The sequence below is a fragment of the Micromys minutus genome (genome assembly GCF_963924665.1).
Source record: "Micromys minutus genome assembly, chromosome: 3".
Lineage (NCBI taxonomy): Eukaryota > Metazoa > Chordata > Mammalia > Rodentia > Muridae > Micromys > Micromys minutus.
In genome coordinates this window covers 80,758,427-80,879,699 of record NC_137972.1, presented here as the reverse complement: position 1 = coordinate 80,879,699, position 121,273 = coordinate 80,758,427, and the positions used below count along the sequence as shown (strand labels likewise).

Sequence of the window (121,273 nt, the reverse complement as noted above, 5' to 3'; positions counted from 1 at the left end):
GATTTAGCAGCATTGCAATGCAGTATGGGTAGCTGACCTCCATAATCGCATCTGACCGGTCTAGAAAGACACTGAGGAAGTTTGTTCTCCAACCTTGCATGTGTGTCTTCTGAAGTCCAGCAATCCGATATCGCCAAGACAGCTTGAAAGACAAAACCAGCAGCTTTTGTGGTCTTTACCAGTGTTTATATAAAACCTTTGGGGATCCAGTAAACGGACTCTCAGGCTGTTCTGGAACATGTTGCCACAAGCCAGGCTTTCCTAAGTCCGTCCCTCAGACTTTGGAGGGACCCATATGTCTCTGACTTGCATATACTCTTTGTATGGGATCCTAGACCAGTGAGACTCCAGGAGGGAAGCTTTGATGTTAGCAGTTCATGGTTGATTTCCTGGCCTGCTCCACCTGGCAACGATGATCATGAAGGGAACTAGGAGCACAGGGCAGGAAGGCTGCTCATGTTCGGAGTGAATCGATGGGAGCGCTGGGGTGGGTGTGTTAGATTTGATACACAAAACCCAGCCTTCAGTGAACCTTACTTAAAAAAAAAAAAAAAAAAGTCAGTGGTGGATTTGGCTTGTATGTGCCAGGGTTTCTGTTTGTTTTCTCATACAAACAGTCAAACTAGGAGCTGTTGGGCTGGGTGGTAGCTGGACCTTTGCCTAGGATATAGGAAACATGGGCTTTTCTTCAAGGCTATGTAACTATTAGCATAGAATGTTATATGAAGGATGAACATACCTCAAACCTTCACATACATAGGTCTCCTGGCAGTCAACTCTTATGCCCAGGGGAGACAGATTCGGCCATGATGAAGGACTGACTTTGGGGCTAGAAGTTTAGTCTTGTCAGGAGCAGAAGAAGGAATTCCACCTTTTGTTTTGTTTTTGCTACAGGGTCTCATATAGTTCAGGCTGGCCTAGAACTTGGTATATAGCTGAACTCATTGTTTTACTTCCACCGTATTCGGCATTTCAGCTCTCCATCTTGGTTAGTCAACCCAACTGGACGCTACCTGGGGGAGACCCAAGATGCCCCGGTCTTGGTTCAAGAACGCAAAACTTGTCAATTGGCTTGACTGGAAAGCGCCTCAGGTCAGTAGGTCAGCTAAACGCAAAGGACGCAGGGGAGGACTAAGGCGACGTGTCCGCCGCTGACATTCTAATGGAAGCGTGAGTCTTGCAGCCGTGAGCCCCAGCGGCCCGATGGGTTTTACAGGTCCTGCTGCTTTGAGGGTGTGTGGAGGTTCCCAGAAAGCGCGGGCTTAGCGCGGGGGCCGCCCGGGCTCTGGAACAGGCCCAAGGGTGTCAGGCCGGTCGTGGGCCCGCCTTCTCCCGGGTGAGACCCAATAGGGCGGCGGGTTCTGCAGCTCCGCCCCGGTTGGGTCCCAGCCACCAAGGCCAGCCTTGTCCCCCACCGCACAGCCCAGTGCAGCGGCGCGCTCGGACCTCGCGTGCTCGTGATGGCCGGCTACCTGCGGGCCGTGAGCTCGCTCTGCAGAGCCTCGGGCTCAGCGCGGACCTGGGCACCGGCAACACTGACTGTCCCCAGCTGGCTGGAGCAGCCGCGGCGCCACTGTGAGTGTCGCACCGGGGAGGGGGGCGGGCTCGCGCGCAGCGCTGCGACGTGGCGACGTCCCGGGAGGGGGGACCCTGGAGCACCACTCGCGACACGCCGGCGATCGGGGAACGGCGGCGTGCGGGTTACAGAGGGCCCGGAGGTGGCCTTACTCCGGGCTCCCGCGCCGGGGACGCCTGGGCCGTTGCAGGCGCAGGGGTGGGGACATAGGGGAATAGTGGCAGCTGGTTGCCTGGGACGGGATTGCTGGGTCCTGTCAGGGCTGGGGTTTTCCAGGTATTTCGGGGGAGCGTTTCTAGAGGTACCTGGGGCCCAGGGTGGGGTATCATGACTGCACTACGCCTTTGGAGGGGACAAGCGACCCAGACGTGCTGGAGCGGCCTGCTGTTGCCCTAGGCAGGGGAGGGTCATCTCGCGCTCCTGGCTCAGACAAAGGCAAGGGGGAGAGGCCTCCACTTCCCCTGCGCTCCAATCCCCACGTACTCTGGTCCCTCCTCTCCAACCGGCCCACGTCAGCTATTTTTGGAACCTTTACTCGACAGCTGGAGGAATGCTCTTCTATTTTTCCCGCTTTTGCTTAGCTGCCACTCCCCCACCCTTCGGTGCTCAGGAGGCTCAGTGAGGGCCCTCTCCTGGCCTTTTCTTGCTGGGCCGACCACAAGCTGCTTGTGAGTGGGGGGTCCTGCCTGGCAAACAAGCTGTGGTAAGCTGGCACTGCACGCATATTGTCATTTTTCTGCAGTCAGTCGTTCCCAGGAGATCTGTGTTGCCTTCAGCTTGCTTGTTTAGACGTGAAGGCTCAACTCGGACAAAATAAGCAAGGTTTAGAGTCTCCATTGCTGACAGATTGCCCAGCCTGGTATGCGGGCATCTTTCATACCCTGGCACTTCAGCGCCTTCCTACAAAAGGCAGGGAACAATGTAGAGCACTTGGTGGCCTCTTTTGATGCCTGTTGCCACGGAAATTCTATCCTGATCTGGCCCAAAGGCCCTTGGGGTTAGCCAAAGGAATGAGGAAAAGGGGGTGGGTTTGGCTATGGGGTTTGTTCTGGCTGGAGTGGTAATCGTTAACTCACTGTGGGAGCAGCTGACCAGAGCTGGGGGACAGGAGGAGGGAGAGGGCGGGGCCCTTGACCCTCCTCTTTGCCAAGGAGAAAGGGACATTTTTGCCTTTGTGCTTCTGGGATCTGCTTCTAAGCTCTGAAACCCGATGAAATGCCTCAGTTCTTCACGACACCGATGTGGCAGCTCTGCAGCAAAAGATGGTGGAAGTTAGAGGCATCCAGGGCTGCTTTTTCTTTTTTATCTTTTCTGCCCCCACCCCCTTTTTTTAGTGTGACGAGTCGGGGGAGGGAAAGTCTATTAAAATGGTAATGGTAATACCAAACCAACCAAATAAAAAACTACCCGAAGAAACAGCATTAACAAGAAAATACAGCTCTTTTGGGATCCTGAATTTGGATATACAGTTTGTTTATTTATTTTGGCTTATTAAGGCAGGGTTCTCCATGTAGCCCTGACTGTCCTGGATCTCGCTGTGCAGACCAGGCTGGTCCAAACAGAGAGATCCACCTGCCTCTGCCTCCCAAGTCCTGGGATTAAAGGGATGAGTTACACCCCACACACCCCTCCACCCAATCTGGATATACGTTTTTAAAAAGTAGTCAGTGGAAGGTCCTTCCCAAAGGTCTCCAAGTGGGGAGCTGATTAAAACCAGACCAAACCAAAACCAACCAACCAACCAACCAAGACCATCAATGTCTTTGCTGTCCCTTGGTTCCCACTTGCCACCTTCAGCAGCTGCTTGCTGGCCACTCTAATGTAGACTTTGGGAAGAGATTCAACCTCTCCAGGGGACAGAGCATTTACTTAGACTCCCTTTATTCTATTCCTGGTTAGAAACTTTGTCATTTCCTCACCTTAACTTTTTAGATACACACTTAAAGGCTTGTTTATTTTTATTTAACTTGTATCAATATTTGCCTGAATATATGTATATTTGCCATCCGTGACCCCATTTGCCCTCAGAGGCTAAAAGAGGGCACTGGATTCCCTAGAACTGCACTTAAGGATGGTTGTGAGCTGCCATGTGGGTGCTGGGAACTGAACGTACATTGGTCCTCTGCAAGAACAGTAAGTACTCTTAACTGCTGAGCCATCTCTCCAGCCCCAGTTTTAGGTGTTCTTGGTGGCTGGACCAGGAAGGTACCCTGCTAGTCTTCTACACTTAGAGGGGACAAATAATCCCAGTATCTAAGATCAAAGAATAAATTATTTAATGGTTGATCATCAGGGTTTTTTTTTGTTAACTTTTAAAACTTTATTATTTACTATGAACGTGTGAGAGAAGCAGATGAATTGTGTGTGTGTCTGTGTGTCTGTGTGTGTACTGGCTATAGTACATGTATGGAGATCAGAGGACAACTTTGTGGAGTCAGCCTTTTCCTTTGGCCTTTACCCATTATCCCACATACCCTTTATCACGTCTTGCAGACCCAGGGGTTAGTTCTTATCTGTTCCCCGTGATCCCTGATTTAACCATAGTAGATAAATCCCCATCGCTTTCTGAACTTTGTTTTGAGCTGGTCTTACTAAATTGTTCTGATTAGCTTTAAAATGTGTGATCCTCCTGCCTCCACCTTCTTAGTAGGTAGTATTATAGGCATGTACCCTCACACCTGGATGTACCCCTCTCCCCCACCCAGAGATTCACAGATGCTAGCTAGGCAAGCTTTCAATCACTGAATCACACTTCCTGCTCGGATTACAAATACTTACCTATTCTGTGAGCTGTTCTGGCATGGTGCCCATCATATGAGAGAAATCTCTGCTTGTGTGTGACCAATGGCTCTGGGCAGCAGGAATGGAGGGAGCACGTTCATCAAAATAGGAAGTAAGCCCAGGTATCCCTGATGTAATTTACCCTTCCGTTATGACTTTAACATCTTTTTTTTTTTTTTTTTTTTTTTTTTTTTTTTTTTGTGGTCCAGATCATGCAAGATGTAGGGGATGGAGCTGGGAATAGGAGTGGAGAAGAGTTCTGCCTTTGGGCTTTAATTCTAACAGGGAGGAGACTGGCACATAACAGGGTAGTTGGCCAATGTGACACATAGTAATAGACAAAGGATAAGGGTCAGAAAGATGCACAGTGGACAAAGGCACTTGCTGCCAAGCCCGCTGACAGTTTGATTCTCCAGGACCCAGGTGGAAGGAGAGAACAGACTCCCACAAGTTGTCCTTTGACCTCCGAAGGTTCTCTGTGGTGCCCTTGTGCACACAGAGTAACTAGCTGTAGTAAATATTGAAAGAGCTAAGGAGAAGAAACAAAGAGGATGTAAAGTGTATGGGATGGTTTGAATGGGGCAGACAGGAAAGACCCAAGTGAGTGAAGCCTGAGCCTGGGGTGAAGCTAACTCTTTAGATACCAAAGAGGGAGGGAGGGGCCTGCAGGAGCCCAGGCTGCTGGCGCTGTGTGCTGAGGTCTGTGGCAGTGGCAGGATTTTTTTTTTAAAGAGAACACATTCATGTAACTTAGAGTATATTACTATGACTGACCTACTTTACAGTTATTGTTAAGCACTAACGGTGCCTGAGTTGTAGGGCAAGCTTCATCATAGTTGTATGCTCAGGAGAAAGTACATTACACACACACAGAGTGTGGGGCCATCCACGGTTCCAGGTGTCCATTGTGGGTATTGGGATATATTCCTTATGGAGATGGGGTAGGGGAATCTGTGAGATCTGTGTCTTCATTTGCACTTTACTCTCAGTAGGACAGGGACGTGGACAGGTGGACCTGAGGACTCCATTCTGCACCAGCTTTTTCCCTACTGCTGATGCCATTTTTTAAGTGTGTCCCATCTTATAGAAATGCCTCTCTACCTGGGTGGTGCATCCTGCTCTGTGGAGTGAGCTCCAGGACAGCCAGTACTACACAGAGAAACCCTGTCTTGGAAAACAACACAAAAAAAAACAACAAACAAACAAAAAAAGAAAGAAAGAAAGAAAGAAAGAAAGAAAAGAAAGAAAGAAAAGTGTAGGGGGGGAGGAGAGAGAGAGATCCTATTCTGAGAATCCTGGCTGGAACACTTTCAGGTTTCACTTCATGGTCTTACACTTCTGGTACATGTTCCCCAGGCTAGCTTTGAACTTCCCAGTTGCTGAGGATAACCTTGAGTTTCTGATTCCTCTGCCTCCACCCTCCTAAATGTTGGGATTATAATATAAATGTGTCCACACGCTCGGTCTTTGCAATGCTGGGGTGTGTATGCTAGGCCATCCCTCTGAGCCACACTCCCCAGCTCTCTTTCCTCCCTTTTAGTCTGGTGCTGACAGTCAAATAGGGCTTTGCACTGGAAGGCATGTGCTTACCATCTGGGCTACACCCTCAATATACAGGCTATTTTTGAGGCTTTGATTTTGATTTAGACTGAAAAAGAAAGTTCTACAGGATTTCACAAGGTGTTTTGCAATCAGATTTATGTTTAATCTATTTTTAATTTAAAAAATTTTTTAAATTAATTTATGCAATTTTATTTAAAATTGTTTTTCTTTGCTGGGAGCTAGTGTTGCACACCATTAATTCCATCAGTCAGGAGGCAGAGGCAGGTAGAGCTTTGTGAATTTAAGATCTACAGAGCGAGTTCTAGGACAGCCAGAGTTATGCAGAGAAAACAGACACACGCGCGCACACACACACACACACACATGCACACACACACAATGAGTGTATGCATTATAGATGTCTGTATAGGCCACATGAATGTGTCAGATCCCCCTTGAAGTGGAGTTACAGATGGTTGTGAGCTACCACATGGGTGCTGGGAATCAGACCCAGGTCCTCTGCAAGAGCAACCAACTGTTGAGCCATCTCTCCAACCAATAAAGATTAGTGTGTGTGTGTGTGTGTGTGTGTGTGTGTGTGTGTGCCAGGCATGTGCTGGTGCCTGCTAGGCCAGAAGAGGGCTTTCCATTCCCTAGAGTTAATGTTCTAGGTGGTAGGGAGCTGACAGAGATGTGAGTGCTGGGAATCAAGCCCAGGTCTTAATTTCAGCCATTTTTTCAGCTGCCACATTTTATTTATTTATCTTTTGCAATGCTGCTGGTCACGGAACCTAGGGCCTTGGGAGATTCAACCTGGCTGTCACTTTGGAAGTTTTCAGAAAGTTGTAGGCACTGCTTCTTGTGTTTTCATGACCCTTACCTTTTTTCTTTCCCTTCTGACGTGACCACACACAATGGTGTCATTGTGAAGGTCAGAGGTCAACCTTGTGTTTTGTCACTTCCTTCCACCTTATTTGAGACAGCATCTCTTCAGATTTTCCACTGTGTGGCCGACACTTACTGAGTCCGGCTTTTTTTTTGGTTCTTTTGTGGCTCACTTTATCCTCTCCCTGAGCCCACTTCTTGTGGTTTGGTTTATCACCCCTTGTCTCTTTGAGATGGGCAGAGCATGGTTTGTTTGCAAAACTAAACGACAGAAAAAGGTCTCAAATCCCTGAGACTTGGGATGCTCTTCAGGGTGCAGGTCAGGTTTGGAACAGGGAGGCCCTCATTCCAGATCTCCTTGCTTCCAAGTATTGGGAGTAATTCACTCTTCAAGACAGGCTGTTTAAAAGGGGGGGGGGGGGCTGGAAAGATGATTCAGTAGTTAAGAGCACTGACTGCTCTTCCAGAGAGGTACTGTGTTCAATTCCCAGCAGCCACATGGTGGCTCACAACCATCTGTAATGGGATCTGATGCCCTCTTCTGGTGTTTCTGAAGACAGCTACAGTGTACTTATAAATTAAATAAATAAATAAATAATTTTTTAAAAAAAAGGACAGGTTGTGATCTAAGAGTGTGGGGGATGTTTTTTTTTTTTTTTTTTAATTCTTACTATTTTTATTTTTGGCGAAAATATTATTAACCATGCCAAATTTTTTAGACTATCTTTTTTTATATATTGCTTAAATGTGTGTGTGTGTGTGTGTGTGTGTGTGTGTGTGTGTGTACATGCTTGCCACAGGCCCTGTGTGTAAGGACAACTTGCAGAAGGAGCTGGTTTTTTCTTTCCACCAGGTAGTTCAATCCTGATTGAACTCAGGTTGTCAGGTTGGGGCATCTCTGGCCCTAGACTATCTTTTATTTAGTCTTTGAACTTTTTTAAAAATTTTAATAGTATGTTTAAATTTTTCTTTGACAATTTAACACATCTATACAATGTATCTTGATCATTTGTACCCTTCCCCGGCTTCCATTGCCTCCTCTCTTCAGTAGTGTCGCGTTGTTACTTTGTAGCCATTACCTCGGACACCTTTTCATCTTGCAAGACTGAAACTCTGTGTCTATGAAGCAGTAATTTCCTAGTTCCTCCTCCCGTAGCCCCTGGGAGGTAAGGGGCCACCTCTTCTCTGCTTTAGCGTTCTAGGCCGGTAGTTCTCAACCCTTGACTTATGACCCCCTTTGGTAAACTTTTCTCCAAAAGTATTTACCTTATAGTTCAAAACAGTAGCAAACTTACAATTATAAAGTAGCAATGAAAATGATTTTACTGCTAGGGGTCAACACAGCTTGAGGAACTGTGTCAAAGGTCTCGGAAGTAAGAAGGTTGAGAAACACTGTTCTAGGCACTGGTGTAAATAGAATCCTACGGTATTTGTCTTTGATTCTTTCCTTTTGAGACAGGGTTTCTCTGTAGCCCTGGCTGTCCTGCAATGCTCTGTAAACTAAGCTGGGACTAAGGGTGTGCAGTCACCATGCCCAACAAAACTGTCATGTTTATGTTATAAACTGTCATCGCTCACCTATGTTAATATGTGTGACAGGTTTTCCTTTTTGTTTTCTCTCCTTTGCTGAGTCTGAATAGTATTTCACAGATGCACAGACTACATTTTGTTTATTCAGTCATCCACTCATTTCTAGGAACCATGTTTTGGTTGTGAACAATGCTACAATGAACAGGGTGTGAGAGCATCGTTTTTACCGTTCCTGCTTTGAATGGGACTCTGGCTTTTGTTCTCTTTTGTATTTCTTTTTGCCAGTGCTGGTGATGAAACCCAGGGCTTTGCCCAGGCTGTGCAAATGCAGTGCTATTAAGCTTGGTTCCTTTGGTCTCAAACTCCAAACAGTTCTTTAGTATCCGCCTTCTGAATGCAGAGGTCACAGGATTACAGCATCCCATCTGGTTCAATCTCCTGATATTTCACTGAACTCAACTAAAAGAATGAGAAGTGAACTCTCCTTGGCTTGTTTGTTGGTCACTTGGAGCCTAGGCTGGCTTTGAATTCTGTATGTAGTCAAGGGTGACCTTGAATTGCTGATCCTTATACGGTGCTGAAGACTGAACTCAGGGCCTTGTAAATGCTAGGCAAGCACACTACCAGCCGAGTTACATTCCCAACCCCACTCTCCTCATTTATTTTGAAATTTTTGTGTGTGTGTGCATGTGTGTACACACATGTGTGTAGGGGTATTGAGCACATACTAATTCCTTTTATTATTATTAATCATTTCATTAGTTTACATCTCAAATTATATCCCACTTCCCAGTTACCCCTCTGTCAGCATCCCATCCTGCATCTGCTCTCCCCCCTACCCTTTGCCTGTATGAGAGGACCACATACTAATTCTTACGAGAGGTTGTGAGCTGTCTGACCTGGGTACTGGGAAGGAATTCAAGTCCTGTGGAAGAAAAGTATGTACTTTTATTTTACCCTCTGAGCCATCTGTCTAGGCCTCCTCATTTATATTTAAAAATTTGTTTTGAGCTGGAGAAATGGCTCAGTGGTTAAGAGCACTGACTGTTCTTTGTGGTCCTGAGTTCAATTCCCAGCAACCACACGATGTCTCACAACCATCTATGAGATCTGATGCCTTCTTCTGGTGTGTCTGAAGACAGCTACAGCATACTCATATAAAATAAATAAATTCTTTTTAAAAAAGGCAAAACACAAATGAATATTAAATAAACAAATAAATCTTAAATTTGTTTTATGATTATGAATGTTTTACCTGCATGTACATTTTTATGTGTAGCATGTGTGTCAGAAGAGGGCATCAGATCCCCTGGAGCTAGCTTACAGACAGCTATAGGCCATCAGATGGGTGGGAATCAACCCGGGGCCCTCTTGAACAGCTGCCTAGCTGTCTCTCTAGCCTCTTTCCTGATTTTTTTTTAAATACTGGTCAGTAAACAGATATTTAAAAAATACAACTACCTGAACCCAGCATGGAGTTATGGATACCTGTGATGCCCATGTTCAGGAGGCAAGGCAGCAAAGTTTTTGCATTTGAGGCCATCCTGGGATATAAAGAGTTAAAGGCCAGCTTGAGTTACACACAGTGCTACCCTGTCACCCTACCCCAAACTAAAACCCAAACCGAACAAAAACAGAAACCTACTATCTAGATGGTAGAGGGCTTGCTTCTTAATAACGTGTGTGAGGCCTTAAGCTCAATCCATAGCATCAACTGGGAAGGAAAAAAAAAGACTTTATAGAATGGGGGTTGTCTTAGGCACTGGTTTATTGCTGTGAAGAGATACCATGGCAAAGGCATCTCTTATAAATGAAAGCATTTAGTTGGGGGCTTGCTTACAGTTTCAGGGATTTGGTTTATTATCATCATGGTGGGAAGCAGGGCAGCAGGCAGGTGTGGTACAGGAGAGGTAGCTAACAGCTGTATCCTGATTGTAGGCTGAGAAAGAAAGATTAGTTCTGATTTTGGCTTTTTAAAAAATAAAAAATTATTTATTTATTATATATAAGTACACTGTAGCTGTCTTCTGATATACCAGAAGAAGGCATCAGATCTCATTACAGATGATTGTAAGCCACCCTGTGGTTGCTGGGACTTGAACTCAGGACCTCTGGAAGAGCAGTCAGTGCTCCTAAGAGCTGAGCCACTTCTCCAGCCCCTGATTTGGGCTTTTGAAATCTCAAAGCCCACCTCCATTGATATACTTCCTCTACCAAGGCCACACCTACTCCAGCAAGGCTACACCTCCTAATCCTTCTCAAATAGCGCCATACTCTGATGACTCAGTATGTAAATATATGAGCCTATGGGAGCTACTCTTATTCAAACCATCATAAGGGTGTAGTCTAGTGGATAAGAGTTTGGGGTGAATTTGCAAAGCTCATTTCTAAGGCAAAGCAAGAGGGCCTAGCTGGTGTGGGCTCGGGTCCCTGCTCCTAGTTCTTCTGAGAAGCTTGAGCATCCTTGGAGTCTGACAACAGTGTTGCTTGTTCTGTTACCTGTTTTTTCCATTTCTCCCTCCTTGTCCCCCTCTACCTCTCTTCCCCCTCCCTCCCTGGGTGGTTTTACATCTTAATATTTCAGTGTCAACAAAGCTTAATTAGCATCAGGTTGCCATGTGAATAAATAGGCCCAGTGTTTTCTAATTCCATGAACACACCCATGTGATCATGACTTTGCCCTCCCTATCCTCCACAGGGGTGTGGCGCTCACCTGCTGCTGGCATAGGGCTGCATTTATCTGTCGATGAGGTTGATATCCTTAGAACTGGCTTATGACGCAGATTTAAATTTTTAAAAATCTGACAGGCAGTCCTTAGATTAACTCTCAGTAGAGGCTTCTAGAAGCTATGTAAATTCTGTCCAGCAGACCGTTTCTGGCCCTTCTCACTTAAGCACTAGCCCAAATGAAATTTTGTAGCTTGGGTTGAAGATCCGCTTGGCATCTTGGGTATGTTAATGGAGCCAGCAAAGGCTGCCTTTAGTTCCCAGGAGAGAGCCAAATCACATCTGCACTTTTGACTTCTTGGCATCTGACCCATGAGGACAAAGGTACACTGAACTAGGGACCTGGATTCTGTCTTTCTTGCCTTTGACATCAACCGCACTCCCTAGTTCTTCTCTTTCTCCCTTAATGATCTCTAAGAGTGTCTGTCTATCTTTCTGTCTGTCTCTCTTTTCTCTCCTATTATTTCTCTGTTTCTATCCTCTCTCTGTCTCATACAATCATTTGCATGTCTTTGGAAAGTGAACTGGTTTGCTCTCTGTGTATGGGGTTTCAAGGGAGTTATGAATCATGGCTGAACTGTGTGTTGTAGGGCAGTGATATATTTAAGGCCCTTTTCTTTTCTTCCTTCTTTCCAAACATGCTTCCAGGTGTCCCAGGTTGGCCTTGAACTTACCTTGGAACTTGCCTCAAATGTACCTCCTCCTCCTGAGTGCTGGGATGACTGGCACTTGCCACCACAGTCGGTTTATGGAATATTAAGGTTTGAGCCCAAGGCTTCATGAATGCTAAAAAGGCATTTTATCAACTGAGTTGCTCCAAACTAACTTGTTGAGGTTCTTTAAAGATATTTTTAAGGAGCTGGAGAAATGATCAGCAGTTAGCAACTTACTGCCTGAGTTTGATTCCCAGCAACCACTGGCAGTTCACAATCATCTGTGACTTCAGTTCCAGGCAACCTAGTGTCCTTTTCTAACCTCAGATATGGCATGCATGTGGTGAACATACATACATACACACACACACACACACACATACACACATACATACATACATACATACATATAGGCAAAACGCTCATACCATAAACAAATAAATGTTAAAAGTTTGTGTGTGTGTGTGTGAGAGAGAGAGAGAGAGAGAGAGAGAGAGAGAGAGAGAGAGAGAGAGAGAGAACAACAGAACAATTTGGATAAGTTAGTTCTCTCCTTTCATTTTGTGGGTTCCAGAGATTGGACTCAGGTTGTCAGTCTTGGTAGCGACTTCCTTTCATTGTTGAGCTATTTTGCCTCCATGTTGGGTGCGATACTTTTCTAGAATGACCAGTTCACTTAACTGCTTGGCTCTGAGGCTTAGGTCCCTTTCAGGTGCCATAAGCCTATGTTCCCAGTGAGCAAGGTCCATGTCCTCTGGGCCTGGTTGTGTCCCTATAACCTGGGGCATAATCTGCTCATCTCCCGAGCCTCAGTTTTATCATATTTAAAGTGGAACAATGAGGGTCTGGAGAGGTGGCTCAGTGGTTAAGAGCACTGGCTGTTCTTCCAGAGGACCCAGGTTCAATTCCCTGCACGTACATGGCAGCTCACATCTGTCTGTAACTCTAGTTCCAGGGGATCTGATACCATCACACAGAGAGACATGCAGGCAAAACACCAATGCACATAAAATTACTACTACTACTACTAGTAATAGTAATAATAATAATAATAATAAAAGAAATTTTTTATAAAACCAATAAAGTGGAATCAATGAGCTACAAAAAAAACAAAAAAACAAAAAAACAAAAAAAACAAAAAAACAAAGGACTAACAACCAAGCAATCAACAAGTAACAAACAAGATGGCACCGTGTCACTTCCTTTGGGGTTGTTTTGCAATGAATGATGACGGGAATAAGCAGCCTTGTACTGTTGTTATGCACATTTCTCTCCCAGTTTCAAGCATTGAGGACTCCCAGCGTGCAGACAACAGAAGCTTAGTGACTGTGAGAGGTTCACATTGGAAGGACACAGTATTCCAGGGGACCTGAAGCCTTGTGGAAGCGGGGAGTTTGTGGATTTTTAGGGCTTGGGGCTGGACTGAGTAGGCTGTGGTTCTCTTTTGGCCTTTTGGCTTCCAAAGGGAGAGGATCTGATTGGCCAGGTGGGATGGGTTAGCTCCGTGAGGTCATTCTCCGTGTGGAAATGGAGGTCCTGAAAGCAGGAGAGGGAGCAGTCGCTGGACCATGGGCGCCCTTCTTAAAGTATTGAACTGGCAGGGAGGAGAAGGGCTCTGCTGCTGCCGCCCCGGGGCGGGGATGTGACGCGCTCTGTGCCCAATCCTAGATGCTGAGAAAAGGATCAAGGTGGAGAAGCCGGTGGTAGAGATGGACGGCGATGAGATGACCCGGATCATCTGGCAGTTCATCAAGGAGAAGGTAGCACCCCTCTCTCAGTGGGTGGTAGGCCCCCATGTGTCCCGTGGGTCCCTGGGAGATAGCAGTCCCGTTTCTCACTTTCTGCCCTACCTCCCTCGAGTAACATTAGTGGTTGCTAGTTCTTTGTCTTTAGCCAGAGCCTGTCCTGAGCAGTCTTGCTGGTGCTGAAATGTGCAAGCTTTTCCAATCTGGTTTCTTTTCCCCTTCAAAGCTTTTTATTGCATTTGTGTGCAGGGGCATGCAGCGGCACACACATGGAGGTGAGAGGACTTGTCAGTTCCTCCCTACCAAGTGAGACTTGGTAGGACTCAACCAGATTAGACTCCATTTCTCAGGTTTGGCAGAAAGTGCCTTTACCTAAAGAGCCCAGCACTCGGAAGGCAGAGGCAGGTGGATCTTTGAGTGACTGGTCTACAGAGTGACTTCCAGGACAGCCAGGGCTAAATTTTTATCTCAAAAAAAAAAAAAAAAAAAAAAAAAAATCATAACAAAACAAAAAAAGGAGATCAGTTGGGGTAGGTGAGATGGTCCTGCAGGTAAATAAAGGCGTTCACTGACAAACCTGAGGATGTAAGTTCAGGCCTTGAGACCCCGCACAGAGAAAGGAAAGGGCAGATGACTGCAAGTTGTCTTCTGCTCACCGTGTGCTAATCATGGTATAGGCACATCTCCGCACACGCACACAGCAAATACATACGTGTAATAAATTAATGTGTGCGCACATGCACAGAAGTCAGAAAAGGGTATTTGGTGACCCGTCACTCTTCCCGGAACTCAGAGCCTGGGCTTTCTCTGGGAGCCGGCAAGCCCTGCAGTCCCCCAGTCTCTCCCCCAGATCTGGAGATAGAAGCGTACACAAGACGCCCTGCTTGTCACGTGGGTGTTGGAATCCGAACCGCTTCATGTGGTTTTGCAACAAGTGCTCGTAACCCCTGAGCCATCCTGTCAGCTCTTTCTTTTTTGTAATTAAAAAAGTTATTTCAGATTTATTTTTATGTGTATAAATATTGTCTGCATGGATGTGTGTGCACCCCATGTGTGCCCGGTGCCCTCATAGGTCAGAAGAAGATTCCACGGAGCTGAAGTTATGGGTGGTTGTGAGTTATTATGTGTATACTGGAATCTAAAGACCCTGGATCTTTTGCACAAGTGCTCATGTCCCCCGAACCATCTTTTCAGCCCCTGTGCTTCCTTTAATTTAATTAGCGGGGTTTTGTTTGTTTGTTCTTTTGCCAAAGTCTCACTCTGTAGCCCAGGCTGGCCTCAGCTCACTCTGCTCCAGCCTTCTGTAGCCCAGGCTGGCCTCAGCTCACTCTGCTCCTCTGCTTCAGCCTTCTGAGTGCGGCAGTCACACCGCAGGGGCCTCCAATCCTAGCTTTTTGCTTGTTGGTGGGGTTGGTTTTGGTTTTCTGTTTGTTTCTTTTTTGAGACAGGGTTTTTCTGTGTCGCCATGGCTGTTCTGGAACTCACTCTGTAGACCAGGCTGCCCTCAAACTCATAGAGATCCACCTGCCTCTGCCTTCCAAGTGCTCAGATTAAAGGTGTGAGCCACAACACCTAGCCTTTTTTATTTTTTTTTTAATAATATTTTCTCAGGGATGGAGAGATGGCACATCACTTGTTCTTGCAGAGGAACCAGATCCAATTCCCAGCTCCCGCACAGCAGCTCACAACCATCCAATACATCCTTCTCTCTTCACAGGTACCAGGCATGCCTATGCACAGACATACATGCAAGCAAAACAGGCATACAGACATGCAGTGGGCATGGTAGCACATGCCTGTGATCCCAGTACTCGTGAGGCAGAGGCGGGTGGATCGAGTTCCAGGACAACCAAGACTACATAGTGAAACCCCCTCTCACCAACAAAGATTTATTTTTAATTGTGTGTGTGCGTGTATGCCCATGTGAGGGTGTGAAAGTCAGTTCCCACAGTGGCCAGAGGTGCAGACTCTCTGGAGCTGAAGTTACAGCTGGACACCTGATGTTGGTTCTAGGAATTGAACTTGGGCCCTCTGCAGGAGCAGTACACTTAACTACTTAGCCATCTCTCCAGTCAGAGACAGGGTCTTAATTGTGTGGCCCCAGGCTGTCACCTTGTCTGGCCATGGCATCCTGCCCAAGTCAGTTGTCTGCTTTGACACTTTACCCCGCTTTCTTCCCTAGCTCATCCTGCCTCACGTGGATGTCCAGCTCAAATATTTTGACCTTGGGCTTCCAAACCGTGACCAGACCAATGACCAGGTCACCATTGACTCTGCGCTAGCCACCCAGAAGTACAGCGTGGCTGTCAAGTGTGCCACAATCACCCCTGATGAGGCCCGAGTGGAAGGTATGGAGTGTGGTGGGATCACAGAGACTGGGAGGCTCTAAGGCTGTCACACTTAGACAGAGGCAGTTGGCTATGTCACTCATTATGGGGCCAAGAGGTGGAAGCTTCCAGAGCTGAGCCTCTCTGAGGCTGACAATGGGAGTGAGAGCCAGTCCAGTCTTGCTGAGAAAGCCTGATGTGCCCTGGGGAGGTGAATTAGGGTCCAGCCTCATTTTCATGGCCAGGCCAGGCTTCAGGTCTCCTAGAAGCAGGAAGGTGGTATCCTTGCTGTGCCGTATGGCTCACACCAGCGAGGCATCAGCAGTTACAGGGAGGAAAGAGACAGTACTGTTGCTCTCATAGTAGTGGGGGTCTCTAACAGCCTGGCCTTCTGGCCTCTTGGCCTGTTTGGTAGGCTGGTATGCAGAGGCAGAAGCCAGGGGTGGAAGGAGGGGACATCTGTGATGCTGTAGTGCTGGCTAAAGGCTAAATTTGTTTTCCCTGGAACTGTCAGCATCTTCTGAAGATTCCCTCTCTTTTGCCATGTGGTTGCTTGATCACCCCCCACTGCACACAGTGTGGCCTCTTCTCTTCCTCCTTCTATCTCCTCTCCCCCACTGCACACAGTGTGGCCTTTTCTCTTCCTCCTTCCATTTTCTCCCACCGCACACAGTGTGGCTTCTTCTCTTCCTCTCTCCATCTCCTTTCCCCCACCTCACACAGTGTGGCCTCTTCTCTTCCTCCCTCCATCTCTTTTCTCCCACCGCACACAGTGTGGCTTCTTCTCTTCCTCTCTCCATCTCCTTTCCCCCACCTCACACAGTGTGGCCTCTTCTCTTCCTCCCTCCATCTCTTTTCTCCCACCGCACACAGTGTGGCTTCTTCTCTTCCTCTCTCCATCTCCTTTCTCCTGCCAGCTGTTGAGATTTACAGCTTGCCCATCTTGTTTTTCTCTTAAATGAATAAAATTGTCCTCAAGCTTCACAAACAATAAATGAACGTGCTTTAAGGCCTTCCCTTCCTACTTTCTGCAGTATGAGGAAGCTGGACCAAGCCTTCCAGTGACTCTTGAGAGCTGAGGGTGTAGCTCAGGGACAGAGTGCTTGCCTAGCATGCATAAAGCCCTGGGCTCAATCCCCAGCACTGCAAACCGATAACAATGGAAACCCCAAGTCTCCAGAGCAGTTGCCTATAGCACACTGGGGTCAGTTTTAGTCCTGAGCTCACTTCTCTAACAAATGCTGGGCAGGCACTATTCCACTGAACAACATCTCCAGTCCAGCGCTGGGACTTACCGCTCATTCTTTTAAGGACAAGGTCTTAGTATCTGGACAGGATGGGGTGGAGGGAAGCTGCCCTTTCTCCTCACTAAGCAACCTCCATGTGGACCTGGTAAAAATGGCAGCCGGGCACTTTTCTGGGCACTTTATATGACATGCATGGTTCTCAGCCTTCCTACTGCTGGGACCCTTAAATACAGTTCCTCATGTTATCATGACCTCCCAACCATAAGATTATTTTCGTTGCTACTTCATATCTGTAATTTTGCTACTGTTACGAATCATAATATCAATATCGGTGTTTTCTGATGATTCTAGGTGACCCCTGTGAAAGGATCGTTCAATCCCCAGGTTGAGAACCACTGCACTAGAGTCTAGACTCTTTCCCCTCCTCCAGGATGACTTTTGGGGCCCCTGTATGTCTTGGGGTACTTTCTGGTTGAGAAGTGGGGCTATGGTTGGTTTATGGTATCCCTGTCCTCACAGAGTTCAAGCTGAAGAAAATGTGGAAGAGCCCTAATGGAACCATCCGGAACATCCTTGGGGGAACTGTCTTCAGAGAGCCAATTATCTGCAAAAACATCCCCCGCCTTGTCCCTGGCTGGACTAAGCCCATCACCATTGGCAGGCACGCCCATGGCGACCAGGTAGGCCAGGCTTGGAGACAGTCTTGACTCATGCTCCCCACGGGAAGCCTTGGCTTGAACTGCCTCTCCTCTCTGCAGTACAAGTCCACAGATTTTGTGGTAGATCGAGCTGGCACGTTCAAGTTGGTCTTCACCCCAAAGGATGGCAGCGGTGCCAAGGAGTGGGAAGTGTATAACTTCCCTGCCGGAGGTGTTGGCATGGGGATGTACAACACCGACGAGGTAAGGCCCTGGCTAGCCTCCTCTCCAACCCATCCCTATGGTAGTTCTCTTCGCTTCTGTTGGCCTCATTCTCACGCCAGGAAGGGGTATCAGAAAAGAGTGCCTCCTTGTGTGGACCAGGATTGGGTCACATGACCACCTTTGAGCCAATGACTAAGGGCCAGGGAAGAAGGGCTCTGATTGGATACGTTGGAGACAGGCGGTCAATCAAACCTAGCGGTACACCGCTTAACCAGGCCGCACCAGTTTTAAGGTCTAGGAATTCTTAGGTAGAGAGCTGTCCAAAGCCAAACTGGCAACAGGGTCTGTGCTCCCAGAAGTCTGGTGAGAGAAGATTGGTCAACCATAACAACAGGGGCTCATTCCGTGGTAGCAGGAGTCGAGGAGTCTTATAGAGGTGCTACTGGCCCTGGCCCTGGGACCGTGGCAGACTGGCAGTCCTCAGCCTCGGGGCCATGCTATGCCCGCTCTCCCCACAGTCCATTTCGGGATTCGCGCACAGCTGCTTCCAGTACTCTATCCAGAAGAAATGGCCGCTCTACTTGAGCACCAAGAACACCATTCTGAAGGCCTATGACGGGCGTTTCAAGGACATCTTCCAGGAGATCTTTGACAAGTAACAGCCTCTGATGCTTCCTGAGGGCACCACAGCTCCCCCCAGCTCCCTTGAGTCACCTGGGGAAGGTTGCTTTCCCAGCGTGCTTGTTCAGCTTCTTTTCAGGGAGGGGTCTTTAACCTGCCAACCTCCTGTCCTACCCCCAGACAAGCCCTTTTGCCCCCAGGCACTATAAGACAGACTTTGACAAGAACAAGATTTGGTACGAGCATCGGCTCATCGACGACATGGTGGCCCAGGTGCTCAAGTCTTCCGGTGGCTTTGTGTGGGCCTGCAAGAATTATGATGGAGATGTACAGTCGGACATCTTGGCTCAAGGTACGCTGGGACGACAACTCGCTCCGCGAGCGAGGAACTGTTGGTAGTCTGTGACTGGAACGATTTTTTAAAATTTATTTATTTGTTTGAGACGGGGTTTCTCTGTGTAGCCCTGGTTGTCTTGGAACTCACTCTGTAGATCAGGCTGGTCTCAAACTCAGAGATCCACCTGCCTCAGCCTCCTGAGTGCTGGGATTAAAAGTGTGCACCACTACCCAGCGATTTTTTTTTTAAAGTTAAAAAATTCAGTGTGATTGTAAGCACAAGAATTAAGTGAAAGAGAGAAGAGGCTCTGAGGAAGAAAATAAGATGCATCCAAGAGCATGGGCATGGACTCCTCAAAGAATCTTCTGAAGGGTGTGTGTGTGTGTGTGTGTGTGTGTGTGTGTGTGTGTCTGTTCTAAAAATTGCCCTCATAAGGCCAAGCATGGTGACAGTTGGATCTCTGTGTGTTCAGGACATAGCCAGTTTTTGGACAGCCATCCAGACGTACATAATAGACCCTCTGTAAAATTTTTTATGTTTATCATTCCTGACCTACAAGCACAGATAAATAAAGGTCTGTGGTTGTAGGTCAGGACCTTTATTTATCTGTACTGTGCGTACGCTGCAGCACACTTGTGGAGGTCACAGGTCAGAGGGCAGAGGGCACCCCGAAGACTTTCTTTCCACCCATGGGTTCCAGAGATTGGACTCAGGCTGTCAGGCTTGGTGGCAGGAACCTTTACCAGCCTAGCTGTCTGTCTTCCGTCTGCCTTATTTGAAAGTGACTGGGAGAGCTATCCCTGTCCCTGTGGCTGGTGTGACGGAGAAGGGAGTGCAGAAGGGAGTTTAGGTGGCTCACACCTGTAACTGCAGCACTCAGGAGGATGAGGTAGGCAGACTGCTGTAATCTGAGGCCAGCTTGGGTTACATAATGAGTTCCAGGCCAAACAAAGATAAACAAGACAGGGACTCGAGAGGTGGGTCAGCCGGTTAAGAGCACTGACTGCTCTCCCAGAGGTCCTGAGTTCAATTCCCAGCAACCACATGGTGGCTCACAACCGTCTGTAATGGGATCTGATGCCCTCTTCTGGTGTGTCTGAAACAGCTAAAGAGTAGATCCAGAAAGCAAGACCAGGCTGGATCTTTTTTCTTATAACAGATCTCCACTTTTTCCTCAGGCTGTCACATTCTTTGTGGATCTGGGGGAGTTTCTTGATTCCCCAGAGTCTTTGACAACAGACTCATTCCAGCTGAAATCTGGCTTTGGGGACATTTGGAATAAAGGGTGTAACAGCAGCAGAAACGGAGGGTTGCAAAACTGCTGATGTAGCAGATGGGAGCTTATTTTGTCTTGAAATGATCTGGAAGGCTTCAGGATTGACAGCCTCAGGCTATGGGGTCTGGAAAGGGGACACACAGAGAGGGGTCGCAGCTGCCTGGGAGGGCTCTACTGTCCTCTCAGCCTCAGTGGGCTGTCATGGGATCTAAGGAGAAGGATTTTGAGCTGAAGCATGGCCCTAAGTTTAGACCTGCCCCCCCCCCCCCCAGGCTTTGGCTCCCTTGGCCTGATGACATCTGTGCTGGTCTGCCCCGATGGGAAGACAATTGAGGCTGAGGCTGCTCATGGGACAGTCACCCGCCATTACCGAGAGCACCAGAAGGTAAATGTGTGCACTTCAAGATCCAAAACCCACTGGCCCTGAGGGCTGGGAGGATGAGCCCGATCCGCTGGTCTGGAGGGAAACAGCTGTATCTAGTGCTCAGCTGATCCCATGGCCTGTCCCCAGGGCCGGCCCACCAGTACCAACCCTATTGCCAGCATCTTCGCCTGGACACGGGGTCTGGAGCATCGTGGGAAGCTGGATGGGAACCAGGACCTCATCAGGTGAGCTCACGGGGAGGGCCCGAGCTGGCACAGCCCACAGTTCTGCCCAGCATCCCAGGGTCTTACTCTGCATCCCCTGCAGGTTTGCACAGACTCTGGAGAAGGTGTGCGTGCAGACCGTGGAGAGTGGAGCTATGACTAAGGACCTGGCTGGTTGCATCCATGGCCTCAGCAAGTGTGTGCTTTGGGAAACAGGGCTTGGGACCTCAGTAGGTGGGAGGAAACCAGGGGACCCCATTTAGAGTCCCTTTCATGAGTGGGTAGAGCTGCTTGGGGTCTGGAGCAGGACAAGTTCTGAGAAATGGCTCAGGCTACACCTCCCTAGACCAGGTCTGAGTTGGTCCCCACTGGCAGTTGCTTAGTTCGCTTTCCTCCTTAAACCTTTTCCCAGCTTCTTCTATGAGGCTTATGCTTGGTAGCTTATAACTTTTAGCTCTCTGCCGAATTTATTGTGACCATCTAGCAGTAGGCCACTAGCAAATCTAGACGGGTGCCTGGTGGCATGAGAAGGCCATTCTGATGCCTGAGGTCTGATGTGCCTTGGAAGGGCTTGGCTGATGGCCTCCAGGAGGCCTGAGTCACCCCGATGTTCTCTTGGCAGTGTGAAGCTGAACGAGCACTTCCTGAATACCACAGACTTCCTGGACACCATTAAGAGCAACCTGGACAGAGCTCTGGGCAAGCAGTAGGGGTGGATACTACCCACCTCCAGTGGGTTCTCCGTACATGGCAGAGGGTGGGCCTCACAGGCCCTCTCTCTGGTGGCCTTTCTAGGGGATATTTTTTTACATATATATATATATGATGGAGATGTTTTTTAAAGTATATGAGCAATTCCCCTCACGGTGGACATGAGGCAGGAACGGTGTGCCTTACCTCAGTCAGTGTGTTTTGCATACTGTAATTTATATTGCTCTAAATCACATGGTGCCATATTTAGCTACTAAAAAGCTCTTTGCAAAACTGTCTTGATGTGTTTGTCCCTGAGTGGGAGGGAGCTGAGCTGCTGATAGGATGCCCCAGGGACAGGATTGGGGTGCCTCAGGCTGCTAGTAGGTCAGCCAGGGGGCCACTTTTCATGAGGGAACAAGGCAGCCTGTGGGCTTCCTGCATTCTTCACAGGCTGCCTGAGTTACCAGACTTTTCAGGTAAGGCCCCAGCTTCCTCACAAAGTTGCCTGCAGGGTTTGTCCCTGAGTGAGAGAAGGCAACTGGGGCCTAAGGGCAGAGGCTCACATAGAATCTCCTAAGATGATCCCTTCCCTCACTCCATCTAGTGATTGTCATCCTGGGATAGTCTAGGCACCTTCTGCAGTGCTGGGACTCCGACCTAGAGCTTTGTGTGTACTAAGCAAGCATCCTACCTCTGCATCCCAGCCTCATCCTTGTATTTATTTAGTTGAGACAAGGACTCACCACTGCATAGCTCTGGCTAGTTTAAGACTCACTCTATGGGTCAGGCTGGTCCCAAGGTTGGGAGTAAAGGCCGATGCGATTGTGCTCAGATTCATTTACACTAGAAACAGATCCCCCAGTCTCTGCTTTGCAGGTTTTCCTAGGTCTGTGTGTCCTGGATCCCCTGTTGCCATCCTCGGGTTTATCCTTTGGCACAACTAGAAAAGTAATGTTGAAAAGCTGCTCCAAAGCCATACATACATACATACATGTGTGTGTGTATGTATGTATATACAAATGTATGTATGTATGTATATCTCACTCATTGGAAAGCACTGTCCCCATGCAGTTGGTGACTTCTCTTTCTGCTTGTTGCTCCTGTCGAAGTAACTTTGATTATACTGTCTGCTCTCTGTATCCAAAGTTGATTGTTGGCAGTGTTGGGAATTGAGTTTAGTTAGCTAAGCATTTCATCACTAAGATCATCCATATCATCCGCCTCCCCCCCCCCCTTTTAAAAAAAGACATAGCTTTGTGTATCCTAGACTAGCCTCAAATACCATTGAGGATGATCTTGAATTTCTTAGCCTCTTGTCTCTACCTCTTGAATGCTGGGATTTTGGACATGTGTTACAATACCAAGGTGGTCTCCTGCACAGTAGACAAGTTCTCTACCAAACAAGCCTCATCTGTAGCCCTAGCCTCAGGTTTAAGAACTATTTCTTTTAGTATTTTATGGGATATTTTGTATGTCAGTGTACCACATAACATGCAGGGCCCACTGAAGTCAGAAGAGGCACTGGAGCCCTTAGAACCAGAGTTAGAGACAACTTCGAACTATCATGTAGGTGGTGGAAATTAAATCTGAATTGTCTGGAAGAGCAACAAGTGCTCTTAACCAATTGTCTATCTCTCACCTCTAGCCATAGGTTTTATGTGTGGAGATCCAAGTGGGAATATTTGGAATAAAGTCAGTGCATCCCAGCACTTGGGAGGCTGAGGGAGACAGATCAGTCACTATGAGCTTGACTAACCAGTCTCAAAAAAATAGAAAACAAAACAAGAAACCTGAAAAGGCCAGGTGTGCACACATACTTGTAATCTTGCTTCAGGAAGCTGAGACAGGAAGACAGTTGCGTTCCAGGCCAGCACAGGGAGACATCGAGAGCCTGTTGCAAAAAGCCACAAACCTATAAAAACAACCCTGAAAAGACCTTGTCTCAAACAATAAAACCCACCCTTGGGGCTTGGAGTATCTGTCTGTCTGCCCCCATCCCCCTCCCAGGACTATCTGGCAGGTCGGGTGGCTGAAATTGTAGTTCCAGAGAGGGAGGCTGTCTGGCATGTGGCTAGGGAGCCTTATGGGACCTCCTTGGAGAGAAGGGCCACCAAGAGCAGCAAGAAGAATGTACAGTCACCTCACTAAAGAATATTCATTTATTTATAATTATTGCTAAGTAAACTTCTCTTTTAAACAGGAACATAAAAACACAGTAGGGCTCTGCACAAGTGGAATTGCTAAACAGTTGGTTTGTATACACGTCAAATAAGTTAGAGTGGAATTCGGCCAGGGGCTCTGAGTCACCCTTTTTGGAAGCCTGGAAGGGGTGAGACTGGAGCCTTGCCAGGAACACCTCCAGCTCCAACTGTGTACTGTGCTGTGTCTTCCTCTCCGCCTTGCCCTGGCACAAGGCAAGGACAGGGTTCTTTTTTTGAGTATGGCATCCCCAGAGGGTTGTGCCAATGGCAGGCTGGGAGACCCCACCCAGGCCAGACTTCTCCCTTCTGTTTCCAAGACCAAGGCCACTGCGTTGGCAGGAGAGGAGGAGGGGGTACAGGGTGCTTTTTGGTACCAGGGGAGAAAGTCATTGTGGGAAGAGGTAGTTTGCAGGGGTGATGCCTTCTGCTCAGCAGGAGAAATGTCTTGTACAGTGACATCTAATCACTGCCACCTGAGGGTCATGATGATGGGCACCTGGGAGGCCGGAAGCCATGGGAAACCACATCTGGGCCACTGTGTCCCCCTCACTCCCAGTCCTGAACAGTCACCCTGAGGCCTGGCTTGGTGATTCTCTTAGGGACAGGCTTGGGGACAGTTGTGCTGCAAATCAGCACACTCCACCCCAGCTGGTCCCCCTCTTGGTTTCTCAGCCAAAGCTGGTGGCTTCATCGATGCCTTTTTGGGGTTAGCCCTGCCTGCTCCTCCCCTTGGGGTCCTCGGGATTTGTGGGCAGGGGTTTGGGTACTCAGGAGCTTATGAATGTGCCAGTCACTACATGGAGGGCAGTGGGGAGGACAGTGGACGGGGAGGGCCAGCTGGCCTCGTGCAGTCAGAAGCTTTGGCTGCCTGGGTGCACAAGCCGCTGGCTGGAAGAGGGCCGGACGGGTAGGTTCTCCGCCTCCCCTTCCCTCCTGCCTTAGCCTTCTGAGGCTCCCTGGGTCAGGGCACCGGTCCCTCAGGCCCGGTTGCTTTAGGTAAGGGAAACAGGAAGCAGGAAGCACACACAGCACACAAAATAGCCGAAGCTTGAAAGAAAAAAAAAAACAAAAAACAAAAAAAGAAAAAGAAAAGAAACCTTTCCATCAAAGATGATAGACAAGGGAGTTGGAAAGGAAAACATAAATTACCTTCAAAATATCCTCACTTGCTCAAAACAGATTTTTTTTTCCCTTCTCTATGGTCTTCAATTAAATACATTGCTCTTCCTTGGGAGGCTGCTGAGCTCACCTAGTCCTCACAATACCTGCTTGCTCATAAAAAACAAAACCAAAAAACATTCTAGTTTCCCCTCTTCCCATGGGTGGTCTTCCTCGGCCCCCCCTGAGGACAGCCTCTCTTGGTCCTAGAGATGTGTCACCCTGCTCCTCCCCCCCCCCCCCCCCCCGGGCTCTTTGTTAATGTTTGCCAGATACGAGGCATGTCCTGATTTTGTTTGGTGAGGACATGTTACCTTAGCTTGGAACAGACCTGGATGAAATTTGTTGAAATGCACATTAGGGACATTCTTTCAAACGGGGCTAGGGCAAGGGAGCTCGAAGGCTGGCTATGAGGGTGCTCTGGAGGCTGGACTCCCCAGCTCTCCTGCAGGCTGGGCCAGGGCTAGGGCCGCATGCATGCCTGCATGGAGCAAGGGAGGCCCAGGAGGTAGAAGGCAGAGTGCCCTGCCTGGCTCTTGAGTGACAGGAAGGGAAGGGAAGAGGTTCTTGGGTCTGAGCAGGGTAGGGGTGGGCAGTGCTGACCAGTACAGGAGATCAGATGTCCTTAAAGGCCAGAGTTGGTGCAGAAGAGAGACAAGACCTGGCTTAAGCATTCTCTTCCTGGAGAGCCCCTCTACACCTGAGGTGGCTTGGAGACTCTAAGTCTGTGCCTGTGAGGCCTCACTAGCATTTCCCCTACCCACCCACAGCAGCAGGCCAAGGAGAACCAGACGTGGACCTCCTGGTTACCTTTCCCTCACTGGGATGCCTAGGCCTGTGCCCAGCTCCCTGCAAGGACAGTAGTACAGTCTCCATTTGGTCTAAAGGTCCCTAGTGGTGCAAATGGCTGAGGTGGGGGAAGGGGGCTGGGCAGTGGGCAGTAGCTTGGTTCTGGGCTGCAGAGGTGCAGCCCTCAATATATGGGTCTCACCCTGCACCCTCCCCACCTACTCAGCGGCCTGCTATAGCACATTGTAGTAGGCCATCTCTTTCATGGCCTGCTCAGTGAGGGCGCTGGCCTCGGCGCTGCTGTCCACACTGCTGTAGGTGTAGGCGTTTTCCTCGAAGTCCTCCATCTCCTGATGGTTGTCAAGTTCAGAGGGGTCGGGGCCAGCCAGCTCCATCATGGGGTCTACAAGAGAGGGGCACAGTTAGGCCTAAACACTGGGCATCTCCAGTATCCTGCAGGAAGCGGCACGGGGTGGGGGATGGGGGCTTAAAGTCCAGCCTCTGTTTGGTCTTCATATCCAGGTGGCTACAGACCTATTACTGGGTATACAAGGAAAAACTTTGGGCAAAAGAGATTCTTGGCCTGCCCTTGACCTCTGGGTTATGTTGCCTTCCCCCTGTTAGGTCACTAGGCCGTCCTGGGTCATCTGCCATGTCTGTCACTGGTTCCCCCTTTGCTATGGGACTCACGTAGTACTCACTGCATGCCAAGTGCTCCCCAGACCTCATCTCATCCAGTGTATGCCTGCAACCTCAGCATGCACACTGAAAGGCCGATCAGCTTCCCAACATCATCCCACAAGTGCTCCTGTGAACTTGCAAAGCTCTACCTCGGAGCAGTGGCTGGGGTGGTTTCTCCACATTACTGCACCAAACCAGCTCCACCCTGGTCCTGGGTTCTCCAAGGACAAACTCAGCCAAGGTAGGTTGCTAAAGCATCTCTGAAAACAGGAGGAGGTCTGAGAGGTGCCGGTGCCTTGTGATTCTGTCAAATTGGAATCTTACTATAAAGATTCAACACATGTTTCAACACATGCAGAGTGCCTCCTGAGGAGCCGATAAACTGGATTGGTATAAACTGGGAGCCTGGGAGGATGGCTGGCAGGGACTGAGGCTCATCGCTGGACGGGCTTTGCTCCTGCCCGCTCAAGAAATTTGGTGGTTAGGGGGAAAGAGACCTAGCACAGGGCTCACCCAGATAGGTCCAAAGTAGGCATCTTGACCTGGGCATCACTAACATCCAGGGCCACGATCCTTTGCTAAGCCACCGCAGGACATCACAGGGTCCTGCACTCTCCCCACCTGATGCCAAGAGCATCTTCCCAGTTGTGACGTCCATAAGTCTATCCCTGGGGGAAAAAAATTCACCCTCCTCTGCCAATTCTGTGGCCTAATTCCGACCACTGGGTAAAACGGAAATGCTTATGGCAAATTATTGGTTTTAAAGGAGGACAGCTCTTGTTCCTTTCCTGGATGTGCCAGGAAGCAGTGTTCTGGTAGCTACTGTTAATACCTTAAGTGCAGGAGAAAATGCCAGTGCTGTGGGGTCTCACAGAGGTGACCTAACCCCGGTATTCACCTGACTTTAAAGATAGCCCAGGCTTTCAATCCCTCCCTCCCTCCCTCCCTCCCTTCCTTCCTTCCTTTTTGAGACAGGATGCCTGTTGTAGTCCTGGCTGGCTGTTCTGGAACTTACTATGAAGACCAGACTGGTCTCAGATTCAAAGAACTGCCTGCCTCTGCCTCTCCAGTGCTGAGATTAAAGATGTGATCCACCATGCATGCCTCTCTCTGTCTCTCTCTCTCTCTGTCTCTCTCTCTGTCTCTCTGTCTCTGTCTCTGTCTCTCTCTCTCTCTCTCTCTCTCTCTCTCTCTCTCTCTCTCTCTCTCTCTCTCTCTCGACTAGATTTCATATAGCTCAGGCTATCCCTAAACTCATTGTATAGTCAAAGATGACCTTGAGCTTTTGGTCTTCTTGTCTTCACCTCCAGAATGCTGAGATTATAGTGGTTTACCGCCACATCCGATTTATGGGTTGCTGGGGTCAAACCCAGGACCTTGTGCATGCTAGGCAAGCACTACCTACTGAGCTATCTCTAATTCTTCCAACCTGTTGAATCTGAACCAAGCCTAGGTTGGTTTCTGTTCAAAGCCCACTGCCATCCCATCATAGCCCACCACTGCTTATCACAACAAGTCAAACTTCAAGTCCCCACTTTATCTCCAATATGTCCATTGCTTCAGGCAAGTACCTCAGGCTGGCCTTGAACTCCGAATATAGTTGCAGACTGTGTTGAACTAGAAGAGGCATACGAGCATCCAGCTGCTTTAGCAGCAATGCTAAGCATTCCTGGAAACGAGGAAAGAAATTGTTCCCCTCACCCCAGAGAACCAGGTCTGATGGCTCCAGTTATTTGCAAAAGGACAAGGTTGGCTTGGTCTCTGCTGGCGACCAGCTACAAGGCAAGCCCACTGTAGTAAAGCTCTCAAATGGATGCACAGGGAACAGTCCAAAGGGCTTCCCAACCCAAACCCCAGTCTGGCACCTCTGGGGTTCAGACCCAGCCATCAGCATGATGTAGGAGATGGCTCGGTGTTTAATGCACAGGGCATTCTCCTCAAAGCCCCAGGAATGATGGCTAGCACCACGTGATGCCTGTAACTTTAACTCCAGTTTCGGATCTGACAGCCTCCCCTAGACTCCACTAGGCAAGCCTGTGGTACACGGACATGCACGGAAGCAAAAAAAACCCAACCCATACACAGAAATGTTAAGGGAAAATCTTCATGTGACTCCCACGGGCAGTCCTCATCCTATAAGGTCTATATCAAAGCAATTTCAAGGGAGTCTATTGGAAATGCAATTCCACCTCCTACAGACTGCTGGATGCCCAGCAGTTTATGCCAGTTCTGGGCAGACACGTTAGGCAAGGAATGCTTCAGTAATGAGGATTCTCACTCAGCAAGTCTGGGGCAAAGCTAAGCCCACATGTCCACTCCAGACAATGTGTGTCAAGGGACTATGAAAAGCATCCAGATGTAGGCTATGGTGTTCCTACTTACCTACCAACACAACCACAGTAGGACTACTACTGAAAGACTGCCTAAAATAAGCCACAGTGGCCACGTACTGGCTAGATGCTCAGAGCCCAAAGTCCCTAGCTGTCTGCAGTGGCTTCGTCAACCCACCTAGTTGCTGCCAACACACTAAAGGATTTAGGGAGAAACCTCAGCTGCCTCTTGCCTGTACAATCTGAAGCCACCTCCCCACAATGGAATTGTAGACCAGTGGTCAGCTCTGTTGTGACCAAAGTGGGGACGTCTCATGACAGTCGCCAAGATGTAGCATCCTCCAGAAATTCTTCATTTTTGTTTAGAGGCAGAGTCTTATATATTGTCTTGCTTGACCTCAAACTCGCAATCCTGCCTCTGTACCCCAACTGCTTGCATTATAGGTTATGTGTAGCTGCACCCGGCCTCTGAAAATCTCTCTTAGACTGTTCTTATTAGTGCTGCAGGGTCTCACTGTATAGCCATGCTGGCCTTGACATGTGGACTTCAGTTCCTAAACGCTAAAATTGTAAGTGTGTACCCAGATCTCCTAGACCTTGGGTTCCATTTTAATTCTTTTTCCTACACATTTATTATTTATGTTTCTCTCAGAAAACTTACCAACAGGGCCACCTGTCCCTCTCTATGTGGCTGTATTCTCTCCAGCAGGTACCATGACTAAATATCTGAGACTCTGCATGTGCACATGGAGATGTGACCTTGTGCCCCCCCCCGCCCCTTATCATTTTCCTGCCCACTTATCTGCGATTATCATGGCACCTCATCAAGAGAGATGGCACATGTATGGCTCTCAGGTGTTATGATCAAGTTGCCTCATCTCTCTGCCCTGCGGTTCCCACTGTAGGAATAATACCAAAGCCAACCTCCCTGGGAGGGTCACATGAGTTACACAGCACTCAATATGTATAAGTTATTGTTTTATTATTGTTTTAGTGAGCCCGCGTAAGTCCTTGGAAGAAGACATAAATACCCCCCACCCGTTACTGCCACGTTGGCTCTCCGGGTTCCCCCTCTCTCCAGACCTGAGCCCACCTCACAGACGTCTCGGCCAGCCTCCCTACGCCTCTAATTGGACGGGAGACTGCTGAGTGCGCCATGCTGCTGTCAATCTGCCCACTGCGCACAGCCCACCCACCTTGGCTGTCCAGGCTGATGTCCATGACGCCATGCTTAACCTTCATGTGCCGGCTCAGGTTTCCCTTGAGGTTGAACTTGCTGGAGCAGTATGGGCACTTGAATGGCTTGCTGCCTGCGTGCAGGTGCATATGACCCAGCAGGTTGTACATACGGTTGAAGGACTTCCCGCACACCTGGAACAGGAAGGGGACCAGAGGGCTGTGGGGAGCCCGCCATCCTGGCCAATCCTCCCCCACCCCACACAGCATGCTGTCCCTTCCTCTGCGACCAGAGAGAGGTAAAGACACCGCTCCTTGCGTCCCCTGCTCTGAGCCTGAGGTAGACACCCTTCACCCCCTCAACTCCCCAGAAATACAGCTTCAGCAGCTTCAAGGCCTCTTTCCCCACCGCCCTCCACCCCAACCCCTCTAAGCCCAGGCAAGCACTAGCCAGGCAGGCCATGGGAACTGCCCCATACCTTGCACTTAAACGGTTTCACAGGCGAGTGCACAATCATATGAGTCTTGAGGGTTTGCTTCTGCACAAAGGTCTTGAAGCAGATGTGGCACTGGTAGGGCCGGACGCTGGTGTGGATCAGCATGTGGCGTTTCATGTTGGCCTGCAGGGTGAACTCCCGGCCACATACTTCACACTTGAACTCCTTCACACCCTGTGGGAGTAGAGGGACCACTCGGGGTTAAGGCACTAACAGGTACAGCTCTGGGAGATTCCGTTTTATATAAACAAAAACAAACAACACGTGTGGTGTGTCTGCCATCACACAGGTGACCGACCAGAGAACAACTTTCAGAACTTGGCTTTCTCCTTCCACTATGTGATTGGCAAACTCAAGTTATCAGGCTGGGTGGCACGCGCCTCTACTTGTTGAGCTAGTTTGCTGACCTTCCCTGGGGTCTGGCAGGGAAGAATAGCAGGTCTGCTGCTTCAAGCTACCTTCCAGGATAAGGCAGACAAATTACATGCCTTCTCACCCCTGCCTGCCAAAAGATCTGATTCAAGGCCAACACAGGCAACCTATCAATAAAAGGTGAGGCTGGGGAGATGGCTCAACGGTAAGAGCACTGGTTGTTCTTCTAGAGGATCTAGGTTCACTTCTCAGCACTCACATGGTGGTTCAAAACCATCTGTAACTCCGGTGCCACCCTTTCTGGCTTCTATGTGTGTGGCGTGTGCTTGTGCATGTGTGCATGTACACAAGCAAAACATTTTTACATGCACTAATAAATAAAATGTAAAAGCTGGCATAGGGGTACAAGCAGACAGCGGCAGGCGGATCTGTGAGTTCAAAGCCAGCCTGGTCTACAGAGTTCCAGGACAGCCAGGGCTGCACAGAGAAAACTTTTTTTTTTGAAAAAACAACAGAATTCTGAAGTGTGAAACCTTCATGCCTTTCCGCCAGTCTCCTGAAGGTATGGAAGTCGCCTATAGCTGTTGTCCAGTAGACAGGCCAAGGCCCCTCCCTAAAGAGGCTCATAAAGGCTCATTCAACGGGGTCTGGTACAGCCGAGGAGTTTAGTGTGACAGTCCTGGCAGCTGATTCTTACCAGGGATACTCAGCCCCGGGAGACACAGGCTCCAGAGCAAACTGGTTGGGACTGTTGGGTGACTGTGTATGGCCCAGCACTCACTCAGCCCAGGAATAGGGTGCAGTGTGCACAGGGGATGCTGGGAGAGAACCTCACCGGGACAGATGCACATCTGTGGTCACAGCTGCTATCTCAACTACTTAATATAACAACATGTCTGCATTACATGTTTTTGTGTGTGTGTGCTGGTGACTGAACCCAGAGCACTTATGATACTTTAATAGACCCTGTGTCTACTCTTTTAGCAGACAGGTGCTCTTTCTTGTTTTACATCCTCTTTATCCTTTCCACAGGCAGGGCAGGCCACGTGACCATCAAACGGCCCCATTCAAGAGTTGTGAGCAAGGACACAAATTAAGACACAAATACCTGTGGCGTTCTTTATGTATCCTTTATCTCTCAGCACTTTAGTATAGTAGGGATCTTCAAGTCTCTGAGTAAAGGAAGATGGTAAATGTACAGCTACCCATCATCCTTCACTCCTACCCTTGCAGACATTAATAATCAATTACAGTTTTTCTGATGAGCCCAGGTTCAGTGTCAGAATCTTAACATTATACATTTAGCAGCCGCTACAACTAGCAGGTCAGGCCTTGCCAATGGTCCCTGCACTAGCAGAAAAGTTTGGGCTCCTGGCCTGGTAGGCTCACAGGTGTCTATGGTGGCACTATAGGTGTGTCTCGGGGATCACCATAGGTCACCACACAGGCAAGGTACTTCTCACAGCCATGAAAAGTTAAGTTGACTGGAGTTTAAAGGAATCTGTGGGTCAGCTAACTGCTAGGATGGATGGTTAGGTCTAAGAGGCTTCATCCCTCCTTCCGAGGTAGAAGGGCCTCTTGGGGGAGGGAGGTGGTGATGGCTGAAAGGGGAGGGGAGAAAAACTGATGTGGCAGGAAAAAGAAATTGGAGGAAGGTTGGGTCTAGCATGAGAACATGGCTGCTCAAATTACTCAGGTGAACATGTCCGTCACTTGTACTTTTAAGATAGACATGCTCATTTTATGTGCATGTATTGTAGCTGTGCACATGTCTGTACATCCTGTGTGTGCTGGTGCAAGCAGAGGCTGTGAGAGGGTACTGGATCCAGTTCCAGGAAGCTGTGAGGTACTGTATGTGGAAGTGGAGAACCAGACCTGGGGCCTCTATAAGAGCAAGTGCTCTCAACTGCTGAACCATCTCTCCAGCCTTTCTTCCTCTCCGTGTGCATGTGTAATAATGTGAGTGCAAGTGCACAGATGTGCACATGAGTGTGTGGAGGCCAGGTCAGCCTCAGGTGTTGCCCCACAAGAGCTCGGACCTCCAAGGATCCACCCACTTCCCCAGCCCTGGGATTATAAACACACACCAGCATGTCTAACTTCTTACATAGTTATAGGGGATTGACCTCAGATCCTTATGCATACATGGCCCCGTCTTTTACATTAGCTACTGTATGTGGGGTGTGTGTGTGTGTGTGTGTGTGTGTGTGTGTGTGTGTCTCAAGTGGAAACTAATGAGAGTCGGCTCTCCTTTCACCTCATGGGTCCTAAGGATCAGACTCAAGTTTCTCAGGCTTGGCAGCAAGTGCCTTTACCTGGTGAGCCATCTTGCTGGCTTTCCCCAGCTCTATCTATCTCTTCCATATATATATCACGTTCCTGAAGGGAAATCAAAGATTTTGATACACTTTTTTTTATCCCCCGAATTCCTGGTCATACATCTACCATGGCTCTCTAGAGCCTCAGATCCAGGAAACAGTGGGGGACATTTGAGTCATGTGGGAGTTCCACAGACATTTCACACAAAAATCTTTTTAAGTTTCTTATCTTTGTGTGTATGTATGTGTCTGTCTGTCTGTCTCTCTCTGTGTCTGTGTACACGTGTGTAAGCTGGAGAGCAGAGGCTGATGCTGGGATGTCTTTCTCAACTGTCTCCTCACGTTATTCTCTGACTCCTCCTGAACTCACGGCTTTGCCATCTGGCTAGTGAGCGAATGGGAGCTACCTGTCTCCCCACTGGTGGGTTCTGCACACCCACACACCCAGATTTTACAGGTGAACCTAAACTCCCATCCTCATGTTTACACAAGCACTTTACACTCCAAACCATCTCCCAGGCCTCAAAAACACGTTAAAGATAAATTTTACTATTAAAAAAACAAAACAAAACTGGGAGCTGGAGAGATGGCTCAGTGGTTACAGCACTGACTGCTCTTCCAGGTCCTGAGTTCGATTCCCAGCAACCACATGGTGGCTCACAACCATCTGTAATGAGATCTGATGCCTTCTTCTGGTGCGTCTGCAGACAGTGGCAGTGTACAAATATACATAATATAAGTAAACCTTTAAAAACAAACAAACAAAAACAAAACTAACTTCAACACAGTATTATATTTCGAATACTCTACTAAAATTAGGTAAATTTCTAAGTGTGAAGATAAGTAAAGTCAGGGCTACAAAGATGGCTCAGAGCTTTATTTAGACTGCTCTTCCAGAGAGCCAGGTTTGATTCCCAGCACTCACACGACAGCTTATGACCATCTGTAACTCCAGTTCCCGGGGAACTGGTGCCCTCTTCTGGCCACCAAGGGGGCCCAGCAAATAGTGCAGTTTACCTGGGGCTTTGGAGATTGCCGGAGAGAAAGTGACGGGGAGGACAGCTATGGCTGGCGGCCTTACCTTGTGGGTGAGGGAGTGCTGCTTGAGGTGATGTATCTGGCTGAACTCCATGCCACATTCGGTGCACACGAAGGGCCGCACATTCTGGTGCTTGAGCATGTGGTTTTGTAGCTGGCTGCGGTAGTGGAAGGACTTGTCACACTCGAGGCACTGGTAGAGGGTGGGGCCTTGGTGAGAGGCCAGGTGGCGCTTGAGTTGGGTCAGGGTGGAGAAGTCTAGGCCGCATTCCACACAGACGTGGCAGCGGCCGCTCTCGTGCTTTACCTCGTGGGCCTTAAGCTCGCTAGGGTAGGCAAAGCCGCGGCCACAGAAGTGGCAGCTGTAGGGCTTCACCTCTGAGTGCAGCAGCATGTGGCGTTTGAGGTGGCTGGTCTGAGTGAAGGCCTTGTGGCACACCTGGCACTTGTGGGGCCGTGTGCCCTGGTGTGTCAGCAGGTGCGTCTGCAGGTGGCTGGGCTGCTTGAAGAGCTTGCTGCAGTGGGGACACGAGTGTGGCTTGATGCCATTGTGGCCCAGGATGTGCGTCACCAGATTATACTTAGACGTGTAGGACTTCTCGCACATGCGGCACTGCCAGCGCTTCTGGCGGTCGCCCGCCTCCACCAGGTAGGAGTCATCGATCTGCACGTTGATGTCCAGCCGGTCCAGCTGTGCCTTCTTGTGGCGCTCCACGGTAGAGCCTGCTGTGTCAGCCTCGAACTCACTGGACTCCTGCCACACGAAGCCCTGCTCTGGTTTGACGAGTTCCGTCGATGTCGTGTTGGGAGGCTCAGGATTGCTCAGGGGGGCCAGATGGGGCGGCTCAAAACTACATTCAGTGGGCAAAGTCTCTGGTCCAGGTAGTGCCATGCTGGGCTCGGGGAAGCCATCCCGGGCTGGGTCCGGGAAAGGAGGATCGAATGGGGCCATGTCCAGCTCTGGCCTGGGAGTTCTCGGCAAGTGCCTGAGTGTCCTGGGCTTGCGGCTGAAGGCGCTCAGATCAATCATCTTGACGGCACTGCTCTGCACCAGGGCCTCGCAGCCGCCACTGGTCACCTCGGCAGGGGCCTCAGCAGGGCCCGGGTCTTTGTCGTCACCAGGCACAGACACCTCATACACCTCCTGTTCGTCTTCGTCTTCTGCCTTCTCAAACTTGACCTTAGGTACCAGCCTCACAGGGGGCCGTGTCTTCCTCCGGGTGTGCTTCTCAAAGGCTGCCTCTACCTCCAGCACCTCCTCTTCCGGGGGCTCTTCCAGGGCCCGCCCATTACAGGCCAGCTGATAGATGTCGGGCCCTGGTGGTCCTGGCTCCCCCATGGCTGTCCCAGACAGTTCTGGCCCTAGATCTGGGTAAAAGGCCTCTGCACTTATGGTGGCTCCAAAGAGCTCATTTTCTGAGACCAGGCCCAGCACAGCAGCCTGAGCCAAGGACAGCACCACCACAGCGTCCGTCTGTGTCCCTGAGTCCATGAAGCCCTCCATCCCGTGGCGTCTGGCTACGAGGGCATTTCTGTAAGAGAAAACGGAGGGTTAATATAGCTAGTCCCATGCTGAGCAACAGACTCATGGATGACAAGGGTCCAAATAATCAGTGTGTATAACCCTGATTTTATGACCCCTGCCTTGAGAACAGGATACGCTTGTAATATGGGGAGCAATGACCATCTTTTCTCCATCTCTGAGAGGTTCTGGTGAGCCCCAACGCCTGCCTGCCTATGTCTTTCTGTCCCTAAAACAGGAAGGAGGGTGGACTTCATCTGTGACTCTTTTTCTTTGTTTGAAACAGGGGTCTCACTTTACAGCTGTAGCTGGTCTAGAACTTGTTATCTTCTTGCACCTGGCGCTCACCAATAAACTGGTCGGCAAACCGGAGAGCTTCTCCTGACTCCGCCTTTCAGGTCCGGGGCTACAGGTTTGTCCCGCCTGGACCACCCTCACGTTTGTGCAGTGAGTACTTTACCCACAGATCTACCTCCCTAATGTTCAGTGGTTCCTAAACTGGGTCTTACAGGGTCTTCATGGTGCCCTCAGAAATCTGTTTCCAAATGCACAGATACGATTCCACTTTAAAAAAGACAGGATAGGATAGGATCTCACTATGTAGCTGAGTGTGCTATCTTACAGCCTTGGCCTCCTGAATGCTGTAATTACAGCCAGGCATGTGCCTCCATGAGCCCGGCGATTTATGAATGAAGTTGAATTTTTATTTTCTCTTTCGAAGTGCTGGGGATGGGACCCAGGGCTCTGAGCGCGCTAGGCAAGCACTTTTCCACTGAGCCACAGTCCCAGCCCTTCTGTTTCAGAAATTAATTACTCCATTATTTTAAGAACTGATTAAAAAAAGAAACCCACCTACTCAAAATATAACGTGCCACATTTCTAAAACACGCTGAGTCCCACCGGTGTGCTGCCGGAGTAATTAATTTTGCACAGACCCTGGGAAGGTGCTGTGAGGTGTTAAACAATGGTTACCGCTAGTGATAGTGTGGCTGCATGAATGAGGATTTACAAAAATACATATACAAAGTAAAAACAATAAAACGTAAAAAAATAGATTAGGCTCTGAGACTGGTTTCAAACACGGATGACCACCGGTCAGTCCTGATGCAAACTGTCCATCATTCGAGCCACTGTTTTTCCTAATTAACTAATGCCATATATGTATCTATACAAATATACTGATAAGAGGATAGCTTTAGCTGACATGAATGTCAATAACTGGATCCCAGGTGCGTGGTCATGTTCCCCGATCTAACAGGTTCGTGTAATCAATCCCCCTGTACCCCCATCCAGTTGTGAAGCCAAAGACATCCTCTTTCCCCTGACTTTCACAAGCACTTCGAGCCGCACCTTTGAACAAGGTGCCCCTTTCCCAGCATTGCCTGGTGCTCTGCCACCGGTTTCCCCGTCGTCTCTGCTTCTGCCCGTGCCAGCTTCCTCAGGACTGCAGCACACAACAGCATGGCTGTGCTGTGGGCGCCTCCTCCTGGGCTTCAGATACTCATGTCCCCACACCCCGCCCTGGCTCAGTTCCCGACACACTCCAGAAAGAGGAAGGACACTTGTGGGGTGGCTCCTAGGGCCAGCGTCCGGTGCATGGCCAGTGGACAGCCCTTCCTCAGGAAATCGGTCCAGGCCTGGCGCTACCCTCCCCCACACTCAGTGGAGCTTCCTCTTCCTGAGGCTGGCTAAAAATACCCCAGACAGGAATCCGGCCTCCTTGCAACAGACACGAAAGATTAAACTATTAAGCTCAGAGCAGGGCTTTGGTGTAAGGGGTCACATAGCCCTGCCAGGAGCTTCAGGGTCCATCTGGAACTGTCCAGGTGGCTAAACTCACTTCTGGTGACCCTTGACGACATGCCCAGCTTCACTTGACTGGGATCTCCCATGTCACTCACTTATAATTGGTTACAAAAAGGTCACTTCTGTGCCTCAGTTTCTCCACCTGAACACTGGGAACGGAAGCACACAAGGAAGGCATGGGATTCCCAAGAGTAAGACAAGGATCTTAGTCAAGAACTAAGAACTCATGAAAAAAAAATGTTACTCAACCCCAGCTGGGTCCCAGGCCTAGTGCAGAGAGAAGGTGAACAAGACAGGGACTGTGTCCTCATCGAGCCTACAGGAGACCTGCTGGGTCCTTCACAGCTTTGTCCAGTGCCCACTAGCCAGAGCTGGCTTTCCTAAATACGCTGGAGAATGTCACTGCCTGCCACACTCGCCTGTCCCAGATGAAGTGCCAGGCAGCAGCCCCTGAGTATATACAGTGGCTTTGAGAAAACAATACACTCAGCAAATTTTTTAGACTTCCCACAAGGCAGAACCCAAAGGGGAGGAGGGACTGGCCAATCATGGCAGGGACTGTGCTTGGAACTTGGCACTGGAACCTGGGTGTGATAGTGCACGCCTGTAGTCCTAGCTCTTGGAAGGTGGACTAAGTCATCCTCAGCTACATACTGAGTTTTGAGCAGACAAAACAAACAAAAAAAGAGTAACAATAACAAAAAGGAATTTGGGTTGAGTGGCCGTGTTCCACTGTGGCTCTGTTTCTTCGTCCCACTCCTACAGAGGTTTTCTGACTTGAAACAGGCACAAGATGAGACGGTGCGGCTTTCCTCAGAAGCCCAGCTGCTACACCCCTGCTGTCCCACAAGCCCAAGAGAATGGTGCACAGGGCCTGCATGCAGAGTGTGACCACTGATCCCTGGCAACCCTCCTTGAAGAGGAGGGCACGAACGTGGGTCTGCATCCCGACTGCAAGAGCTGTCCCGAAATTAACCAGTCAAACTGGGGTCCCTTCCAGCAAGGAGCCACTCCTTCGTGTCCACATACAGGATGCAAACCAAGTCTATCCCAGGCCACCTGGGCCTAATCTTCCCCCTAGGAACAGGTGGTTTTGGCTGGAGTTTGTTCTGGCTGTCAAAGGAGGCTCCTCAGAGTCAGCACTCTTTGAGGGACAAGGGTGGGACACTAAGAATTGTCATAGTGAGCCACAGACATGGTGGAAACTTACTGAGGGCTCCAGGCCCCATTTAACCCTAAAGCAACCTGACTCCACAGCCAGGGAAAAGCTGTCTAAGCCCCAGTGACTCGAGTTCCTAATTAGCAGAGCAGAGCTGGGTCCCACCATGCATCACTAGCACCCAGTGGGACTCTAATTCCAAGGCTGCCAAGTCTGGAGGCCACACCATAGCCGAGTGCAGGAGCTGCCCAGGGCGGCTTGAGCCCAACAGGAGCTGCAAGCTGGTGGCAGGGCTGGGTTCTATGTTTATGTGGTCTGGTCTCTTGGGATGGGCTGTGCATGCATGTGTATGCATTGTGTCTGCAAGTGTGTGTTTTGTGTGTGCACAAGGGGCTCTGTTGACAGACAGGAGAGAAGGACATTTTCTAAGTGACTTGCCACTCTGCCTGTTAGAGGGGAGGTGGCCTTTAGTCCAGTGTCCTTTTCATCCTCTTGGACCAATCCTTTGGTTTAATCGTCCGCAGGTCCCCTGGCTCCCTCTTGCAGGTTACAGCTCGTCTGTTTTGATACCCTGGCCCAGACTGCTCAAGGTAGAAAAGTCCACAGGGAACGGAGTCACTTGTGGCACAGGGTGCTGCAGGCCCCCAGGGGCCCCCTGTGGCACCTGCCTTCTCAGGGCAAGGCCTTTCTTTATCATGTGTGCTGGGGACCCAATCAAAGCTCATGATGAAAAGAGCCTGAAGGGCCCTGTGTTCTTCCAAACTGTGTGGCTACCGATAGGGACACCCATTAGTGTGGTACCTCTGCAGAGCTCCTCCCACTTCTCATCCTGCTCTCCTCTCCCCAGGGTGTGGAGAAAGTAAATGTTAAAGGCATGGATAAAGAGTAGCTGCGAGAGTGCAGAAATGCAGGGAGTGGGCTAAGGGAAAGAAGAAAAGGAGAGGGAGGAGGGAGGGAGGAAGGAAGGAGGAGGGAGGGAGGAGGGGGTAGAAGAGGATTGAGATTGAGGGGGAGGGAGAAGAAGAGAAAGAAGCTGTGGAGGACAAGAAACAAAGACCCAGAGGGGGAGGGGACCCAGAGAGACACAGAAGCCCAGGGCTGCCCTATTTCCCAGGGCTCGGCATCACCTCTGGGCCAGAGGGTCAGGCCTGATCCTAGGGAGGGAGCAAAGTCTCCCCTTTGAGACCCAGCAGCAGGCTTCTCCACCCGAAAAAGGGCCCCAGGCTTCTCACTGTTACTCTAAAAATGCTTTGTCTCCTTTCCACAGCTCCCATGAGGACTGATACAAGCTCAGGGACCATGGGCAAGTCACCTGATACCTTGGGGTCTCATTGACCCCATCTATAAAACAGACACGAGGGCCTACTTGGAATCTTAGGGTTATGATAACCTACAGCCTCCATTCTAGCTGCCTGCTATACAGGGGTCCCCTCATTACAGAGCCTTCCCTTACTATGCAGCGCTCTAGCAGTGCCTGTCTTCCAGTGGAGACCTCCCTTCAAACCCCTGCTTAAAGATGAAGAGGCTTGGCCAGGTGGTAGTTTCTCATGCCTAATCCCAGCTCTCTGAGTTCAAGGCCAGCCTGGTCACATAGTGAGTTACAAAAAACAAAACAAAACAAAACAAAAAACCCCAAACCAACCAAAGTCAGGGGTGTTCTGCAGGCCTCTTGTGCCCACTAACTACAACCAACTTAATGTAGTGATCATTTCCTGAGGGCCTAGTCCCCAGTGCAACCTGAGCGGTAACCAGGGCTGACACTGGGAGGCCCAGTTTGCCCTTGGGCCCCTTCTTCTTGGCCATAAATCGTAAGGCTACTCAGGCTTTGGTCTTCACTTCTCCAGCGGAACCAATGGAACCGAGGCACATTTACCCAGCACCTGCCAGGTACAGCCAGTGTACCAACAGCTGGAGCCTGAGATCTGGGAGGGCAGGAGGTGCAGCCTCTTGTGGGAGGGACAGGCTCTCAGGGAACAAGAGGGAGGAGGTCTTAGGGTTTGGTATGAGCTGAGGTACCAGGAGGAGATGGTACACAGGCCCTGGGGGCTGGAGAGGTAGGCCCCCGGGGTGAGGCAGTACAGGTCGTCCTGAAGGGAAGCATGTTCCCGGCACACAGCTGAAGTCACTCCTGGGAATGGATCTTCCTGGTAGCAAAATCTCCCTCTTGGCTTTCTCCTGTTTTCGCACAGAGGACGCAAAGGTAAAAGCACTCATATCTATCCTCAGAGAAGAGGAACTGAAAGCCCAAAGCTTGTGCAAACCTTCAGTTCCTTGCCACAGCCTCGTTTCTGTCAGCCACGGGCCACCCACAGCATGGAGGCCCAGCGGAAATGTAGCTGCAGTCACACTGCTCCTCAGCTTCCCCTTTCCAGAGATCCAACTCCACAAGTTAGTCGGGAGCTAGGCCACAGAGCACACAAATATATATATCAGACCCTGCTCTGTTTGGACAATGTTTTACCGAGTCGGGTCTTGAACTTGTGGACTCGGGATCATCCTGCCTGAGCACAAACCACACACAGTTCAGACCTCCCTCACCAATCACCGAACCCAACTCACTCAGCCCTCCCAAGTGCTGGGCCTGGCTCTACACCACCAGGCCCTGAGCACCACCACCTCCCCCTCTTCCTCTTAAATAAGGCCACTGAGGCCACAAAGGGAGGAGCCAAGGGTAGATAGGCAGATAGGCCCATCATGGCCTGTGGCCTAGATACCGCAGCCTGCTGCCCAAAGCTGTCCTTAGTTTTCCTTCAGGCCCTCAGTCCCTCTCACACTTGATGGTTGCTGACTGGGGCCTTTGCCCGTGCTAACTTCCATCAGGAAGATTTGTTACCCAGGCACCAAGAATGAACGAACAGGGGCTGGAGATGGCTCGGTGAGTGATAACAGCAGCTGCTCTTCCAATGGACCATGATTCCCAACACCTGCAAGATGGCTCACAACTGTCTGTAACTTCAGTTCCAGGGGATCCAATGCTGCCCTCTAGCCTCTCCAGGTACCAGGCATACACATTAGAAAAAAAGAATAAATGAATGATACTAAGGGCCCCTTGATGCTCAGTAGTACATGACCCTGCTCTGAAGTCACCAAAACCCTGGAAGCCACAGGCTCTCTTGCAACAGACAACACACATCCTCGATGTACCTATTTCTTTACGGAAAAAGCTGGACGTGCACCTCACCCATAGCCTTAGGTAGAGAGCCTTCCTTTGAACCATTTGCCTGGTTTAGGGTCTTCACTGCAGGGTGGAATTTTGGGTCCCTCCAGCCAATGCTATCATCTCACAGAGGTGAAGAGCAAAGCCCTAAGGTCCCTGTGCCACTCTACTAGGACCGATCTTCCGCCCTTGCTCACTTAACACTCCAGCCCTGAGACTGTGGGCAGGGCGGGGCTGTCCGGCATGAAGGCTGTAAGGGCAGTATAGGGAGGAAGAGTCTCCACCATTCAACCTTCCTGTAGGAAGTGTTTTGAACTTAAGAGTTCTGCCAAGACAGCTGTCCCTTGCCCTCCAATGCTAAACTGGGGGGGGGGGGTGTTTTACCCTGATCCCAGCCCACAGTGACTTCCCACTGTGTTTGCAATCAAAGGAGCCTCCAGGATTCACTGTGCCCGCTTCCCTTCTGTCAGAGCCCTTTTGCTTGCACAGGGATGAACGCTCTTTCTCGTTCTTCAACCTTCTACTTTTAGTTCAGGCGTCACATCTGCAGGAAGTCCCCCCTTGTGTCACCTGCCGAGGCCCCACCCTCTAAGTTCTCAGCAAGTTCAAGCTTTTTCTAAGGCTTTCCCTTGCCAGGTGCGGTGCTGCACACCTGCAAACCGGGCTCTGTAGGGACTCCAGGGTCACAGGAGGGCATCACAACTATGTCTCCAACAACAAACCAATAAACAACCCCAAAGTCCTTTTCTTTCTTGGACTTTATCATAATTGTTAAGGACTGGTTATTGATCTATCAGCTACTGGCCTAGTATCTGAGGTCCCAGTTGAATGACACTTCTCAGGGCTGGACCCCTGGCCCATTTGCTCACCCCAGCACCCCAGCAGCACTTTGTGAGAACAGAGACCCGAGAAGGAAGAGGAGGTTACTGCGGGGCCCACCTTGGAAATCTGCCACAGAGACAACCCCAGCTGGGCCTCCCTGGCCCCGAGTGGCAGGACCAGTTCCTCTTCCCAGGGGATGGGACAGCAGGCCTCCTGTATCTGCAAGGCTTCTTGTGTTTCCTCTTATACTAGAAGCAAAAATCACACAAATGGTCTCTCTGACAAGGATGCTGTCTATGCTAGGTCCCAAGACCCCCAGCTTAATGTAACAGGGAAAACAAAACTTTGGCTCACAAGTGCAAGGGGTTAAGAAAAGAAGAATCACAGATGGCTCTCGCTGGCTTTGAACTCTGTCGGGCCCTTGGATGAGTGCATGTGAGCAGTTCTCTAGGAGTAGGGGAGCAGCATTTCCAACCTACAGATTCAGAATCTAAGGCAGCCCCTGTGGGCAGGGTGAAGCAGGCTCCCCAGGGTCTCTCCACTCAGGTCTGGACAGCACAGATTTGAGGGTCACATTTCCCCTCCTTTGCCAGCCCTTGTCGGGACCAAGGGACCTCTCCTGGCTTCCCTTCCTCTTCATCTAGCCTCCTGTCTGGCCCCTCCTCTGCAGAGTCCTTTGCCTTCTCCATCCTGTCTTCCTCTCCCTCCATTCCTCCCCTCTTCTGTTTCCATGGCAACCCCATCCTCCGCTCTGCTCTGCCACTCGGTCTCTCTTTCTCCTCTTTCATCTCTCCCGCCATTGCAGTGGAGAGTCCAGATCTCCCCATCTCCGTTGCTTCTGGCCTCCTGCTCCCATTTGCTCTCCTTTTATCTCCCGCAATGTTCTCTTGTCATCTCAGAGTGACATCTATTTATCTCTTGCTCAAAAAGAAAAAAAAAAGAAAAAGAAAAAACTCTAGTCCATTTGGCTCTTCCAGTTTGGTCCCAGTCACCTTTCCCTTGAGCCAAGGGTCAAAGCCCCAGGATTGCAAGGAAGAAGGGAGCCTCCTAGAAGGGACCTTGTGCCTGCCTTCAGAATTCTCTGATTTCAGCAGGGGAAAGAAGAAAACACACAGTGGGGACGGGGGTGCGGGAGGACTTGCTGGGAGAAGCCCCCTAGAATAGCTTCAAGATAGAGTAGTACCCTCAAGATAGAGCAAGGCCCAGAATTCCCCACGATGCTGCCCAAGGTAGGAATTCACTGTTTTTAGGGAAACCCCAGCCCGACCATATAACAGCCCCGAGGCCCCTGTCCCAGGTCCACCTTGCCTTAAGAATTGGATCCTCAATGGTCTCAGCACTCTTTCCTACAAACAGGTGGCAGAAATCACCAATTCTTCAAGATTCACTTTTTTTAGGGATGTGCCTAGTAATGGAACACTTGCCTGGCATGCAGGATGCCTTGGGTTCTTTTCATGGGCGGAAGGCAGGATTGAGGGCCTTCTTCCCAGAGTCCTTCCAGCTCCCACAGACTGAGCTCCTAGTAGGGGCCAGGCAAGAAGATGGGCATTTTTGTGTTTTTATTTTACAGACAGACACACTGAGGGCAGAGACTGCTGTCTGAGTGCCGGCACACAGGTTTGAGCCTGTTACGGATGCTCTTCCTCATAGACTCCACTTCTCCCTGCACACACAGCAGCAGCCCAGCCTCCTCCAGCCACCCCACTGCTGTGGTTAATCTGCAGGGATCAGAAACAAGTCCAGGGACGGATTTACCACAGAAAAGAAAGCAAGCCGATTATGCCGGTGGCCCCAGGGTCTCAAAGCAACGCAGGATAGATAGGTAGAAATGGTATCAAGTCCCCGGTGACATGGAGTAGGATGAAGGGGCCCAAAGGCTATGAGAGACCTTGGCAGTAGCTGAGAAACACTACGTAGTAAGGAGGTGTCGGGGATCTTTCAGTCTGAGTCCTGGACTCCCAAGGCCCAGATGGGTCCTGTTCAGTCTGCCAGTGTAGTTGACAAGTGACAGGGGTCCAGGGGAGGACCTCCCTCTGCAGATGAACAGGAGAGGTGAGGTGTGCATCCTCGGGCAAGCTCCTGCAGGTGATTTCTTGTCTGTAACCAGGACAGTGTCAGGGAAGGAAACTACCATGTACTGAGGCCAGACGTTTCCCTTCTGCGATCACGGATGTAGAGATTGGCACCTTGGTAACAAAACCCCTTTTACAAGTGGCATTACGATGCACCCCTGTCACTCCAGCACTTGGGAAGTTGGAGCAAGAGGACTGCTGCTAGCTCAAAACTAGCCTGGGCTACAAACTCCAGGCCAGCCAGGGCTCCATAACGAAACTTGGTCTCCAAAAACTAAATATCAGGATGGGAAAGGAAAAGAAAATAGAGAAGAGAGCTGGGAAGAGATCATCTCACAGGAGGGAAGGAGGCAGAGAGGAGCTGAGTGACCTGGCTGAGGACCCCCAGGGTAAGTGGCGGCCTGGTCTAACCTCAGGTCTCTGCTTTTAAATGAAAGCAGCGAGAGAAATGCTGCAGCCTGCAGTTGAGGTGCGTCGGGAAGGTGCAGGGCTGGCCCAGTGCATTTTCAGATGCCTATGCCACCCGTGCTAGGGGCCACACAGGTGCTAGCAGGTCACAAGAATCTTCAGTATCAGGGGTCTCACAGCTTTTTAGAGGCAAGATTAAGAGCCACAAAACTGAAGTGCAAAATATCAGACAAGAAATGAATCTGGGGTATCACAGCAAGACCAGGTAACTCCCCTCCCCACTTACGGCATTGGGAATGGTTTTCCATGTGAACCAGCTCTAGAGGCAACAGACCCGAGCTGCAGAATTGGACTGAAGTTCTCCCTTCCTGTCATGCTGGCTTGTGTGGGCCTCATCACCTGTCCTACAACATGGGATATGATATCTACTTTCTAGGCTGTCCAGGAGGTGGAACTGAAAGCTCTCTGCATGAATGAGACTGATGTGGGGTGCACCATGGGAAGGTGGGTGGGGAGGCTTGCTGATGCATGATTAGGGAGCTGTCACTAAGATAGATGCAGCTGGCATGAGGGCTGGCACAGGCTGGAGGCACCGGGTGGAGAGAGCAGAGGAAAGAGTAGAGAATGGCAGCTGTCAGAGAAGCTGAGGTTGGAGGGCAGGCGAGGGGTGTGGCTTGGCCTGGAGCCCTCCCCTCCTCTCTTCACTAAGCCTGCCTGACTCATCCTGGGGCCTCAATCCTTGAACGTCCCCTGCCTCTCCAAGCCAAGTCGGCACTGGAGTCAACATTTATTTTGCAGTCACCCACGCACCCGAGTCAGGTCTGGATTTATGCCAGGAGAAGCGTAATTTAGGTCTGCAGGGGGAGGGACAGTTAGAGTACACGCAAGCAGAAAAGTCAGACACACACACACACACACACACACACACACACTGGCCACACAGTGGGCCTGGTGCACTTCCAAACAGGGAGACGAGAGGAAGCCCTAAGCACCAAGTGGAGGTCACAAGTCCATGTATTCTGCCCTCAGCTTCACAGACTGCGGAGGGACACGTACAGTAAATGTGACGGAGGAGCAGGGGGAGGCTGGAGTCATGTAATTAGGGCATGTGTGCTGCGGGCTGATGGGCCTACAGAGGAAGGGGCTGAGAGAGCCTGGTTGCCACAGGCTGCAGAGAGGTAAGTGGGGAACTTGTAAAGGACAGAAGTGAGAAGTAGGCAAGGACCAGGAGATGGCCTTGGGATAGGTTCCTGGAGGAAGGCAGGCTGACAGATAGATGTGGGATGCCCAGAGACGAAAGATATGGCACTTAGGAATTGGGGGATGGGTCTTATTGTGTGTGTCTAGATGCTGACATTTCCAGGTATGGGTATAACCTAAATGACAAATCACATTTTGCTATCTACCATCTTATTATTTTTTTTTTGTATTTTATATATATATATGTGTGTGTGTGTGTGTGTGTGTGTGTGTGTGTGTGTGTGTGTGTGATTAATACACTGTAGCTGTCTTCAGACACACCAGAAGAGGGCATCAGATCCCATTACAGATGGTTGTGAGCCACCATGTGGCTGCTGGGAATTGAACTCAGGACCTCTGCAAGGGCAGCCAGTGCTCTGAACCACTGAGCCGTCTCTCCAGCCCTGCTGCCTATGATCTTACATCAAGTAAATGCCTGCCTGGTCTTTCATAGAGGTGGGAGGGCTTCCTCCTGGCTTTCCTTGCTGTGGAATTTGAGGGGCCCTTGGGCAGCCTGAGGGCTGAGTTAGCTCAGCTTCCAGTACACGAAAGGGGCTGCGTCTACTGGGGAGGGAGTTCAATCTGTACAGTGCCTGCTGTGCAAGCATGAGGCCCTGAGTTTGGATCCCCAGAATTCGAATGAAGAGCCCGGCACAGCAGTGGGTACCTGTAACCCCAGTGCTGGGACTTGCTGGCTACCTAAACTAGCCAAATGAGTGGAACTGTAGGTTCAATGAGAGACCCTGCCTCAAAAAATAAGGTGGAAGAGTGAGGAGGACTCCCGACACAACCCGTGACAGACATACGTGCACAATGGACACCACCTCACAACAGAAAGATGTACAGATTAAGGCATGAACGTATCCATTCACCTGGGCACAATGCTCCACAGTTTATAAACTCCAGGCCCGACACCATTGGATTCTCCCTTCCAGGGGCTGCAGTGGCCCGGCATGGACTGCACACGCATGACTCTTGTCCACTGGTGGTAGCAGACTGGCTGGTTGTCCTAAGGAACACAGTGCCTGCGCGGGCACTCTAACTACACTATTTCACTTAATCCTGACTGGTCTGCAGCTGGCATTAGTAATATCACAATTGGGTTGACAGCGGCACGGGGAGGTTCAAACAGTTTCCGAGCATTGCTTCTCAGAGCCTGGTTTCCTGGGTCATCCCAATTTCAGGGATGCGAGCGGCTGTTAGGAACCTGCACAGCCTTGTGCGGTTGGCTGTGTATCACAGCACCTTCATGGAAGGGTTCAAGGAACAACAGATTGAAAAGATTCCAAGGGTTGGTGAGACGGCTCAGCAGATAAAGGTGCTGCTCAGCAAGTCTGCTGATCTGAGTTCCATCCCTAAAACCCACATGGCCGAAGGAGAGAGCTGACTTCTGCAAGTTTTCCTCTGATCTACACACACACACACACACACACACACACACACAAAGTTGGCTTTATCCTCCTCTCCCAAGGGGCCATTTCGTTCATGGAGTCAGGGCAGCAATGGTCACTCGCACAAGGTTAAGCCGAGAGGCTTAGTCTATTCCAGCAGCAGCACTAATTCAACTCAGTTACAAAACACAAACAAAACCAACAAAATCCAACCAAAGGATGTGAAAGTGGGAGGCAGGGAGCGTTAATATTAATATGATTAGATGTATATGTGTATGAAATTGTAAAGAAAAAGATACTTTACTTTAAAATTGTCTTGAAGGTTAATAGAGGGTGGTGGGCACGGAGACTCACTGTACTGTTGACATTCAGGGGGTTGGTACAGGATGGCCATTAATATGGGGTCAGCCTAGGATACTGAGACCCTGTCTCAATAAAACAAAACAAAACAAAACAAAAAACCAAAAAACCAAAAACAAAAAAACAACAACAAAAAGCTGTGGTATACCTCTGTGATCCCAGAACTCTAGAGGGAGAGGATCTCCTCTACATATTCTACATATTGAGTTATAGGCTGGCTGAGGCTAGTAAAACCCTGTCTCAAACAAACAAACAAACAAACAAGCAAACAAGCAACCTCCATTACCACGCCAAACAATAGCAATTAAAATAAAAATAAAAGAAGCTTAAGGCCTTCCTCAGCTATGTACTGAGTACATTGCTAGTAGGATGCACTTGAAGCCCTGAGGAGGAAGGAGAAGAAAGACAATTAAGGTGAGAAAAACCACGCTGCTGTCAGATGTGTGTGACGTACTTAGGCCTGGATGGGTGCATCGGTGCTGAACGCAAGTGAACTTTCTTTCTTGTCATTATCCCCTATACAGCACAGCATCCCTGCGTCTCATGCGGCATTTACATCGTGTTGGGTATTATTATAAGTCATCTAGAGATGCCTTAAATCATATGGAGGATGTGTGTGGGCTGTGTGCAAGCACCACGTCACTTTATATAACTCCCCACAGAAACGGTGGCATGACGGTAAAAGCAAATTACAAAGCAGGTTGGAAACAGGTACTGAATTCTAGGATAGCCTGGGCTATTTAGCAGCGCTGTCTCAAACAAATACAACAAAACCCCAGCCTGCCGTGGAGTACTGAGCCCTGGCTTAGAGTGGAGTCGAGAGTCTCTGACTCACTTAGCTCTCCTGAAGCAGGGGTGCATCAGGAGCTTGCAGTTATTGACTTTGGGAACTCCATGGCCACACAACCAGTTCTGGAGGAGCTGTCTCCTTGGTGCCAGTTCTTAAAGAGGCAGCGAGAGCCAGCGAGATGGCTCAGATAAAAAACACTTGCAGCCTCAGACTGGAATTTGATCCCCACATGTCAGGAATGGAAAGAATGGACTCCCCAAGATTGTCCTCTGGTGTGCCAACCCCCAAACACAAACACACACACACACAGATGTTGCCATATGTTGCCCTGCAAGGATTCAAGAATGGTTTTGCCCAAACCGGAATAACCTGAAGGCCACCCACACCCGCCTTGGCAGGTGAGATCTGCCAGCAGGTGTCTCAAGAAGCCAGTGGCACCAAAAAGCAGTGGCAGCCCTAAGTCCCCAGATGCAAAGCCCATAGAAGGACTCCACTGAGGGAAGGAGTCCTCCCTGGCCACATTTGTCCCTACCAATTCTTTGAGGCACAAAGCCTGAGTATCCCTAGGGAAACGGACCCCTTTCCCCACAGGTGACCAACTCACTCAGACTAGAGAGGACAGAGTCTGCTTTGCCTTTATTTTTTGAGACCTGGGAATATTCTCAGAACCTGCACACAGTAGGTACTCAACAGTCCCCATACTAACACCCTCTTCACTGCAGCGTCTGGGTGACATCTGCTCTCTGGTGCTTGCCTATGCCTTTTTTTGCTTTACCTTCTTTCTGTCTTTGTCTTTGTTGTCTCTGCTCTAGTTTCGGTAAGGAGGAAGTGGCCCATTCCAGGACAACTTAACACCTAAGGACAGTGGGCCCCACCTCACGGCACATTGCTATTCACACTGGTTCTGGTCAGTATACAATGCCCGGTGTCTACTTTGCTAATGATAAATTCCATCCACACATCAACAAACCCAGGCTGGGGTGTGAGGCATGCCTATGGGCCAGGGTGGGAGAAATGGAAGGAACCACAGGCCAGGAAGTAGGTGTGTGACATCCTGGCCAACCCCTTCTTCATGTCTCCTTGGCTACAGCAGCCCTCTTTCTGGCAAGCAGGGTAGCCCCCTTTGCCCACGCTCCCCAGGTCACAGGAACTGAACAGGTAGCATCTTCAGGGTGGTAGAACTGACAGAGGCCTTCCTTCCCCCGGGAGGAAATGAGTTCCAGTCAGCAGGGCAGTCTCCACCTGGAGAGAGCTGGCCTCAGTCTCTGCCAGCTACGTTCCCCTGCCTCAGCTCCCTGTTTAGCTGGCAGCCTTCCCTCAACCCCGCCCCCACCCCGCCCCCTCCCCACCCCATGTCCAGATGCCCTATAGTACCACAGCAGACCACAGCCCAGGCACTGTCCAACCTCCCGTCACCACCGCATGATCAGGGGCGTCCACTGCCTCCTCACTGGGCTGTGTGACCACTGCCCTTCTTCTGGAAGGTCACTATTCTTTGCCAAGCAGCCCTTTGCCTCTGGCATTCCCAGGGTCACAGGATCAGGCCTTGCCTCCATCCTGCTGGGTTCCTTGGGAGAAGCCATCTCTGCAGCCTCCACACTCACCTCTGTCCATCAGCCATGGCCGCATCTAAACTGACTTGTCCCGTCCCTGATACCATGCACCATTTTCAGCTCTGTAGAGCCAAACCTTGTTTTAAAAGCCACTTTTCAATGGCTACGGTTAGGTGAACATGGAAGGCGCAACACTTTTTTTCTTTTGAATTCAGAAAGACCAAGATGGCGGTCCCGATTTCCCTCAAGGAGCCTCAGTAGAAAGGTAACTACCACAGCTAGTTGGTTAAGATGTAAGTTGGTTAGTAGGTTAACACTACCTGAGGGATCAAAGAGGGAGGGGGTGGCTGAGTAGGGTTTTGTAAGTTGTACAGGAGTCCAGCAGATGGATTAACAAGAACACTTACTTGACAAGAAGGAAATCTGGATTTACAATAGTCCCAAGACAGGGCACACGCCTGAACATGCCTGGAGCAGGGCAGCTCGGGATGCAGTGACGGTGGCCTTGAATCTGGTCCTCTCTGGACCACACAGGAATGGAGTCAGTACTCAGCAGATACACTACCACACTAACCAAGCATAACTCGCAGGTCTCATCTCCATCTTAGAGAAACAGGCTTTCAGAGAGAGAGAACCCAGTGGGAACCCAAATGAAATGCTCACTAGCTCCCAGGAGATGGCTTATTTGGGGAGGGCCATCTAGTGGAGTCACTCACCCACAATCTCAGGTCCGGCCAACATGGGGACAACTGTTTCTGCCAAGTGTGCCAGTGTGGTAGGGAACTCATGGCTAGACAGCTGTCATGTAAATGTGACTTGGCCTTCTTGCTTGAGGTCTGCCCAAGTGAGGGTCTCATGGCTTCACCAAGTCCCCTTTGGGCCAAGAGGACTGACAGCAGGCTCCCACAGAGGACAGAGGTTTGGGGAATCTGCATTCACCTTTGACCTCTGTCAGTACCAGCCCCAGCTCAGGCAAGGCAGAAAACGAACTGTCTCAGGGTCTTGCTGGACTGCCCCCACTGAAGGATTTGGGGTTCCTTATCTGTGACAACAGGTATGTCTTGTCCAATGGGGACCTTCCCAAACTTCCTGCCCTCTCTGAGGGGTGGCTAGCACACTCCAGGGTCTGCAGAAGGAAGTCTGTGCACACAACTCAGTAGAGGGAGAAACCTCACAAAACCCACTTCTCTAACTTCTCCCACCCTTGAAAACAGAGGCGCTATTCAAAAGGAAAAAGAATTTTTAAAAAAGAGGGGGGCAAAAGAAATGAGGAGCTGAATAGAAGAAAAGGGAGGAGAAAAGAATGAGAGGAGAGAGGTCCGCAGGGAGGTGGGGGGTGGCCAGAATGAAAGGCAGGAGCGAAGGGAAGGAGAGCAGAGACAAAGCACGGGGAGAGAAAGACAGAGCTTTAAAGAGAAAATGTTCCGGCGTGAATGCAGCGTGCAGGGAGACAGGAGCCTTGAAAAAGAGCAGCCCAAAGTGGTGACCCCTCATTCACACACAGTGCCAATCACAGGGACAATGCAAACGCTTTCTGTCTTTTCTCCTTCTCTCCTTCCTGGGGGTGGAAAGGCTGGGGAGCTTCGTTAATTTCGCAAAGTGTGAGAACACATTGGCGTCGCTTCCCTTGAACTCACAGCAGCACTCAAGTGCTCCCTCACGCTTGATGGCTCTAGTGCACGGTTAGCTGGCCCTGCCCTCAGCCTGGGCCCTGGCTGTGGTCACTCCTGTGGGGTCCTGGCTGAGTGGGGGCCCATGGGTGAGATGTGCCTCTTGAGCAGTCCTTGCCAGTGAGTGTCTGGGAATCCATGAGCACTGTCCAGCGTCCCAGGACACAGGACACAGGAGGGCCTGAGGAGCAGCTGTCTACCTAACTCCAGATGTAGAGCATCACACAGAGTGACGGTGCTCTGTCCAGGGTGACTGTGTGGAGTGACGGAAACAGCCGGAAGGCTAAGGAGGTGGGCTGATTCTTTATATTGGATACCAGCTGTTGGGTCAGTGTCTCTGTGGGCAGAGGTTTGTTTTCCACACACCAGAGTGCTGCACTTTCCTGAGTCACCCAAGACCCAAAGGCAGAAAGAACAGAGTTGCCACAGAGGGTGTGGGGTGTACAAGTCCCAGCGATGTGGAAGGCTGAGGCCGAAGTTTCACTTGAGCACAGTATTCTAGATCAGCCTAGGCAATACAGCCACAAACCCAAAGGCCAGTGGCCACATAGCTACTACTCACTCTTGGTAGACGGGAGGGAGGCAGGGAGAAGAAAGCATGGCTGGCCTGGGCTAGGATGGGAACCTCCCTCTTCCCTGCAGCAGGCCACTATGAAGCACTGGGCAGTGCCTGGCCAGTGTCCAGCTCCAGGGTGAGACAATGCTCACACACTGGTAACCACATGGCTCTCCACCTGTCCTCAGACATGGCAGGTGAATGTCCCTGCCCCCTCCCTTCTTTGTCTTGTCTTTCCTCCCTCTTCCTAGCTTCCAGGACCCAATGAGTCATAAAACCTGGATGGGGTCACCTTTCCGCAGTGGCTTCCGATCATCCTAATGCTGGGTACTGAGAAGCGCTGGGAGTGGAGAGACTTCAGGAAAAGACTGACTAGCTTATTGATTGATTGACTGACTGAACAAGCCTCTGCCCTCCTCTATTGGACGTGCAGTCTGCACAGAGCTCAGCACTGCAGGCTGGGATTAGAAAATGGGGAGGACCAATGGGACCTGGTGATGGTGGAGGCCAGTTGGGGTGGGGGAGGGAGGAAACAGCCAGGGAAAGAAACCCTTTCCTTACCATGGCCACCAGGAGAGACTTAGCTGGAACAGGCCCAGAAGGGCTCTGAACCCCAAACCCAAGAAGAAATCAAGAGAAAGGACAGGAGGCAGAGGCAGGCTCCCAGGGTGAAGGCTGGATGGATCCACAGCCTCCACCTACCCTTGTACTTCTTTGTGATATGCAGATGCTGGCCAATATTTGATGAGCACCCCTGAGTGCTGGCCAGCTCCCATGTACTCCTAGGGTGGTGTAGTAAGCAAGCTCCACATGCCATGGGGGAAGCAGAAGCAAGAAAACTGCCGGTCAGACTACGCTGAGGCTGTGTGGGGAGGAAAGCAGGGGGCAGGCTCTGGGGCGTCAGAGGAGCGTGTGCAGAGGGGGCTGCATGGAATCATTTTAAGTAGTGTGTTAAACAGGAAAGTAAGGTACATCTTTATTTGTTAGGATGATTGTGGTCCCAGCATGTGGGTAGTAGAGACAGGAAGATGGAGATGTCAAGATCATCCTTGGCTACCCAGAGAGTTCAGGCTAGCCTAGGCTACCAGTGAGGCACTATCTTGAAAACAAACAAACAAACCAGGGTTGAGGAGATGGTAAGACCGTCTGCTATGTAATCATCAGGACCTGAATTAAAAACCCAGAAGCTGGGCATGTCACCTGGACCTGTATTCCATGCTGGGGGGTGGGGGGGACAGGGACAAAAGGATCCCTGGGGACTGTGCTTGCCAGGTTCACTTTTGGCTTAGTGAGGAGACACTCTGTCTGTCGAGGAAATAAAGTAGAGATTGATAGAACAGAACACCTGACGCTCCCGGGCCTATGCGCCTAGGTGTGTGCACACAAGTACACACACACAAACACACACACACACACAAGAGCACACCCCACACACACACTGCATACGTACACACAATAAATAATTAAGGACAGCAAAGGTTCCCCCTTTGTTTTGAAAAGGCTGTAAGGAATTCTGCTGACGGGCTACACTAGAAATTAACACCCAGCTACCTCTGAGATGACAGAAGAACATCCCATAACTGGGTCCTGGCCTCTTGGTGTATTGGGAAGAATCTGAAGGACACAAAAATGTTATTTGGTGAGACCTGCAGAGACTGTAATCTACACTTTAGAAAGTTACTGTAGTTTTTTTGTTTGTTTGGTTTGGTTTTTTTTCCGTGTGTGTATGAATGTTTTGCCTGCCTGTGTATCTGTGCACTATATGTGTGCCTGGTGCCCTTGGAGAATGGAGGAGTGTGTCAGGCCTCTGGAACTGACTGGAACTATAGACAGTTGTAAGCTACCATGTGGGTACTGGGAACTGAACGGGGGCCACTAGAGGAGCAGCTGGTGCTTTTATCCAGAACCATCTCTGCAGCCCCTCAGTCCCTGTTTGAAAGAAGTAATGAAACAACCATGGCTTGGTACTAAGCTCAGCAGTGAGCAGCATTAGCCCAAAAATGTGACTTTAGGAAGAAGAAAAAGACAACAGGATGCTATGAAGGAAATTCCTAGTGTACAAGAACATGGGCAGTGGTGGTGGTGTGTGTGTGTGTGTGTGTGTGTGTGTGTGTGTGTGTGTAGTGCACACATGCATACAGATAATGTCTGAAGTTGGTGAACAAATAGTAAAGAGATAAGTTTTCAAAAGAGGTGAATGAGAATCAGGAGGAGCTTACGGAGCGGAGGTCGGGGACACGGGCAGCCATCTTTAAGAATCTGACACCTCTTGGTTCTTCATTAGCCTATCAGTGGGGTTTGATGTGAACACAAATGCACTTGCATTACATGGATTAAAATAAACTTGATTAGCACTTGGGAGGCAGAGGCAGGCAGAGCTCTCAGTCTGGGGCCACTCTGGTCTGCATAGTGAGTTCCAGGACAGCAAGGGCTTCAAAAAGACTAATCAACCAACAAAAGCCCTCGGATGTTAGGGTGCACTCCTGTCACCTCAACCTTGGAAAGTGGGGCAAGTGGAGGCAACCTGGGCTAAAAGAGACCTTATTCAATGGGGGACCTTATCCAAGGGAGGGGGGCGAGGGAGGGACAGAGAAAAAGAGAGAGAGAGGAGAGAGAGAAGCCTTGTAAAGGTGTTGCTCTTGAATCAAAACTATTCTCAATTCCTTGGGCTATCCACAGGAGAAGCAAGGGGGGGGGGGGCTGCCTGCACCTATCAGAGAAGCCAGATCTCAGAGGCTCCTACCCAAGGCAGCATAATGAGATGATCCCAGAAGAAGGAGCTGGGGAAAGCCTACAGTGTGGGCACGTGTTCTCAAAGGAGATTGAAGCACAGGGGTGTCACCCTGTGAAGGAAGATGCGTGTCCAGAGACCACAGGGCTCAGTTCACATTGGGACCAGATCCTCAGGAATGCTGGGAAGAGGGCTAAGAACACCATGGAGTTCTCGAAGGCATGTGCAGAAGGTTAGCTGTCACGCATGTATGCCTGAGGTCTGGGTTTCCTCACAAGCCCCAGCAGCGCTTGCCTGCTCACTTGGTGTTGCAGCCACCGTGCCTACAAGGCTCTGGTTCTCGGGCCTCGCGTGCACACGGTGCCTTCTCCCTTGCCAGCAAGTCAGCTAGAGCTGTAATCTCTAGTTTGATGCACACTCAGTGCCATTTGCACTTGAATAATGTGTCCTTTCCACCAAAGGAGTAGTAGAGAAATGCGGAGTGTGCCAAAGGCCTCAGAATTGTAGAAATGTCATGCAATGGGGACACAGCCCTGACCAAGGAGCCTTTGGACCCTGCTCTGATAGGTGTGGCCATGTAGCTTCCTGGATCTCAGTTTGTGCAAGGTGCAGGTCAGAAAGAGGAGCAGGACATGGAAGGAGGGCAGCTGATGGCCATGGCAAGAGTAGGGTTAAAAATGACAAAGTTGCCCAACGAGGCCATACAGGGTGGGGACCCCGCAGTGCCTGCTTTCAGTCACTCAAGCTCAAAATTACAGCTAGATTGCATTAGACTACATCCAGTATCTCAGGGATGTGCTGGGGTGACTCTTCCAGGTCCCCAGCTGCCCCTGCAGGGAAGCCCTACCTTGTGTCACATGGATGGGCCCGGTCCATTTCTGCCTTGTAGTCTGGATGTAGGCTGGGCTTCAGCCTCTTAAAACCCTATCCACGAAATGAAGATAGCACACATCCAGCCATCCAGGTTGGCTATGGACCCAGCAAGATAACCTTTCCAGTCAGCTGGGTCCAGCTATAAATAAGTTAACTGAAGCAGGAGAGAGCATTCCATGACTCACAGGAGGTAAAAAAAAAACAAAGGCCATGCCTCCAACTGCAGATCCCTTTCCCCCTTGCGACTTCCCTGGTTACAACCAAGTGACATTCAGCAGAGTTGTGAGCCAGTAAACAACTTGAAGGTGCTCAACCTGACAAATCCAGAGTCCTCTACAACACAGCTGGCTTGCATAGACTCTTCAAAGTCAACGTCACACATACACACCCCACACACAGAGGGGGGGGGTGGAGGGACAAAACTAGGGCTGGGAAAGAGGCACATTTCCAGAGAACTGGGAAAATTCACACAGGATGTTGTAGTAGACGGAATCGCTGAGTAACAACGTTTCTAGGTGTGATCAAGATCCCTGCTGGGAAACCCTGGCTCCGAGGGATAGCGAAAATGTCTTTCCGGTGGACTTCTATGACAGAGCGTCACCTGTCAGTCAAGTTCCGCAATTTCCTAACAAAACCTTATGAGCAATCAGGCCTTGCGGGCAGGCTGTGACTTGTTCCTTGAGTCTACAGGGCCCGGCTTTAGTTTCGTCTCCCATTTGCTCGTGGTGGAGAGCAATGATGTGTTAAGCAGACTGCAGTATTCCCGGTCTGCATAGCGGATATCAAGTGCTTCACGGACCAAACAATGGGGTGACTTGGGCAAGACGCTCAGACCTACCAGGGCAGCAGCGGTCCAGGGCCTGGCCAGGCCAGCTGCTGCAGGCAGAGGGGAAGTCACAAAGTGGGCATGGCTTGGTAGCTCTTATGCTCAGCTCAGCATGTAGACTGGCCACCTAGGCTCGCTGGGGTGACTCCAAGCCCTTAGCTGCTTCCTCTCTGGGAGGCAGCCCCTGGTCTCCCACAGCCTATCTCTCATAGCCTGTCCCTATTCCCATACTCTGTTTTGGACCCAATGCTCTATGGGGTCCTTGGCACTTTAAGGGTAGGAACCACACGTGTCGTCGGGTCTATCAGAGTTTATCCCACCTTACACCAGCAGAAAAAGCAAGCCTTCCCCAAAGGTGGTACTTGGTGGTCATCAGGCCTCAGCCTTCCCTTCAGAACAGGGTTCTTTCAGCTGGTTCTCTAGGGAAACCTACTCGGCTCAGAGCTTTCCCACTGTTCTGAAGTAAACCAGTCTTCCCATCGGCATCGTCCCAGCGCACGGGAGCCATGGGTAAGTCCCAAGGCAGCTGGGCCACCTCCCAAAGCCTCAGTGGGGGATTTCCAGTGAATGCAGCCACCTAGACTGGGCCTATCCCAGACTCCAATTAGTTTGAAAGGCCCTTCAAACAACTAAAAGGGAATTTGGGAGCCCTGCTCCTCTGTCCCAGTGCCCCTTTCCTTCCTGCTGCTCAGGAGCTCCCCATCTCTTCAGCCTTCCCTGCACCCTCACCTTCTTGTGCTGTGACCTCCCTGTCTCAACCTCCCCAGATACCAGCCTTCTTCAAGGTTCAAGTGTCTTTTCAGGAACGCAAGTCACTTCTCCAAGAGGGAAGACAGTTTCTTGTTGTGTGCGACTGGGCACAAGAGCTGGAGACAGGGTCATTAAGAAGCCAGCACCTTGATTCAACTGAGAGCCTGGATACCACCCTCAGGCAAGAAAGTTACATAACATTGTTAAAAGTCAGGCAGGTACACACACACACACACACACACACACACACACACACACAACCTCGAGGTGCAAGGGATGAAGCCCGGAGCCTTGTACATGCTAGGAAAATGTCCTACTGAGCTACATCCACAGCCTTGCAGTGATGTTTGCTGGTTTTATGAGTTTGCTTTTTGGAGAGCCTCACATAAGCCCTGGATCACTTCCAACTTGTGGCAATCCTCCTGTGTCCACCCCCCAAGTGCTGGTGTTATAGGTCTGCACCACCATGCCGGATGCCATGCATGTTCTGGAGATTTTGGGGAACAGGGCAGTGCCCCAGCTTCCCTACTTGACCTTTCACATGCCCTACTGCAGCCTCCAGCTGCATGGAAGCTGCTGTCCCTGAGAATGATGGCCAGGTCTGTCACCAGAGAATGGGACAGGCTTTCTTTCCACTGTGGCCAGTAGGGTTGACAGCTGAATGCAGGGAGGAGGTGGTGACGAGCGAGTGCTAACAATGAGAATTCATTCCAGGCTCCCAATGGGCAGAGACCATCTGGACAGACCCAGAGGCCACCGAAGGGACGCCCCTCGGTGAGGAAGACATTCACTCCAGCCACTTCAGAGAAACCTAAGGAGCCCCGTGTCACTAAAAAAGAGCATTAAAATCGAATGGCGCCAGATGAATGACTGGGAAATGTTTCACATCAATCTGGTCAAGGGTTTTCCCCCTTAGATAAAGCAAAGAGAAGAGTGAAATGGAGGAGGAGGGAGGGGGAGGGGAGGGAGAGGAAGAGAAGCAGAAGCCAAGAGAGGAAGCTGGGACAGAGGGAGGAGTTTACAGAGAAAGGGGGAAGAGACAAGGAGAGAACAGGAAGAAGTGACAGTTCTTTCCCCTTAGAAATGGAAGTCACTAGAACAGAGATGTCTAGGGCTCAGCCCAGGGTGGGGAAGTCAGGCTTCTACCAAAGACAGGCTCCACTGGGCGCACTGTGCCTCTGGGCGGGCTGCCGGTACCACCATCTAGAGCCCCACGCCCAGAAGGCCTGCTTTTGGTCTCATGGTCTGCATGAGTGTCCTGAAATTCTCACTCATATTCAAACACAGAATCCATGTTTCTATTTTGTCGCCTGGCCCTGAGAATTATGCAGTCACTCCTGGCTGACCTTTCCAGAGGACATTTCTGCAAGCAGGGCAGGAGGGTGGCTGTGGGCGGGCCCAGGCTGCTACTAGATGTTTGCTATCCAAACACTACTCCCTGTGCTGTTGACTCAGCCACCAGGTATTAGGAAACACAGGGCTTCACCCCCCACACACCCCCCATGAGGATCTGGGCAGGATTCAGCTGTGGGTGCTAGCAAGACTCTGTTGGTCAGTTCCCACTAAGTGGGCCTGACCTGTCCCCGCACACAGGAAGCTCGCATTACACTAAGGCCAAATGCCTGCTGGGATCACCATGCTGTCTGGGGAGGCCTGCCTCAAGTAGTGAGCTCACTGCTGTCAATGGGAGCAACTGGGCAAGCCTGTTCATACCCTGAGCCAGTGTGTTCCTCTGCTCCCGAGTGGTAGGAAGCCACAGTGCCATCACTCATGCGCTGTGCTGTGCTGTTGGGAGCTGAGGCTTGTTCCATCTGCCAGCCTCCCCACCTTTGAGTATGGGGGCCATGGCACTATCCCAGGGTACCCCATCTCTGGCTCTCCATCAACGTACAGGCCAATCCCACCCCAAGCCTCAAGGCCCTCCACCCCATTTCCCCCTTGGCCAACAGGGAGCCTGGGGCCTCTGCCATTAGTTCTGAGAAAGCAGTGCAGCTCAACCCCATCCAGGGGATAATTTGGCAGAGCAAGTCTCCCGCAGGTGTGCAAAAGAAACACCTGCAGGCAAAACCTGGAGCAGCTGGATCCCAGGTGAGCAGAACAAAGCCAGGCTCACTGGGCCTGTCAGGGTGTCACTGGCTCAAGGTGACAAGGCCTAAGCTGGATTCTTAAGTGGTGAGGGGAATAAGCTCCAAATCTGGTGAGGCAGAGTCTAGGGGGGCCAGGCGCAGTGACCAGGCCCCCCTCGCTGCTAGGGAGGGCCCTCCAGGAACTGAGTTAATCAACAGCTGCTTCCTTACAACGCTGCCACATACACCACAGCCATGGCCAGGAACATACACAAGAACTTGAAAGCAGGAGGGTGCTGACAATTTCCGCAAGCCACAGTTTTCAGGTAACACAAAAATGCAAGGATTTCTCCTTCTGTAGAACCCCAAACCTAGTCCATGAGCTATTTCATAAATATTTTACAAAAGAACCCTCCATGAGGGCCGTCATTTTCACACAGGAGTCTAAAGGCCATTCACCCATGGGTCACCTTAGCCCACCTCAATGGAACAAGGCAGAAGAGCTCAGAGTGGCCCAAGAGCCAGTCCCTCCAGTGCTTTCGAAGGGGCTGCTGGGAGTCTGGGAGTGGGTTGCAGATGGCAGAAGAGGAGGCTGATACTTCCTCCTCTGCTCTCTGCCCCTTTCCACTTTTCCTCTTACCTGCACACCCACCCGCCACTGCTTCTCAGGCTCTCTGAAGTAAAGTCAGTGGTGTCTACACTGGGCTGATTGTCCACTGTTGTCATGGCCAAAACATGGTTTTGTTTTTTAAGATTTATTATATATACACACTGTCACTGTCTTCAGACACACCAGAAGAGGGCATCAGATCCCATTACAGATGGTCATGAGCCACCATGTGGTTGCTGGGATTTGAACTCAGGACCTCTGGAAGGGCAGGCAGTGCTCTTACCCGCTGAGCCATCTCTCCAGCCCCTGTAAGTTTCTTAATTTTACATTTGTATCCATTCTCATTCTCCATCCCTAGCTGTGAGCTGAACTTAGGGGCTGCAGCGGGCTAGGCAATCACCCCTCCCCGAACTCCACCCTTGTGAACAACACTCTAATAGTTGAAATTAAGATAAATGCAGACTCAGTTTCATCCCTGATCCTCTAGTTTCAGATAAGAGAATGTCAAATGTCCTTTAGCTCCCCTCCCCCCCAAAAAAGGAAAAAATATATATTTACCTTCCTTAAATATTCTTGGAGTTTACATTTAGCTATATGTGGCCAGATGAGCTCCATGGAACAAACGTTTGTAGAAAACAGGAAGTTCACCTGAGCTCCATGTAATCCTTAACCACTAGGCTTCTCCAGACGATAACCAGGCAGCTGTGTGTCCCACCTGGGAGCCCAAGCTTGTGGCTGGTCACAGCCACAGCATCGTTCAGGATTCTCAGGAATGTTTTAAGGCAGAGACTTAGTCCCACTTGGATCCAGGGTATCTGGGGCTGGGCCCAGGCAATCGTAATTTCACAGCCCCTCCCTCCCACCTCCACCAGGCAGAATAAACGCTGTGGCCTCTGGAGATGCCCCACCACCCAACAACCGCAGCAGGACGGCTGGTAGTGGTGCAGAACCCAAGCAAAATAAACTCAAAGAAACCAAGTGGGTTTACTATACTGGGCCAAGTGCTGATAAATCAATCCATGGTGTTGAAGAGCCAGAGCTCTGGTTTTTTTGAAACTTCCTGGGCGTCCTCAGGTATGAGTCACTTAAACTACCTGGTTTCCTCATTTCCGCAGAGATCAGATGGATGGATAGAGGCAACGCTTCTCGGATATCCAAGGAGTCACTCAGGGAGCATTTAAACGTCAGCCTGGATTAGCTGGGTAGAGGGCGGTTGGTTCCCAAGCAATGCTATACCCTCAGCCCCACAAGCCGTCCCGTCTCTAGAGCCCACGATTCATGGCTTCCCTGTTCTTCATAACTCAGTCCATTTGTGTGATGTCTTAAACCCAAAACCATCATTCTAACTATGAATGAAGCCATCGCCACCACCTAGCCACCACCTATCAGGTACACAGCTCATGAGATACATCCAAGCCCTCAGTTTTAATGATGGTGGCTTTTCTCGGCTTCCCTTCGTCACAAAACAGCCCACTCAGCAATTTCATTTTATTTATTTATTTACTGGAGACAGAAACTCACTATGTAAGTGGGGTTAACTGAGAACTCAGAGATCCACCTGCCTCTGCCTCCTGAGTGCTGGGGTGACAGGTGTTTGATGCCATGTCCACTCTGGATTTTAAAACTTTTATTTATGTGGATGAGCGCTTTGCCTGCACACATGTCTTATGTCCTATAGGCCTGCAGGCGCCAGAAGAGGGCACTGGATCCCCTGGAACTGGAGTTAGAGATGCTTGTGAAGCACCTTGTGGGTGCTGGGAACTGAGTTCTCTGGAGGGGCTTCCAGTGCTCCTAACTGCTGAGTCATCTCTCCAGCTCCCCTCAGCAATGATGCTCTCTGCAGCTCTTAGCACTTAGAGGAATGCGCTCCCATCCTGTGGGGGGTGTGGCCTTCCTGTTGGAAAGTGGACTTTATTCCCCACGGCTGGACCTGCCCTGTGCCTTGCTCCCTTGGGCTTCACTGACACACTAGGTCATGTGCAGTGCGCAGCTGGAACCCAGCACACACGAAGCACTGACCCAGCTGACACCAGCTGCTGTGCAGACAAAGCTCCGGGGTAGAAGGCCTGGGGCCTGCGGAACTTTCCTAGGAAAACTAAGACGTAAGCCAAATACCTCTCCCTTCATCATCCAAATGGAGACGGTAACGGCTGCTAATCCTTACAGCGGTGAAGATTCAGGGAATGGCTATAAAGGCATGTAACCTGGCTTCTAGTAAGCACTCAATAAATAATGACTTTGTGGAATCACTATTAGCAAGGTTTGCTTCTGTAGTGTTTGGCTTCCTTTGTTTTCTTCGAGGCAGGGTCTCAGATAACTGACGCTGGTAACTCCTGCCATGCCCAGTCCTCAAGTTTAAAAGTCCAGGAAGAATGCAGACTCTAGTCCCACCTGAGCTGGAGTCTGAGCTCCTGTGGTACTAGCGTGGTGATGCCAGGTCAGCCTTCCTTATTTCTGTGCTTCCTCCCTCCCTCCCTGCCACCTTTCCAGCACCGGCTCAATCCCAGGGTCCCCGAGCCACACCTCTGCATCACACAATGCAGCCCACACCTTGCTAGAACCTTCTGGTCTGGCCAGGAGAGCTGACCCTGCAACACATCCCAGGCATACACTTGCTCTCTGAGACAGAGCTGAGGAAGCTTCTCTGCAAACATGTTCCCGGGCCAACCCCTTCTGAGAAGTTTCCCAGTGGGCACCCATCCAACACTCACATTAATTACATCCACAGAATGCCAGGCGCATGCGGCTGGACACTGGAAGATACAATAGCAAGGAGCAGAGCGGAGGCTCCCCGCCATGACCTCACAGAACTGTAAAGTGGGCAGCTTTTTCTATAAGAACTAATACAACTACCATGACAAAAAGTTTGGAAAGACAAAACAATCACCATTCCTTCTCACCCTAACCTGCCACTTGAGTTCTTTCTCCCTCTGTTCTCTTCCTGAGTGTGTTTTTCACAACTCTGATTGGGGTTTGTACAACCGATCACCCTGATTAATTTCCCATAAGCAGGGGCCCCATTACGTGTTCATAATCAGTCCTTGCTAGGGACTGCTCACTCATGCCTGCCCGCCTCATTCAGACTGCTTTCAGCTTGCCCAGCTGCCCAAGTGACCACGTTCATGTGTCCAAGGGAGAAAAGTGGAAAGGTTAAAAGGGGAACTATATATAATTTGATGGGATCAGATGGGTCCAGGTTGGAAACCCACACTGTGTGAACTTAAGCAAGGTACTTAACCTCTCTGAACCTCGATTTCTGTGCAATGGGCATAAATGTCCTGGTGATGTGTGGTTTTCATCAGCAACTTGACACAATGGAGTACCACTTGGGAAGGATGTGTTAATGAGGGGTTGTCAAAACAAGGCTGGCCTGTTGGGTTAATTGAGGTGGGAAGACCACCCTGAATATGGCTGACACTATTTCATGGGCTGACCCTGGACCACGCTGAGCACACAATCAATTCTCTCATCGCTTTCTGCTCCGGACTGTAGATGTAGGCCGAGCTGCTGCAAGGTCCTTCAGCCAGCCCCTCGTGCCGTGATCTTCCAGCCCTCCAAAGCGAGAGGTAGGTGGACCTCTTAGTTTGAGGCCAGCCTGGTCACAAAGCGAGTTCCAGGCTAGCCAAGGCCACACAGTGACACCCTGTCTCAAAAAACCAAAAACTTTCTGTCACTTTGATCCCCCTGGTCCCACCTCCAACACGGACTATAAATTATAATTGTGAGTCAAACTCTCAATTGTTGCTTTGGTCAAAGTATTTTTATCACAGTGACAAGAAAGAAAACTGAGACCGCCCCCTTCACAGATTAAACCTGTAGAATTCTGAGCTCGGGGCCTGACATAGCTTAGCATACATGTTTTAGTTTTTGTGTGTGGTACTGGGGATTGAAACTGAGTCCCCATACAAGTCAGGCAGCAAAGTGGACCGCTGAGCTATACAACCCAGCTCTTTTTTCTTCACTTCTACATTAGGTCATGACTGACTCCCACATACCTTCTCAAGTAACTAGAAAGGTATGAGGAGCTGCCTTCCAGCTCTGCATGCCAGGGCCAGATTCAGGCGTTCTCAGTACTTACTGAAGTCCTCAAGAGAGGCTGCAGTGAGCATCAGAACTTGCATGGGCAGATGGAAGTTAGCATGACAAACACTAGCATCTGTCCTATGGGGCCTCGGTGTGTGTATGTTTACAGTAAAAGTATTTCAACTTTTCAAAACATTTGAAAAATGTTCATAATAAAACCTCTGTGAGAAGGAGTCTTTACTGCTGAGGATACAGCTTAGCGGTATAGCTGCTTGCCTTGGGTTTGATCCCAAGCACTATAAAACAACTAAGTCCTTCCCTCCAACAAAACAAAATAAAACAAAACCCCTCACACTCTTTCTAACTTAAGAAATAAAAATAGCACGGTACTTTAATTAAAAACATGCTTTGTAGAGCTAGGGAAATGGCTTGTGGGTTAAAGTGCTTGCCACAAGGGAATGAGGATCCAAGTTCAGAGCCCTAAAAGCCACAATAAAGCCAGGTGTGGTAGTTTACATCTGTAACTGCCAGTGGCCATGTAGTGAGATGGGACAAGGAGACAGAGTGCCTGGTACGGGTACCAGAGAGTTAGAGACTGTCTTCAAACAAAACAGGAGGCAAAAACTGATACCCATGGTTGTCTTCAGACACCCACATGGCAAACATAACACACACACACACACACACACACACACACACACACCAGATAAATCAAGTACACTGTATTAGTTAACTTAGTTAATAAATATTAACTCATTGGAGAATCTGTCACACAGATTCTGACTTGATCCCGGGTTCATCAAGGTTGCCAAGTGGCAAGAATTTCTTTGTGCCAGGTATTTGTTTGCCAATCACAGGGTCTATTCATACTGTTTTCAAGTTTCTCTTCATTTTATTAAAACTTTTATTTGTTTGTTTACTTGTTCATTCAAGATTTTACTTTGTATCCCAAGGCCTGGGGGTTTAAAAAACAAAGCAAACCGGGGCTGCTAGCAGAGGCACTCAGTAATGGCAACAATGTAGACACTGGGACAGAAGGATCAGACTGGCCAAGTTACCCATCTCAAAACACAAATAAGCAAACCAGCAACCAAACCAACATCATGCACAACAAAAAAGAGAATCTGCATAGGCTCTTTGATAGATGTAAAACAATCTACTTATGTGTTTATGATCAAAATCTTTTCTTTCTGACCTACCAGCCTCTCATCCTTTTACAGCCTGCATACGGTTCTTGTAATTTTTTTTTCCCAGAGTCAAATTTGTTTCCCCTCCCCATCCTTGGCAGGAGCTCTACCACTGAGCAACATGCCCAGGCTCTTGACTTTTCTGATGACTTTTTATTGGTCCTGAACTTTAGAGATCAATCCAAGGTTGAGCTGTGGTGTCAGTTAAGCTGGTTTTACTGGATTCAACAAGGATGATACTAGACAGTAATGGTGACATAGGTCTCCTTGGCTGATTCCAGCACTGATGTCTAAGTGTTCTAGTCACTTGTAACATGGGCTAGTAGCTTTAATAGGTATTTTGAATCACCCTAAGAAGGCACCCACGATTCTGCTTCTCTTTTGGCATACTGTTTAGGTAGAAATGTAATTCATTCTCCCCCTGCAAGTATGGAGTTAACACGGTCTTTGCAGCTCTAACTCATTAGCATACCATAGCTACCCTATTAAGCTTTCCTAATACTGACTGTTTTTCCTTCTTGCCCCTCTGGGTTGTGGTGGATGACTTGCTTAATATGTTACTGAATTCTATTTCCTACCTAGCATTTTCATCCTTTAATCTGGTCTCTTTGCCACATTTAATATCAGTCTTATTTTTGCTCTGTAGACTGAACTAGAGACTTCTCTATCTTTTGCTAAGCCACAGAATAGCTATTAGCACCATCACATTTGAAATTAACCAGCAAAAGCACCGGGGACTGCTTTGGATCAAGATTTTTCCCCCCTCCATTAGCAACATATACATTTTCGGGGGCAAGCATTTAATTGAGATTTTCAAATTTAAGCCTACTGCTGTACATAAATTTCCCATTTAAATATCTCTATTGAATGGGGTCCCCACCCATTCCTGTTCCTGGGATTGTTTTCTTTATTCCTTCCATCCTCAAATAAACATGACAGAGGTTAGTCTACTTAGTTTAAAAACAGAATTGGCTCTTAGACGCGTTCGTTAACTTCTCGTTAATTTCAGTGTTTCATTTTTGTAATTCACTTATTTCTGCCTTTATCTTTACTGGTTTCTCCCCTCGACTTCCTTGGGGGCTGTTTTGATGCACCCACCCCTCCGAGATCTCCTATGCTGAATGCTTCAATTACTCTCTTTTTCTCCCGTTTTCTTTTTCATAATAAAGGCATTTGAGGGTATAATAGAACCAGCTGTCTCCCATAGGTTTGGTTCTGTAGTATGTTGGGTTTCGATGCTTTTCTAAGTAGTCATCACTGTACTCCTCTATTTCTTATCTTAATCCAATAACATTTGAGGAGCTGGCGTTACAGTTTTGTTGAGTGGCTGGGTTTGGGCTGCAGTGTGTTTGAGTTTGCAGTGTTTTGGCTGAGTTCACTGCATGGTGATCAAAGGCCCCCTGGACTGGCACTGTTTCTGTTTGGGGTAGAATGTGAGTTCTTGCAGTTGGTTAAGGGAGCTGACAGTGTGTCTGCAGAGCATATGCTCCCTCCAAAGCCCAAGTGCTTGGAAACCTTTTCTTTGTCACATTATGACAAAAGTAAAGGAGGAGGAGAAGTTCAAGGTGCTTGTGGTCATGTGCAGGTGGAATGTGTGTAATAAAAACACAGGAGGGCTCCAAGGACCACATGGTGTTCAACATTTTTAGTTTAGGAGATTATGAACAATTTTTAATGTTAACATTTTTCTGTTTATCAAATTCCCTACAGAACTGTAAAGCTGACTAATACAATTTTCTTCCTTTTCTCCTAAGGTTTGGTAGCAGATCCAACCTGGCTGTTAAAACAGGGTTTCAGGACCCCACCCCACCCCACCCCAGTCAAGAGTTAAGGAAGCCAACAAAAATAATTAGATTTGGACACACCAGAGAACAGTGGCCAGTGACGGAAGGGGAATGGATGCTCATGTCGGTTGGTCCACGAGATTCTGCTACCCCATCCAATGCCAGTTCTGGAGAGGAAGTGCCAAACCCTAGGAAGGTCTAGGTCCTTCACTACCCACCAGAGAGTGGGGAGAAATGTGTGGGAGGCACAATAGGAAAAAGGGCGTCCCTTACTGTTCTGGGAAGGTGACCAGCTCCACAACCCTGCCACCCAGCCTGCTCCTCACCACACTTAATCCAATTTCCTGCAGTACCTTCCCCCACAGGGACCTCTCCTGTTCCTACCCAGCATCCTGTCTACCCTCGGCAGGGAGGGAGGGAGGAAGCCAGGAAGTGTTACTAAGAGGCTGGGGGCAGGAAGGACCCGCTGTCTCAATCACTAAGCCCACCTCCTCAGTGTGGTGGTCAGACCCCATCCAATGAGGTGGACAGTCTAGGCCCCTGGAGTCAGGAGGAGAACCAGTGAAATGTAGGAAATGGATTAGGGTGGTTAACCAAATACAGAAAGATAGTAGGAGGCAGGTGGAAGAAGAAACAAGCTTCTGCAAGTTGTCCCCTGACCTCCAGGTCGCATGTCCACACACAATCATACATGCATACACAGTATGTAAGTCTAGCCCAGAATTGGGTACATAGTTAGTGCTCAAAGTGGCTTCCCTCCTCCCTCACTGGAGACGCCAGCTCAAGCTCAGGCCACATTTAAAAAGCTCTTGCTGCATTCGCAAATGCAGAACATGCCCCCGTGGATAAATTTTAGTTGGGGTAATTTCTCAACGAGCTTTGAGCTTTAAGAAACTCAGCCAAGAACAGAAAACGTACTTTTGTAAATTGTCTGTTAACACCAGGAGAGAATTTGAGAAGAAATGACAACAAGGTAGGCAGGCAAAAGTGCCTGCAATTACCACGAGAGGTCCTAAACTCTCAGGTCAACATTCCTACAGGGACTTCCATGCACAGATATGGCCATATTGCTGATTCACTCAGAACCCACTGGTGGCAATAGCAAACCTTTGGAGGATGTCTTCAGCTTGACATATTCTCAACTTGTCCCCAGACTCTCCCTCCCATTCCCAACCACTTTTCTCTTCTCACAGGTCCTGCATTTTGCTTTGCAAGACCCACTTTGCCTGCTAGGCCATCCCCATCAACCCTGACCCCACTTCTCCCCACCCCTAGTAATTGCTGAGCTGGGGATGAAAGCTCAGCATTAAAGCACCTGCCCAGCAAGCAAGCAGCCCCGGGCTCTCTACTTCTAGCAGTCCAAAACCAAGCCAGCTGTGGCCGCTCTAGTCTGCAGTTCCAGGGTTAGGGAGGCTAAGACAGGATGATCCTCACAAGTTCAAGGTCAGCCTCAGCTACAAAGACTCTGTCTCAACAAAAACAAAACAACAACAAAAAGCTACAACACATAACAAAGCAACAACAAAATCGCAGCCAATTTTATAAGCTCTTGTGTGTAAGTCCAACCATTATCACTGTGGATTAGGGACAGAGACCATGATATCCACCTTTGTATCAGAGTTGGGCCACAGGGGAAATGACAGCATTGAGCATACACACTAAAAAGAGTTGCCTGAGCCCAGTTCACAGGCTTGTGAAACTAAGGCTTGGGAGGCTAGGGGATAAGGAGCCAAGACTGAAAAGCATACCCGCCCAGCCTGAGTCCCGTGACACATTTGTGGGTCCTTTCCTTCCCTCTGAGCTTAGGTCTACAGGGTCTTTTAGGTCAGTGCCTGAAAAGGTGGAAGCAGCCTATATCTCCATGTGATGGTTTCAGTCTACAGAGGATGGTGCTGAGTTAAAAGTTAAATCAGACTGACTCCATCACAAGCCACGCACAGCAGAGACCCTCACCCTTCAACCCATGGTTCCCCAAAATTCGAAAGGTGGGCCAGAACGCCTCTCCTAGGATGCCCAAGTAGCTTAGTGCTTGTACCTTGGGTGGGTCTAATACCATTCAAAGTAGTCCATTTCCTCCCAAATCTTAGCTAGCAGGTTCCATCTGAATCTAAGGGTGCAGAGGGGGATCTATCGCATTCTATCGAAAATGGGGAGGGGGGGTTTCGGAATGCGCCACTTGGAAGAGAGGGAGGACTGGGTAGATAAGGAATCTCCTCCACCAGCAAGATAACAAGGATAGAGTGACAAAGGAGCTGGGAGCGTGGCTGGGTGGCTGGCGCTTGGAGAAAAGGAAGAGCATATTAAAATTTAAACAAAGCCCACCCCAGGGGAAACATCCAGGCTTCCTCTCCTAACCTGCGCCTCTCTTTTCTAGCTTCAGGTTCATATAAACTGAAACGACATCCTTCTCTTGGGGCTGGGGTTTGTGCTTTAGTTTTTTATTATCCATTCGGGCAGCGGCAGCTGGTATATTGGGTCTCTTGGGGGGGGGGCAGTTTGGGCCTCCTCAAGCCTGTGGCCTTTCCAGGCAGGCTTGAAAGAAGACAGAAGACAGCAGGCTGGGCCCGGCCTCAGCTTGACAGAGGGTGCAGGAGATGAGGAGAGTTTTTCTGACACATGAACATGGCCAAACATAGGCCTCTACATCAAGAACAAAACAGAAAGACACTAAGGAGGGAAGGCCTCAACCCCCCACCACCAACTACCATGACAAATGGACCATGTGGAGCAGGAGGAAGGAAAAGGAGGAAGAGCCATTCAGAAGGAACAGGAAGGCCCAGTTTAGCCTGCATGAATGCTACTTCCTCAAGAAAGACTAACTTCCCTCTCTTCTTACCAGAGGATGGCGGAAGGAGCAGTGTGTAGTGTAAGGGGCCCAACTTTGGGCAGAAGCCCACACAGGATATCATCAGCTCCGTCCACCCCAGAGGCCCAGCAAGCCCAGCCTCATCAAGGACAGGATGTTTGTTTTAGGGTTATCTCCCTAGCAAAGAGACTGGCCTGTTTCCTGAGAGTCTCCCTTCAGCCCTAGTAAAAGGTTTCCCAGGGAACCAAAGAACTATTGCCCTAGGTTAGAAAGGGTAAGGCAGGGCCAGACCTGGAGGCCAAGGTGCAAAATAGAGGCATAAAACTGGAACTTTCTTTCCCAGGCTAACAGAGGCCAGTAATGCAGGGCTTCTTGCTATGCATGAGGAAAGGACTTGGAAAACGTATTAACCCCCCCAAACCCAAAAATAAACAGACAACAGTGTTTAAGACAAAAAGTTGGTGCTTGGTGATAAGGAACCAAAATGCTAAGGGCCTTTCTGCAAGGCAATTTTACCACCAAATTTTGTCCTTGAGGGGAGTATGGAGATGAATGTTTATAATCCCTGCATGCAGGAAGCTGAGGCAGGGGTATTGCCAAGAGCCTGAAACCAACCCTGGGCTACAGAGTCCCAGACTAGTCTGGACTACAGGGTGGGTCCCTGTCTCCAAAATCATGACACTGCCAACCAAACCCAGAAAACTGTCAAACTGCGGAAGACTAAATCTTAGTCCTGGGACTGGGGGATACCTTATATGGTAAACTGATTGCTCTGCAGTTTGATTGAGTTTGATTCCCAGCACCCACATAAAAAAGCCAGACCAGACAGTGAGCTGTACTTATCCCAGATCCAGAGCACTGGGCAGGTGGAGATGGGGGATCCCCAGGGCTTGGCCAATCAAGCTAATGGGTGAGCTCCAGGTTGAATAAGAGACCTTGTCTCAAAAGATAAGGCGGACAGCAATGGAGGAAGACATCTGATGTCAACCTCTGACTAAAATGCCCATCTACTGGCTCAGAAGAATGCTATAATCCTTTGCAGTGGCTCTAAGGAGAATGTTTAACCCACAGAGGATTTTAATTAAAAAACTAATTTAACATTGTTAATTAAGTAACAAGACGGTACAAACAGTACAATCTCATATTTTGAATTAAAAATTTGCTGAAGGGGTGTATATATACTCCTTTTAAAATATTAATGATTATAGATCTTTTTTGGCCCATTTATTATATTAATGTTCTGTAATAAACTTCTTTGTAATAAAAAAAATGGTCATGTTGGATGGTGGTGCGTGTGTTTAATCTCAGCACTCAGGAGGCAGGGGTAGATGGAATTCTTAGTTCCAAGGCTAGCCTGATCTACAGAGAGTTCCATCCAGGACAGCCAAGGCTACACAGAGAAATCCTGGCTCAGAAAACACAACACAAAACAAACAAACAAACAAAAAAGGCCAGAGAAGATAGTGATTTTTATTACCTCTCTGTATGTTATTTTACATGTATAATGTATGTGTGTGACCTTGGGGGTGGTACACTTGTGCATGTGCACAAGAATGCACATGTATGTAGAGGTAAGAGATCAACACTGGATGCCGTTCATTGCTTTTCAGCTTCCTTTAAGGACAGGGTTTCTCACTGCACTTGCAGCTCATCAGACATCATGGCTAGCTAACAAACCCCAGGGGTCTGCCAGTTTCCACCGTCCCAGTGCTAAGATTGTAGACAGGTACCCATGGTGTCTGAACTTTTAGATGGGTGGGTTCTGGGGATCTGAACTTGGGTTCCCATGTTTGTGAACCAAGCTGAGGCCTGTCCCCAGTCCTATTTTTGTTTATTTTTGAGACAGGTTCTCACTCTCTAGTTCCACACTGGCCTGATGAACAGGCTGGCCTTGAACCTGTGGTGATGATGTTAGCCCTCCTATCTCAGCCTCCTGCAGAATTACATGTACTGCCATGTATGGTTAATGCTATTGAGTGAGACAGCTTTACCAGTAAGATCTAAACTTTTCATTCCTAAAACACATATATTATGACAGGTTTTTTTTTTTCTGTGTAGCCCTGCCTGTCTTGGATGGAACTTGCTGCAGAGACCAGGCTGATCTAAAACTCAGAGATCTGCCAGCTGCCTCCTGAGTGAGTGTTGGTATTAAAGGTGTGTGTATGTACCTTTGCACAGAAACATCTTAAAACTGCATTGGCGTCCTTTCGAGGACTAATAGGTATGTTTCAGAAAAAAAGGAATTAGAATTATCTGGAAGGTCCCAGCCAGGGAGAATCTCCGATGCAGAGCCACAAAAATCCTCCAATTTCTTTTCTTTCTTTTTGTTGTTGTTTTTGTTTGTTTGTTTGTCTGTCTGTCTGTTTTCAAACCAGGGTTTCCCCATGTAGCCTTAGCTGTCCTGGATTTCACCCTGTAGACCAGGCTTCTCTAGTCTCTGAAGACAAATTCTGAGGACACAGCCTCTGTACGGGCTGTCTTCATGACAGCAGAGGTAGTGGGCTGAGGAGCTGAGTGGAGAGGAAGCAAAGCCCATTTCCTGAAGAAAGGGAGAATGACCAGTGTCACGGCTGGGTTAACCTGTAGTCCAGCTACTCAGCAGACTTATGCAGGATTCCTTGATATTGAAGGCCAGCCTGGGCAACACAGCAATAGTCTATCTTTCATAGAGAGAGGTAAGAGGATTGGGAGTTTATGGCCAGCCTGAGCTACAACAGCCAATTTAAGACCAGCTCGGGCTTCGTGAGACTTCATCTCAAAAAGGTTAGAGGGCAGCTTCTGTGCTGAGATTTGTGGGCAGAGAAATTCTCGTAAGTTCTGTAAAAGAGACAGAACACTGCCTTCCCTACAGGAAAGGTTCCAAGATAAAGATGGAGGAGAAGATGGAGAAGAAGATGGACATTGGGTGTTTGGCCCACCATGTTCGGAGTGGTCCTCATTCAAATGTGTCCAGGAGCCCAAGGAAGGATAAGCTCCACACAGCACAAACTTAATTATTCAAGTGTCAGGAAAACCCCAGGAGCAAGGGAGGCGGCTGGATGTCTGAGGCCCTGGTTAGGATCAAAAGCTGAAAGCTTTAAAGTCTATCTCAAATATCAACAAGCAAACGCTTTCTGGGCACCTGCTCTCCTCCATTCAGCCATTCAGCTCCATCAGTGGGTAGGAAATTTACATGGCAATGACTCTGAGATGCTCCATCAGACACAGCAATGGGAAGGTGGGCTACTGGGACCTGTCTAGGCGGAACCGGCCAGAGTACTTTGCACAACAGCTCAAACAGATGCCAAGAACTTCTTATCCCTGTTAGCATCACAAAAAAAGGCCCCACCTCTCTCTGAAGAAACAACAACTCTTAGAAAATACATGATCTTACATACCAGGTACTAGGATGGTTTTGTATCTCTTAAAGACGCCAAATTCTTCCCCTGGGTGAAGTTGTAGCCTATAAATTATAGTCTTGCACGACATATGGCCACCTCCTTTAGCTTTGTTCTCTACCCAGCATTTCTCTTCCACAAAGAGAAAGTAGTCAATACCCTTGCTTTGAAAAACAATGCAGGCTTGTCGGAGACAAAAATAAAAACAAAACATAAACATATATATATATATATATGTGTATGTATTTGTGTGTGTGTATATATATGTTTTGTATACACACACACACACACATACACCTTTCTTCCCCTTTAATTAAAGGCATGTCATCCAATTTACACCTCCCCATAGAAAAGTACTTTTAAAAAAATTATCCTCCTAGCCCTTCTCTCTCCCTGACCCTTTCTCTTTCGCTCTCTCCCCCCTTTACCCTCCCCCCTTTCCCCCCACAGTGATCTCCCTGGCCTTGATCCTTGGGGTCAATGAACTCACCCACTGGAGAGCAGCTTCCCAATAAACCTGCCTTTAATTAAAAAAAAAAAAAAAATCCTTTTGGAATCTTCCAAGTACTAAGTAAGTGCCTTTAGCTCTGAAAACTTCTTGACCATAAAACAAAGTAAAGGCATTGGCTTCAGAAACCAGGATGTGATCTCTCTGGGTACCTGGCAGTGGCCGACACCTCCCTGAGGTCAGTTCACAGACAGTAAGTAGTAAAAGCTTCCTTGACATTATGCTGAAGTTCAGACATTCTGATGAAAGCTGGCCACTTCAAAGACAGGACTGCAGAGCCCATCTCTAATCTTCCTCATTGTGTCTGATGCAGCCGGCAGGGTATGGGGCTTGCCTTCCCCAGCATTGCCTGAGCTTTGCCCTGGAGACACAGGCCGGCTGAAGAGGCAGGAATAGACCACATTCAACTGGGTTTAGGCCAAGGTAAATGGATGACCACAGGCTCATGAGCAATAAAATGTCAGCTTAAAAAAACAGAGGGGGGCATGACGGCACACTCTTTTAAGCCCAGCACTTAAAGGAGGCAGAAGCAGACAGATTTCTGAGTTTGAGGCCAGCCTGGTCTACAGAACAAGTTCAAGGCTACACAGAAGAAACTCTACTTTGAGCAAAACAAAAGAGGGTGGAGGAGGAAGAGGAGAAAAGAAGAGAACTTAGGCTGAAGAGATGGCTCAGTAATTAAGAGCACTGGCTGCTCTTCCAGATTTGGTTCCCAGCAACCACATGGTGGCTCATAACCATCTGTAACTCAGTTTCAGGGATCCATACATGATCTGAAACATACATGATCTTCTAACCTTTGTGGGCACTAATCACACATGCTGTGCTTGTATATACACACGTTTGTATATACGTGCAGGCAAAGCATTCTTATGTGAAGAGAGCCGGGTGGGGTAGTTTATTCCTTCTTATAATCTAGAATTTGGGAATCTGAGGAAGGAGGACTGCTGAGTGTGAGATCAGCCTACACTGCACAATGAATTCCAAACCAGCCTGTGCAACTGGGAGATGCCTTATCTCTGAAGAGCAGGTGCCTGGGGGTGGGGAGGATCTAGATAGAAGAGCCCAGTAATTCTGGAGTCCAACTAGATTTAATGCTAGGTTCTAAATCTCTCTTCATGCAGACTTCTGAGCTTCACTTCCTTGGTCTGTAAAAGGGTAAGCTTGGGCTGATGAGACGCCTCCGAGATAGAGGTGCTTCAAAAGTCTGACCTGAGCCCCTGGAACCCACATAAAGGTGGAGAGAATCAACACAACATTGTCCTCCGACCTTCACACATGCACCATGGCACACATGCCTTTCCTCCAACACACACACACACACACACACACACACACACACACACACACACACGCACAAATAAAGTCCTTAAAAAACCCAATAAGCTGCAGGAAGTCCCTGAAAGCCTATTTGAAATGCTGAGGACACCTGGGAGACTCCCCCACCACATGGACTTCCTTCTTTATGGATATTTGTTACCGGTTAGTATGAGCATGAAGCACAAAATTCAAAATGCTCCCCTCCCCAGGGAAAGCTCAGCCAGGCCCTCTGCCCCTTGTTTTCTCACTTAGAAAGATCCCTCAGCTCACTCTTGTGTACATGGGCACATAGTGGGACCTCGTTTCTTCCCCCGCCCCCTGACTGCAGGACCTGTATGTTGGTAGGATGCTGTTCTCTGCTGGTGGAGGTTTGAGGGTTTGCACCCATTTTCTTTCCCTTTCTTCCCTCCTTGTTTGTTTTGCTCCCCGAGACAGGGTTTCACAGTGTAGCTCTGGAGTCCTAAAACCCACTGTGTGGACCAGGCTGGCCTCCAACCACCTGTCATAATTTTGTGTTTCTTGCACCTTCCTGGCTTCTGCTGGGGCCTTGTGCATGCTAGGCCAGGCCAGCAATCGACCCCAGCCTCTGTTATGAGAACTCACTCTTAAGTACCTTTCTTCTCCCTTCCAATTCATGGCCAGCTACTTCTAGATCGACCTCTCTCTCCACAGCCCTCCCATCTCTTCCTATCACTTGTGAGCCACGAGTTGACAACTGGTGTTGCAGCAACAGTCATAAACAGCACTGAATGTCAGGACCACTGACTGTGGGAAGACCCTGAAAAGTACCTTTCAGTGTAGCCAAGGACACTGAGCACCTGAGGTAAGCTGGACTAGTCCACAATCATAGAACAGGTGGTCTTATACCATTATTATTATTATTATTATTATTATTATTATTATTATTATTATTAAAAAGTAATTGATTTTACCATGAAATCTATTCAATCAAGAGAAGTCTATTAATGACTCCTCCTAATAGTGAGCCAGGTACTGGGACTCCAGAAATAAGTAGAATGGCCCCAAGCTTTTAAAAAGCTTGGCATGCAGTATGGGAGTCTGAGCCCTATATATCCCCTTCCCACTGGATGCAGAATGCCTGTTATCCCAGCACTACCACTCAGGATAACAGACAGACGCAGAAGTACCTACCTGGACTTCAGTGATTCCCTGGCCAGCTCCAGCTACAAAGTGAGACCTTGTCTCAACAAGCAAGCAAAGCGCTACTCATGCGGTACAGGGCTTTAATCCTAGCACTTGGGAAACGAAGGCAAGAAAATCTCTACAAGTTCCAGGCCAACCAGGGCTATATTGTTAGACCTTTCTCACAAACAAGCAAAAATCAAATAGAAAGGAATATGGGGGCTGGAGAGATGGCTCAGTGGTTAAGAGCACTGACTGACTGCTCTTCCAGAGGTCCTGAGTTCAAATCCCAGCAACCACATGATGGCTCACAACCATCTGTAATGGGATCTGATGCCTTCTTCTGCTGTGTCTGAAACAGCTACAGTGGACTCATGTAAGTAAAATAAATAAATCTTTTTTAAAAAGAGAGAGGAACGTGGTGGATTAATTTTACAAGAGGGAATGGAAAAGCATATGGAGAGAGCACAGAAGACATGTAGTGTATGTTCATGTATGCAGGCATACGTGAGAGTGTGTGCAGAGGAGGACCTTAGGGACCTCAGATACATCCACTTATTTTTCTTGTTTTTTTTTCATTACCCTGTCTCCTCTCCCCTGTGCTGAAATTACAAACACACAGCACACATGCCTTTCTTCCTTTTCTTTCTTTTATTTTACTTTTGTTACATGAGTCCTGGGGATTAAATGTGGGTTCTCCTAAACACCGTACCAGCTTTATTGCTTCTCTAGCCCAACAAGCAGTTTTAAGTAGGCCTGACAAAACTAGGACTTTGGCTCAAAAGAGAAGGCATTTGGCAACAGGCATCCATTGGTGCACAAAGCAGGGTGTCAAGGGGCACAGGAAGGAACGAAGGAAGCTGGTTCGCCATGAGTGGGGGTGGGATGGGATGATGGGGGTGGTCATCAAAAAGGGAGTCCCTTAGAGACTCTGGGTAAGACTGGCAGGGCCTTCCTGTGTGTGTTGAGTTCTGCTCCTCAAAACTGCAAAGAATTCTTAATAAATGGATAGATCTGCTGGACTTAAAGACCTGCGAGAAGGAAGCATTCCCTCCCTGAAAGAACCTGCTTTCCTGAATTGGTATAATGGCTCAGGCTCAAGGAAGTGCACATTCACAGACACGGCACAAGCACACGCACATTCGTGTATGAACACACGCATAAAAATGCTTTTCTCTAACAGTACCTAATTAGTTTGTGGGATTAAAGAAAGAAAAGGAGCTGGGCATGGGGATGCATGCCTTTGATTCCATCACTCAAGAGGCAGAGGCAGGCAGACCTGGAAAAGAGGTCTACAGAGCTCTAGACTGAGACCCTGCCTCCAAAAAAGAAAAAAGGAAAGAGAGACAGCCAAACTACTGTGGCAGATGAATGTGAACAGAGACGTTGGGGATTTTCTATAAAGCCTTTCAAATTCCTTGTATTGTCTGGGTGTGGAGGGGGTGCCAGGCATGACCGTGCTCACCTTTAATTCCAGCAGTGAGGTTCAGGCTAGCCTGATCCACACACTGAAATCATTCATTGCTAAGGCTATGCAGAGATTCTATCTCAAAAAAGAGAAAATTAGGTACAGACAGCCAGGCTTTTGGGGGGGCCGCAGACTGGAAGACACTACAAGTATGAGGATGGCTTGTTCTATATCTAAGTTCCAGGTCAGCCAGGGCCAGACAATGAAGCCCTGTCTTAAAACAAAACAAGGGGCTGGGCATGTAGCTCAGTTAGGGGCGCAGGCTAGCATAAAATGCAGATTCCTATCTCCAGCACCACACCTGGATGGGGCGGCATCTATGACCCCAGCTAAATATATAAAACTATACCAAACGTAAATGAACTGATCTCACTTGTTAAACCGCACAGATGTCAGAATGTGTCGCAAACCAAAGGCAATCCAGCTGTGGGCTGTGCCTGGGGCATGTGGCCAAGATAGAGAGCCCTCACCACTCAGGCTGAACCAGACAGAAAGCCAAATGCTGAGGACTGTGGCCAGGGCACCAAGGACAGGACAGGGGGAAATGGCAGAGATAACAGAATCAGAGAAGGACCAGTGAGAAACCAGATCTAAGCGGGCGAGGTTGTCTGACAGTAACCATGCCAGGCGGACAGGGAGGGAGAGAGGAGAAATGGAGTCTGGTGTGAAGAAAGTCACACAGGAAAGGAACTGGGAGACTGGCCTGACCTCAAGTGTAGACAGAAACCCAGAGTCCAGGATGAGGGAGTCCACTCCTACAGAGGCCGTGTGGGCAGGACATAATGAGAAGGCGGGGGAACAGCCTAGGGAGGCAGGCACAGGTTGTCAGCTTGGACAGAGGTGAAGAGGCCGGATTCCAGTAGGACCGTGGGAGGGAGGCCAAGTCAAGGCATATCTACAAGGGGTCGGAAGCTAATAGAGTAGCAAAGATGGGACAAAGCGTTTGTCAACAAGACAGTTTGAAAGCCCAAGGCCCACTATCAGAATGACAAAGTGAGATTAACCAAGCAAGCCACTGGCTTCCAAAGGGCACCTGACAGTCCTCAAGAGGCCAGCTGGTCGGGTCGGTAGGAAGACAGGCTAGTGTGACACATAATCCCAGCAGTCAGGTTTGCCTGTTGTGTTTTACCAGACACGCAGAACTGCCTTCACAACCAGGAAGCTATGCCATCACTGTCCTACTGGAAATGGGATGGTCACCGGGGTGGCACCCAAGTCGACGCCCTTCCCCAGCCCCAGACAATCCACACACAGGCAAAAGTCATCAGCAAAGTTAGTTTCTTGTTTAAATCTGGGCATTCTTGCTTTCTGTAGCCATGTTTCTGACCTCATTTTACCAGGGGTACAGAGGAAAGACTGTTGGGCCACAGTGATCTTACGCTCTGTTCTGACTGCTTGGAAAATCCTCACATTTTCCCACAGCTCTCTGCGAACTCCCAGAAATAAACACACAATAGAGCATATATATTTAATACCAGAAACTCGTACAATGGCGGGTGTGAAAGACAGAACCAAAACCCTCTTAAAGGCTGCCCCACTTCTGAGAGTGATTTGACCCCGTTTGCAAACATGATATAAGGAAAAATCATATGCATGAAAATCCAGATAGCATAGGGGAGTAAAAGAGAAGACAGAAGGCCTCTGTGCTGCGGTAAGGCACTGGGGGGTGGGGGAAGGGTCGGCTCTGGGAGCACCACACATTAATTAGGAGGTAATAAAACCAGCTATTTCACCTTATGATGCCGCTGACATGCATTTGGCCAGCTCTGGTTCTAACACCCTTTAATCTGTTCCGTTTGGGGATCTACCCCAATTTCCTCCTGCAACCCCTTCCCCTAATTCAAGGGTGCAATTCTTCAAAGGCTTTCCTTCCAGAATGTTTAGTCTTCAAGGCTGCGGTAATCTCCTTTGCTAATTCTTTGCTTTGCAAATAAGAAGTTGGACCCAATGGTGATATGGGTTTTCAGAGGCAGTCTGGGAACCTGCCCCCATCCCATCTCTCTGTTTCCTTAGGAAAAATCTTCCTGTCACAATACAGGAACAACTAGAAGATGCTTACTAAGGGGGTGGGGGGCTGTATACCCTCTCTCCACTGCTACTCTAACCCCCATCCCACCTGTGTCCAATCCAGCTACATAGGACTTCAGGGACGTTACTGTATTTAAAGGAGTGATTTAAATATCTAAACGGAGCTCCAAACAGTAGCTGTAGTAGTGCAGTCCCAGCACTCAGGAAGGGTGGGAAAGGGTATTAAGAGTCCAAGGCCAGCTTCAGCTACATGGCAAGATGGAGGGCAGCCTGAACTATGCAGTTCTTTTTCGATTTCCACTCCCCACAAAAGAACAAACAAATGTTAGACAGCACGTAAAGTACTTAGAATTGGGCCCTGCACGTAGTAAGTACTGGTCTGGGTGATACCTACTTGGGAGGCTGAGGAGGAGGATTACAAGTCTCCCTGGGCTTTGTAGCAGGGCAAATTGAAGGCTACCACTTTGGTAAGACCTTGTCTCAAAGAAGGGCCATCGAGACAGTTCAGGAGATAAAGGCTTGCCACCAAGCTGACAACCTGAGTTCAATCCCCAAGACCCACATGGCAGTAGGAGGGAACTGACTCCCACAAGATGTCCTCTGACCTCATGCATGCACATGCACACACTCCCCACATAATTTTTCAAAAATGAAAGTGAAAGGAAAAAGTGAAAAGGGGCTAGAGATGTGACCAGTGGCCATGCTCTTACCTTGCATTAATGAGACCCTGGGTTCTATTACCAGAACTGAGCATAGTATAGACCAGTGTGTCTCGACTTCCCGATGCTGAGACCCTTTAATACAGTTCCTCATGTTATGGTGACCCCCCTACAACCATAAAATTTTTTGTTGCTACTTCATAACTGTGATTTTGCTACTGTTGTGACCTGTAATGTGAACATCTGATATGCAACCCTGTGAAAGGGTTGTTACACACACACACACACACACACACACACACACACCCCTAAAGGGGTTACAAACCACAACCAAGGGCTCCCTGATGTTAAAGAGCACAGTAGTCTTCTTCCAGAACACCATGTACATTAATAACCTGCATGGCTTCAGGGAAGAACCCCAACCCAGCTGCAAGCACCCCAGTCTAGTCCCTCCCTGCAGTGACTTCAGGAGGCCAGGGACAAAGTTCTGACGCAATTCTAAAAAGACCAAGTTTGAACCCATAGAACCACTAAGCAGGTTTCCCGTAAGGTTTTAACTTCCACTTCTGGCGGAAACCTTACACCTCCCTTCCCTAAAGCCCTTCGACCTGGCCGGGTTTTCTTACTGCAGGATAAATCTCCCTGTGCATAGCCTGTGGCTCAACGCTCTACTACTTCCAACTTACTCCGATACCTTCAAAAGCTCTGGGGGTGCCAGAGTGCTTTCCAGGGGAAAAGGAAGGCAAGGCAGAGTGAGCTTGGTGATAGCACAAAGCTCCAAAAGCTAAAGGTCAGAGATGCCAGGAAGGACCTATGAGATTGCCTAATTCCCTGCTACTCGCCAGAAGTAGTTCCAGGTCACACCCCTCCTTGCCGGCAAAACTAACCAATCTCCCAGTTCAGGACTCCCATTTGCCAGAGCCACCTCCTTGGTGCTCTTGTTAAAATGAAGCCTCAGAAAATCTTTGAGGGGCCCAGGAGTCTGCATTTCTACCAAGCTCCTAGGTAATCACATAGGAAAATCAGTAAGATTCTTATCAAAGTGAACACACTAAGCCAGGCCAGATGGTATGTGCCTGTAATCCCAGGGGTGGCTGTGAACTTAAGGCAAGCGTGGTAAGGTAGCACATGCCTGCAGACCCAGCATTTACCTTCTAAAGGAGGATCGGGGGTTCAAGGCCAGACTCTGAGCTACACAGCAAGTTTAGGCTAGCTTTAGTTACTAAAAACAAGCAAACCAAAACCCAGCAGTAGGGGAGAGGCACTGTCAGCAGGCTAGCTTTGCGAGTTAAGGCACTTGCTGCCAAGCCCAAATAACCAGAATCCAGTCTCCCAGGATCCACACAGTGGAACTGACTTCCACACAATGCACTATGGTTTCCTTATGCCAAAACACATACATAGTAAATAAAGTACTAAAATGTTTGTAAAGGCTTTTGGGTTAGACTTGTACAAGCTGTCTAGCCCCTTCCATTATTACCCAGAGGGCCTTTCTCTTCTCTACTGTCTCTATTTCCAAAGAAAGAAAAAAAAAAAAAAAAAGACAAAGTATACCCCCCCATTATAAAAGCCCTCCATCCAAGTTGTTTCAGATACCCTTTCTTCAGGAACTGTCCCTCCACTCCTCCCTCCCTAATTATTGGCTCCTATGCCTCTGAACTTTTGCCTTTGAAGCATTATAACAACTATAATTAAAGAGTATTTGTGTAATTATTCGTTTAATGTCTGTCTCCTAGACAGACTGCAAGCTCCAGGAGGATGGGATAGCACAGTGCCTAGAACCACGTCCGTAAACAAACTGCTGCTAGGCTCTGCTCTTCGCTGGACTAGCACACTGGGCTTTACTCCTGTGGGACATCTGCTGGAGAAGGTGACTGCACGCACACCTGCGAGCGCATGTGTGTGTGTGTGTGTGTGTGTGTGTGTGTGTAAGGTATGTAGGTGCATTTGTGTGTGCAGGTGCAGGTTTGCATGCAGGTGGAGGCCAAACTGTCCTTCAGGTACCATCTACCTTGTTTGCTTGTTTGTTTTGAGGTAGTCTCCTGGACTAGTTAGGCTGGCCAGCCAGAGAGCCCCAGCAGTCCTCCTGTCTCCACTGCCCCAATTCTGGAGTTACAAGTGTATGCATCATAGAATTCATGTGGGTGCTGATCTTCTAACTCACAAGCACTTTGCTGCCTGGGCCATTTCCCCAACGCTCAACAGTACATTCCTTTAGCTTTAAAATTCCCATCCGTTTAAATATATTCCAACAGGGCAGGAATGTAGCTGAGTGGTACTATACATGGGCAAAACCCTGGATCTGATTCCCAGCATCACCTGTGTTCCTATGTGTGCGCATGCATTGAAATTCTTGTCAAGTACAAAGATAGTCCTGATCCAGTACTGCTACTGGAAAGTAATTAGGTCCTGCCTGGAAAATAAGCACACCTTTTCAGTCCTCACTGGTTGAACCATCCTTGGGGTGCTGCAGACTGACAACCCTCCCCCCTCTCCACCTCGACAGGGTTTCTCTCTGTGTGTAGCCCTGGCTGTCCTGGAACTCACTCTATAGACCAGGCTGGCCTCGGAACTCAAGAGATCCACCTGCCTCTGCCTCCCGTGAGTGCTGGGATTAAAAGTGTGTGATACCATTGCCCCTGTTGACAATTTGCCTTTTCACTAACCAACCGTTAAGGAGAACCTAAAGGCTTAAACTCAGCTCCTTCGAATGAGTAGAGAGGCCTGACTAGGTGATCATTCCAGGGAAGCAAAGTCGGCCGGGGGCTGAGATACCACCTCCGTGCCCCGGGACAAATGACTTAACGCCTCTGTGCAGTTTCCCAGGCCACCAAATGAGAATAGCATTGTGTCTGCCAGCACCCACAAGGACTATGGGAGATGATACATATATATTCTTTAGCATAATCCTAGGCCAGAACATCTGATTATATTATTCTCCCAGTGTCTGAGTCCAATTCAAAACCTCTCTATTGTCCTGTACAAGTCTCCACCCTGTGGCTCCACCCAGTCAGGATCCAGTCTTTCCCAACCCCCTCCTGCCTTACCTGTCTGGAGCTTGAAACAATGAATCACAGCACAACTCTGCAGCCCCCATCAATCACTTCCCTGTCCCTGCCTCTGTGTGTCATTTCTGAGCTCCTCCTGGGAGGGAAATGCTTTTCCTAATGTCCAGTACATCATTCAACAAGTATTTATGAATGACCAACTATATATTGGTCTTACAAGGGCTTAGCAATAGACAAAGCAAAAAGCAATAAATACATAAATTGAATAATAAGACAATGGGGGGGGGAATCCATAGATAACCAAGGTCTCTGCCCTACAAAACATCCTAGCATATCTAAATCCTGAATGGAGAACAACTGGTTGAGGCCTTTCATTCTTCCCCCATTTCCCCCCTCTGGCCAACCCTAAATAAACCATGCACAAGTACAAAGTATGAAGAATGTATTCAGGATCGAAACCGGATAATTTAGGAACATCCTGATGACTAAACTTCTACCCTGCTGTATTGCTAGACTTTAAAGAAGTCAGTGTTAAAATAGCAAGCACCCCCAATAATTGCCCTGGCCTGCCCAGTCCTCCAGAGCTGCAAGTACACATACCTAGAAAATAAGGCAATGTTATCTCAGCCTGTACAGTACTAGCAGCCATGGTTTCCCTCCTCACAGTCATGTTGAACTACGTGTGGCTTGGCAGCAGTAAAAGGCCTTGAGGAGAGGGGTGCTGGAAACAGATCCTGGGGGCTCAGATCTAAGTGCCTGTTGGACTGCTGTTGACTCTGAGGTCAATGGAGTGGGTGATCTTTCTGCCTTGGTTGTTTTTAAACAACCTCCCTAAGGTCTCCTAGCTTTGAAATTAAAGGAATGGCTCACCTACTCTTCACAGAGGCCTTGAGGATTCAGAATCTTTCCTTCTGCAAACTGAGCAAGTTGCTTGGGGCCCAGCCCTTGTAAGATATGGGAGATCTGTGGGTGACCAAGCCAAAGGAGGAACCTGCACCAAACCGGGTGCAGGGGGTAGTGGACCTTTCCACCTGGTTCTTCTGGAATGCAATGGCTTCCTTTCAGTTTTCCAGGATTCCCAGTGCTGGAAGCCTTCCTAGTGCTGCTAGCCTTCAATACAGTCCTGTTGACCCCTTGCTACTTCCTAACTTCATTTTGCTACTGTTATGAATGTAATGTAAATATATAATATTGTGAACCCCCCAAAGAAGGTCGATACCCTCAGGTATTCTGAGGGAACAAAAATCTATGCTACAGCCAGGCCTGGTGGCACATGCCTGTAATGTCAGCACTTGGGAGCTTGGGACAGGAGGATTTCCAGTTCACAGCCAGTCTGGGCTGGGTAAGGAGACACTACATTGTCTCAAAAGAAGTATCTCTAGACCAGAAGGCAAACCTAAACTAGGAGCTAATCAAAATCTCTGGTGAACCCATTATTCTTTCCTCCAACTCAGAGAGTATTCGAGACTTTGTCTGTCTTCTCAGCTCTAGACAGGGAGCATAAAGTAAAACGAATAGTTGTGACAGAGGGACCGACACACTACTAGCAAAGGCCTCATACACCATGGGGCCAAGGGTCAGCTCAGAACAGCGTGGAGAAGACAACCAAGACACTCCAGACCAACCTGTCCCTACCCCGACTCACTGAAACTCTTGGCACATGGTCACTCGGGAAACCAGGCCAGACTGGCCATTCTCCCTACACCAAAGAAAGCAGCTCTACCCAGTGCCCCTCTACAGCAAAGCCAGCTCTGCAAGGTGGCTGGAGCTGTAAGTGAGCAATTCAAGGTTGTGCTCCAAGAACAGCAGGTGCCCGGCCAAGGGTTACTTGTGGGATGAGAGAGCAGAAAAAACCACCAAGCAAAGGTCTCAAAGGTAAATTTGCTTTAAAACAAGTGAAAAGGTGACGGTCAAAATCAAAACCAGACAGACCCATCAGCTTTGAGGAGAAAACACTTATATCTAAGGACCAGTAAGGACCACTTCCCGCCCCTCACACCAGCTCCCTAGGTATTTGAAGGTTCCTAGGAAGACCCCACCCCCACCCCTGTTCCCATACACCAGTTCTCTTTGGCAGAAATGAACTTTGCTTTTTACTTACACATGTACAAAGGCAAGGCTGAGAGGGCAGCGTCAAAGCTGGCTGGATGGCCCCCAACAGCACAAAGTCCTCCGCACACCTGTGGGGGAGTTTTGTGAGCTTCCGAGGTACCCACGGGGACTAGTTAAGTCTTCAGGTGGACAGTGGCGGAGAGTTTCCATTGTAAACGGAAAGAAAGGGGCTGAGGGTGCCCTTCAAAGATAGGGCACAGGGCCCGCAGGTCAAGTGTCCCCTCACTGGCAGGCTAGCCGCTAAGACCGTGAAGGAACTCCGCAGTGTCCGGGTGAAAACACACCCAGGCTACTGCTTGGCCTGGTCGGAACCATCTCGCAGGGCGTAGAGATACATTAATGACCGTTTTGGATTAGTTAAAGCCCACACAAGCACCTCCCTGGCCTCTTAAATCTTCCCAAACTACAGTTTAGACTGGAGGGAAGCAGTTGCAGGGACCATAAAAGTCATCTTAAAAGGCAAGTTGAAAAAAAAAAAAAAAAAAAACAAAAAACCAACAACCCGCTACGCACGAGTTAGCAAGTCCGCAGCTGGGGGTTGGGGGTGGCACCGAGGCCGGCTCGGTGGGGTTTGAGAGTCCTGGAAGGAAGACCACCGATTCGGGGGGCTACTCCGTCTGACGCCAACGATCACGCCCCACAGCTCCGTCCAATTAGGAAAATGACCGCGAGGAGAGGGAGAGGGGGCGGCGAAGAAGGGAGGCCGAGCCACGGGAGGCTCGAGATCAGCCGTGGGGATCTTCCCACCCGTTCCCGGCACAGGGCGAGCGCCTTCAACAGGTCGGAGCCGAGGCCACCGAGGGGGGTCCCCGGTCCCGCCGTACTGGGCTGGGGACGCCCTCTGCCCTCGAGGGGCACCCGGCAAGCCAGCTGTGCGCTGCGCCCTCGCCACCCCGCGGGCCGGGCCGCGCGGCCACCCCACCCGCTCCCGGAGTAAAAAGTTTGTGGGCAGCCGCAGGGGCGGGGCGGCGAGGGGTGAAACTTTGAGTCCCGGGCCGGGTGCGGGGGGAGCGTCCCCAAGCGCCGCGACACCCACGTGCGGGGCCGGAGACCGCCGCCTCCTCCCCGGCCTCCCGCGCCGCCGCCGCGCTTTCCTTTCATTTTGCTTCTCTGCCTGTGCTCGCTCTCTCTCTCTTGCTCTCTCTCTTGCTCTCTCTCTTGCTCTCTCTCTTGCTCTCTCTCTCTCTCTCTCTCTCTCTCTCTCTCTCTCTCTCTCTCTCTCTCTCTCTCTCTCTCTCTCTCTCTCTCCTCTTCTCTCTCCTTCCCTTCCCCCTCTCCCTCCTCCTCCCCCCCTCCAGACGCCATCTCTCCCTCTTTCCCCCTCTCTCGCTCCAGCTCTCCGGCATGAGGGAATGTGGAAGTGAAAGGAAAAGACGACATGTTTGCAGCGCGGCTGCGGGCCTGCGCGCCGCCGTCCCCGGGGAGAGGCGGGGGGCGGGTCGACCGCGGCCGCAGCGACCCACCCCCGCGCCCCCAGCCACCCTGCCGCGGGCCGCCCGGGGGGCTGGCGGGGCCGCGGGTCGCGCGGGACACTCACCCTGGGTCCGGGCGCGGCTCCTCGTGCTGGGGCCCTCGGCTGGCCGGGCCGGGCGGGCCGGGGGCTCCTGCTGCCCACCGCCCGGGTTGCTGCTGCGCGCCGCCTCCACGCGCGCCCGCCCTGCTCTGCCACCCTCCCTCCGGCTCCTCTCTTTCTCCCCCTCTCTCTCTCTCCCTCCTGTTCTCTCTCGCGCTCGCTCGCTCTCTCCTGCTCGCGCTCTCTCCCTCCCTGGAAGAAGGGAATGAGGCAGGGCTGACGTGAAGGGATGCTAAACAGCTCCTCCTAAGCCAGCTCGCAGAGGAAGAGAGACAGAAAAGCAGCCCTTTTATCTCTCTTTTGTTTTCTCACTTCCTTCCACCCCCCCAGCACCCCCCTCTCGCCGGCCCAAGTTTTCTTTTTCTCTTTCTACCGCAGAGAGGATTTTTCTTCTTTTCTTTCTCTTTCTCTCGCTGCAACTCTCCTACTCGAATTGCAAGCCTGAAGGCTTCTCTCTTTTTTTTTTCTTCCCCTTCCCTCTTTTCTTCCTCCTTCCTCCTTTCTTATTTCTCTAAAAGGGTTTTGTTTGCTGTGGGAGTTTCGTTTGAAAATCGAGTCACGCCTTTTTCCTTCTTTTCTTTCTCCCTCTCTTTTTTTTCCCCTCCTCTCAGCAGAAAAGGGGAACAAAGATTAACAAGCGGGGGAGAAGGGAGCGTCAGAACCTCGTATGGAAATGGGGGGCTGTCCCTGCCAGGCACAAAGGGGGCTCGAGAGAACAGCCCCCCCAGGAAGTCTGGGGTGTCCTATCCCAAAGAAGAGCCAATGGAGTGGGGGTCCGGGGAACCCCCTGAATGCCCAGTCCTTCCGAAATACGGGCAGGGGTTGAGCCTGCCCCCTCCCCAGTCGCGTGGAAACTGGGGGTGCTCTTCACTTAATATCTCTTTTAAGTGGGCAGATGGGACTTAGAGCAAACGTCGCAGCAGAGCCCTGAACAGTAAAGCGCCTCTAAACAGCTGTTCGCAGAGCCCTGGACGGTCAGACTCGAGGGAACGACTCGGGTTGCTATCGCCGGGACCCGGGTGTGAATTGGGTTTAGAGGACTTCGGGGCCCCTCGCGTCCTCCCCAAGCCCAGGGCCTAGGCTCGACCCCGGGGTGCACTGCTGGGGGGCGCCGAGGCGTGGCCGTTCGCTAAGGTCTGGGTCCTAGTGGCTCCCCGCAGGGCCCGGGGTTCGGCATAGCCTGGCCTCCTCCCAACTCTGGGACAGGCCGGACACCCCGCCTCCAACCTCCCGGACACCCGCCACTCAGAGCTGCGCCGCTCGACTCCGACGCATGGGCGGGTACGGAGCCCGCGGACAGAGCCGGGCAGTGTCGCCACCAAGGGTCAATTATTCATGGGGCGCCTGGGCGTGCTCCCAAGACCAGCTCTGTCTTCAGCTTCTCCAGAGTGGAGACAACACGGGGGAAAAGTTCCCAGAGCAAAGTTGGCCACATTTCTTATTTTCCCAAGTAAGTATTGAGCACCTGCTGGATGCCTGGCCCTTGGACTGGGGCTGCAGCTGGGCGAGAAACGTGAGGTCTCGGCGGGCCCAGACAAAGCGAGGGAGGCTGCGGCTCCGGACCAGGTCACCGAGCTGAAGGGAAGCCTGGATCCTCTCCCCTCCCTGCGCTCTTCCTTCCCCTTCCCTCCTTCCTCCTGGCTGCATCTCCTTGGCTCCACCCCTTCTCATCAATTCCTCCCACACTTCCCTGCTCTCCCTGGCTTTTCACTGGAGGGTCCCTTCTCCCAGCGAGGAGCAGATGCTGAGCCCCATTGTCTCTCCCCCAATGACTGCAGCCTCCCAGGGATAGGACCAGCCACTCCTTCCCCTCCCCCCAGCCCAAAGGCCTGGGTCTTTACTGACAGGAGCCCCAAGGCCACTGCCCCTCGCCCCACCCTACACCAGCTCACGGAGCTGTGAGCAATGACTCCAGTCACTCAGAACATGATTTATTTCTGGCAAGGAGTGAGAAAACAGAAGCCAGAGAGTTTGGTTCAGCAACAAGGACCCCGTGATTTCAGGCTCAGCACACTGGGCCTCCAGTGACCCCAACACCTTCACCACCTTTGCAGTAAGGAATACAGGAAAACACAGTTCTGTCATTACCTGCTCCTCCCAACACTTGGAAAGCTGAGGCAGGAGGATTGCCAGGAGTTTAAGGCAAGCACAGACTACATATTGAATATCAACCAGGTTGACCAGGGCCATTATGGCAAGACCTTTGTCTCAACAAAGCTAAAAAGAGGGAGGCACAGTTGTGTATAGATTGTAATCCCAGCTTCAGGAAGGTAGAGACAGGAAGGGCAGAAGTTCAAGGCCAGCCCAAGCTATGTAGCCAGTTCCAGGCTGGGATACTTGAGACACCTCAAAAAAAAAAAATGTGGGAGAGGGGGTCAGGGAGAGACAACAAGCAACTAGAGCACCACATGAGATTCTGAGGAAGCACCTCCCTCAGTAGAGGCTTGGACAAGGGTGGTCAGGGCCAGGTGTGGTGACACAGGCCTTTAACCCCTGCAATTGTGGAGCAGAGGCAAGCAGATCTTTGTGAGTTTAAGGCTTGCCTGGTCTACATAGTTCCTAGACAGCCTGGTTTCTACAGACCTTATCTGAAAACGACAAAAACTTGGGAGGTAACAGTTTGCCTACAGGGAAAGAAGGGACGTTCTTCTAAATTCAAGGAACTGTTTTAGCAGCCAGGCCTGGTGTGCATACCTTTAATCCTGGCTCTGGGGAAACAGAAGCAGGGGGGAGCTCTGTGACTTTGAGGCATACTGGTCTACATAAGGAGTCTCAAGTTAGCCAAGGCTTTGTAGAGAAGACCTGTATTTAAAGAGAAAGAAAGAGAAAAGACTTCAGGAACTCAGTAATACAGAATACACACGAGGAAATAAAGGCAGTTATGGGCACAGGTCGGGGACAGGGCTAGTATCAAGGAAATCGTCAAAGTTTATTCCTTTCACTTGCCAGCATCCTGCACTTCCAAGTGATTTAACAGGAAATCACTTAGACCCAGCGGCCTTCCGTATAGTAACCTAGGTAAAGGAAGTTGGGAGTGACGCCTTTAACCCCAGCACTCCAAGACAGAATCAGGTATATCATGACCAGCCTGGTCTGCATAGCAAATTCATGAGAGAGAGGGGGGAGGGAAAGACAGAATGAATCAAAGCAAGTAAATAAAAGAACTGAGGCAGGAGGATCAAAAGTTGAAGGCCAGTCTGGGCTACATATGGAGACTATGTCCCAAAATTAAATGTAAAAAAAAGAGGGCTGGGAATACAGCTCAGCCGTAAGACAGGGATGCAAATTCCTGCTTCCCAGCATGCATCAGGCCTCAAAGAGTCCACACCTTCTGTGGTATTTGGTGCATAAGCATCAGCAACACGTAGAAGCTTTTATTCAGAATTACTATGAAATGGGGGAGTGGCAGGGAGGTGTCCTTCCAACCCATAAATGAGAAGATGGGGTGAAACCGGAGTGACTCACAAGCTACAAAGGCAAAGAGCTGTAGCAGAAGCATTCCTTCAAAGATGCCTTGTGTCCCAGTGGGTGGCTGGAATGGGGGACACCCACATCTGCTCCAAGGTGGCCAGGGTGTCATCTCAGAAGCATGACAGCCAGATCACTGTTCTAGCCTATCTGGGGAACCAATAGGAATTCCTGGAGGGTGGGCCTTGTGAAATCTGCAGAGGTTCCTAAGAGCAGTGGAAGAAACAGACTCCAATCCACACAAGATGGGAGGGGGTTCTTGGGTTTCCAGAGCCCAGTTAAATCTCTTCCAACACTCCTCCTCCTTTACAAGAGTCCTGATTCTAGAACATCACAGCAACAAAATGCCCCAAGGATACAGTGATCCGTGGAGACTCTAGTGTTCCACGTCTGTCGTGGGTAGTATGCATTTCTGTGTTGTAGTTTATGTTATTGAAGTACTGGAAATAGATCCAAGGCTTCCTACATGCCAAGTAAATATCTCCAGACTACCTTCCTCCTGCCTATAGTTCCTTCTCTTCCCCCTTCTCCAAGGTCTCATAGAGCCCAGGCTGGTCACAAAGTTGCTATGTAGCCAAGGCTGACCTTGAATTCCTGACCCTTCTGACTTCCTGTCCCAAGTGCTAGGATTACACAATACATACCTGACCTTTTTCTTTCCTTCTGCATAGCACAAATACAGCGTGAGAAAGTTGGAAATCGAGTAGGTAAAACTAAGAATCCCATAGAGAGACATCGTGTGTTAGTGTATAGCCATAGGCATTTTATCTTCCCATATTAACATATAAATGCATATGTTAACAAAATGACGCAGAATAAATATTGTTAAATAACTGGTCATCTATACAAATATTAGCCTAGTATGGTGGCTCAGCCATTAAGGGGGCTTCCTGCTCTTGTAGGACTCAAATTGATTCCCAGTACCCACATCTGGTAACTCACAACCACCTGCAACCCCAGCTCCAGGGAATCCAAGCCCCTCCTCTTCTGTCTTCTGAGAGTACTGACATGTAATAGACATATACATGGACATTTAAAAAAAGTTGGAAACTATACAGGAAAACAATTGCTATCAACACACCCCCACCTCAAAAAGCACACTGCATATTGCATATACACATATAAATAAATAAAATTACACTACAAGAAAGCAAATGTGATTTTTTAAAAAATAAATTTAACAAAATTATATCACTCTAACTAAAGAGCCACAAAAATAAATAAAAAGTTACGACCAGTTTGATCCAGTAATGTGTTATAAATATCTTTTTGCGTCTGTAAACACCCACAGTAACGTTCATAACAAATCACACTATTTCATGGTATCTTTATATGTATACAAATTGTTGGGATATATGCAAATTTTCAATGTTATGACACTGCTAGGAAGCGGGAACAATGTGGGTGCAAGACTTTGATCCCAGCACTCAGAGGTAGAGACAGATCTCTGAGCTCAAGCCTGGTCTACTGAGTGAGTTCCAGGATCAAGGCTATACAAAAGAAACCCTATCTTGAAAAACAACAAGAAAGAAACTGCTGGGTTCTTTGCTCTTGTTTCTGTTTTTAAAAGCCACCATTCGCCTTTATTTTAGCTTAGGAATTGATTGATTTTGTTGGGGTGTTTGCATGCCATGGACTTCAACCATGCAGGTCCCTGGGATGGAACCCAAGATGTCAGGCTTGGCTACAGTTGAAACAAGGTTTTACTATGTGTCTTGGGCTGGCCTTGAACTCATTATATAAGGAGGGCTGGCCTGGAACACTAAGATCTTCCGGCCTCTGCTGGAATAGTAAGCACTCATCCCCATACCTGGCCATGCACGCTTTTTGTACCAACTTTTGTGCCAGACTGGCGCAGCACCTTATTAACTAAGCCAGAACCTGAAGCTAAGGCTTCTGGTTGGGTTTTCTGTGCGTGGCCTGGTTCATAGGAGCTGGGTCCCTCAGGATCTTCTGTCTCTGTCTCTGAGATGGGTTTCTTGTAACCTGGGCGGGTCTCACACCTAAGGACAACCTTGAAATCTGAATCTTTGTGCCATCAAGTCCTTCCCGGATCACAAGTGCTTCCCACTATCTTTCTTACGGATACCTCCCTGGGAGAACCTGTCTGGGCAGATGCCACACCTTTTACTCGACATCTCAGTAACCAAAACAGCTAATTTCATTTCTTGGAGTTGCTGAAAAGAATGAAATTCAGCAACTAGAGACAGAAAGCACACTGTATCTTGTAAGTTGTAAAACCTCGTTGATGTCAGAAGATCCCAGCGAGGGCCAATCTCAGACGGATATCAATGTTTAGCTAAACACCCTGACTTACTGTAAGCAGAAGAGAATCTTCCAGATTGACACTAGAGAGCAGTCAGCTGTTTCTATTACAAGTAACACATGTAGATCTGTTTTTGGCATTTCGGGAGCCCCAAAGTGGTCTTCCCTGGGTAAAATTTGAAGGTAGGTGTGTTTTTAAGATTCATGAATCAAAAAAAAAAAAAAAAAACAAAACCAAGATTTATGAATCCTCACTTTCCTGAGGGAGTAGTGTTTATGTTTCAGGCCTTGAGTCTGGGGAGGGGGGTCTTGTAAGCCAAGAAAAGAGATGGAGTGTACCCCTACCCTGCCCTGATTCCACTAACCTCCACTAGAGTGAGTCTAGGGGGAGGTTAATTGGTGCTTATTAAGTAAGACCCATGTCTTTTACTAGACATGGTGGTACACACACCTTTGATGCCAGCACTGGAGGGTTAGAGGCCAGCCTGGTCTACATAGTCTCAAAAAATACAACAAAACAAAAACCAAGACCAGTGTCTTCCATAGGATGAACCAATGGAAACTTTTGAGGATATCAGCAATATCTAATTGTAATATCTAATACTCAGTGTTTCCTTAGTTTTTGTCTTTTCGAGCCAGGTTTTTCTTTCTTTCTTTCTTTTTTTTATAGATTTATTTATTTATTATATATGAGTATACTGTAGCTAGACACACCAGAAGAGGGCATTAGATCTCATTACAGATGGTTGTGTACCACCTTGGGGTTACTGGGATTTGAACTCAGGACCTCTGGAAGAGCAACCATGCTCTTAATTACTGAGCCAGGGTTTCTCTGTGTAGCCCTGGCTATCCTGAAACTCACTCTGTAGACCAGGCTTGAACAGAGATCTGCCTGCCTTAGTTACATGGTGAGTTTGGAGCCAGCCTGGGCTACAAGAGTCTCTTGTTCCCCTTCTCCTCTCTCTCAGAAAAGGAAGGAAGAAGAAAGAAAGAAAGGAAGGAAGGAAGGAAGGAAGGAAGGAAGAAAGAAAGAAAGAAAGAAAGAAAAAGAAAACTAACAAAGATAGATGTGGTGGTGCAGTGTATGTCTGTAATTCCAGTGCTCAGGAGTGGGAGACAGGAGAATCAGGAGTTCAAGGTCACCCTCTGGTACATACTGAGTTTGAAGCTAGCTTCACACCCCACCCCACCCCCCAGAAAAAGAGGAAGAAACATTTGCCACAGGAAGGTTTCATAATGGCAATAAGCAGGTAACGGCCAGCTTCCTTAAACAAATGAGTGCTATATAAATAAGACTGTGATTATATTCATTATTACAGGAGGGTAAATTGAGGCAGAGCTTGGTCAATAGTTTTATACCACAGAGTAAAGGAAGTTTGGGCTGGAGAGATGGCTCAGTGCTTAAGGTAAATATCAGTTTTTATTACAGATCGGGCTTCTCTGTGTAACCTTGCTGTTCTGTAACTTGCTCTGTAGTCTAGGCTGGCCTTAAACTCACAGATATCTGTTAGTCCCTGCCCCTGGAGTGCTGGGATTAAAAACGTGCACCACAATGCCCAGCTTAAAAGTATATTTTTAAAAAGGAAAGCTTAATAGTTTCTACCTCTTGATTTTTTTTGTAAGTATAGTTCTAGAATTTTTACTTTATTTTTTTTTTTTCATAACACCAGAATTTAAGGTAAGACTGTGCACATGTTGGGCAAGAATCCCATCACCATGCTAGATCATGTATGCATGTATGTGTGAGCCTGTTTGTCTGTGTACCATGTGCGTAGAGGGCTCAGGAAGGCAGGAAGGAGGCACAGAATCCCCTAGACTTGGAGCTAGAAGTGGCTGTGAGCCACCTTGTAAGTGTCAGGAATTGAAGCTGGGTCCTAACTGCCAAGACATCTCTCCAGCACTTTCTTCTTAGATTTTGTTTATTTTTAAAGATTTTGTTTTTTTCTCTGTGTGTCTGAGTGTTTAAATGGGTAACATGTGCAAATGTCTTTGGAGGCTAAAAGAGGGCTTTACATCTCCTGGAACTGGAGTCATAGGCAGTTGAAAGCTGCCCAATATGGGTGCTGGGAGCTGAATTCTAGTCCTCTGGAGAAGCATTCTTAACTGCTGAATCAGTTCTCCAACCCCTTGCTTTTAAAGCTTCAGATAATGTCATGCTAAATAACCCAGCATGCCCTTGAACTCCTCTTTATCCTAGGCTGTTCCTGTTCCTGCCTCTGCCTCTCTAATAGCTAGGATTATAGTCTCGAAGCACCAGGCCCTGAAAATTCTACAAGTCAGAGAGAAATGATCAATCTTCCTAGTAGGAATGTTTACCAAAGTGTTTAGTATATTAGCAAAAATGGAAAATAAAAACGGAAACTGAAGGAAGAAGAAAACCCAATATCCTACAATTTGGGCATGCTAGGCAAATGCTCTGCCACTGAGTGAGTCACACCCCCTAACGGGCAAGGTTTTCAAAAACCACTTACCAGTGGAGATTGTTCCCTATACCCCTAATAAGATAGTAAATTATACACAAATCAGAATTACATTTTTGTAAGTTTGAATACACATGTATCTTGCCCAGAAAAAAATATAATACCTGGAAGAAAATGTACATTAAAAAGTTATTTCCTGCCAGGCAGTGGTGACACATACCTTTAATCCCAAAACTCAGGAGGCAGTAGCAGGTAGATCTTGGATTTCAGGCCACTCTGGTCCACAGAGTTCTAGGACTGCCGGGGCTACTCAAAGAAACCCCATCTCAAAACAACAGCAACAAAAATATGTTGTCTTACTTACTTTTTTATTGCTATGATGAAACATCATGACCAAGGCAACTTATAAACGTATTTAGTTTGGGGCTTGCACTTTGGTTTCAGAGAGTTAGAGTTCATAACCATCATGGTGGGAAGCATGGCAGCAGGCAGGCAGGCCTGGCACTGGACCAGTAGCTGAGAGTTTACATCGTGGTCCACAAATTGAGGCAGAGAACTAATTGGGAATTGCATGGGCTTTTGAAACTTAAAGCCCAGCCCTGTGACACTCAAGGCCATACTTCCCAATTCTTCCCAGAATTTTCACCAACTGAGAAGCAAGTATTCAAAGATAGGAGCTAATGGGCTCACTCTCATTCAAACCACCTATGCTGTTCCCATCTTCCCCATGGTTCAGTGTGTGAGAGTTCTTGCTTCCAAGCCTCCCTAACCCTGTTCCAACCCAGGATCCACATGATGGAAAGAGAGGTCTAATCTGTCCTCATACACATACACATACACACACACACACACACCACACCACACACTAAATAAATAATAAATAAACATAATTTTTAAAAGTTGTCAGTTATTATATCTGCCTGCCTCTGCCTCTAAGAACTGGGATTAAAGGCATATGCCACCATTTCCCAGTTTATTTATTTGTAAGTATGTGTTTGTGTGTTCTCTGGATTCAGATCTCCCAGGTCCCTGGAGAACCGAACACAAGTCCTCTGCAAGAACAGCAAGAGCTCTAAACAGCAGAACCATCTTCCCAGCCCTTTATTTTCTGTCATAGTGGATTTGTCAATTTCTTTAATGAGTATACATTTTTTTTCTCTTCTTGAACAAGCCATATTTCCCCCTCCCACATCTAGCTTTGTTAAAACATACCTAACTGGTATGTAAAGGCTGCACACAACTCACGTCTGAAGCTTGGTATGGCCACATGCCAGTCAAGATGGTTTACAAGCACATTTCTCCCTTCCAGAACTTTCCTGGTTGTTCTTGTTTTGTTTTAACGGTCATTATTTTTGTTTTCCTGTTTCATTGTTCTGCTTGGACTTTTAGGAAACAAGACATAAGCACCCTTTGCACCCTCCCAGGGGGATGGGGTGGGGGAGGGGTGGGGTGGGGGAGATGGTGGGGGATGGGGTGGGGGGAACAGGCCCACACAGGGTCTTCTTTGGGGAGTTTCCAGTTTGTAGGAGAAGCAAGCAGACCTGCAAATAGAGGTTAGGTTGTGCAATACAATTACTTCTCTTGGTTTAGAAATGTTTGGAGAACTGGGCTGAAAGAGGAACCAGCCCTTTGGTTGCTGATTTAAGCTCTGCAAGGAATAGAGTATCTATTGTGGAAGTGTATTGTGGAAAAAGAGAATGGAGCTTTTTGTGAAGAGAGATAAAGAAGTTGGAGGGTGGGAGAGGGGAGGTGGGGGAGGAGGAGACAGGGCTGGCTGATAGTCCTGGAGAGGGCCTGACAAATGACCATCCAGGGGGTAGACTTCAAGCAGGGTATCTTTCTGAAGGTCGCAGCAGGTAGTCCTCTTCAGCCTGTCCCTGAGTCCTGGGCTGCCATATATACTCTGTCACCTTCACTCAGGTTGGTAAACAGCTATTGTCTTCGAGAATCCTGATAATGGTTAGTAACCCTTGTGTTTAGGATCCTTCCATGGAATTTCCTTTAAGCAGGTCAGTAATCGGTGCAAAGATTCCGGTATGGCAGCTCACGCCCATAAATAAACCTAGTGATTAGGAGGCTGAGGCAGGAAGATTACTGTGAATTGCAGGCCAGCTTGGGCCACAGGACAAAATTCTTACATGAGAGGGGCAGAGGCGGTAAAAAGAGCCAGGAAGCAGGTGTAGCAGGCAAAAAGAATAAGAGCTGGAGAGATGGCTCAGTGGTTAAGAGCACTCACAGACTGTTCTTCCAGAGGTCCTGAGTTCAATTCCCGTAACCACATTTGTAATAGGATCTGGTGTCTTCTGGTGCGTCTGAAGACCGCTAAAACACACACACTCTCTTTAAAAAAGATCCTGAGCCATGTATGATGGAGCATGTCTTAAATCCCAGCACTGGAAAGGCAGAGGCAGGCTAATCTCCGTGAGTTCAAGGCCAGCTTGGTCTATAGAGCCAGAGAGGGGTTCTCTGGGTCTGTCTGTCCTGCTTTACTTAGTCTTGTTTATGGTTTTTAAGTCTTTCTTTGGTTTTGAGACAGTTTCATTATGTAGCCCTGGCTGCCTTTGAACTGGAAAAGACCCTGCTGCCTCTTACCCCAGAGATTGTCCTACCTCTTCTTGTTGATTCGTTCTGTTCTGAGACAGGCCTTACTAAGCAGCACCCACCAGCTTCTCTGGAACTGTGTAGACCCATCTAACGTCAAACCCACAGAAATCCACAGGCCACTCCCTTCGGCTTAGTGCTGGAATTAAAGGCATAAGTCACCATGTCTGACCTGTGGAGTCTTCACACATAGAATCTTTTTGTAAATCTAGGATTTAAAAAAAAAAACACTTATTATATATAAAGATTTATTTATTTATTGTATATGTAAGTATACTGTCTTCAGATACACAAGAAGAGGGTATCAGATCTTATTATGTGGTTGTGAGCCATCATGTAGTTGCTGGGAACTGAACTCAGGATCTTTGGAAGAACAGTTGAGTGTTTTTAACCACTGCACCATCTCTCCAGCCCGGATTCCCCCACCACATACCTTCTTTTGTCTTTATTTCATATTGTTTTGAGACAGAGTTCCTTGCAGCCCAAACTGGCCTCAAATATGGAATACCACACCCCTGGCCTTGTAATTTACTTATTTGTTTTGGTACTAGAGATTGAACCCAGGGCCTCACTCCACCAGGCCTTGAGCCATAGCCCCAGCCTGAGAAGCCAGGAAGATTTCACTTGATCTGGAATTTGAGTTTGATACCAGGCCTGTGGGCAGGCAGTGAGTCAAGACTGGCTGAAGCCAAAGGGAAACACCTTTTGTTTTTGTTGCTACAGTTCTGGTTTTATTGCTTTGAGACAGTTTCTCCTTAGAGTATCTAACACAAAATAACCAAACACATAAAGAGCTTATTTCACCTAGGAAGACCAGAGGAGTCTTTATGCAGAAAGATGTGAGGGAGGGGCCTTTTCTGGAGAAAGATGTGGGAAACAACTAATTTGACCTTCAAAAGTTCACTTCCTGTTCAAAAGAATCCCACCTCTCAGCGTGCTACAGTCTCGGTCCCTCCGGCTATCAAGGTCAGTTCCTCTGGAAACTTACTTCCTGTTCCTACTTCACTCTTCTTTCCAACTTCCTCTAGCTAGCTTGGCTTTTGGCTCCGCCCTTAAGTCACCCAGACAATTTTCCCTGAGCTGAAAAATAGTTTCAAACAAAGATCTTATTTTTCCACCACAGGGAAAAATATTCCAATAAATTTGAAAATGCAAATGTCATCTGAAGCACATTCCCTGTTCCAAAATTGGCACAACTGGAAATTAGTGCTATGGACTGCTTAGTGGGGATTCTCGGAGGTAGCTTTGGAATAAAAGAGAGAAATCAAAAATAAAGTATCCTTTTAGAGGACAGCACAATGTCTCTGGCCATATCTCCCTGAATGTACCCTATCTCCTCTAGTCTCAGAAGCTAAGCAGGGATAGTCCTGGTTGGTACATGGATGGGAGTAAACAGGGAAAAACAAAAGAATCTGTCCTATGAAAAGCAACAGCATACTGCAAAGCTGAGCTAATATATATAATATAAATATATAAAGTAAAGTATATATGCAAAGCTGTGCTAATATGTATATAAAATAAAGTGTATGTGTATATGTTTACATATGTATGTTTATATATGTATATAGGGGAGATGGCTCAGTAGTTAAGGGCACTCACAGTTCTTGCAGAGGACCCAGTTTTGATTCCCTTCACCTACATGGTGGTCACAACCATCTGTAACTCCAGTTCCAAGGGATCTGACATCCTCTTTTTATCTCCTCCGGCACCGACCATGCATGTGTGGCACATACACACTTGCAGGAAAAAAATCCACACATAAAATAATGTTTACAAAGTATATATTGCAGCTAGAGAGATGGCTCAGTGGCTAAGAGCACTGGCTGCTCTTCCAGAGGTCCTGAGTTCAGTTCCCAACAACCACAGGTTGGCTCACAACCATCTGTAATAGGATCTGATGCCCTCTTGTGGTGTGTCTGAAGAGAGCAGCAGTGTACTCATATACGTAAAATAAATAAACACATCTTTTTTTAAAAGTATATGTTGGGGCTCTGGAGAGGTGTTAATAACAATTTTTGGTGTTGCAGAGGCCCTGGGATCTGTTCTTGGTGCCTGCATGGTGGCTAAGATCCTATGACTTCAGTTCCAGGAAATCCAGTGCCCTCTTCTGGCTTCCTCAGGGAACTCAATACTTGTAGAACATGGGCATATATACATGAAGAACATATATACATTATAAATAAAAGTAAATACATATTTAAGAAACTACTTTTGTGGGACGGTAAGAAGACTCTGTGGGTAAAGGCCTTTGCCTAGGAAAGGTGTGGCCTGAGCTTGAGCCTTGGGATTCTGGTAAAGATAGAAGAGAAAATGGATCCCTTCAGAAAGGGATGTCCTTCAACAACCCTCCCCCCACACTTTATTATTAACTTTATTAATTAGTTTTTGTAAATAAGAATGACTCACAGGGTGTTGGCCGTGGTGGGGGAGAGGCATATCGTTAGTCCCAGCACTCGGGAGGCTGAGATAGGTGGATCACTGAGCTCTAGTTCAGCATGATCTACAGAGTGACTTCCAGGATAGCCAAGGCTACACACAGAAACCCAGTCTCAAAAAGCCAAAACCAATATAAAAACAATAAAATGACTCAGCAGCTAAGAGCAGTGGTTGCGGCTGGAGAGATGGCTCAGTGGTTGAGAGCACTTACTACTCTTCCAGAGGTCCTGAGTTCAATTCCCAGCAACCACATCAACCATCTGTAATGGGATCAGATGTCCTCTTCTGGTCTGTCTGAAAACAGCTACAGTGTACTCACATAAAATAAATAAAGAAATCTTTAGAAAACACTACAATTAAAAACAGAAAAGAGCACTGGTCACAATTTCTGAGGAACCATACGATGGCTAGCAACCATCTGTAAGAACAGTTCCAGGAGATCCAGCGCCCTCTTCTGGCCTCCTTGGGCAAATGTGCTGCACAGACCAGTGCAGGTGGAACACCTATATATACATAAACTAAAAATAATATATATAAATTTTTGGGCTGGGGAGATGGCTCAGTGGTTAAGAGCACTGACTGCTCTTCCAGAGGTCCTGAGTTCAAATCCCAATAACCACATGTTGGCTCACAACCATCTGTAATGGGATCTGATGCCCTCTTCTGGTATATCTGAAGACAGCTACAGTGTACTTATATATACAATAAATAAATAAATCTTAAATTAAAAAAAAAGAATCAAGGCCCTAATTACATAGAGTTTTGGTGAACCTGGACCACATGAAGCCTGTCTCAAGGAAAAAAAAAAAACCCACAAGGACAAGAGAGAATAAGTTAGAAAATTGTATTTATTAACATTAAAAAGCATGCTGAGCATGATGGCTCATGCTGTTATCCCAGCCCTCGAGAGGTAGCAACAGCAGGATCAGAAGTTCAAGACCAGCTTGTTCAACTTCAGATCCTGAGTCCAAACAAACAAGAACAGGGAGAGATGTGGGAAGAGGAGGAGGAAGGAACTAGAAAAATAATAGAATCAATACCTTTGTCCTTGGGCTTTGTTTTTGTAAAAGACAAAATCTAATTAATCCTGGACCTAAGAGAAGGGGTAGGGAGAGTGGCAAAGAGGAAGGTATTCAAGAAATACCAGGTTTGATGGCACACATCTGTAACCCCAACTCAGAAGGACGAGACAGGAGAATTCCAAGCTCCAGGCCGGGCTGGGCTACACTGGGAGAGACTTTCTCAAAATAAAATAAAAATTAGAGGCTTTGTGCTTTGGACCGAATATTCTCTCTGTCAGGACTCCTGATGCCAGCAGTGCAGTTCTGGGAGCCTGGAGCCTGACTGGCAGAGGTGGGAAGGTGGGAGTGGCTCTTTGAACTGCTTCAGGCCCCATCCTCTCTGCTTCACCCCTCCACCAGGTGACATGATACTGTTGTTCCCACACGCTTTCGTCTCTGCCTTTCAGGACATGGCAGACTAACCTTACAGGACCAGGAACCCTAACAAATCCTCCCTTCCTCCAGTTGCTGCTGTCTGGTATATTGTCATGGTGGTGAGAAAGGTAACCAGCAGAAAACAACTATCAGACTCTGGTGTGGTGGTGTATACCTTTAGTTCCATCACTTGGGAAGCTGAGGCAGGAAGGATCTCTGTGAGTTCGAGGTGTGGAGATCAAGTTTCAGGACAGCCAAGAAACCCTGTCTTGAAACAAACAACCCACAAACAAACAAGCAAAGAAAGAAAGGAAGTGTTGTTATTACATAGTTGTAATTTTGGGCTGCTGTATTTTCCTGCTCTGCAGAACTGGTGGGCCAGTCAAGAGGCACGTAAATAAAAGTTTGGGACAGAGCAAGCTCAGTGGGAGAGCCCTTGCCTAGGGCTTGCATCCTCAGCTCTGCAAACACTGTTTTGGGGGATTAATTGAGGAAGAATTTAACAAAAATGTTACTTGCACTGATTTCTCAAAGCTCTTGGTTCAGAACATCAGGACTGGGAAAAAAAAAGATGCCTTTAAAATGGTTCAAGGCAAGGGGACCTTTTTTTTTTTTTTAATAAATCAATTTAGAACCGAGATTATTTTTCCCATATAAAAAAACTAGACTCCCCCACCCCCACCCAGCGGAGGGACCTGAGACTAGCTGAGGCCAGCAGAATGGGTCAGCACTTTACCTCACTTGTTGCTCTTACAGAGGACCCAGGTTTGATTCTCAGCACCCACAGGGTGGCTCACAAACCCAGAGACTCTGAAGCCTTCTTCTGATATCTTGAGGGCACCAGGCATCTGTATACCAGGCAATATATACACGTAAATAAAACACATTTAAAAATGTAAAGAGAAAGAGCCGAGGCCAGTGAGGTGGCCATCAGGTTAAGAAGGTGCTTGTCCCATCCAGAGAACACATTCAGAGGTGGAGGGAGGGCGTCATTGTCCTCTGACTTTCATATGCACAGTGGCATGAACATTGGCATACATCACACATGCATCGTGCACACACACACACACACACACACACACATGCACACATATACACACATATCATCAATGAAAATAAAAAACTAAGGTGAGTCATGACCAAGGAAAACCCCAGACGTGAGCATCCGGTTTTCCCATACAAACACTTATACATGCAGCTGTACCTGTATGCACCTGTGCGTCCGCCCACAGGAATATATATTCTATATATACACTCATAAACACACACAGAGCTGGGTGTGGTGGCAAATATCTGTAATCCCAGCTAGAGCTAGATGGAGAGCTAGAGGTGGGAGGGTTGGAAGTCTAAGATAGTTTATATATAATGAGTTCAGGGCTAACCTGGGCTACATGAGATCCTGCTAAAACTAAGTGGATTAATGAATGGGAGCAGAAGAGCATTTAGCATGTGAGAAGCCCAAGGTTTGCTCTCCATAATCCATCCCCCACAAAAAAGGTAACTCCAGACCTGACAATGCCATTAACATTAACTTAACATGTCAGGGAGGCACCAGGACAGGGACAAAGTGTTATATTTGAATTATTTGGGGTTGCCAGGAGTGCTGACATGTACCTGCACACTACTCACGAGACAGAGGGAGCAGGTCCTTTGTCCTCACAGATTCATGGCCAGCCTGGGCACTAGAATGAGAACCTCATTCCCAAATTAAGTAAAGACCTCCCTTCTTCTCTCTCCTTTGGAGACAAGGTCTCCTGTAGCCCTGTCTTCTTGAAAGTGCTGTGGAGTTGAGTTAACCTTGAACTTTTGACCATCCTGCTTCTAACCCTCTTCCACCCCTTCCTCACCCTCCCCTTGCCCTCCCCTACCCTCCCCATCCTTTCCCACCCCTCCCTGGCTCTGTACTGGGATTACCTACCACATCTGATTTCTTCTGCACTGGGAAATCAAAATTGGGGCTTCATTCTTGCTAGGCAAGCACTTCAGCATCTGAGCTACATACACAGCACCCTTCCCTCCTCAGACAGCCTCTCAATACATGACTCTGGCTCCTCACAGCCAAGGCAACCCTTTTCCTCAACCCCCTGAGTGCTAGAATTACAAGGGTATGTTCCTTCACCTGGCTTCCATCACCAAACCAACTGAAACAAATCAAAGTACAACATACACACACACACACACACACACACACACACACACACACAGAGTAACTAGCAGGCAAGTTATGGGAAAAAATTAGTACCTCATATAATACAACAAGTAAATTCCATTCACACTAAATAATCATAAGATCTAACTATGGACTTGCAGTGAATCAGAGAAAATAGCCAGCAGTGGTGGCTCACACTCACTCAATCCCAGCCCTCAGGAGGCAGAGGCAGGTGGACCTCTGTGAGCTGAAGGTCGGCCTGGTCTACAGATTGAGTTCCAGGACAGCCAGGACTACACAGAGAAAAAAATCCTGACTCAAGCACCTTCTCCTCTTAGAAAGAAAGAAAAAAAGAAAGAAAGAAGACATAGTTTTCATGTAAAGCAATAGCTTGTGAAATTTAGTGTTTATAAAAATCAAAAGAAATTGTCTTCAATGCATATTTGTATGTGATGTATTGCATGCATACTTGTGTGTGTGTGTGTGTGTGTGTGTATGTGTGTGTATGTGTGTGTGTGTGTGTGTGTGTGTGTGTGTGTGTGCATGTGTTGGGTGCCCAAAGTTGTCAGAAGGATTTAGATCTTCTCTGGAATTGATGTTATGATTGTGAGCCTCCACATGTGAGTGCTAGGCACCAAACTTGGTCTTTTACAAGAGCAGCAAGTGCTCTTAACGGCTGAGCCTCAAATAACATATATTTAAACCATATATAAAGCATGCGCTGGGGGTGGTGACAAAGCACTCTGGAGACCATGGGAGGAGAGTTCAAGGCTGACGTGGGGCTTCTGGAGACCTGTCTAAGAGGAAAGAAAGACAGTATTCTTATCAAAAATAAAGGACACACACCTACAATCCTAGCACTAGGAAAACAGAGATAGAAACACGGAGTGTAAGACCAGACTTGGCTACTTTCTATCCTATCTCAAAACTCTAAGAGGGAGGAGGAGAAGGAGGAAGTGGAAGAATAGGAGGATTTGGGGTGGGGGGAGGAGTTGGGGGGAGGTTTTGTGGGTGTGGTAATGCAGGCTGTAACCTCAGGGCTTGGCCTGTAGAGGCAGGAGGACTAGGACTCACAGGCCAGTTTCAATTACAGGTGAATTTGGGGCCATCCTGAGCTGCATGACAGTCTCTCAAAAGCCCTGAAGAAAAAGTGGAAGGCAGACTACCTTAAACATTTCTAAAACTATTTTTTATTAAGTGCAGGTTTATATATAAATATATAAACAGATAATAAAACAAAAACCAAAAAAAAAAAAAAAAAAAAAAAAAAAAAGACAGGTTACTCAAGAGAAAATTCCAAAAATTAAAAATACAGAAAGTGTCTCACTCCGGGACATTTAGATCAACCCCAGCATTCTGGGAGGCAGAAGCCGACAGATCTCTGCGAGACTGAGGCCAGCCTGGTCTACAAATCAAGTTCAGGGACAGGCAGACTGTTACATTAAAAAACCCTATCTCAACACCCCCTCCCCCAATAAAATAAAATAATGTAAAATAAATGAAAGTGTTGAGTGAGTGCAAGGCCAAGAGAGCTGCTGCTCTTTGCTTCCCTCTCTCCCCCACCTCCCATCTGTAGAGCCCACCATACCTGGGAAATGCTCCCACAACAGAGGGGACCGGCAAGGGGACAGTGGCAGAGGGAGTCCCCTGCCCACATCCTTGTAGGTAGAGAAGCCACCAGGGCTGTCTGCTTATCCCCTGCTGTGGTTGGTCCTCCTTCAGCCTGCCCTCACTTCCCTGGTCTTCCTGTAACAGGGGTGCACTGGGGAACTGCAGCTCTGGGTTCATTGTCCAGCACCCCCAGACAGGAAGAGATTGATCTTGTAGCTTCCTTGATACCCAGAGGGCATGAAGGGAAGATGAGCCTTGGGGTTTACTTAGGTATTCATTCATTCATTCATTCATTCATTCATTCATTCACTCACTCACTCATTCATCTTGTGTCTGTCAAACTGGCCTTCAACTAATGATCATCATCAGCCTCTGGAGTGTTGGGATTATAGGTGTGCATGTGTGTGTGTGTGTGTGTGTGTGCGTGTGTACAAATACCAGGGCACACAAGTATCACAGGGTGTGAGGAAAACCTGGAGTTGATTCTCTCTTTCCACCACGTGTGTTCCAGGCGTCAAAGTGATGTTGTCAGCCATGGCAGCAAACACCTCTACCTGCTGAGCCACCGAGCCAGCCTGACCAGTGAGCTTGCAGTGGGATGTAAGCCCTGGAGACTGGCACCTTCTCCTAGACTGCAGGGATCTTCTGTGGTTGCTCACACGGAGGGAACAGACTGCAGAAAGCTCAACTCTCCCTCCCAGCCAACCAGGATTTAAACCCCAGACCCACCGACTATCGGCTCAGTGGAAATCACAAAACCTCTTGAATTCTGCTTCTCTTTGTAAACGTCTCTTAAGAACATGGTCGGTCCCTCAAGAGCCGCTACATTTAAGGCGAAGACACCACCAGAGGAGGGCTGGCATTCTCCAATGGCCTGCCTTCATGTGGCTAAGTACTCAGGAGATTTGAATCACGTGGCTCATTCATGGCTGCCGGCCCACCTCACCAGATGAGTCACCCGTGTAAAACAGCTCCCAGCCTCTGCCTGCCTCACACTGGGCTTCATTCGATAGTCCCAGTGACCATCCAGAACCCACTGAGAGCCTGACTCCTCCCACTCCCCATCTCCATGACCTTCGGCACCCAGGACTACTTGTTGTCCCCTTTGACGCTGTAGCCCAAGTAAGACCCCCTCTGCTTCTCAGCCAGTGCCAACCCACATCTCCTTCGTCTTGTAACAGTCTGGAACTATTTTAAGTACGTGCTCTGAACTCAGACTCTCCGTCTCTCTTTTCTTTACTTACTTTTGATAGTTTCAACCAGTCCAGGATGGCCTGAACTTCTGATCCTTCTGCCTCCATCTCCCAAGTGCTAGGAAGACAGACGTGTGGCATCCCGACCTGTTTTTGCGGTGCTGGGGAGAGTCCATGTTAGGCAAGTGTCTTACCAACAGGGCCACTACCCCAGCCCTAGATTCATGCTTTTGAAGACATTTTTTTTCAGGGCTCGGTGAGAACGGTGCATGTAAACATGAAGCTTGGCTTCAGATCCCCACGCCCAGGTTAAAGCTGACTGGACGAAGAGGTGTGGGTCCATCCCTCCAGGACTGGGGACAGGGGTAAAGATAGCTGTCAGGAGCTACCCATGGCTGGAGAGATGGCTCAGCGGTTAAGATCACTGGCTGCTCTTCCAGAGGTCCAGAGTTCAATTCCCAGGAACCACATGGTGGCTCACAACCTTCTATAGGGGGATCTGATGGATCTGATGCCCTCTTCAGGCAGGCCCTCTTCAGGCAGGCGGGTGTATATGCAGCAGAGCTCGCAAGCATTTAAAAAAAAAAAAAAAAAAAAAAAAGAGCTACCCAAAACTGTTAGCTCCACTAACAGTTAAAAAAGGTGGAGGAGGCAAGAGAAGATACCCCAAGTCTACAGCCTCCCCGGGGGAACATGCCGCTGAGAGAGAGAGCGCGCGCGCGCGCACACACACACACACACATGAACACAAACGTCCTCTCACACCAATGGGGTTTTGGCTAAACGTAAGTGTAAATAACCTCTTCTAGATGAAAGCACTGCCCGCCTTTCTTTGTTTTCTATTTGGTCGTTTGCTTGTTTATATTTTATGTCCATTGGTGTTTTGCCTGCTTGTATGTCTGGGTGAGGGTGTCAGATCTTGGAGTTACAGACTGCTGTGAGCTGCCATGTGGGTGCTGTGAATTGAACTCGGTCTTCCTGAAGAGCAGTCAGTGCTGTTAACCACTGACCCATCTCTCCAGCCACTCTTTTGCTTTTTTAAAACACTGCACCTCTAAATCTACCCCCCAAAAAAGAAAGGGATGGGGAATGGAGAGATGGCTCAGTGGTTAAGAGCATTGACAGCTCTTTCAGAGGTCCTGAGTTCAAATCCCAGCAACCACTTGGTGGTTCACAACCATTTGTAATGAGATCTGATGCCTTCTTCTGGTGTGTCTGAGGACAGCTACGGTGTACTTATATAAAATACATAAATAAATCTAAAAAACCAAAAAACACTGCACCTCTAGCCAGGGCCTTGAATATGATAAGCAAGTGGCCCACCATTAAACTAGTATCCTTAGCACCACCTCCCACCCCCCTTTGACTGGGTTATGATTTTTTTTTGTTTTGTTTTGTTTTGGGGTCTTTTTTGGCAGTGTGTGTGTGTGTGTGTGTGTGTGTGTGTGTGTGTGTCTGTGTGTGTGTCTTCAAGACAGGGTTTCTCTGTGTAGTCCTGGAACTCTCTTTGAAGACCAGGCTGGCCTTGAACCCACTGCAATCTGTCTGCCTCTGCTTCCAGTGCTGGGATTAAAGGTGTGTACCACCACTGCCCAGCTGGATGCGTACCAGCTCTGCCGACTTCCTCAGGTAGACAATGGCCATTCCCTAAAGAACCAACCCTTTCCGCCCTCCCAACTCATGATCCACAGAGCTCTCCTGGACCTCTGCCCCTCTCTGGCCACCTCTGAATCCGCTTTTGGCTCAGGAGCTGTGGGGTAGCCTCCTACTCTCCGCTCCCTTCCACGGATGGCATTAGTAAGTCACAGTGACAGGAGTCACGGTGTGGTTGCCAAGAGTCACATCTCCTTTGTGCATCTGTGAAGAGAAGACACAAGGACCGCTCTGGATTCATCTCTACCGAGAGAGCGAAACCTCACATAGGAAGGAAAATTCTACATAACAGAGAGCCCGCTGTCAAACTCTGAGACCTTGGGAAATGCTCCGAAGCCCCCTCCAGGTCCCCACCGGAGCCTCCATCTGCCAGCCCAAACTCGTTAGTTAAGCATGCTTTCTCTGGAGCGCCAGCATTCCAAACCAACACAGAGAGATTTTCCCAGCCAGTGGCTTTCTAAGCATCACCTGGTCTAGGACGGATTAACGAGTGAACTTTTTTGAGTGTATCCTTTCTAGAATCTGTTTGTCATTTTGCTTTTTTTTGTTTGTTTGTTTTTCTTTTTAAAGATTTATTCATTTGTATTTTATGTGCATTGGTGTTTTGACTGCATGTATGTCTGTGTGAGGGTGTCAGATCCCATGGAACTGGAGTTAACAGATGGTGAGCTGCCGTGTGGGTGCTGGGAGTTGAACCTGGGACCTCTGGAAGAGCAGCTAGTGCTCTTAACTGCTGAGCCATCTCTGCAGCCCTCGGCCACTTTGTTTTTAATCCCATTTGGAGTCCTTGACTGTTATGTGGCTTCTTCCACCCTTCTTTGTCTCTCCTTGCTCCCCCTTTCTCACCTTCAATCTCTAACACCCCCTCTCCTACCCTTTCCGCTGCCATGGGCATATCTGGTGCAAGGAAGTGGGTGAGAGAGAATCGAAGGCCCTATTTACACTAGGCAAACATTCTTCCCTGACCTACGTTCCCAGCCCTCTTTTTATTTTTTATTTTGAGATAGGATTTTGATGAGTTGACCAGACTAGACTTGAACTCACTTTTGTTCTGGCAGGCCTTTAACTTGTGATCCTCCTGCCTCGGCCTCCTCAAGCCCGGCTGATCTTGCTTCTTGTAACGTATCTGACCATTGTCTGAGAACACTTTGTTTCATTCCACCCAAGCCTGTGAGGCTGGTGCTGTTGGCACCACAAGTACCCAGGCACGGCAGGTCCAAGGAGCCATATTCTCTTTTCTTTTTGTCTCCTCTTTTCCTCTTTTCTCCTCTCCCCCATCCCTCTCTCTCTTTTGAGAGCCTCAAACCATGTAGATGACCTGGGTGCCTGATCCTCCACCTCCCAAGTGCTGGGATCACATGCTTGTGCTAAGACATTTGGCTGACATCACATTTTCCTGGTTCATATTGAGCCACTTAGAGCCAGTGAAACTCACTTATTGGAAACACATGCTCCTTCTTCCTAAGAGGAGATAAAGCTTAATTATGAATTATCCCTCTAGGCTCATATGCTTGGTCCCTAGCTTGTGGCACTATTTTAGGAGGTTCTGGAAACCTGAAAAGGAGAACCCTAACCCAAGGAAGTGAGCCGTTCCTTTGGTAGCAGGGGTGGAGGTGGGATAGGGACGGGGTTGGGGGTTGGTGCTTTCCCCAAGCATCCATAGACAGAACCTTCTGAATCTATGAGGCCAAACAAGTCATTCCTCCTTTGAGATGCTGTCTCCGGTGTCTGGGTCACTGTGATGAAATAGTACTTAACACATCAGCCATCTTGCTTTGAGAGAGAAGGCAGAACTGAGAAGGTGGGACTTGGAGCTTTCTCAACCTCTTGATCAAGCTACACCTGAAGGTGGACTGCTCCTGGGTTTTCTGGTCTGTCAATCAGTGTTTTGGCTTTAACCTGTTTGGCTTGGGTTTTCTGTTGCTTGCAGTCACAAGATCCCTTCCTGGTTTTCTGTCTTTAACATCCACCTACTCCTACATGGGGGAGCCCTACAGCCAGTTCATGGGTCCCCAGTATTGATTTGATGCTCTGTCTCCTCTTCCTCTTTGGAAAATGAGTGCTGCACACACATCTCACTGAAGAGAAAGTAACTGTTTTGAAATAATCTGAGCTCTAGTCTCCTCTGTGCCTCCAAATAGACGTGCCGCATATGTTCCCGGGGTTCCAGCAGACACTTGAGAGCTGTCAACTGGCTTCCATCCTGAAACCCAGGCAGTTCTGCAGGGAAGCAAAGACAGCTTCAGGCAGAACCATGAAGCCTGGAGAGCCAGGCCAAGCAGACCAGAACCCGTCTTGCCTCCGGAAACAGAAACCTAGTTACAGTTAACCCAGCTGTCAAGGTAGGAAGGTGGTCAAAGGTCTAGACCCAGGAGTCAGCTAGATCTGAGTCCCATCTCCCTGATACTCACAAGCTGTGTACTGGGGCAAGGGCCCAAGTATCCGGAACCTCAGTTTTCTCCTCTGTCAAATGGGGGAGCAGGGCCCACTTCATAAAGGACTTTGTGGGGGCTGAATGAAGGTTTTATGGAGGATTCCCACTATTGTGATAAAATACCACAAACAAAATCAGCTTGGGGAGGAAAGGGTTTATTTCAGCTTATGGCCTGTAGTCCATCTGCCAAGGAAGTCAGCGTAGAAAACGAGGCAGAAACAGAATGGAGGAGGCTAGTGAGACTTTTGCAATTTTGGTTTCTTTTATAAACACAGAAATCTTTGAATGTAAGACTATGTTTTCATTTTAATTCCAGGTGTGGGATATGGGGTTGCTTCAGATTGTCCACAGCAGCTGATTATGATTTGCCTCATGCTCTAGTAGGATCGTGATGTTGCCAGCTGCAGAGTTTCTGCAATTGGGTGAAGTTTGGAATTCTGGGAACTTTTCAGAACTAAAAAGCTAGACCGAAGGTAGGTTATTGGTCGTGTGTGTGTGTGTGTGTTTGTTGGGGGAGGGGTGTTGGTTGTTGGTCACAGTTTGTTAAGCAGCCATGTGCAAAGAAGAAACAGCAAGAAGAAATTAGCTATCCTGTGGAGTTCAAACTTTCCCCACAGAGCTCAACACCTTTAATCAGCAGAAAGTAGTCGAACAATAACATTGCCCCCTTTCTGACCTCCGACTTTATTCAGGGATCTCTTTCCTTTCCTCTCTACCTTTGTTTTCTCTTTCCTGGTGTTAGGGGGCAGAAAGGGTGGAAGAAAGAACCTGCAAATTAGCCAAACAGCTACAGGGGAGTTCTACGTATAGGCTTGCTCTTTGGGATTTGCCTGGTTTGCTTCCTTACAGCAGCCAAGGTCGCCAGGCCAGGTTTGGTTTTCAGCACCCACATGATGACTCATAACCACTTCTAACTCTGGTTTCTGACAGCCTCTTTTGGTGTCCTATGGCACCATGGCACTGTGCACATGTGGTGCCCTTACATACTTGTAGGCAAAACATGTACATTTTAAAAAAGCTTCATGTGGCTTCATCAAAGCTGTGGGGTGGGGCACTGGGGGCTTTCCAGGCTTGCTTACTGCCAACCTAGCTCCATGTTCATTAAGAGAACCTGTCTCAAGGGACTAAGGCAGGGAATAATAGCTTAGGACACCTGATGGTCTGTACATATGCACAGGTGTAAGCAAGCCACTAAACATGAACAAACACAAGACAGACAGACAAGTGTGTGTGTGCACACTTGTGTACACATGGGCATACACACACACACACACACACACACACACACACACACACACAGGGTTTCAGTGAGAAAGGCTCCCAAAGGCCTTTGGATACTTGGTCTTTAGTTGATGGCACTGTGTCACTGGGGGGTGATCTTTGAGGTTTCAAAAGACTGGTTGTCGGTGGTACATACCTTTAATCCCAGCACTTGGGAGGCCGAGACAGGCAGATCTTTGTGAGTTTGAGGTCAGCCTGTTCTATAGTCTTTCAGGGCAGCCAGGGCTATACAGAGAAACCCTGTCTCAAAAACAAATACCCCCCCCCAAAAAAAAACCCCAAACAAAGCCAAAAGATTCAAGCCATTTGGAGCTAGTACTCTCTAACTCCTGCTCACTGCTTGAGACATGAGCTCTCTCCTGCTCTTCCTGCTGCCATCTAAGCCTGTGCCCCAGCATTATGGACTTTAACCCTTTGGAACTATAAACCAGATTAAACACTTTCTTTTATAAGTTGTCTTGGTCATGGTGATAACAATACAAAATTAACACACACACACACACACACACATTCACACAAATAAAACAAACAGCCCACTCTTTAAGTGGAACTAGCTGGAAAATGTAGGCAGAAAGCAATCACTCTGTGCAGGAAGCCACCACCAGCCTTCTGAACCTTTGCTAGCTCATCTGTAAAATGGGTACATGTAGACCTGTCTCTAAGACTTGTGTGTGATACAAATAGTGCACAGAGGCATCTGCCTGCTAAGTTCCTGGGCGTGCAGAAAGAGATGAGGATGTCTTACCCTGGGCTGGCTCTGCAAATGTCAATTCAGAGCTGGGTTTTCAGGAGTGAACCTCTTCTTATCTTTATGTGCACAAAGTTACTTCGTTGCTTAGACGGGGGGGGGGGGGGGTTATTTATGGCAAGAGAAGAGGAAGAAGAAGCAGAAAGAAGGAAGAAAGGGTATCTCGGGAAATCTGCTGTGCTGTGGAGGAAGAAGCACAGTGACCTTGCCTTGGGGTCTGTAAACACTCTCTGGGACTGCTCTCTGAGAGTTGTGTGTTCCAGTCAAAAATCCCTGCCAGTAACTCATTTGAGAAGAGCTGAGTTCTAGCCAGCACCCTCGAGGGCCCCAGAAATTCCCTTTACTTCTAGCCGAGAGAGACATATTCCTAACTGTTTTGTATTGCCACAACAAAATGCTCAAGGCTGGGTACTTTTTAAAGAAAAGAGGTTTGCCATATATGACATTCCAGCAATGCAGGAAGCACAGAGGGAGCGTTGCTACGAATATCAGGCTAGTCTGGTTTATGGAGAGAGTTCCAGGCATGTAGCACTACTGTCACATGACGGGTGGCACCACAGACAAACAGCATCAAGAAAGAAGCAGGAACACACGGCATAACAAGAAGCCAGAACACAGTGAGGAGCTGGGCTGGCCTCCACCTTCTTTTTGACACAGCCTCTCTTTGTAGCCCTTGCTGTCCTGGAACTTACTGTGTAGACCATGCTGTCCTTGAACTCACAGTCTGTCTCTACCCCTTGAATGCTGGTGTGAGTCACTGTGCTTGGCTAGCTCTCTATAAACATAACAAAGCCTTACCTTAAAAAAAATCCATTTATCTATCTCTCTGTCTGTCTGCCTATCTATCTATCTATTGAGACAGAGTTTCTCTGTGTAGCCCTGGCTATCCTGGAACTCACTCTGTAGACCAGAATGCCTTGAACCCACAGTCTGCTTCTGCCACTGAGTGCTGAGATTGAAGGCCTAAGGCCAGGATCTATTTTGTTTTATGAGGCAGGATTTCTTGTATCTAGTTTTCTATACGGCCCAGAAAGCTCCTGTCCTATATTCTCAGCTTGTCATATGTGCAAACACACACACACACACACATACAGACACACACACAGACAGATACACTCACAGACACACACACATATAATAGTAAAATTAAAAGTGACAACTCTCTCTTTACCTAACCGCTCTCCCACCCCACACTGAGCTATGCCTCCAGCCTCAGTGTTTCTCTGGTTTGGGGTGGCACACATCTATTTCCATGCATAGGTGGAAGGGATATAGCCAGAGTTTGCAGCTGGGAATCTCCCATCCAGCAGCACAAGCCCAGTGCTAAAGTTCCAGGGATTTTCTGTTGAAAAAGTCTGGAAAACTCCCCCATCTCAAGGTGTTGTTTACTTGGGTGGCTGAGGCTCTCGTGTGACTTATCAGCAATGGGAGATTAACTGCTTCTCTTTTCTGGAACTGGAACACAGTGCCCCGTCCTGACCATTGGTGTCCAACTTTTGGATCTGATTTCTAGAATTCTCCATTCTGTAGAAAATTCCCAGCATGGAGTTCCTGTAGCTCTGGGGTCCTGCTGATGTGTCTGTTTAGGAGAGGCTGGGGACAGATGACTTTCAAAGAACAACAGCCCAGAATCCTTCAGAAATCAATCCTTGGGAGTGGGGTATCCTAGGTTTCAGGGGCCTTTGGGAACATGAGCCCTGTCTTTTGCGAAGCCATAGGGTGATACACAGCAGGATGTAATTAATATCATGGAGACTCTTGAAAGACACCCGGCTGCTCTAATGAAAAATGAAAACCCACTGGGCCCAGTGCCCAGAGCCTGCAGACTCGGCCAGGCCAGAAGTCTCCAGCAGAGGGTGCTCATAAGGACCAGAAGGCCTGGTCCCCATTGCACCAAGCAAGTCACCCAATGGCTGGAGAAAGCAACCCTACTTTCACTCAGTCAGAGCAGAGGAGCATCGGACTTAGTGCCTCAGGGTGTGAGTTGTTGGGAGGAGAGGCCTGGAAACGGGATCCCCAAAGAGGGATGGTGGGGGTACAGGGAGCACAGACTTAGGCCAATTTCCTTTGACCACTGACTATTTGTTACCCATCTTGCTGAGTTAGCCGAGGGCATGGGTTCAGCCAGTTCTTCCTCGGCAGGAAAACACCACTGGGTGTCACTGATTATGCTCAAGGAGCTGCAGTGACTCCCTGTGGCTCTCATGTGGCTCTCTCTGGCTGATGTCAAAGCTTCCACTCTGTTCTAGTACTTTCCAGAAGCTGTGCAATGTGTCTCCATCTTGTCTCCATCTTAGCTGCTGCAAATAGCCTTCCACGTTCTAAGGGATTCTGCTTAGAGGATAGGTGATCTCACACTGACCACATACTGGACATTTGACAGTGTTTCCCCCCCACCCCCCACTGGCCATGAATCTAATATTCAGCAAAGGATGATCTCAAACTCCAGATCCTCATGTCTCCACTTTCCAAGTACCAAGTACTTGCTTTACAAAACGTGGGTGTGCGCCTGTGAGCTAGATTGAATTAATTTATGTGTATGGGTGTTTTGCGTGCTTGTTTGTGTATCCTGTAAATGCTTGGGACCTGTAGAGGCCAGAAGAGGGCATCAGAGTCTCTCTGGAACTGGAATTATAGAAGGTTATTAGTTGTCTGTGGGTGTTTGGAATTCAATCAGGGTTCTCTGGAAGAGCAGCCAATACTCTTGATGGCTGAGCCTTCTCTGCAGCTGGTTTTAAAAAACTATGTAGGCAGGGCTGGAGAGATGGCTCAGCGGTTAAGAGCACTGACTGCTCTTCCAGAGGTCCTGGTTTCAAATCCCAGCAACCACATGGTGGCTCACAACCATCTGTAATGAGATCTGATGCCCTCTTCTGGCGTGTCTGGAGACAGATACAGTGTACTTATATATAATAAATGAATCTTTAAGAAAATCCTGTAGGCATTCACTGCTATGCTTTATTTTGTTTTTACTTTTCACAATATACTTTTAAATTTCCCCTTCGGCCCTTTGGTTAAGAGCCTGTTGCCAAGGGTCTGGAGAGATGGCCCAGTGGGTAAGAGGATGTGTGCTCACATAGAGGACCCCAGTTTAGTTCCTTGTACCCACTTCAGATGGATCCAGCACCAGGGGAGGAGGCATCACACCCGTAAGTCTGCCAACATTTTTCTTTAAAATTCTGTTCTTTCCTTCCCCGACTTGGTGGGTTTGTTTTCCTTCTGCTGTTGGTCTTTGGTTTTTCCACCCTGCTACTGAAACAGATGGTTTCTTTGATTTCAGTATGGGGTCTATTCTGGAGAATGTTCTAGATGCCCCTTGTGAAGAACGCAGCATATTCTGCTGTTCTGGTAGCATTGTGTCTGTGTTGGTTAAATCCAGCTGGTCTACAGTGTTGACCAGATCCCATATTTCCTCATTGATCTCCTGTCAGGTTGTTCTATTTCTTTCCTCTAAAAAATTTATGCTCTGTATTAAAAGGTGATACATTCACATGTTCAGAATTTTAAGTCTAAAAGGTCCTTCCATTTCTGACTCCCAGCCCCCACTTTTCTTCTGCAGAGACACCCAGCGTTAATAGTTTCATGGATGTTCTTGAAGCACTTTAGACAAAACATACATTTATTTTTTCTGTACTTCAAATGTTTTATGTGTTTAGTTTTATGTGTATAGGTGTTTTGTTTTCATGTATGTCTGTGTGCTACATGTACACAGTGACCATAAAGGCCAGAAAAAAGAGCTGGACCCCCTGGGACCTGAGTTATAGACAGTTGTTAGCTGCTGTGTGGGACTGGAGTTATAGACAGTTGATAGCTGCTGTGTGGGTGCTGGAAATCGCTCCTGGATCCTCTGAAAAAGCAGCCAGTGATCCTACAGCTGAGCCATCCCTCCAGTTTTTCCTTCCTTTCTTTCTTTCTCTTTCTCTCTCTCTTTCTTTCTTTTTGCATTTTTTAGCTTAGTCAGGGCTGACTTGAACCTGAGATATCTCTACCCCAGCCTCCTGAGTACTTGGGATTACAAGTCTGCCCCAATGCATCTGAAAATCATCCTCCCTCCCTCCCTCCCTTCCTCCCTCCCTCCCTCCTTCCATCCCTCCCTCCCTCCCTCCATGTCCCCCTCTTTCCCTCCCTGTCTCTCTCCCGACTCCTTGCTGTGCGTTCCTGGCCGGCCTCAAACTCTCGAACTAGGTAGATGAAGCTGCATTAGCCTCTGGAGTGCTGGGATGTGCTGGTGTGTTTCACCATTCATGGCCTCAAAATACATATTTGCAAGCCCTTTCTCAGAGGGGTGTGTGTGTGTGTGTGTGTGTGTGTGTGTGTGTGTGTGTGTGTGTGTGGTGTGTGGTGTGCACCTGTTCGTGTGGGTGAGTGTGCAGTTAAGGGCCTGAGCCTATGAATGCCAGAGGTCAACACTGGTGTCTTTCTAAACTATTCTTCTGAGACAGGGTCTCTCATGGCACTTAGAGGCCACTCACTGGCTAGGCTGGCTGCACAGCCTCTGTCTGCTTCCCCTGGAGCTAAGATTGCAGATGATAGCTGCTGTGGACCCCAGCTCCCATGTTCCTGCAGCAAACACTTTCCAGATCTCCCAGAGGCTGTTTTTGTTTGTTTGTTTTATTATGTATGTGAGTACATTGTCACTCTTCAGACACACCAGAAGAGGGCATCAGATCTCATTACAGATGGTTGTGAGCCACCATGTGGTTGCAGGGAACTGAAGTCAACACCTCTGAAGAGCAGTCAGTGCTCTTAACTCTCCAGCCCCATCCCAGAGGGTTTTATATGTGGAATCTGGAGAAGGCTTTGGAACGCGGTTCCCAGTCAGTTTCCATGATGGTCCAGATACTCCAGCATTTGAGTATTTCTGTTCCCATTCCTCAAGTACGTGAAGACAGGGTTCAGGGTGAAGACATTGCACAGGATGGGATGCCCAGGGTTGATTACTGAAAGAAAACCTTCCAGGAGGGGCCGGAGAAGTGGCTTAGTGGCTAAGAGAGCCTACTGCTCTTGTGGAAAACTCAAGCTCAGTTCCCAGGACCCATTTTGCCTGGTTCATAACTGGCTGTAGTTTCAAACTGAGCCTGACACCCTCATCTGGCCTTGGATAGCACCCTCTGACGTGTGTGTGCATGCACAAGAGCACACACACAATCTTCAAAAAAAGGTGGGGGGACAGTGAAGAAACTTTCTGAGAGACAGTCACCAAGAGGAGCTGTGGCCTCCATCCAAATCAGAATTAGGAGCTTACCTATGCTAGATTGGACTGGTTGTTGTGGGACTTTAAGCACAAGTCACAGTCTTCACTGACTCACATTTCTTGGCCCTGACAAGAAGAGGTTATGTTAGAACCTCTGGCTCTAACACTTGAGTATTCAGACTGTCCTCCCACCGTCACCTCAGTGCGTTCCAAATGTTTGGAACCATGAATGCCATTCCTTACTCCCTCCCTCAGATCTGTACCTAGCTGTGAGAAGGGGCCATAGTTCTTGGAGAGAGTTTCTTGCATGGAGAGGTTAGCATGCATGAACAATGTGGAGAAGCAGTCTTAGGACGGGGAAGGGGTTCAGTGTGCACAGATCTGGTTACACAGTGGTAGCGAGGCCAAGGATTTCGGTTGAATCCACAATGTTAAAAAAAAAAAAAATCAGGAAAAAAAGCAAGAACAAAAACAATCAAACAAAAGCCAGAAAATGGGGAGGAGAGAGCGAGGGGGCTCTTTTTGGCGGAGGTAGTTGCAACTGATTCATCATAAAGAGGCCTTGGGGAAGGAATGGAGAAATAGGGACCCAGCTGGGGAGGGAGGAGGGCCTCCAGAGTTTTATGGGTAAGGTTAAAGAGCGCCAATAAAAAACTACAGCACTCATCTTAAAGGAAATTAAATTGTTTATACTCAAACCCCTTTGAGTGACCATAGCCTAGGAACAGAGATCTAGGTTACCCCAAATTCAAATTTCAACACAAAAGCAATTTAATAAAGTTTCATAGTTTTACAGAACAAAGAAAGTCAGAAATTGGGCTGGAGAGATGGCTCAGTGGTTAAGAGCACTGACTGCTCTTCCAGAGGTCCTGAGTTCAAATCCCAGCAACCACATGGTGGCTCGCAACCATCTGTAATGAGATCTGATGCCCTCTTCTGCTGTGTGAAGACAGCTATAGTGTACTTATATATAATAAATAAATAGATAACTCTTAAAAAATATTAAAAAAACAAAGTCAGAAATCAGGGCAAGTTTAAAATTCATCTGAGAACAGGCACAGTGAGATGGAGTTTCTCTCCAGGCCCAGGACGCTGTCCCATGACATCTTAGTATTTGGGTTTGTGGAAGCCAGTGGCCCACTTAGTCAATAGATTCTAGAACGTTTCTCCTAGTCACAGGATGAGTGCCCTGTGTTAGTTCTGATGAAGGTGGACAAGGAATTGCTGTTCTGAGGCTGGAACTACCCAGGATAAGGCAGTTAGCTTCTGGATCTGCGACATTCCAGACTCCCCACAGGACTGAGTTCCGTCTGCAGACACACCTTCTTCTCAGGGGGTTCCGTTCACAGCCTTAGGATCCCATTGTTTATTTTTTTCTTTTTTTCTGAAGCTGGGGATGGACCCAGGTCCTGTTTGTTAGGCAAGAAGCTGACTACGGAGCTATACCACCAACTCTCTCTTTTTTAAGAAAGAAAATTGATTTATTATTATTTTAAATTATTATTATTAGTGTCTGAGACAGGATCTCACTATGTAGTCCTGGTTGGCTTTAACTTACTATGTAGAGCTGGCTGGTTCAAACTCCCAGATTTTTCTCCCTGAGTTCTGGGATTACAGGCATGTGCCCCTTCCCCAGCTATTATGATTAGCATTATTCAATATTTTACTTGATTTATGTGTGTCTATGTGAATGTATGCAAGTTTACTTGAGTGGCTCTGAGGTCCAGAAGTAGGAATTGGATCTCTGGAGTTGGAGTAATAGACTGTTTTGAGGTGCCTCACGTAAGTACTGGGAACTGAACTCAAGAATGTGTTTTTAACCACTGAGCCGTGTCCCCAGAGCCTATTTTGTTATTTTAATGTATGTCTACATACGTGTGTGAGAGTATTTGTTCCCCCGGAGCTGGAGATACATTATTCTGTGAGCCGCTCAATGTGGGTGCTAGTAGCTGAACTTAGGTTTTCTGCAAGAAAATTAAGTGACGTTAACCACTGAGCCATTTCTTCAGCATCCCAACTCTCTTTTAAAAATTGTATTTGTTTGTTTGTTTGCTATTGAGACAGGGTCTAGGTGTGCCTCTGTAGCTGGTCCTAACTTGTAGTTATCCTCCTGCCTCTCTGCCTTCCAAATTCTGGGATTATATGTGAGCCACCACACAGGGTTACTATGTGAGGCCATGTCTCTATATCACCCAGGCTGGCTTTAAACTCGTGGACCTCCTGCTTTAGCTTCCTGGGTTGGTGAGATTACAGGGCTATCCCACCAGACCGTAGAATATGTAGATTTTGGAGGGCCTGAGGCATGAGTACTTTTAGAGGCTCTGATTCAGGTCTCGTGAAACACTAAAGTGGATCTGTATTGACACTAAGTGGCATGCAAGACCAAGCACAAGAGTCCTGCTTTTGTTTGTTTTTAATACAGTGTCTTATGTAGCCAAGGCTTGACCTCAAAACCATTTTGTAGCAGAGGATGACCTTGAATTACTTTCTTTTTTTTTTAAGATTTATTTATTTATTATATATTAGTACACTGTAGCTGTCTTCAGACACAGAAGAGGGCATCAGATCTCTTTACAGATGGTTGTGAGCTACCATGTGGTTGCTAGGATTTGAACTCAGGACTTCTGGAAGAACAGTTGGTGCTCTTAACCACTGAGCCATCTCTCCAGCCCCTGACCTTGAATTTCTAATCTTCCTGCCTTCACCTCCCTAGTGCTGGGATTACAGACACAGGCCATGGGCCCAGTTTATAAGGTTCTGGGAATCAAACCCAGGGTTTCGTGCATGCTAGGCAAGTGTTTTACCTGCACCCCCAGTCCTATTTGTTGTTTTGAGACAAGATCTCACTTTAGCTTAGGCTGGCCTTGAATTCAGTATGGCGCCCAGGCTGGTCTGGAACTTATAATAACACAATTGTATTATGAAAATAATTCCCTATTAGTTGTGATTAAACTATTTTAATTAAAATTCGGAGTCAATCTTTTTTCTTTTCTTTCTTTTTTTTTTTGGTGTTTGACTTTCTCTTTCCTTCCTTCCTTCCTTCCTTCCTTCCTTCCTTCCTTCCTTTCTTCCTTCC

General features: G+C 48.5%; 2 protein-coding genes across 2 annotated transcripts; one reads left to right on the top strand and one right to left on the bottom strand.

Annotated features, from left to right (window-relative positions):
- The first annotated feature begins 1,408 nt into the window (after positions 1–1,408).
- IDH2 (isocitrate dehydrogenase (NADP(+)) 2) lies at positions 1,409–22,504 on the top strand. Its single transcript, XM_080914002.1, has 11 exons — positions 1,409–1,575; positions 13,363–13,454; positions 15,622–15,787; positions 17,533–17,693; positions 17,772–17,915; positions 18,395–18,531; positions 18,698–18,849; positions 20,383–20,495; positions 20,622–20,719; positions 20,802–20,894; positions 21,321–22,504. Exons 1-11 carry the CDS (start codon positions 1,461–1,463, stop codon positions 21,406–21,408), a joined length of 1,359 nt encoding a protein of 452 aa, XP_080770128.1. The 5' UTR covers positions 1,409–1,460; the 3' UTR covers positions 21,409–22,504.
- Positions 22,505–25,006: 2,502 nt separating this feature from the next.
- Positions 25,007–87,404, bottom strand: ZNF710 (zinc finger protein 710). The gene is made up of 5 exons (XM_080914504.1): positions 87,273–87,404; positions 33,995–35,483; positions 30,206–30,397; positions 29,747–29,921; positions 25,007–25,942 (listed from the first exon to the last, which is right to left on the bottom strand). The coding sequence occupies exons 2-5, from the start codon at positions 35,453–35,455 to the stop codon at positions 25,773–25,775; spliced, it is 1,998 nt and encodes a 665-aa protein (XP_080770630.1). The 5' UTR covers positions 35,456–35,483; positions 87,273–87,404; the 3' UTR covers positions 25,007–25,772.
- Positions 87,405–121,273: the final 33,869 nt, after the last annotated feature.

Bases quoted from the DNA above. Each gene is read 5' to 3' on its own strand.
- IDH2 (XM_080914002.1), top strand. From the start codon at position 1,461: ATGGCCGGCTACCTGCGGGCCGTGAGCTCGCTCTGCAGAGCCTCGGGC. The intron at 17,694-17,771 runs GTAGGCCAGGCT...TCCTCTCTGCAG, and splicing joins GGCACGCCCATGGCGACCAG to TACAAGTCCACAGATTTTGT. The intron at 20,895-21,320 runs GTGTGTGCTTTG...TTCTCTTGGCAG, and splicing joins TGCATCCATGGCCTCAGCAA to TGTGAAGCTGAACGAGCACT.
- ZNF710 (XM_080914504.1), bottom strand. From the start codon at position 35,455: ATGGAGGGCTTCATGGACTCAGGGACACAGACGGACGCTGTGGTGGTG. The intron at 30,398-33,994 runs GTAAGGCCGCCA...CTACTCCCACAG, and splicing joins AGCACTCCCTCACCCACAAG to GGTGTGAAGGAGTTCAAGTG. The intron at 25,943-29,746 runs GTGGGTGGGCTG...CCTCTCTTGTAG, and splicing joins CATCAGCCTGGACAGCCAAG to ACCCCATGATGGAGCTGGCT.